The sequence below is a fragment of the Cyclopterus lumpus genome, chromosome 8 (assembly GCF_009769545.1).
Source record: "Cyclopterus lumpus isolate fCycLum1 chromosome 8, fCycLum1.pri, whole genome shotgun sequence".
In the NCBI taxonomy this organism is placed as follows: domain Eukaryota; kingdom Metazoa; phylum Chordata; class Actinopteri; order Perciformes; family Cyclopteridae; genus Cyclopterus; species Cyclopterus lumpus.
In genome coordinates, this window is record NC_046973.1 from 6,132,526 (window position 1) to 6,235,672 (window position 103,147).

Here is a 103,147-nt window from a genome sequence, read left to right on the forward strand (position 1 = left end):
GTAAGCAGTGCATAAAATCACCAACTAAATGACACTTTATGGAATGTAGCGTGTAAGGCAGGGTATGCATGGACACACATGGACATAGATGCACCATTAAAAATGGTGTGGTAATAATGCACTCAGGAGCAGTATTCACAGCAGATGAATCTGATGTTCAAACTGCTGTCTTCTCGCTTGAGCGGCCGCCTCAACAGGAAAAGGGTCACCGTGCCATCAGGGAGCATGTGTTTGGTCATCATCTCTCCACCTGGGTTGAGCCTATCTATAGACGCCTTTGTCTCTATTGAACACAGCCCACAGGAAGGTGATGGCGGGTCACTTTTACAGGGCGCACAAGATTACACGCAAACTTCTATTATTGCAATGTTGCACAGAGCGTCCAGGAGGACTCCAGCATAATGTAGCAGCATTTAAAGTTAAACTGAGAATAACTTGTATAACACACACACGCACACACATACACACACATACACACACACACACACACGCACACACCCATACACGCACACACACACACACACACACACACACACACACACACACACACACACACACACACACACACACACACACAGTCATAGTAACTCGCACGTGCACATGCTATTCATGCTGTGTAGGTATGTGAGGTAGAGGGATGGCAGAGCAGATCATCAGAGAGGACGGCCAACATCACACACCGTGAGTGTATTAGTTTAATTTGTATTAGTGAAAACATTAGCATCAGTTCATTCAATGGTGGATTTGGAGAAGCGTGCGGTCTGTTTTGAGGTGCTTTTGACAATGTGTAGCGATTATTCTGTCCGGCGCTGGTGTGCAACATACGTGACTCAGTCTTTGCTCTGAGTGGTGCACTCAGTTCAAACACACTCTTCACATGCTGATGTTATTGTTGCCAGCTCTCCATGGATCAGTTTCAGTGGCACTTTGCATGCTCATATTTAACTGCCAAACACATTGACGTTGGATAAAAGCAGCTGCACTCAGTTTCACATGTATTTGACCATTCTTTGTAAGGCAGAGATGGGTGATGGAGGCTGGAATACAGGTCCCACTAGTCGCGTTTGATTTGACTGATTTATATGATAATTATCACATAAATGGGACCACTTTGTGATAGAGGGCAAGACCAATGTTATTTACGTATTGTCTAAATGTTCAAAGTGACTTTAAAGATTTCCATTGTGTTGTAGTATTGGTCATTTAAGAGCCCAGTTATCGTCACCTTGTTCTTAGCTGCAGGCTAATCCTTGTTTACTCCATTTTACGAGCATCAGTAGCCAGTCCAGTTATACATGGATGACAATATAGAATGAAGTCTATTCTCTTGTGTTTCTTTCAATTCCTTATGGTGTTAAAATCCAGTTTAAATTCAGTTCACCAAAATCTTTACCATCTGGCCTGAAAAATGTTCTATTACATAATGTTTTTTGTGGGAAGTAGTAAAACAGGAAGTTTTACTTTTAGAGTCCAGCAATAATCTACAACTGGGATTGGTTGCCAAATTCATTAGATGTCGCACCCCAGAGGGTGCTGTTAAGAAACTGCTGACATTTTCAGAACAGGGGTCACTTTGGGTTATTTCAGGTGGAAGACGCTTGCGATTGAGGTGAGAGGACTGTTAATGTTTGTCAAAATGTAAACGTTTCTAATAAAACAATTACTACCATTAAAAAGTATGAAGCGGGAGCTAGAAAGTCTAGCAAAGATTCCCAGTTTTTGATGCATTCACGTTCTCTCAGTTGGTTGTCATATGAAACGAAAATGAGGATGACTTTAGTATTATTGTTTCTGTATTGCTCTCCAAATGTTAGATATGGATTTTAAAAAAGCACTTATATGATATGACGGATGTGTTCGGTTGTTCATTTTAAATGAATTTTAAGATTGCCACCAAAAAATGCATTTCCCCGTTAAAATAACATAGACAACCAATCCGACAGTGAAGATGATCGTCTGGACATCCGGAAGGTCCGATTTATATAAAGATTGATGCCTTTGAACGATGGGAGAAACCGACACCACTTTATTAAGCTGTAGTCCGTCCGTGTGACAAGGTGCAGGCATCCGGCCCAGCTTTGCTGAGTCCAGTACAGTTGTGTTTGACTCCCCGCAAGCTCAATTCATTTGGAGATGATCAGGTTCAACGAGCTGATGCAGCCGCTGTTGAAAGTTGATCAACCGATTGTCACGTCGTTTGTACTTCAGATGCCATGTGGCACAAAGAAATCAAGTCAAGGTCCAGCAAACAGCCGCGATTTGCCATGCGAGCAGATTAATTAAAATTCAGCCCACGTTAGCAAGGAAATACCATTAGTTCTTTCTTGGTGGTAAAGTGGTGTGGAACGCCACACTTCAGTTCCACGACACACACACCGACACACATTTCCTAACCGTGCAGTTCCCTCTTCAGGATTCAGGAGGACCTAAATCTCTTCTTGCCTCTCATTCAATTAAAAAAGTGACGATTTATCAGAAGACCAAGCTTACCTGTCTGGAAGTGGAAAAACAGGCCTTGGCCAAGGTACATGTTGAGTTAGGAATTAGGAACTAATTGTTTTATTTCAAGCCGTGTATATTAACAATCCTTTTCCACAGGGACCAAGAGAGAAAGAAAGTAAATGTTGGGTCTTTTGGACTGATTGTTCAGTTGCTACTTGTCAACGTCTTATTGTCAAAGCCTTATTTTCTCTGAGGTTTTGAGCCTTTATAGTTTTCCTGTTATATTTGCCCAAGTGCATGGAGCGGAGCTTAACTTCTTTCAATATTTGCTACGCTGCTCAGGGGGAGATGTAGATCATAACTCCAGATTTAGCCATCTCGCTAATGCTCTCACTCCTTTCTCTCTTTTTTTCGTCACTCATTCCTTCTCCCTCCTACTTGCCGGCGGTGTAGACCACCGATCTGGGACAGACAGGCCTCCCCTGCGCTCTGTCCTACTTCAGCGTTGTCCTCTCTCTTGTTTCTCCTTGTTTCTTTTCCTCTGTCGTTTACCTACATCCACCTATCTCTTTGTGGGTCGCTTCGTTGTCTTTGCTGTTAATCATTACGCTGCCTGCGACGACTCCATCATACCAGAGTGATGGTTCTGTCTGGTGTTAATAGGCTGTCAGGGTGTTTGGGAGACACAGGTGGCAATTACAGGACATTTATCTCTACCTGGTGTGATGTAGAAAATGAATGCCCGTGTGCCATGAACGTGTCTCCTTTGATATGATTTGCAGAGTGCTCAAACTGCTTTGTTAAATGAGGTCGAAGTCACCCATAGCTCATGGTAATCTGTGAGGGTTTGTATACTTTTACATTTCAATTCCCACTGTGATGTGTTTTGTTTGGATTGTCTTGTGGGTGCTGATCTTTCTATGGATCAAATGATCGCTTCCACTTCTCTGCAAATTAGAGCAAACTATGCAGTATTGGAAGCCAGAATTATGCTTTCATATTATCGCAGATATATTTGTATATGTGCAGATATATATATCTTATCTTATATATATATTGGCAGATGGGCAAATAGCAACGGCAGCACACAAATGTTTTATGCTTTGATTATATTAATTATTAGATGCTATTTGTCAAGATCCATTATGGCATTTGTGTTATGTATTAATATTTTCATTAATAGTTATTATCTACAACATTTTTATTTTATAGTGATGTTTACTGACATATTTACTATTATTGTCATCTTTGATGTTGAAATTGTTGTTGTAATGTAAAATACCTGCTATTCGACTCTGAGTACATGCTAACATACTCATAGTGACAATGCTAGCTGATGCCAAAGTAATTTATAATGTTCATTATCTTAGTTTAGTGAGTTATCATTCTAACCAATGATATGTCACACTAAAAACAAAGTCATAGTTGTGCAGGTATTTAGTCATAAACCAAAGTATGACCTTATGAGAGTGAGTTATTGGAATTCATCCTGGTGGGACGTGAATGTCTCTACCACATTTCATCTGTCTGAAAGTTGTGTGGTTACTTCACACCGAACCACAAATGTCAACCTCATGGAGGAGCGAGAGGAAAAGTCAGGGGATCACCAAAGTCATGCTAACTGAACAAAATGACAATGTCACTTTCTGTTTTAACACTAATATCGTGAGCAGGAAGGAAACAGTAATTCAGTGCTGTGTTGTTATCATGAAGTAGCAAAAAATACATTTTACCCAGAAGTCAACTTCAACACTATTTTGAATGGTAGCCCAATGGTAACTTACTTAAAAATAAGTTGTGGTTATTATGGTGGATGGTGTGTTTTTCAGTGTATTTACTATAAGAACACAGATATCAGAACTCACCTCGAAGTGTTTTAGTAGTGTATCTCTGTAAGTGTGTGTATGTGTCCCTGTGTAGTCCATCCAGGCTTTGGTTCCCAAGGGATACCCCGCCCCCACCCACCCCCCCCTCCCCCCCCCACACATACACCTTACCACACTCTCTCTCTCTATCTTGCTCTCACTGTATCTGTAATGCTATGTTGCTCTCTCTCTCATTTCTTCCTAATAAACAGATCACATCTGTCCCGTTGCAAAGACCCCATTCATGGTAATATGGTAATTAGGAGGAGGAGGAGTCCGGGGGTGTGTGTGTGGGGGGGGGGGGGGGGGGGGGGGGGGCAGACTCCTCCATGCATTATGAACTTACTCTCAGTTTATTAGGGCTAATTGCAGCATTGAGAGGCGGAGAGGGGGGGTCGAGTGGGGGTTTTGAATTCTCCCTACAGTCACCGCTGCATCATCAAAGTGGAATTTCTATATTTAGCAGCAGCAGATGCATGGCAGCAGCGGAGCAGTGCTGGCCCAGGATGATCATCAGAGTGTAGGGTGAGGTGTGATTTGTGTCTCTGTGTGTGTGTGTGTGTGAGTGTGTGTGTGTGTGTGTGTGCATGATTGAAGGCAGCAGCATAAGCATCAGCCCCAGTATCTAATGCTTCATTCAGGTCCTGTGGGAAAGACAGTCGATATGAACTTCTTACCTGGAAGCACATCATTCAGCTTTCAGGTGGTAAATACAACTTGAAAATAAAGGGATTGGCAACTGTGAATATATCCAGTTGACTGTAAAGAGTGAAATTGGATATTGTTTTCATCACTTAAAAAGACAACACGTGATTTTAAGAGTACTAGTTATTGTGTTGCAATAATTAATTAGCTATATAAAGATAAACTTCCATTCAAATTCTGTATGTGACCTCAAGTACTTTTGCTGGAAATCCTTAATTTGTGCGAGCAGCACTGCAATCTGATGTGAGCAGCGTTCCAAGAGTATCCAGTGTTTCATGTCCTTTTATCTGAGAGGGGCTTATTTGATTAAACCAAACAGTGAAATGTGTAAGATCTGTGTACGCTGATTGTGCCATAGATTGAAGTCGAATCATTTTTGGATAGTATGTGATCTCATTTGGAGGTTTCAAATAGATATTCATGAAGATTCTTGCAAATCAAAGCCTCTCTGCTCTGCTTCATACCATTTTATGATGTTTCAGTGAGTAGTTAAAGCTGTGCATATGCTAAAATGAATGTCAAATAGCTTGTCAGTACAGCCCAGGACCTTGTCGAGATTTCTGCTGACGTTGCGTCACTATGTGTGACTTTTGTGTACAATCAAATTGATGCCAGGTTTGCTACTTGTGATTGAGAGGTGTCAAGCAGCACGTCTTTGTTTTCGTCAACCCTGTCGGAAAACAGCTGCAGCTGATGGAAAATACAGTCGCCCTGCTTTTGACTAACGTGATTAGCTTTGACATTACAAAAACAGTTTATTAGTTATTTTCCCCCTCTCTCTCTTTCTCTCTCTGCAACCTTTTTAAATAACAGTATGACATCTCAATTTGTTACCGCAATTGAATTCACCTCCTCCGAGCTACAGCCCTCTGCATCCACATTGCTTTGCAGTCTTTTTCAAACAGTAATGATCTGTCATCAAGATGCAATGCGTTATTTTTGGTTTTCATGCTCATTCTCCCTCATCGCTGGCCTCCTCCTCCAACAATGAACTTGTCATGGACAGAAGCAGTGTGTGTTGGTGTGTGAGCTTGCACCTTATCTGCCTGTTTATGTTTGTCATTTTGCACCAGCAGTAGGCAGCAGTGGGTGTTTTAAAGTTTATGGGAGATGATGAATCGGCGATGTTCGGGCCAGGGAAGGTTTGGGCTTCTTGCTGCATTAATAATGGAAGCACAGCTGGCAGTATTTATAGTAACAGTGGAAGGGGGCCGTGGTGGCGTGAATGGTGGTGATACATGAGATACAGTACATCCTGCCAGTTCGCCTGGGCATCAGACAGTGTGAGTTCCCACACAGCAAGGCAGTGCTGGATGTGACATGCCTGACAGAGAGTGGGAGGTCTGATGGTGACATGTGCACAGAAACACACTCATATACATTCACAGCATGCTCAGACTTACATGCATACGTTTGAAGACAATACAGCATGTGTCATCTTCTGATATCTGAGTTAAGTTTTCATCAGAGGAGAAAAAGAAGAAGCGTGCTTCTTATGAACAGAACATTGTTGAGTTTGATGGTTCGAGCTATAGGAGGAGAATTAGGAGAAGAAGACACAAGCTGGAAATGGAGGGAGGAAAGCATGGAAAGTAACAAGGAAGATATAGGAGACGTTTGATGTGAGGGCATATTGATTGGCCTACATAGCTTAAATTAAAACAGTGAACTTGTGATGGTTTTCCCCCTCTGAGGTTGGAGTTTGTATAGTCTGATTTAATCTGTGGCTGGCAGTCGTTCGGCTCCTTCGGCTTCTTTTGTTTCTTATCTGTCACTTTCAGGGCAGATAACAAGAAACACAGGCGACAGTCACACATCAAAAGTGGCCAAGTCCGCAGTGGATTATTCAAATGAAGGACAAGGAGGTGAACCTGTTTTTTGTCCACGACAGCAGGGATGTGGGGAGATATTATGCATTAGCTCAACTGTGTTTCAGTGAAGATAGCAACATCCCAATTTAAAAATACTAATTAAAGCCCGACACTCAAACGGTATTATATGCAGACTACGACAAATATCAAGCCAATAACATGTGATTGTCGTGTGAATGTTACTTATGAGAGTAGAAATGTCTGCTACGTTGTGCCAAATCTTAATTGATATGTTTCATTGTTAACTCAGTGTTGACGATTAACCGGCATTTGTTTAGTCTATAAAGAAGAATCCCATTCCCATTGCTAGGTACAGAGTGGGAGAAAGAAGCATCTAAGTGATGTGTCTATTTGGGATGGTGTATCTGTCGGAGGAAATAGATTTTCAATTCAAAAGCCTTGGAACGTGAAACCACAGACCCTCCTGGAAGAAGTGCTGATTCAGCTGCTGCTGAACCGCAGGGAGCTAAAAAAAAACTGCCTTTACTCTGTCAAAGAAGGCTTTCTAAAACCATGACAGTTCTGTCCTGCTTATTGGCCCTCTGCTCACTCACTCTACCTCATTTTGTTAGACATGAGTGAGTATGAATCACAGCTCTCATCGTGTCTCCTGGTTAAAGGTGTTTAATACAACCACCATTTTTATTTGTTTTTATCTGCATGCTCATCACAACCCCAATTTTGGTCAACTCCCAGCGGATCAAAACTTCCATCGCTACGCCGATTCTGCCTCTAGAAAGCAAAAAGGGCCGACCTGGAGGTCGCTACACTGTCAGGCTCTCATTTTGGCACCTGCGGCCGTGAAACAGCATCCACCTTTAATATTTCACAGCCCCTCGTATGTTCAGGCCGTCTCCCCTACAGCTACTCCCATTGTGGCTTGTTTATTCATGAGCTCCCCAATGCGCTGCCAATTAATAGTCCCAACTTGGCCCTCAGTGCGGCCCCAGATATCAGCAAGTGGGTCCTGCCGCTCAGCTCTTCAGCCACACAAGAGAGATGAGTCTGTGTTATTTAGGATATTAGCTGCAAGCAGAAAACAAATACAGATTCTGAGCAGTTCCACTGAGATTTAGTGGGGATGACGAATAACGTTGATTAATTAGCAGGCTATTTAAATGGGATCTCGGCTCTCTGGCTCCCCAGCTGATTGACTGTCTTCGTCTCCTCTGCGGAGATTAAAGAGGCTTCAACAAACACTGTGGCCTCTTACATTGCATGCAGAGAAATACTGGTTGTGCTGATACAAGACTGCTTTATTGTAAGGTAGCGCTGAAACAATTAGTAAATTAATCAAGTCGTCAATCGACTGAAAAACGTTTCAATCTTTTTTTTCATTCTCTAGTTTCAGCTTCTCATTTGTGAGGATTTGTTTCCTTTCCGTCTTTCATGTGATAGTTAGTTAATTCTTTTTTGGTCGTGGACAATTGGTCGCACTGAACAAAGGCATTTGAACATGTGACCTTTGGTTTCCTGAAATTAGTATTTTAAACTATTTACAGATATTTCACAGGGAAAGCGATTAATTGATTAATCATGTGTAATGAAGTATGCATTTAACTTCATTTGCATCTGGGAGGAAAATTGATGTTCATGTTTATGCTGAACATGTAGATATTTCTAGATAATGTATAACAATACAACTCGTACTTCCTGTTCAAATAGCAACCTCAGAGACTTTTGTATACATACAGGCCTCTTGCACAAAAATACAACATAATAGTGATTTGAACTGTTGCCTAACTAACCAAGCCTAAACTGTGACTTTAAAGCAAGGGATAAGAAGGGTAAATGCAGTGTAGATAGTCCTTTGGAATCACCAAATATATTTCAGGATTCAGGGACATTTTTATCTCTAACCGTTGAAAACAAATCTAGATCATCCTTTACAGTACATTATACTATTACTGCCAAAGCTTTTGAAAATAAGAGTTGCAGCTTGTTGCTTAGTCAAACAAGGGTTGCTTTGTGTGTGGTTCTGACATTCATCTGCTGTCAAGATTTGACAGCTCCTCGTAAACAAATCGACCTCTGTTTGATCAATAGCTAAGCAAATGAGCTATCCTCTGGAGTAACATTGTTGTAGCATTTGTATGCACATTAATATTGCAGGTGACCTATGCAGTCCACAAAAGGAAGAGAATAAAAGCTTAAAGGCAGCAGAGAATCAACAATATTTATACATTTCTGGTGCTGATTAGAATTCTTTTGTTTTAATTGACCATGTTTCAAGCCAACATGTATTAAACTGAGCTTAATAGTCTGGAAAACATGATGTTGACTGGAAAATACCTTATTAGGCACAGTGTTGTCAGGCAAGGTTTGGCAGCCTTAAGAAACACCATTTTGAACCACAGGGAAATAGGCTACGAGGTCACTCTCACCCCTCAGGAAGAGCTCACACGCTCATTTCTTTCTTGTGTCTTTATGTAGCTTCATACACCCACTCACATCTTCACTATAATTTAATGTTGTCTATATATAGGGAGCCCTCTGGGAATTTGTTTTATTGCTTTCCCCCAACATGTCTCTAAATCCTCTTCCTGTACTACAGCACTGTTTCTTTTTATGCGAAAAAAAAAATCAGAGAAGCAGCATTGGTTAGATGTCTTCGGGCTTATTGTTGGGATAAAAGTTTTTTGATTTTTTGTAAGCATAAATGTGTTGGCGAGTGTTTTGGCCTTCGTTTACGTTACAAATATGGTTTTAAGTCACTTTACAGTCTCAGAGTAGGCTAGGATGTTTGAGCACAAGGGGCCAGATGTTTATAATACACAAGCTTCAGGTCAATGCTTGGTTTATGACCAAATATCTGATAAACTAATGACATTAAGCGTCCGCTGTATTTTGTGGTCCGTGCTAATTAGTCAATATTATCAGGCTAACGTGCTAATCTAAACATTGTCATTGTTAGCATGCAGGCGTTAGCATTTAGCTGGATATGCACAGTCTCACAGAGCTGCTAGCATGGCTATTTGTGCTTCTGTTGGCATGATGAGTGTATGAAGAGGTGGGTGAATATCGGGTGCACAGAAGGGAGTTTCTGGGACAAAATATGTGCTGGTCTTCTTTTCATAGTGGTCCTGGGCCTAATTCTGCAAAACTTCCACTATGAGGACACAAGTGACGCTGTCGTGCACCCCGCCCTTTCCTCTCAAACTCAAACCAGGTTCCTCCACCGGTGCTCACCCTAGTTTAATAGCACAAGGGATGGTTACATCAGAACATGCGTAGAACAAGTGGCTTCATTCTCCTTTGCTTGCGCCCTCCTGGGTCCCTGCAGTTTAGATTTATATTTTCTGTGATGTACAGTGCTGGAGGATGAGAGGGTCAAGATGTACACAGACATTATTAGCTTTTATCTATCTGTATGCACCTCTTCATGGGGAGGTTTTTGTCCATTTGTGCGCATCAGAGGGCCATTTTGTCTGTAGATGTCAAACAAGGAGGAAAGAAAATTGTCCGTTCCAGTTTCGTGGCAGGAAAGTGGGGCGATCTGTTCTTTGGAAGTTTCCCAGTGATATTTCCTGGGGACCAAGACACTGAAAATATCTATCTTTATACACACAATGTCCTACATACTGTGAAAGAAAGGGTGAACCAGAGAGGAAGAGACAGAGTAAGAGATGGAGTGAGAGAGCACATGATGATGTGTTTGGGAGAGAGGGAAGGAGGTTAAATGTTACGATGCTGGTGGGATATCAGTCTTTTGATGGCGTCGCACAGAAAGATGCATGGAAGCTTAGAAGAACCAGGTCAAGACTGGCAAGTTACCCAACAAAGTTACCTCATTTTCCCTCTCACTTCTGTGACATGATAACCTCTCGTGTAGAAGTGGAAATGCTGCCTCATAACCCCGTTTTAATCTCCTCATCATCTTCTGCCACAAATGGCAGGTTCCAGTGCTGTGTGATGGTGTAAATATAACAACATTTGTTTGGATAACATTTACACCTGGCAACTGTGTCTTTAGTTAACAAACAGAGATCAAATCCATCTTTCTCTTGCCAAAACACAGATTTGCCAAACATGTCACTTCTTCCTGTGAGCCTTCCGTCTTTTTAAACAGATGTTAAATGGCTCATCTCGTTCCCCATCCATGAATATCTTAACATTTCCTTTCTGACAAGTGTGTTACAACCCAAGCCACCAGCCACCTGTTTCATTTGTTGATTTGAGTGCATATTAGGTACATTTGTAATCGGAGCTCACAATTAACTACAAACAATTATAATGCAACAATGCATGATAAAAGGGAGAAGAATAGCAGGTCTTTCTTTTTATGTCAGTTTAAATACCAGGATGAATCTGATCGGTGAGCATCAGGTGTCTATAGGGATAAAACAAACAAATCATGAGAACTATGGGAAACATATCAACCATGGGATTTATTACAACAAACAGATCAACAATGAATGACCAAAATGTTGTGTCACATGCTGTAAAAAGCTACCAGTAGGTGATTAAGGTTCAGAATAACTTTACTGTATACACAACAGAGCAGCATTTCTAAAAATGCATAAATAACAGAGCCTGTGGGTGCATAAAACACTGCTGTGCCTTAAATCTGAGACTCAAGTAACAAACACTATTGAAAGCGACACTGCAAATAGAACAGATAAATATAAAAGCTGTCAGATGTTTGCGTGCGTACAAGTGAATTTATAGTAAATGTGCAGGGGTAAAAAAATGTCTCCATGACATATAGTTTAGCATGCATATTGATGAGTGTCCTCATCAAAGGCATAGTTTTTAGGAAATTAGCGTATGAAGCTCTACTGCCATTAGCGGTTTAGCTTATCTTAGCATTAAGACTGGTAACTTGAGAGAACAGCTAGCCTGGTTCTGTCCAAAGTTAATAAAATACATCTATCGGCAGCTCGGTCAAGTCATGGTTTATTTAAAGTGCATTACGACATGAAAGTATTTGATTCATGAATACAAACCTCAATTGCCCTATATAGTCTAGACTGCAAGCGCATCAGATGTCTCCTACAACAGATGCACTCTTTCTTTAATTTATGCAGCTATCTGCACTGGCTCAGCGCAGATAAACTGCAGGTTTACTGTGCAACGCTTTCAGGTTGAAGGTTAACGCTTATTCAAACAGTCAGTCAGTCAGTCCGGCTGTGTGTTTATTTCCCTTAGCTGTTAGCTGTTAGCTTGTATTAGCCCCATTATACAAGCTGCATGCTGGACTACAACGCGCATCTTCTCTGCCGGTAAGATGAGAGCTAGTTAGCTGTTAGCAGCCATTTAGCCTGCGGTGTGTTTGGCTAAATGGCTGCTAACAGCTAACTAGCTCTCATCTTACCGGCAGAGAAGATGCGCGTTGTAGTCAGCATGCGGTTCATACATACATACATACATACATACATACACATACATTCATACATACATACATACATACATACATACATACATACATACATACATACATAACGTTACATACATACATACATACATACAATTTAATATAAATAATATCACTTAACTTGTCATATAACTCGTAAAAACAGATCCTGTAAATCATTTTTTATTTGAAAATCGATTGAGTTATGCCCACCGTTCACAGAGGTTGTTCTTACTTTCCTTGTGGAGTTAACAGGGTTAATAATATAGTTTTAAGTTGCCGAGCTCAGTGAAAGTGTTAATGATATGACCTGAAACTGAAACAGCTCTCCAAGGAGAATGACAGAGAATAAACGAGAGATAAAAATGTATGAAAGCAAGATATGAAGAGTAGGAGATTATTATCACTTGTTGACATTAGGCAATATCTAATCGCTCCATCGCCCTCTTCATCTTCTCTCAGATAGACACACATGAGCTCACACACACAGAGCATTCATTATGTCGGTCTTTTATGTGTGAGTCATGACTTTTCTCTCGGGAACTGATTATTACTTTCTCCCTCATAATTTTCCCTCCATCCTGACCTGTTCCAGCTTAATTGACGATGAATGATTCTCTCAAAAGTTTGGATTCAGCCTTCTTTTTCTCTGCTGCATCCATCAGAATCAGGCAATATCTAGCAAATATCAACCTTGAAAAAAATGTGAATACAATTAAGAATGCTGTCACACCGGCCACTTTCAGAGTGTGTGATCATTGTGTGGTGCAATGAAACGCACCTTTGCCTGCTTTAAAAAGCGTAAAAAACATTTAATTGTATCTTTTAGTGGAGCATTTGAGCAGCCTGTGAGGGGCGATGGGCTGTTTCAGAGTCTTTTCTACAAATTCCACAAAAAACAGGAACTTCTTTACATTTTTTTTTGCATGAAAATGTGGATAAAGGCCAAATCTAAATACAATGAATATCAATATGAGCTCTGGCCTTTTGGCAACTCCAACCAAAAAACGTTTGGAGATGGAAGTCTTTTCCGAGTTGTTCTCCATCAATATTTCTTTTGTTTCCCTTTTTCGTCACAATATCTAACAAAGACATTATTACTCTCTCCTCCATCCATGTGTGTCATCGTCTTTTCACCTGTTCACTTGTGATGTGCTCCTCTCTTCCCTTATTTAATAACCTTAATATTTGCAACCATGCTAGGCTTTATGGATTTCAATGTCAGTCGGTTGGTCGGTCGGTTATTTAGCTGTCCTCCAGTTTGGTACCGACTGAAATATCTCAACAACCTTTGTCCAGACATTCGTGGTCCCAGGAAGACACATCCTACTTTTCCTTCAGCGTCGCCATTGGGTCGAACTTTGGGGTTCAGGGGGAAATATGATATCTATTTAATATGTGTTTTTTTTCGACGATCATATATTTGTTTACGATCAAAGTGCATTAATGGGGATGACGAGGTGATGGATGGACGATTAAAGCAAACACAGGACTTACAATCAGGAGACCGCTGTTTGTGTCAACATTTATTTATTTTAATGTTACTTTAATCATTTAGACATATGTAACTTCAGTTACCTAACAAATGTACTTTTTTTTACAGCCAAACATTAACCATGTGCTTAAAATGGCAAACATAATCACAAACATAAAGAAAATATTTTCCCCTCGAAACGTAATTGAAATTTCAGTAGACTTAATTTTTATGAGACAGGGTTGGTGTTTCCTCTTCCTATCATAAAACCACTCATATGTTTGCCAGTCCTTTCTTTTTCCCTCCTCTTGGTCTCTGTTACTGTTTCCTTTTCTCTAATCACACTCTTACCTGACTGCTTCCCCTTATGTCCTCTTCCCTGCCCTTCTTTTCTAGCTTCCCCTATCTTTGATTGCTCAGCACTATGCAAAAATATGGATTGTTCACTTCCATTTATTATCATATCTGCTCGAGGTACCCCACCCCGGTTGGTGAGCTTTCTGACAAGACTGAACCAACGTTGCTACTTTCTCCCACTCCTCTCCGTCTTTGTCTATTTGCCCTTGTCTCTTTTATTCAGAATTTCCCTCCAATAATTTGGTTTCCAGCCCACTTTTCCTCCCCTGTCGTCTATTCCCTCTTTTTAATTATTCTCACAAGCTTGCTTTTATTTTATCGTTTTTCTTCCATTCCTCCAGCCATCCTCCACATTTTTAGAAACAGCTTTAAATAAGAGTCCTCATTAATCTATGTTTATATTTAAGGAATGCTTTCAAACCTATTCCAAAGCTTTAAAAATGCAATATAGCTGTAGCAACTTTATAACAAGAGCCCACTTCATACTGAGTTATGTACTTCCATGTCAATCAATTTTATACTTGACATTTCTCCACCACATTGATCTTATGGCACTGTAGACATACATATTTCACATGTAAAACACAGGACAAGATCATAAAATAAGATTTATAAACCCAAGGGTGCATGTTTAGTAGTCAGAGTAATATTTAAATTGGCATTTACAGGCTAATGCATCAACAATGATTCATCCTTTGTCCCTGGTTGTCAAGTGTTCTTGTCTATTTTAGTGAGTGATAGTCTGAATGTCTGTTAAACTTCTACAGTTTGTTACACACTCGTCTGCCATCTTTTTCCTCATAACTGCGAACAGAAGATTGCCTGCTAATAGGCTTTCAAAAAGTTAGTATTTGTCACAACTGTACTCAGTGTGTTTTTGTGAGAAGGCGACTGACATATAATCTTCAAACATAAAAAAAATAACTTGTGGCATCACATTCAGGTTCCAAATTGTGTTTTTGTTAGATCGAGTGAAGGATTGTGACAAGAATTTCAGTTTCTGTAAAAACCTTATTTTAGGTATCACCTCCACACGGATATATGATGCTCAACTGGCATCAAATTAATAATACCTGATGGTTGCATTATAGAAAGTTGTAAAAATCTCCCCTGACTGCCATGCTTTTATTTTTCAAGCAGAATAAGATGTGAGACATAAAAGGAACATTGCTGGCCACATGTGGTCCTGTTGTCCCCCCTTTCATTTTTTATTTTCTTGAGGCGCTTCTTCATTTCTTATTCTTCCTTCCTGTTACTTGTCAAACTGGACAGCTGGTAGTTTTATCTCATGAGGAGACACTTTTTTCGCCTTCACAGCTTTGATTCCCCTGTGTCTTTCAGCTCCCTCATCACAATCACACACACAAACTTAATTTACAATTTAAATTAGCCTCATTATTCTGTACTTGATATTCAAGTGAGATAAAAACAAAGCAACTTGACACCGGGTTTTTTTTCCAGATGAATGTTTAGATGAAACATATCAATTGAAATGTATTTTTGTACAATACAATTTGTTTCACAGATCATTAGTTCAATCAGCGTTCAAATGCTTTTATTTATCTAAATCTATCTAAAAAAAAGTACATATTTTCTGTCTTGAATATAGTGAAGTAGAAACGCTTAACTTGGTTACTTTCAGATCAGTTTATTTGGTGATTCTTCACCTCTCTCTGCTGATTGGTCGGTCCTCTTGTTTTTTGACATTCTGCTGTTTGATTCTGTGTGGAGCTGTCCAGAACGTAGTGGTACTGAAAGTCCTGAAAATGCGGGCAGAGCCAACCAGGAGCCACCGGGGACAGATCTGTTATCTCAGCTTGTACTTGAATACGGCGCTGCATCACTGATGCTCTGAAGTGGCTTCTCGGCTCTCTCAGGGGTGATAGCGAGAGCACGAGTGTATAGTTTATCACACGAAGAAGTGTTGTCCATTACAAGTGTCTGTAAGATGTGCAGTGGTGAATAGTTGCTGAGCAGATTTCCATCAATATATTAGTTTACTGAGGTGGATGATGGATTTCTCACACAGCTTTCAATTAACTAAAATAGTCTCAGTAGCTTCAGTGTAACAAGACTTAAATCTGAGACCCTTGTTGATTACAACCGACAATACAAAATACACACCCAGTAATTGCTTCAAATTGTGGACGAACAAGATGAAAAGAAAGACCAGTTGATATCATTATCATGGGGTCTCCCTGCGACAATGACAGAGAAATTCAACATCAACTGTTTGTCTGACGTCTTTTATGCCTACTTTCTCCTTCGAAGGTTTATTTCTCAAGGTTATGATGTGAATAGATGTCTATAATTCTTCTTTACAGTTAGTACACAGTGCTATCGTACTAGTGCAGTAGTGCCCTCTAAAGCAGTACGTTTCACAGCAGTGCTCTCTGTACGAGTATATTCCAATATAGTATAATTTTACCCGCCATGGTGCTATCGCTCACAGTGAAATACTGATATGTTTCAAGCGTCTGAAGGTTCAGTCATCTGCAGGCAAATCTTGAGTGTAACAGTACAGCAGGATGTCTGAATGAGTAGCGAGAGCCTGGAAGCTGGAAATTAACAGCACAAGTGAGTTCATTTATACATGAGGTGTGAATAGTATGTCATCATGCATTGAGGGTTGGAAGGAGTGCATGTTTGTTCCCTCAGAAACCAGAGTGATGTGGGATGGAGGCCTGGATGCAGCCGGGAAAGAAACTTTGTGCAAACTTCTGCTGTAGTTTGTCTTTGTCTCTGTTTTCATCACGTCTTTTCTCTCCTCTCTCCTCCTCATTGCAGTGTCTCTCTGGGAATGATGGTGTTGCCACAAGTGCCGCCCTCTCTGTCGCCATGACGATGCCGTTCAGCCCCCTGTCCAGCGACGAGGAGCAACAAAGGATGCTGGGAAATAATCGACATCTCTATCCAGGGGCAGAGGACGAGGAGGAGGAGGAAGAGGAGGAGGAGGGAATTGAAGAGGATGAACGTGATGAGGACCAGGAGGAGGAGGAGAACGGCGAGCTGGAAGGGGAGGAGGAAGACAATGAGGAGGAGATGGTGGAGGAGGTCAGGCGAGGTGGCCTGTCGCGGGTGGGCAGAGGTGAGGGACACAGGCAGCCAGGTAAACTGTCCGGAAGACCCGCCGGGGACAGACAGATTCGGTCAGGGAACCCGGGACATGCCACAAACCCCTATGCGTCTAATCCCGGACCCACGCACCAACAGCCAGCCAATCACGTACAGCAGCCGCAGCAGCAGCAGCCGAGGAGGCTGAAGGAGCGCAGCACCGGCACGGTGTCATCTGAGGACACCCACATTGCTATGATGGTGTTTCGCATCGGCATCCCAGACATAAAGCAAACGGTCAGTGCTGTCACCGCACACTTCACACACATCACGGCAGCAACTCCGGATAAGTTCACAAACACAGTGGGCCACGTCCCATTAGTTAAACACACCAGTTGTTTATTATCAATTTCAAGAAATTTTACATTTGGGGACATTTTTTAGTACGCTCTTTGAGTAAGATTAGAAGGTTAAACGGCCAAAGCAAACAGAGGGAAACATCTTCTCTACCAAAGTTACACAAGCTGAAACTCACTAACTCACACGTTATGTCTTGTTTGTTGAGTATAAAAACAATAATTTGCTGTTTTACGCGGGGTCATGTACCGGAATGTTTCTTGGCTGCAAGAAGCTATGCTACCTGCTGCCGTAGCTTCATATTTACAATAGCGATATGTGAGTGGTGCCGATCCTCTAATCTAACTCCCTAAATATCTAACTATTCATTTAAAAAAGTGTCTGTTTTAATGCCTCTCAGTTCTCAGAGACATCTGCTTGACATCATTTATGTGACCCTGCAATGGGTATGAGAAATGGAGGAGTGGATGGATTCCTGTGTCTGTGCCCTGGGGCCCATTATCTCATAATCTGACCATGAGTGTCATGACAGTATGTGTGGTCAGTTCAGTCAAATCCTGCAATGGGCAGTGCTCCAGAAACAACACACATCTCCGAGGATTGGGCGTATTACATCGATTGGATTCTCTTTTCTTTTTTTTCTCTCTCTCTCTCTCTCTTGGTCTCACTGCATCACCAGCAGAAAACTGAGGAAAGCGCAAATACTCATCAGCAAAGTGAAATATCTGAGTGAGACTTTCAAGGTGACCCAGCTCCAGAGAGAAAGAGAGGGAGCGACAGAGCCAAAAGACATGCAAGAGCAGTCACAATGAGAACATGCAGGCAATACTTTAAATTTAAAAAAAACACACACCAGAAGACAGAAAGGATTCCGATTCAAAGAGAGGGAAGTTGAAGTGAAGAGAGGAAGCTAAAAGAGGGGGAAGGGGTGCCTCCGGTTTAATGTCGCCAAAGATCTTCTAAATGGTGCGATGAAGCCTGCCGTGAAAAGCCCTTTTCGGTGTGACTGGTTTTAAGAGGGCTGTCCAGAATCACGATAGACTGATCTGCCATCCCTCTCCATTTCTCAGACGCGGTCTAACATCACATCAGTGCAAAAGCTTCCATCGGAAGTGTGTCGTAATCGGCCTCACGGGCTGGAGATGTAGCTGCCTCCATGTACAGAACGCCATTCTCCCACTCTGGACAAATTAGGCATTAGATGCCAGACACTCAACCATTTTTTCCTCCTCTGCGCTTTTCGTTAAAGTGATATCAACTGCACCGATAATTGAATAGTAAAGAAGCAACAAGGAATGCAAGGGGCTAAGATTGCATTCAAGTGTGTGTTTTTGTGCAGAAGAGAAGAAGAAAAAAAACAGACGAAGAGGAAGAGGAGGGAGGAACAGGGATAGAAGAGAGAGTGTGCGTCTTTGCTCAGTGCCAGATTAAAGCTGAACCAGACTGCCTTTGTGCTCGACAAACAGGAGGCCGTTTTTTTTAGACATTAGCCGGTCGTCCTCTTTCTCTTTTCTATGTGTCAGCTTTATCAGCAAGAATGAAACTGCAAATTAAATAAATGCATCTGTGAGTGCCTGTGTGTATGCGTGTCTATATTTTATATTTACCATCCCAGTGCACTATAAATGCTTCGCTCAACGCTTCTTCCTCCCTCTAGCTGCTGTGTGATTTATTATTGATCTGTGCATGGGTGTTTTCAGCAGTGTGTGTGGATACCCAAGTGTGCTTGATTCTGTGTTTTTAAAACCGTCCATAAATAATTCACCTCTCCCTATTTATTCTAACAAATCGGCATCAAAGTTTATATGTGAAAAGATGGATAAATGGGATTGCTTGGGATGAGAATGCTCGCTCAAGCTTGGCGTCAAATACTCAGATATTGCTTGACAGTCACATGAAGACACTGAGAGATAGAATGGGGCGCATACGCATGGGTGTTTGGAAGAGGAGGCAGAAAGAGGCTGAGGAAAATAAAAGCACAAAGACGAGGATAGCGATAAAGGTAAACGGAGGTAGACGCAGATGGAAGCAGATCAAAGTAGATTGATGTAGAAACAAAGTATCTGAGGAAAGGCAGGGGAGAAGAGATACAAGTAGATTGAAAAAGACAGAGTTAGATATAGAGATAGATCCAGGTGGATAAAGTGAAGCAGACAGAAATAAATAAAGGTGGAATGAGTTTGAAGTACATAGAAATTGGAATAGCGAGTATACAGAAATTGTTATGTTGCTGGTTGATATTTACTTTTTAAGATGACTTTAAGCACTATTTTATGTTGATTTCCTGTCTCTTTAGATTAAACCCCCTTAACATTTTTTTATATTCCCTGTTTTACAATAAATGTCTTTTAATCTCTGCTCTGCTCAATATTAATCTAAATTAATTTGAGAAATTATCTTTATTACCCCGAATGTTTTCGCTAACATTCTGACCTGATCTTACACATTGCACCTGTAAAATATACACAAAATAAATGTCAAATTTACATTACAAATGTTCCTCCTGGTCTGTCCCTGCTGTTTAAGTATCACATTGAAGGAAAAGTTCAGTCATTGTTGGAGGATTTTCTCTCATTTGAGTTTTTCAGTGGGAAACACTTTTATGCAAATCATTTTGATATGAATTTTGAAATAATCTTGAATATGCATTTTATTTCAGCTCAATTACAATGCTAAATAAAACATTTCAGAATCATGTTCTTAAGTATACACTTTGTTAATAACAATGTCTTATTTGTTCTTTCTCAAGATTGACAACAACAATCATATTAATTAGACGAGCTCGCAGACGTGGAAGCTTTTACAAAGAAGGGCAATAATGATCACATGATGGTCCACATGCGTGTTGAGTAGCTGCACTCACACTCAGAGATAAACATATATGAAAGCACTTAAACATGACCTTAAAGACTTCCTGCCAAGATGTACATCAGTACATATTTTGTTACTCCCCAAGGTCATGAGCGTTGTAACCCACCATCACTCTGACGTTTTACTGTCTCGCTCACTCACTCTGACCCTGACTCAACCTCTTCAGGTCATTTTTCACTTTACGTCTCTTATTTGCATCATGCACATCCAGAATAAAAACCCTCTGATCTTTTTTTCCCCCACTGGTTCATTTCCTGTCCTCTTCCTCCTCCTCCTCCACCACTCACTGCTGTTGGGTAATATCACGTTACACTCCCAGTACATTAGATTTGTTCTACATGTCAGCTAATCCACCCTCAATAAAATCTAATTGATTGTTAATTGTGTTGTAGTGAGACGAGGGAGTGACTCGAGAACGCAAATGCAAATGTTATGAATTGAGGGGGGAGGATTTTGAGTGACGTAAGTGACTCATGCAGTAATGCAGAGACGACACGTAAACACACACACACTGGTAATTAGGGGTTTATTTATATATTTTCGGGCAGGATATATAGCTCTATGTCAGAGGGTCGTGCATCCCTGAAACGATCCAATTTGATGCAGTTTGATTACAGAGCTCCCATCGCCAATTGACTTGTCACCCACTTGCCAGCCCTTGTAAGGACAACACAAATTTCTCAAAAACAAAGTGTTCTTTTGCACGTAAATAAAATGACCTATTATTGAAATTCAACTATAACTAATAATATTATTGTAACTTTCTTGAAAATACAATATGCAGTAAATTCTTGGTCCGTAAGCTAAATGATTCATTCATGTTATTAGAATGCAACTTGCAGTTTATGTGACAAAAATAATATTGTGACAATAATTTTCAGTTATTGAGTAGACATATTGAGGAGATTGGCTCACTTATCTGCATTAATTTCGTTTTTTGTGTATTGCAGAATATGTTTGGACATGATAAATGCCCTCTGACCTTTGTCAAGAGGTCAGTGTTTGTTACTCTCTCCTGAAACGTTTCCACGGAGCCCTCAGAGGAAACATCCCTCAGTGGGTTTTAAAGGTAAAACCCTCTGAGGGGAGGTTTTACCTCAGTGGGTTTTACCTTTAAAAACCCTCAAATCCATACAAGCCTACAGGAGAGATCTCTCTCAAGGTACTGTCAATCAAGATGGCGGTGCTGGTGACAGAGAGTGCTACAGATCTGATTGTCATATCAGTCTGCTACATTTGTCAGGAGGAGGTTTGGGCTACATGTGGAAAGAATCCGGGGTTTAGTAGTTAGTTTTTCAAGCTAAAATGTAGTTGGATGGATTCTATCGTCTCATGCCGGAGAGAGAAAGCGACAGATCAGGGTTATTATATGTAGAAAGTTATTTTGCACAGTTGATGTCTTTTCCCATTTGATCTGCTTAACGTCATTGAACGTCTGGTTATACCGTCAACTGTGTTGAAGAACACTTATCGTACAACCCCTCAGTGTACCCAGGAGGCACCTTTTGGAGATTTGCAGGTCAAACGATGTCTAGAAATGGAGCTTAATTTGGTCAAATTGTTTTTTAAAGGTCCAGGTGATATAGCTGGTATTTGAACAGTATTTGAATGACTCTATTAATGCAGTGATCTGTTTAGCATTGGAATTTTACCCTTAAACTGTTAATTCACCTGGGTAATGAGTCAATTTCAGCCAGTGCTTAAAAGATGATTTATTGTTAGACTGAACTACCCAAAGGTATGTGAAGTAGTTTTACTGTTAAACTCAGTGATGGAAGGCAGCTAAGTCTCTTCACTAAAATGCTGTGCTAACGTACAATTTAGAGGTACTCGTATTTCCATTTTATGCCACTTTATATTTCTCCAAAAATAATAAGGGAACTTGTACGTTTTAACTCCACAATATTATTTTTTAACATTTACTTTGCAGGTGATGATTTGACTGAATTAGCTGTGTTAGTGGATGTACTCCTCACTGATCCTTCCTCTTCCACTGGTGGCTGCTGAAAAATGAACTGGTCCATTAACTGTGCACTCAGCGACAGTCAGATATGTGTTGATATGATCCTGACACGGCAGGATGTCGAGGCACTTTTGTACGAAGGTTCATTAGATTGTCAAACTTGCATATATGCAGTCAAGTTGCCGTTTGCGTGCCGAGCGCATTAAACAGCATGAAACAAATTATGTTTTCTCCACAGTTTGATTCGTGCAAACTCTGAAATATAAGCAGCAGCCCCTCAGGCAGGAATTGCTCTCACAAACAGTTTGGAAACACACACACACACACACACACACACACACACACACACACACACACACACACACACACACACACACACACACACACACACACACACACAGACAAACATTTATCAGCGCCTGCTTAAGATTTCAAACTCGGTGTCCACCATGCCTCTCAACTGTGAAGTGGTTGTATGTTAATGACATGGTGAGCTCCAAGGTGAACAGAGGGACTGAGATAATAGAAAGGGAAGTATGGGGGGGAGGACAGGAGGGAGTGCAGCATGGGTGAGTGAAAGGGATAGAAAGACAATGGAGAGAGAACATCGCAGAGTGGGGATGACAGAACCGCTTTAGAGAAATGTATTTGCTTTCTTGAACTGCTGGAGGGGGCGTATGGACTGGCTGAGAGCGAGGAAGAGAGTGAGACATGGAGAGGAAGTAGACTTAAATGTTGACATGGCGGACGCGTGTGTGTGTGAGTGTGTATGTGTGTTTAGTGGGGGGTTATTATTTCCCCATAGATCTCATTAAAGGCTTTGAGTCCCCCTGCACTAGGCCTGCAGGAAAAGACCAGAGGTACAGAGATAGAGAGAGCTAGACACACAGAGAGAGAGAGGGGAGCGACTCTTATTTCTGCATCTGCATATAAGTGACAGAGCTGTAGAAAGACGGAGAGAGAGACATAAAGAGAGAGAGAGATAGACAGAGAGAGACAGAGAGAGAGAGAGCGGGAAGGAATAAGAATAAGATAGCGATAGGCAGGGAAGATGAAGAGCAGCATGGACAGAGTGAGTGGGTGTATGTGAGTGGGAAAGTGTGATCACAGCTTCAGGAGACAAGACAGAATTTTGGTCTGCATAAAAATAAAAACCACAAGAGAAACAGAAGGGTTTTAAAGCTGCATTAATTTACAGAAATGAATGCAACAGTTTATACTATAAAAGCTGTAGCATTAGTTGTTGTCTTCCTTTTGTTTAATAGACCCTTTTACAGCTGACGTCAACATAATTCATGCTTGTGTTGGCAACAGAAGAGACATTCAGCCCCAGCCATCCAGATGAGCTAGCTATATAAACAATAAATTAAAACTATTTCCGGTATCAACATTTTTTTTCATTGTTTTGTTGTTTGGTTATTTAATTGTCAGGATCAATATTCCTACAGCAGATTAAAGTTCTACATATTCCGACAGGGAGACAAACAAATTCATGACTTTAAGCTTTTTAAATTTTTTTTTTTAGAAAAGCCTAAAATGTCCCTTTAATTAATTTTGACAACATACTTATCTTTGTTTATTATACGCCAATTGAATATTGTGGAATGTAAACACCTTATCCAGACTTTCTTTGCTTCAGTGTGCAGGCGCATCATCAACTCAACTCAGTAGCAGTTAGACATTAAAACAAAAATGTGATGATGCATGATGTAATGATGATAAACACACTGAAATAAATGGAACGTCTGACTTAATATAAATTGGGTTTTTGCCTGTTTTCCATCGCAAATGATTTGATGGAGAAGATATTCCACATAAAAAGGAAAGGTTAGAAAAACGTGAAAGAAATCGGATAATGTAGGCTAACAATATATTCATATAATACATTAACTAGGATTTTGAATGGAGAACTTTTACTTGTGCCTTTTTGTAATTTTTGCACTAAGAATACAACCATGAAGAAGCTTGAATTTAAAGGAAAAAACATCCTATGTTTGTGCTTATATTTTTTGTCACTGAAACAATATTATCATTGTACAGAAACAAACCATCACCTGGGTATTCAATTAGATTTACTAAACTCTCTGAACAGTAGAGGGCACCACAAACACTCAACTATTGTGCAACATCTGAGGTTTATGACAAGTTGCAATGCTGTCTCTGACTATATAGACTTGATTTTTAATAAATCACAGTTTATACTATTGCATTAACTGTACAAACGTGTTTGGAAAATAGGGTGGAACTGGGAAAACTGTCCAGAACCATGAAGCATTCTGAAGAACCTTCTAGGTATGAATCTACGTTGAGCCCTAATTGGCTGGCCGGTTAGAAGCTGTAGGATCAATCATATTCCTGGAGGTATACAGATCAATATGCAACATGGCTGCCTCAGTACAATTTAAAACTACCTGAAGCTTCTTAAGCCGAAAGCAAAGTCATTACACACATTTAAATCTCAATTATATTTCATGATAATTATCAGTGTTGATGATTGCTCAGGTTGAGTGGAATATTCCTCCAGCACGATAACTGAATCCTTAACCTTCATTCTGTCCTGCTGTGATTGTGATTAATTTGAGATTGTTTGCCTGCATCCTTTGTGTGTACTGTGTGTGCAGTGTGTAGGCCAGTGTGTGCATATTTTGTTGTTGTGAAACATAATCTAATACAAACTGACAGACACTCCTTTTTATCCTCTTCTGCTGTCATAGTCAAAGTCTTAGACATTCCCCTCTCTTTTACTCCACTGTCTTTCACCACACTGTTGTAACACACACACACACACACAAACACACACACACACACACACACACACACACACACACACACACACGCACAAACACACACGCACGTCCATCAAAACTAATGCACAGGCTCACACACAAACACATGCACACCCTTCCAGTACCCCATCTCCTAGGGAACACAGGGATGTCTCTATGGCAACAAGCTGCTTGCTCCACTAATGAACCGGTTGCCTTGGTAACCGTGATGGCTGTGCGAGAATGGAGACACTGAATAAAATAGAGGGAGAAAATGCTATGTTACTCCTCTGCAAAAAAAACTCAATGAAGGGTTACACACACACGCAACCACACACACACACACACACACACACACACACACACACACACACACACACACACACACACACATACACTTCTGTTATGTGTGCGTAATAGATTAAGACAGAGCGAATGTTCTGGGTTAGAAGACGTATTGGCCGGAGAGAAGAGCCCGTGCAGTAATGCAGTAAGAGGCAGGGATCCTTGCAGCTGGCTGTTCTCTGCATCGGCCAATCATCCTGCCGTTGCCTCAAGGTCAGAGAATAACCCGACTCCACTCTGAGCAATGAGAGGAAGAGAGAGGTGGAGAGAGGGAGGGAGGAGAGAGAAAGAGGTGCCAAAAACCTTCTGTCAGCCATCTGCGGAGTGAGTAACGTCCCACTTTGTTGACTGAGCCTCTGAGCTGTTGTGCATTTGGCCATTCACGACCCCGGCGGAGACACTTAAAGCTGCACCAGATTGCCATTCAAATCCTTTCTGCAGACTGTGGACCCTGGGAATCACCAACTTTACTCTGAGGCTGTCTCCCCCTGCCGACTCACAGGGGGAACAGCCCCAGAGTGCAGCAGTCCTAAAGGTTAGAGGCGCAGCATTCACCTCTACAAGGAGTGCAAAGATTAACTTTGGTCACAAAATGATTCATGGGACAGGAAATAAGAAAGACGGTACTGATGCATAAAACAGTCCGTTTTTCTTTTAGTTTAACACCAGTCCCGCAAAAATATTACAGATAATTTCACCCCATAGGTCGTCAGACCCACATGAGGCAGCTAGCAGCCTGAGGTCGTCAGACAGGGCTCAAACTCTTATGTATTTTAGAAATAATTGTGTATTTTCCAGATTTTAGTGTGTTTTCCTTTCCCTTAGTTTCCTTTAAGTTCTGCTTGCTAACACCTCTGCAGGTTGTTTCTATTATGGCCTGGAGTAATAGCTGCATCTTCATCCTCCTTAAGATCAGTTCTTAAAACTCAGTTTCACTGATTTTTTTTAACGTGGCTATTATTTAATAATTGTCGTTGACTTTGCTTTTGCTGTCTTTTCATATAGTTGTGACCTTGTTTTAACTGCTTATGTTGTCAAAGTAAAACCACAACTATTTTTAATATTCTTCATATGGTAAGATGTTTACCATAAATCTACATAATGTGTATTCCTTTAATCATTCCCAGTTAACCAATGCCCTCTGAACTTCAAGCTGAGCTCCTTCTGTCTTTCCTGTAGAAATGTTTGCGGTTCAACCCAGATGCCACAGTGTGGAAGGCCAAGCAGCAGGTACTGTGCTCCCTCACCGAATCTCTGCGGGACGTCCTGAACTATGGTCTGTTCCAGCCCGCCACGGACGGCCATGATGCCATGTTCCTGGAGGAGGAGAGGCTGCTCCGAGAGTACCCGCAGTCCTTTGAGAAAGGGGTGCCATATTTAGAGGTACTATTCCAGTCTTCCTTTAACACTGTTTTAAGATTTCATTACAGAGAGGTGGTGTAGCCTGCATGTCCTCATGTTACTGAGTCTGATAGGATGGCTTGCTCTTTAAAAAGTTTGTTTAGATTATCTTCAACAAGTCTTATATATATGGCAGCATTAATATCAAGTTTGTGCATCGCATGTGACCAAGGTTTACTCTCCAAACTTTCTGTATTTTGAAGGATCCCGGATGACTGAAGTAAAAACAGAGGCACTTTGAGGAAGCTAGACGACATACTGTAAATGTTCCTTGTGTCGTCTAAGCTTATAAAATAAAATAAAACTGGTTTATGAATTAAGTTTCATGCACGCTTCTTAGAGGAATGTCGCAGAACTGTTCAGCTTCCCGGCTCTGTTTAGTGCAACTGCTGCTAATCTCTTATCCAGTCTGTATAGTCACCTTCCTTCATGCTACATTATGACCCCGTGGAGGCTTTAAAGCGCCTTTAAACTGCTGTAAAGCGAGACCATTTCTCTCACAGTTCTTGTCTACAGTGGAGTAGAAGAGGGGGTTTGTATAGCAAACCAGATAAAGCTCCTCTGTACAATAAATCTGCAGACCCCATTTTGTGAATCTGGGCCAAAAAGAGAAAAAGAGAATTAAGGACAAATGCCCTCTGTGTTAGGATTAACTCTCTGTTTCCTTTCCCTTCTCCTCTCTCGGGTTTAGTTTCGATACAAAACCAGGGTGTACAAACAGACCAATCTGGATGAGAAGCAACTGGCCAAACTGCACACTAAGGTATGCAACACATTTGTCCTGAAGTAGGCTCTCTGAAGGGTTTCAACTGCATGTTTAAATCATATAAATGTACTTGCAGAGGCCATTTAAATCAATACAGTATGCATGTCAGTATATTTGTGCATGTGTATCTGTGTACATGTTCCTATATACAATGCTTCAATGTGCTCTACTGCACTGTACCTTGCTTGCACATACATTATTTAAAATACAGAGGAGTTTGCTATAATACAGCAGCACGTTTATCTCCACATGCAGGCTAGCCTGAAGAAATTCATGGATTATATTCAAACCAGCGCTGTGGACAAGATGGTCAAGTTCTTAGACAAAGGTCTCGATCCCAACTACCAGGATGCTGACACCGGCGGTAAGGAGTGCCTCACAGGCCGAGGACTTAATGTCTATCATCTATCCATCCATCTATCCATCCATCCACGATAATTGCAGACTATGATCGTATTGCAGTCATTTGATAGTTAAGATGGCTTAAAACAAGAAGGATGAAATAGGGTTGACGGTAATACTGATTTACCTCGCTGCAGCTCTTTTTATCCATCCATACATACATCTCAACACCCACATATTGCTGGTGGCCAGCAGCTTTGTGACCTGCAGCTCTGCCCCTTTCTCCCCTTTTCTCCCCCTCCGTTTTCTGCCTTCAGCTCTGCAGTATGTTGGTCTCACACTCTGTCAAGGATCTGGGCCAGTGCTGTTTGCAATTTGGTGTCTTTTCTCAGATCCGGTTGGTGCTCAGGGGGCGCAGCAGACGGCTCATTTACAGTCTGGGTGTGCTGCTCTGTGTTGCTCCAGCCGCTGTGGGAGCAAAGTGTCACAACACAAAACACAGCCTGCCATCATGGGTGTGAGACACACTTCCACTTCAGAACACCAGGGGGCAACAGAGAGCCCCGATGAACCCACTCAGGAACAGGCTCTCCTCACGTCACATGGGAAAGACAAGGCATACACACTTTACCCCTGAAAAGGATACTGGAGGTGGTTATTGCTTTGGACATCAGGGTTTGGTTTTTAACCCTGGTTTCTGTGCTTCTGTACTACATTACCATTACGACCAACAAAAATCAGTGTAGTCAAGGGCAGTAAATGAATTGATCATTTAAAATCAATACATTTCGTTATGAATGAAACAACCTTTAATTAAAACAGCTACGGTTTAATGTAAAACTCACTCTGTGTACATGTGTAAAATAGCTGTTCAATCAAAATGTCACAGCTTCAAATGGTTTGCTCTTCTTGTCTGTGAGGCTGTGTCAAGGTGTTCTCACAGTTAATCCATGAACTGTTAGGTCGGAGGCACTAGGCCGGTGCAAAGAGGCAATCCAAAGACTACTGGAGACCCTTTTTTTCTCATTTGACCTGCCTGTTACACTGAAACGTTTCTTCCTGCTTTTCCACCCAGACTCACACTGAGCGCCTTTAATAGGACATCAAATGACTCCACCATATTCAGAGTGGCTCCTGTCAGCAGGCGCTCACTTGGGTCTCTGCCAAGGCAACTGTTTAATGGGCATTCCCTGAGTCGCCCCGACATGGTAACTTCAGAGGAAGTGCAGTCAAAACATTCCCCCAAATTGTTTGTACCTGAGCACCACAGAAGCTGTTTGAGGATAAAAAGCCCTCAGTCGTTTTCCCTCTTTGCCAACAACTCTCTTGTCGCCATGGCAGCCTGTTTTTACTGGGAACACTTTCAATGCTTTTATTCTTTTTCGTGCTATTGAACCTTTTTGCTGAAGTAGGAGTTCAACTTTGTTAAGTGAGGTTACAAGTGTTGTGACACAGCATTGGTTTCATTTTGAAATAATCTTATTGGGTGTCTTTGTTTGCTTTATTTGATGCCAGCATAATTGGCAAAGTGTAGCAAGCATCAGTGGGAAACTGTTTTCACAGGTACATTTGTAGAGAAGATAGTTCAATTCAATTTTTCAATTCAGTTTATTTTGTATAGCCCAATATCACAAATTACAAATTTGCCTCAGAGGGCTTTACAATCTGTACACATACGACATCCCTGTCCCAGGACCTCACATCAGATCAGGAAAAACTCCCCAAAAATAACCTTTGACAGGGAAAAAAGGGAAGAAACCTTCAGGAGAGCAACAGAGGAGGATCCCTCTCCCCGGATGGACAGAAGCAATAGATGTCATGTGTACAGAATGAACAGCATTTACAAAGTTACATAAACACATTACATGAATATGACAATGTATGAATGGAACTCAAATCCATGAAACAGAAGGAGGTAATAGTCTTTTGCATTATATTTTAGCAGATGTGAATTTGAACAATTGCAGGGCACTTTATAGTTGGCTGAATTGTCTCAGGGTGTGTAGTTGTGTGACCTGTAAATCATTTATAGTATGATTTAATTCCTAATTTCCTCCATTATAGGTGATGATGTTTGCATGGAGTGAGTTTTCTTTATACTTTCTGTCAGAACTGTGACTCTCCTAAGCAGCAACTTTTGGGTTGATACTACTTGTTTAAATCCATGCTGTGATTTGGTATCAAAAACGTTTGATATTTGGAGATTTCGGCAAGAATTTCATTTTTCGGTGATGAGCCATACACCGTCTGAATGCCCTGGGTCTCTAGTTTGGGGGTGTTTAAAATGTGTTTTTGTCTAACCTGTAAGGACAAAGCTGCAGGTGTTCAAGAGTATAACCTCTAAAGCAGAAAGAAGAAGAGTTTGAGTGCAAATAGTTGAACTGTATTGTGGACACAGTTTTCCCACTGAGGATTCAAGCGACCTCCTGGGAGCAAACAATCTGGCCAGTGTCGTCCAAATGGTTTGACTTCCAAACCAATCCTTCTGACCATTAAAAACTCCATTTGAATCTTTGTGTGTGTGTGTGTGTGTGTGTGTGTCCGCCAGAGACTGCTCTGTCCTTGGCGGTGCAGTGTGAGCCGGGTGGAGGTGAGGCTATCCGGGTCCTGGTGGAGGGAGGTGCTCACATTGACTTCCGCGCCAAAGATGGACTCACACCCGTACACAAAGCTGTGCGAGGCCACCGCCATACAGCCCTTTTGGTAAACATGCACACGTTGTTGTCCTTTTATGAAAATGGTGTTCACAGGTAATGAGTATTCATTGTCATGCTATAAGACGGCAAGATTAAATTAAATACACCAGCGTATGCACCTGCAAGATGGATACTCATACAGTATTATCTTCATTTGTGTTACTGTACAAGCAAACAAGACATAATAAACAGACCCTCCCACACAGCAATCAACACCCTGCCACACACAAAATGCACATGAACAAAAAACTCTATTATTCTATTCAACCAAAGAGAAAAAAAGGACATTAAAATTCAGATTGTCTGGTTTAAAGGTGTGTAGCACATTTGCATTTTAGGAATTTGTCCAGAACTTTAGCTCCCATATCACCAAGAAGACAGGCACCTGTAGAGGGAAAACTCATTCAGAGGGAGATAATTCTATGTGTTATATTGCCAGTCCATGTTTTCCTCAAAGGAAAGAAACAGCTGCTAAATGGCATAAAGATTTACTGCAAACTCTGATTTAATACTTAATGCTGTCTAGCCTGAGGTGTTGCATGACCCTTCTGAACCCCCCCGGCTATGTGTTCCCTTTTCTGATTTAATATTTCATGAATATTCTTGAGCTTGAAGTTGGAAACCACCGTAAGATATGTTTCCATGATTTTTTATATTGTGAGCTCATAAAAGTCATCATTATTGTATTGCATTGTAATGATTGCATACTTTGTTATTCTCCATAGTGTTCTCATTGCTGCCAGCTTTCCTGAATACAGGGAGCACATGAGGTTCACCTCCTCTGCTGTCTTGCTGCAGGTCCTGCTGTCTCTTGGTGCGTCTCCGGACTATAAGGACCGGCGAGGGCTGACGCCGCTCTACCACACTGTGCTGACAGGGGGCGACACCTCCTGCTGCGAAACACTGCTTTACCACCACGCCAAACTAGGCATCAGGGACGAGAACGGCTGGGACGAGACACATCAGGTACGTGTGCATTATTTGGCATCTTTATAAAGGGGTTTTCTGAGAGTATTTATTAATCAGGTTTAATTTAGTTTTCTTGCTCCGCGTCCAGTTATTTCTACACTAAATCAACAGCAAAACTTTTGTGAGAGGCAAAACCTTTCAATCTAATGCAGTCAGTGGCCTAATTTGTGTCTATTTGGGGGGTGCGGTTTGAAAGCACCAAACAAAGAGTGCCTTGGGGTGTTTGGGTTTTCAGTTTCCGTTGTTTGCATTGCACAAGTGTGCATGGACGCTATTTGTAATGCACCCGTGTACTCTGTGTTCCAGTGTCTGTGTATGTACAGCCTCTGTGTCTACGTCAAAAGCCATTCATGCCATGAAACACTACACCTCTCTTCATTTATCTCGGACCCCTTTCACCCTTCATCCCACCCGCCTTGCTTCTGTGGCCTCATATCCCAGCTGTGAAGTGGACAGGACAAATCAAGGTATCGACCTCTTCCTCTCAGCACTTCATCAGCATCTGTCTCCTCAGCTCTCCTTTCCGCTCGTGGCCTCCATCTTATTCTGTCTCTGCGTGTGTGTTGAGTGGGCTTTGACTCATACGCGTAGCATTGATATTGATAGTTTTCTTTGGATTGGTTCCAAATATAAGCCTTTTTGAGTTTAGCTTTTTTTGTTTCATTTGGATAAACTGTATATGTAACACTGAAGCAAGCCCAGTGATATTGCACTTTGAGGTTTCCCTATGAAAGAAAATAATCAATGAGATGTTTTCTTAATGAATTATTTTCTTATATGGTGTTCATTGTCAAACTTGTGTTGTACCTTACCACAGGATAAACGGGTGAAACCTTTAAAAGAAGTAGTCCAGCAGTGAGTTAACTGCCAAATAATACAACATTAAACAGAAGCAGTCTTGCTATGACCACCTGTAGTTTAGTATGTGTTCCCCACATATTGATTTACATCCATTACATCCAGTTATTGACTTAATATAAATAATAAGTTCAAAGTGTCCCGATGTGTGATTGCAATGGATAGCTCAGCCACTCTGATAGGAGTAAGTAATGTGGCCACGGCATAAATGATACATGAACATAAATAATAAAACTAAACTAAATAATCATAACAATTATACAGTTTTGATTTCCACTGTTAGACGTTGCTTTGTGTGTGTCCATTTAATCATTGGATCTCACTTTTGTTCTCACTCTGTTTTCTCGCCCTCTGAGTTTGGAGGTGGTGTTAATTAAATGTGGTGGCTTAATAACTGTCACCTTGTTCCTCTCTCTTTGTCGCTGTCTGTTCTTCATCCTCGTTTGCTTCTCCGTCTCTTTGTTCTCTTTATAAAAAAAAACACATAAATCCTCTTTTTTTGACTCTTTGGTAATTTTTAATGTTTACCTCCTGAACAAACTATTTGTATTTTCCACATGTGCCTCCCCCTTCTCTTTCCATCACTCCTCCACAGGCCTGTCAGCATGGTAACTCGCAGCATTTGGAGCACCTCCTCTTCTATGGGGCAGATTCTTCCTCCCAGAATGCCTCTGGAAACACTGCCTTGCACATCTGTGCTTTGTACAACAAGGTAGACCTTTCATGCATGCAGATCAAATGTCAGCGACTATAGAGTTGGGAATATGGAACACCTTAAATCTTTAAACGTGCAGTGAAATAAAGTGAAAGCCACATGCATTCTCTTTATCTTTGTTATGATGCATCTTTTTAGGTGCGGCATCCCTGATAACATCCTTATTCTAATCAAAATAAGTATCTTCTCAGCAAAAAAGATGAAATCAGAGACAATGTATATAGATATTAAAACAACTTGTGCAGTATAAGCCAAGTCTTTATTTCAATTCATCAAGACTTCCTGTTCTTCCTGTGGATGCATGACAGAATTTTTTTTTCTTCAGGAATTTAGGGTAACAAAAGGTCACTAATTGAAATACAAAAGCTCAATTTGGGGTAGTTTAAGTATTAATTTAACCTGAATCTGTAGAGGTTCATTTTACTTGATTGAGTGTGAATTCTATTGTTTACATATCAACAAATGTGTAACATTATAGCACAAGAAAACGCCTATAATGTAAAAAGAAGGCCACACTACTTAAAGCCTGTGAACACATTACATGCATTTCTACATCAAGCTGTAATTATACAATTTACATTTAGATTTTTGCACACTAATCAGTGCTGTTTGTTGCAGGAAAGCTGTTCACGAATTCTGCTCTATCGGGGAGCAAATAAAGACACAAAGAACAACAATGGGCAGACCCCCTTTCAGGTAACGCTGAGTGCCTGGCTGGGTAATTACGCATGTTGGGTGGTTGTATGGTTTAGTGTCTTATTAAGTTAACCTAGCAGAAAGTGCCAGGGCCTAATTTCCCTTTAAACCATTATTGTGCTGTGATGCACACAGGGGTCCCAGGTGGCAGGATTGTGTGTGACCCCTTAATCTAAATATATTAACTCTGTCAGGGCAGAAAAAGCCAGCTGAGGCAATCTGTTGTGTTGTGTGTGTATTTGTGTGTGTGAGAGAGAGAGAGAGAGAACAAGAGGAGACAACAGGGAGTAAGCGTTGGAATTTGCCGGATTGTGTGCTGACCTGTGTATGTTTGTAAAGCAAAAAGGTCAAAAGTATTTGTGCAATGGTGGAAAGAACACAGAAATATGGTCTCACACAAGAGTACTTATATGTGGTTGCTGGATTATCATTTTGCAAGAAAAAAGCCAATCCATGTCCCATGTAAATATGATTTTAAACATGCCATCAAGGCCATCAATCTGGTTTTCATCTCTTGTTCATTTGCCCTTAAAGGTGATAAGTTTACAGCATGTTATTAAAAGCACCCATATAAATGCCTACTGTAATTACAAGAGAACTAGCAAACAGTTTGTTCCACCATTACATGTTCAGTTGCCATGTGACTTGTATCCAAAAACAGATGTGTGTTTTTATCAGGTGGCTGTTATGTCCGGCCATTTTGAGCTGGGAGAAATTATCAAAAACCACCGGGATACAGATGTGGGTAAGTAACGGAGGCCTGGATATGTGTAGTGTCCTGTAATGTTAGACATTTTGTTAATCTAAAATGATGAAATGGATCTTCAAGACCGGAATTAGGGTTTGAATCAACAAGTTAACATCGAGCATTAAATTATAAAGAAAAATACATTACAAAGCGGAGGAAAAAAAGAAAGTAGGAAAAAAAGAGAACAAAGTGAAGCTAAAAAATAATCTGGAAATAATGTTCACCTCACTCTTTCCTGTCTCCACTCATATTCCAGTTCCCTTTGTGGAGTCTCCAAAGTACGCCCCCCAGAGGCGGGAGAGCACCCGGACCTTGACAATACCCCACCCGCATCCTTTCCTCCGGGCCAACAGTGACAGCAGCATGAACTTGCCAGAATGGATGGCAGTGCCCAACGCCCCAGGGACCAACATTGTCTCTGTGCAGGTGTGTGTGTGTGTGTGTGTGTGTGTTCCATGTGTAAATTTCAAGTATGCTGGAGCCTTTGACCTCTAAAAATAATTTGGAGTTACTCCCGAATGAATACCGTTACACATTACTGATTGTGTTTTTATTACAAAAATAATGTTATGAATATTAACTCTCAAGTACAAACTGCTCCTGTGTTTGATTGACTTCGGAAGTCTTATAAAAAGGTACTGCATGTATTGCATTACACCATTTGAAGGGACATCATACAAGGTAATGGATGGCTTTTATCAACATCTAGTGGTGAACAAGACTCATTGCAGCAACTTACAGCCTGCTTTATTGCATAAGCTATCCGAGTACATATATTTTAGTTATGGCCAATGTAGCAGATAAGTGAGTAATTGCCCATAAACATACGCTATAAAACTACATAATTTATAAGGTATTTTATTACATTGCATACATTTTATTATATCTATCATTTTGTGATTGTTGATCTTATTGTATGTACACATTATGAGCTCTTGAAAGCAGTCAGCAGCATTAGTAGAGTTTGTATAGATACTCGTAGATATGGAAGTCAGAAAAAAACTTTAAGTTGTCAGAGTGATAGAAAAGAAGAGACTGTAGTTATTAGAAAAATAGAAAATACACTGAAGTTAGTATAAGTAGTCATCAAGTGTAATGTATTTAAATTATACGTAAACTTGAAATACAAAACATGATCAATATCCACAAATCTGCTCCATCACAAATAGCGTCTATCACAACTTAAGAGATATGTAACTTGTACAATTGTGCGATATATTTTGTGATAGAATATCATACAGCATGCAGCTGCAATCAATTGGTTAAAAGTCATACTGTTAACAACTTTAATGAAAGATGTTTTCTCTCTCTGTGGGTCCCTCTCAGGGCTACAAGCACACAGGAACCCTGCGGAGCTCCAGCAGTCCCAGAGGAGCGAGGACGCGTTCTCCATCCCGAGGAAGGATCGGAGACAAGGAGGACCGGAGCAGGCAGAGTCGGAGACAGGGGTAAGTGACAAAAGATGACTATCGTAGGTTCATCTCGGCTAATCGAAGTGATAGTACATCATTTTGTAGTGGTGTTGTATGAAGTACTTCATTTATTTTAATTTATTTTATTTTAAAAGGACAATGTACAGTATAAAACATTTCACCATTTGAATACAGCATACCAGATGACAACTTTAAGCTAATTGGCATCTGCAGTCTCTTGGCACATATTCATAGTCAGTGTATTAGCTACAGCACTGAAGCAAAGCAATGCACCCCTTTGGACAGCAGCAAAACACCTAAAAGAATCAATACCAGTTAAGTTTTTTGTTATATGTACAATTTACACCACTTACACTTTTTGAGAGGGAAGTGTTGTTTTAAAAGACTCCTTTGACAAAAACATTTCTCATCTTGCACAGCAGTGTACAAACATGACATTGCTCCGGCCTGCTTCTCCAAACTGGGGTTTGCTGACCCCCCATTCACTGATTATGGAAAAGTACCTCATACAACCCCACTTCAAACCCCCCTTCAAAGTACTTTTGCGACTTTCCACTGGATTTCTGCAGGTCCCAAAAGAGCCCTTAAAGTTTTAGTCTAAAATATGGTTTCTTCTTTGGTTTTGAAATGTTTTGTTTGTTGCGCAATCAATCATCTTCCAGTGGTAAATGGTTTTGTAACAAAAGTCTCAGGCTGACTTATACAAAGTGTTTATTATATTATTACTTCTGTTCAGGGGAATAAGTGTGAGTGTGAGTGTATAAAGTTCATAAATAAAAAACATTAAAATGTGACCTGACTGTTCAGGCACATTTTGGGTGACTGGCTAAAATCCTACAAGTTCCATTCTGAAGTAGCTATTTACCTTTCTCATAACAAAAGAAGAAGTATATATTGCATTCAGTAATTTAGTCATATACCTAGAGAGCTTTGAGTTTTAAACTTCAGTCTCAAATCCTCCACCGCACCTCCTGCCTCCCACCCCCTCAGTCCTGCTCCTGCCAGCACAGCTGGACCGACTGCAGGTCAGCGGAGGCGCCTCTACAGCGCTGTCCCAGGACGAGTCTTTGTAGCCACTCGATCACACTCTGCCCAGGGAGAGCGCGAAATCAGCTTCAGTAAGGGAGACAGGGTCAAAGGTCAGTATGTGCATTTTCATGTCATGAGACACTATGTGTGTGTGTGTGTGTGTGTGTGCTGTAAAATAATACTGCATTGTATCTTCCATGTGAGTCCAAAGTGATTTCGTAGTTGTTTACACCTGGTAGGCTACTCATCTCCACATGAATCAGACAGTGTAGACATCCACACACTTGTAAAAGTTAATTGAATGCACATTCAGAAACATGCAAAGCAACATCACAGGCACTTTTGAAAAGCTTATCATGTAACAAAAGGTTTCATGTGAAGAATCCCTCTATAGTTACGGCTTTGGCGTGGCTCCATATCGGTCCTTATAAAGTAAGAACTGCTGACTGCACGTGGTTAACAATTTCAGAGTTGAGATTTAATTAGCTAACGTAGCTAACGTATTTTTTGACACAATGTAGGATGCAGCTTTCATTTAGTAATCCACTGACCACAACACCATAGCAACACCATACTGTACTATCATCCAAAACAAACACATCCCAGTTGTATGATTTGGTTTATTAAGGTATGCCTAATGTATTACCTAATGCCTATTTATACAGCTAGCAGACACTGGGATGCCATTTGAGCATCCCATTGAGGTTTTATTTATACCTGACTAATATAAGTCCAATATTCAGTCACCTTTTAACTCTGGTTCAGCTTTTCTGCATTTTAAGTTATATGGGGGACGGTTGATGACAATTCAACCATCAAGTTCATAAAGCCACAACCTGCCATTTTACAGTTTACACTTGGTTTACGTCATTAAGCTAAGCTAACCGGCGGCTGGCTATGACTTTATATTTAAGATACAGATATGACTCCCAGCAACAAATCAAAAACACATATTTCACAAAATGTCAAACTAAAAATACAAAAAATATAACTTGTATAAATGTTACTGACAGGTATGCTTGTTTAGGAGATACATCACTCTCAGAGACAGACCCCAGGTTACATCCAGGTGTCTTCAGATGAGTTTGTAAAATGGCCATGTCCTAACATGAGTGTAAGGTCTCTATATATGTTTGTATTCAATGTCTGCAGGTATGAATATGTGTGTGTTTGTGAGTGAGTCTAAGGTGTCGTCAGGTATGTATGTCTTGGTGAGTATGTAGGCGTTTTGCATGTCTGTGTGTGTCTACATTTTATTTATTTAGTGTCTGTAATATGTTGTTGTCTTTTTGCGTCGGTTAATTTTTCCTGTTGTTTGTGTTGGTGCATGTTGTGTTGCTCTTTCCTGATTTGCTGCTCTTTCCTGACCCCCCTCTAGTGTTGAGTGTTGGCGAGGGCGGGTACTGGGAGGGAACAGTCAGGGGTCGCACAGGTTGGTTCCCCTCTGACTGTGTGGAGGAAGTGATGCTTCGAAGCCAAGACAACCGATCAGGTGATCAGCAGCAGTCACACACACATGCACACACACACACACACACACACACACACACACACACACACACACACACACACACACACACATACACATACACACACACACACGGCAGGCTGATCCTGAAAAACACCCAGCAGCACTTAAAAAGGAAGATATCGTTTCATATCTACCCTCCTATGAATCTTTTCAACTAATTTCGTCTCTCACAAAAAGCCTGATGATGCATTAAGATGCTAGTTTTAGTAATATGGGACAATGTTGAGGATAATAAGTTACTATGTTATTGTTTTTTAAGCCCTTAATTGGTTAATATCATTTTCTTAACACTTTCTATGACGTCCGTGTCTATAATGCATTATAATCTACTTATAGCACTGTATAATTATAGTTAAAAGCTCTCATAAATATTCAGAATGATGTACAGAACAATAATCACAATACATTATAATGCAATTTATAATGACTTATAAGGCCAAGTATAACTTCACTATACCAGTGATTATAAGATAAAATTAAGCATTAAAATGTATTACTATGATAATTAAAATATTCTGTGATCCATCCACAAAATTCAGTGAGTGACCAGAAATTATGAATTGTTATGATACTTGACCATATAAGTCGTTATAAAATGCTTTATAATGTGTTATGACTATTGTTATCCAACAATATTAATATATATGAGCACTTTATAGCAGATTATAACGTTATAAGTACGGTTCTAATGCATTATAGACATGGGCGTCATATAAAGTGTGACCACATATTATTATAGTGATAGTATACGGTAATTAAACAGTACCTGCTGTATAATAAACTTGGCAAATAGATTAAATGTAACTGCAACCATGCTGATGTCCCTGTGATTTTGTGTCTCAGAGAGCCGTGGAGAACGAGCCAAAAGGCTGTTCCGCCATTACACTGTGGGGTCCTATGACAGCTTTGACGCTCCCAGGTAAGAGTTACTGTACTTTGCCACTTGTCAACACTGATGTACATCAAACTGGAGCCAGTTTTATGAAAAGCAAATAGCCACCTGCACATATTTTCTAAGCAGCAGGGGAAAAAACTGGATACGGTGCTCTGCTTCAGCTCACAGGGTTAAGGGTACAGTAGGGTTCATTTAGGGTAAGGTCACTCCAGAACTTCACCTGCCAGAGGGCTATTTGAGCTGAACACAAGGGCACTTTGGGCCACTTGGGCTGACAAAAGAGGCATTTGGATGCTTCAGTGCCCGTTTGATGTGACATTAGGACCAGAATGAAGCATGAAAGTATCCCATTATGACACAGACACGTCCTGGTTAAATGAAGGTCAAGGGAAGGGCAGCTTGACATTCAGATTATTGCTCTACTGCGGCAAAAAGGAGCTTACTGCCGAGCTAAAGAGTATGGTGTAACTTGTCCATCTGCCCAGCGGGTACTGCAAGTCAAGCAGACAACCTTTTTCATCCTGACCCTGCTTCTCCAACGTTTAGACTCACAGCACGTGTCGGGAGGGGATTTGTTCGTACAGCAACATACTGTATACATCTACTCAGATCGGGTGATTCATGGAGAGATTCATGTGTTCCAGTGGTGCTTTGATTTGTGTGATGTGATGTGTTGCGAGTGATTCATGCGGTAGGATGACGATGTGCGAGGGTTCACTGCCTCAGGTCGAGAAGCTGATGCGCGTGCTTTCATACAGCAGTCATCCTCAAGGAGGCACATGTTTACCAGCTGGTTTTGACAAGCAGGTCTTTGTCACATCAGGATTTTAGAGTGAGTTTTTTCCTTTGTGTGTCGGTCTGTTGGCTCTGAGGTGCAACGCTGCATTGTGGGGCTGCACTTTTAAGGTGGGCTGAACTTGTCAGTGACGGTGCACTCGGAATCAAACCATTCTGATGACTCAGATCTGTTGACACATGAGGGAACAACTCTCCTGTATTGACTCTGAATGTGACTTCTCCTCATTTACTCAGCCTAATATAATTCCCTTTAATGCCTTGCATCTGCATCATGGCGAGCACGGCATCGCTTTGAGGCAAACTCATTTCAGTGTCCGTGACTTGGACCGAGCAATGAGAGAATTATTTACATAGAAATAAAGCCATTATCCATTGCATGTATTATTTACATGAAATCACGCCTTTCCCTGTCGTTTTCCGTTCTCTTGCTCATCATCATTCTTTATCATTCCTCAAATTTCTCTTTCAAGCCTGCTTCTTTTTCTTTTCATGTGTTTCCTTTCTCTTTATCTCCATCTGTAACTGTGTTTCTCTCTTGCACATGCACACAGTGTCATTTATTATTAACGTGCTTTTCATCAACAGTGACATTTAATGTAAGCAAAGCACTCAGCCATGCAAACTCACGCACATATATTTTACACGCCTGCTACACACGCACCATGGATAATTAAAACCGTGTACTGCAGCAAGACTATTTGTTTATTTCTGACTCAGAACCGCCCTCACATAAGCCTACTTACACAGGCTTTATCACTACATGTAATATCTCACCTTTAATTCCTCCAGATTTGGCCGCATATCTCAACCATCTCTGCATCCCTCCTGTGCGTTTTATTCATCACTGTATTGCTAACCCCCCTGTACCTTTTTTAATTTTCTTTCTATCACCCTTTCTCCCCTGTGGTGTCTCCATCTGGAGGTCAAACAGTCTCTAAAGGGAGAACAGGGCTGGAGAGAGGGATGAAGGAAGAAGGGCATTCTGTGTTTACAAATGGGTGAAAAGAGACATATGCATTGTTTTTGTGCAAGCAACAGGGGGCCAAAGCAGGTGTGAAGGATGTCCTCTGCATGTTTGAACTTTTTTCATATGATGCTAATCTTTTTTTAAATTAGGAATTATAAAGTCAGTATATTTAACACAACTATTGGATGGATTTCCGTTGCCAAATATTGTACTGACATCCCAGATGATGAATCCTTCATGTAATGATATCAAGTAAAGAAAATTACATAGTTTTGCTTTAACGCCTGAATCTGGTACAATGAAATAGTTTTGAAATGGATATGATCTGACTGGCTCCATTTTTTAGATAAGCCCATATTGGTCCCTCTCTAATAAACAAAGTCATCTTATCTGCCAACTCTCTGATCCTTGCCTTCGTATTGGCAGCTGGATAACAGGACAAGCTGTGACATAACGGAAGGCATGATGACCAAAAACCCTGCAGTCCGAGAGATGCACGGCCGTACCTCGATAATGCAGCGTGACAATTAAATTAATAAGAACACAAGGAGGGATATGATGACTTAAGAGCAACACTGCTGTTCTCAATAAAATAGATGAAAGCTATGAACTGATCTCATCAGATCTCTGTGTCATTGCCGCAGCTCAGATGCACTGATTAAACTACACAATCTGTACATGCTGCTGCTTCACCTCCCAGGCCAAATGAGACCATTTTTGGGCCAACATTGGGTCAAATAAGGACAAGCGAGCACTCAGAGTTTGGAGAAGGGATGCAGAACTTGTCTAGCGAGACACATGCATTGCTTTTTGCTTGTGCATATAGGCAACATAAAGTCTTATTTGATTTTTCACATTTCTCTAACATGTAGGACTTCACTTTATCTGACTCTATGTAACAAGAGATAGACAACAGCATTAAAGAGTGTGTGTTCAGGTTCGACCATTGTGTGAAAGAGATGCACACACAGTACAGGACGCATTAGGCAGACATGCAGATACACATAATCACACAATAATGTGGACCTTCTGTCAACGCTTGTTTGCGCTCCTGCTCCCTCCCCCTTTTCTCTCTCCCTCCCTCTCTCTCTTTCCCCCTCTCTCTCTCTTCCTCTTTCCTTCATGCCCTCTCTTTATCTCTCTCTCATCACACATGCGTGCACAAACAAACACACACACACACACACACACACACACACACACACACACACACACTGTACACAGAATCACAGCGGTATAGCCTGACATGCAGGGAGAAAAACCAAAAGGCAGCGATGTGAGGAGAGAGGGGACAAGAGCCGTGATCATCCTCGAATGCAGGAGGGAGGCAAGAGAGAGAGTCATAGAGAGGAAAGGACGGAGGGAGGGAGGGCAAGTCGACGGAGGACAGCTTCGACATACATGGAAGGAGGCTCTGACTAAGAGATGATGTGAGTGGCGATTTGAGAGAATCTGTTCTCTCTCTCTCTCTCTCTCTCTCTCTCTCTCTTTCTCTCTCTCGCTCTCTCCTTCTCCTTCTCCTCCTGCTCTTCCTCCTTCCGCCACTCACCCGCCAGCTGTTTCTCTGTCCTCTCTCCTCTTCCTGTCTGCGTCGATGTGTCTCCTCCTCCCCCTCGTTGCCTTGCTCTACCCTCTCATTCATGCTTTGTTTACAGCAAATGTGAGGATGTATGAGTGTGTTCATATGTGTCATGTGTTTGCATGTTAGAGCTTGGAGAGAAAGCAAAAAAAAAAACAGGGTGAGGTTAGTTAAGTGTGATTTGTAATAATACTTACAGCACTAATTTGACTTGTCTTGTCACATGACGATGATGATACCCGTTCAATCATTTCAACTTCATATCATTTCATTTGAGCTAGGACTGTACGTAGCAGAGACGTAGCTCAGTCACATCCATTTTTATGAATGGGACATTATGACGATGATCGATGGGCAGAGTGAATACTACATTTAAACCATACAGTAGGAAGTGCAGGAGTGATGAGAATGGATGAAGGGGAAGAAGAGGATGGAGAAAAAGACGAGAGAAAAGTGTTGGTGGTTGTTTATGAGTTGAACGTATCAATGCATGCATATTTGGACTGTATGTGTGTGTTTGTGCATGAATCCCATGCGAACAAACCCTATCACCTCTCACTCTGTCTCTCTCCCTAATTTAGGGAGAGAGAGTTATTCCCCCTCCCGCTCCCCTTGCTCCTCTTCTCTCTCTCTCTCTTCTCTCTCTCTCTCTCTCTCTCTCTCTGTCTCTCTGTCTCTCTGTCTCTCTCTCTCTCTCTCTCTCTCTCTCTCTGTCGCAGTCACAATGAACCATCTCCATCTCTCCCTCTCCCTTTCCTCCCTTCTCTCTCTGTCTTAAGTATGAAGGGGTTGGGAGAGCTCGGCCCTCTCCCTTTCCCTTCTTCCATCTCTCTCTCCTCCTCTTCCTCTCCTCCTTCTCTCTCGCGGCTCGCGCTTGCTGCTGTCTCGCTGGAAGACGAGAAGGAGAAGGAGCAGGAGAAGGAGGAGGAGGAGAGGGAGGGGAGGAAATGGCGATGGGGGCATGCGGCGAGGAGGATCTCTCCCTCTCCCTCTCCCTCTCTTCTTCTTGGCCGTCGCTCGGCCCTGTGAATAGGAGCATCTGGTTCATTTACAGGTACCTGCCATGGCTTTTTATACCCCTACCCTCCACTTCCTCCCTCCCTCCCTCCCGCTCTCTCTCCCTCCAGGGATGCATGCATGTGGAGGAAGGCAGTGCAGGATCTATAAGATAGATTGGCAGATGTTGCTACAGACGGATGTGTTTGATTTAGTGTGTCTCAATGTGAATGTGAGTGTGTGTGTGATGTATGTGTGTGAAGACGGACAAGAGCTGCTGCTGCACAGCCCGGTGTATGAGCAGTGCAGCCGTTCTGTGTTTCGCTGTACGAACATCTGTGTGTGTGTGTGTGTGTGTGTGTGTTTGTGTGTGTGTCGTTTTTTCTTTCTCTCTGCTTTGAATCGTTCCCTAAACAAACGTCCTCTAGCAATGCTGCACCGACACAAGTGACACTGCTTTTACTGATGTGCAGACTGATTGTGTGTTTGTGTGCATGCCTCATGTTTGTGTGTGTGTTTGCTGTTGTCCATCAAAAACATAAAGCTCTTGCAGGGACATCTCTCTGCTTCTGTTGACCGGTTGATTACATGTGTTCCATGTATGCGTATTGTGTGGCGTGTATGTTAACCAGTATGTATGTTTATGTGAGACGGAGAGAGAGAGAGACAGAGAGAGAGAGAGAGAGAGAGGGAGAGAGAGAGAGGACAAATTGGAAACAGTGAGGGAGTTTTAACGATGCAGCATGCATGACAAGTTCCAGCTTCTTTCTCACACCTCTATGGAAGCCTGCGTGGCCAAACCTGTTTAATATCTCAGCTTTTAAATATGCAGTATGAGACTCACTGTACGCTGTGCTGGATTGTCCAGCTCAGTCACTTGTATCTCAGACACTGATGACAATATTGGGAGGCTATTACTCGGGCAGCAACACTGAGCGGCACTGTCACTGTGTCCCAGTTCAGTAGCTGGATCCTCGGAAGGATGCAGTCCACAAAGGTAGGAATAAGGGGCTGAACCTGCTCTTCTCTCTAAATAAGTGAGGCATATAGCGTCAGAAAGAGGAAAACTAATGGTGTGTTTAGTTGTCAACATGTAAAGATAAGTTTCAAAGTTTGTCACTTGGAAATTTCTCTCAAATACCCAACAAGTTTAATGATACCCAAAGTTGCATTACAAGTTACCGAGCAAATAAGTTGGGTTTTAAAACCCTGTGTTTACAACATGGCCGGGACATGGGGGCTTCTAAGGATGCACTGGCCGTGAGCAAATGTAGGCTGTATTTCTTAGCTGCACGTTGAGGAGCATTCACTCCAGAAATGATTCAGACTTCAGAGGATCCAGTCACTTGCGGTACAGCTAATGTCACTTAAAGTTGATGACATCCTTGAAGACGGCAACGCTAGAGTAAAGTTGGTTGAACGGGATTTGAGGGATTATTGCTATGTATGCAACCCTGAGGACACACAGACACACACAGATACCGTGAGTGAATATAGCAGAAGCAGTGCAACAAAAACGACAGATATGATCTGACACATCTTCCAATGACTAGTATTTCATTTTATAAAAAGGCACTTGCAGTTGCCAGATTTATATGTTCACATCGCAAATGACTCGGCTTTGCGAGTGTCACTTTGTTCCCACTGATTTTTGACCGTGCAACAGAGTCTGAGTGCATCTTTGCAGTGGTCCAGTTTTCACGAGGCATAATCTGCGTTGTGTGCTGCTTTTGGTGTCCCCTCTCATAGTGATTTGTCATTCTGATGAGTTCATATTACTGGTTACCATGCAGGCACTTAGCCTTATGAGGCACTGTTTGTTTGAAATAAAGAAAATCAAGAACGAGAGTTATCATCGGCTGCAGTGACGGGGTGTAATAGTTCTTTGAGTGTTGTCCTTGAAGCATTTAATGATGCTGTCCCTCAAATAAACTTCATATTGTAGTAGTAATCCATGATGTTTACTGAGATTAAGCACACATATGATCTTTTGTTGATGGTAAAGTTTCCTGAACCAATATGTTTGTTGTCTACACGCATGCTGGATTTCAATGGAGCGACTTGTTGCCTGCAGAGACATCTACACGGGGATGGGACGTTTCCATTTATTTGTATCTATTTTCCAATAGTAATGCACTTCTATGAATGTGTTTACATGTACAGCATGTGCTCATGTATTCACTCGGTCCCTCGGAGCGTTTGAGGTCTGGGCAACAGAGATGGACAGAGGAGAACAAGAATAACAAAGAGACAGAGCCTTGGCAGAGACAGAGAGGCTGTCACGGCCTGTGGAGAGAATCACACACTCAATAGACTGAATAAAAAAGATCGAGAGAGGAAAATGTGATTAGAAAAAGATGAGTAGAAGTTTGAAGAACAAGGGAGGGAAGCCAGTGTAAAGAGAGGTATGGAGTGGGCGGGGCCATTAGGATGGAAAAATGCCAGTGATGAGAGAAAGAAAGAGGGATGAACAGATGGAGTGGGCTGGGACTATTTTGGTGCACGATGGAATCACAAGCATGTAGTTACAGTATGTCACAGCTGACACGGTATATATACCCCTCTGACTCACTGACTGACTGAATGGCTGTTTGGAGGGCCTTGGCATTCATAAGTAACAAGAGTCCATTAGCGGTCAGCCCTGAGAGGCGGAGTGCTAGAAACTAAAGTGCCCGAGAGTTCATTATGTGTGTCTCGTCTCACCTCTCCTGCTAGAAAGATTATTATGTAACACCGTTTCATACTATTGGAAGCTTTAATTGGTTACTACACACAAAGTAACGCGTTAAAATGGTGTCATTCAATCTGGTCTGCCTTACCTGTCTTGTATGTTGCATACAGTGGTGTAAGAAGTACCTAGATCCACTATTTATGTTAAAATACTAATACAATGATGTTAAACATTTTTAAAAAAAAAATCCAACTTAAGCGAGACACATTATCAGCTAATTGTAATTAAAGTATCAAAAGTAAAAGCAGACCGACATAATGTTATATATTGCATTGAGAAATTATTATTACTAAAGCATTAAAGCATAAGTACCATTTCAAAGTTGTATCTGGTTGAGGTGGAGCTAGTTTTAACTACTTTTTATACAGTTAGGGCCACAAGATAAATCATAAGGGTTGTGAAATGTGGTGGGAAAGAAGAACAAATTCTGCTACACAAATCTGCATTTGATTTTTTTCTAAATTTTTTTAAATAGTTTGATACGTTTTTCTATTGGGCACCTAAATCATCTGAGCTGTTTATAGGGGAAACGTCTCTGCCAAGAGCCAGTAGATATCTGAAAAGTGTCTCAACTAGACACATCTTTTTTTAGGGGCCCAAAAGTCAAAGTGTTAAGAACAACAGTTTTAATCTTCACAATGCATTGTATTTTGTAAATTTTTTTCTTCATTGTTTTAATGTAAAATCTTGATCAGAAAAGTAACGTCCATCTATAGTTGTTGGATAAATGTTGTTAAAGCGATGTAAGAAGTAAAACATTAATTCACTTCATATATTTGGTTATATTCAACCACTGGTTGCATATTTCCCATCTGTTTGTGCTACGAGAGGGAACAGAAAGTACACTGCAGGCTCCACCTGTGAGCATGCAACCCCTCCTCTCTGCTGTCAGTGACGACTCGCGCTCCATCACAAGTTTATCTGCATCCAGATTGAGCTGTTGCTGAGGCAACGAGCAGCGGCATCATACTGTATACAGCGTCTCTTCTTCTCTGAGGTTCAGGTGGAAACCAGCTCTGGCCTCGCTGTCAGAAACATAAAGCAAAGAGAAACTTAACAAAACAACTGCACTGTGGGGGAGGTGGCAGACATTTGAAGTTAGTGTTGGTTGGAGTTGGACTGGCAGTATTTTTATATTGAAGCTACACTATTTTGAAAGTCAATATTCTGTGAGACAGCAACGGCACAGATACATCGAGAAAATACAATTTAAATTACAGTAATATAATTTAAAAAGGTATACCAAAATACCCCATTAAAGTAAATATCAGTTCTACAGTAAAATGTTTCATAAAACCAACCGCATCATTTTCATTAGAGCTGTTTGGGTGTTTTTTTTATTGACAAATATCACACTTTTTTGTGTAAATAATACATTGTGTAAAAATAATAGAAAGAACAAGGAGGAGGAATATAATAAAACTAGAATGTATATTACTAAGTATACAAATGTAAATACATAAGTAAATTCCCACAGATCCCAGTTTTAATCTGATAAACAGACAACTGAAAGCTTTCTGCGTGGTACTGGTGATGATGTCATCAGAAGGGGACGCAGGAAGTGAGGAGCAGGCAGTGGTGGAGAGGAGTGGTGTAGCTGGGGAAGGGAACAGTAACACCAGCAAGATACTTTTTGTGATTTATGGATTTTAAAACTTTACTTTCTACCCGTCATTTCCATTGATTTAAGGCAGAAAGTGAATGCAGACATGCAAGGAGCACATGTCCATGTTTCTGTCTTTAATTTCTGTCTTGTGTTCTCTCTCTCTCTCTCTCTCTCTCTCTCTCTGCTAGTGACTATATAATTAAGGAGAAGTCAGTGCTTCTGCAGAAAAAAGACAGCGAGGGTTTCGGCTTTGTGTTGAGAGGGGCCAAAGGTGAGAAATGTGAAATATTCACAAACATCCTGCCTTTTAAGCACAGATTTAGGTATGGTGCTTCAAATCATACATTATCACATGCATAATACATTCTCATATTTTCACTGTGTCTCCAGCTCAGACTCCTATCGAGGAGTTCACCCCGACCCCAGCCTTCCCCGCCCTGCAGTACCTGGAGTCAGTGGACGAGGGAGGCGTCGCCTGGAGAGCCGGTCTCAGGATGGGGGATTTCCTGATAGAGGTGATTTACCACTGAACGATTGGTTGGAAAAGAAGGCACTGACAGATTCTTTAGAGTTCTCTGAACCGATACAGAACTAGAAAACAATGATGTGCAGTCCTCTAAATGGGGGATATAGGATAGGAAATGTGTAATCTTCACCTACACCTTATCCCAATACCTCACTTTCCCCCAAAGTTCATTAAAATCTGTTAATAGGTTAACTTATACCAGCCTGTAAAAACTACATAAATATATATTTCTGTTATATGACGGAATAATATATTAATATAGTTTTACAGACAAATTAAATTGAAGGAAAATGTTACTGATGAAAGATGAAATTAAACTCTGTCTCTGTGTCTTTCCCAGGTCAATGGTCAGAATGTGGTGAAGGTGGGTCACCGACAGGTCGTCAACATGATCCGACAAGGTGGCAACAGCCTCATGGTCAAGGTTGTCATGGTAACCCGCAACCCCGACATGGAGGAGGGTTCGAGGAAGAAAAGTAAGAGTCTATCTCCTGCCCCCTAGGGTGCTACTGTAGGCAAATGCTGGTTGTACTTGACCCTTGTTCTTGAACAGCTTGACTCTCTCTGTCTCTACCCTCCAGTCCCCCAGCAGAGTAAAAGACTGAGCACCCCGGCTATCGCACTAAGATCTAAATCCATGACTTCTGAACTGGAGGAGATGGGTAAGAAATCAGCATGGATAAACTTTTGGGGGTGAAAAGACAAGAATTACAAAATGAAGAGACAGACAGGGAGATGTAGACAAATACAGAAAGTGCCTTAATGCTGAAGATACTGGCAGGAATAGATTGAGGTGATGAGGGATGATGGAAACAGTGTGAAACCAGAGTGTTGGGAGTTGCTATAGATGCTGAAAGTGTGAAGGGGAGTTGAACGAGGTCTAAATTTAGACAGCTAAAAAGTAGAGGAGATAGTTACTCAGCGAAAGGAGAGGGAAAGAAAGAAGAAGATTGGCTTCCGCTGGGGATGACGGTCTCAATGCATTTCACTGTTCTTTCAGAGGTTCCACACTATCACTTCCAGCACCCCCACTACAGGTAACCCCACCCAGAAACAGTGTCCGCTATCCACCCTGTGATCCCGCTCTTACTGCCCGCATCTCTTACCTCTTATCCCCCTGCACCCGCCCACCCCACCCCCACCCCCCACTGCTCCCTGGCCCGCCCTCAGCTTTAACCCCAGCGCCCACAGAGCAGTCTACCAGCCCCTCTGCTCGACACACACACACACACACACATACACACACACACACACACACACACACACACACGCACACACACACGCACACGCACATTCACACACTCAGCAAGTATTTGTTGCCACGGTAACACTGCAGAGGAATGGGCATCACCTGAGGAGAGTTTTCCGGGTGCCACAAACATCGCTGCTAAGTGTCTGGTTGTCATGTGTTTGTGAGCAAGTTGCAAAATATGTCCTTGATATCTTTTGTTGAGAATATCTGCGCCCGGGATCAAAATGATTAAGATGAGTAATTATTGAGATAAAAGCAACTTTGTTCCAGGTCTGTTTCTATGGTTACACACTATGTGTAGCTATGCCATCTCTATTTGAGGCAAAATAGTGGGAGGAGAGTGCATGGTGAGGGTCAACACCCCCATTTACGGATTCGAACGTTGGCCAGTGTTTTATAGGGTGCTGCAGGAATTAGTCCTTCACGCCTGGAAATGAATCAGCATTTTTTCACTTCCGGTCCGTCGTCTCAAAGTCAATTCGTCTTTCTCAAAGGGTGTTTGGTTATAAGCCTGAAACAAGGTTCGTAGTTTAAACAAGCTTCAGATATTTTAACGTTTTCATATAAAATACGTCAAATACTCGAAAATGTTGAGCTTTTACGTGTCTTAGAAAAGGCATTTGCTAACTCAAGGATAAATGAGACTACTAAACGTCATCATATCCTTACAGCTTTGTTGCGACTGTAGTATTGTTCTTTAATAGCCTAGCGTTAGCTTTTATATCTGCCGATTGCATTCATGCAATTCAAAATCATTCAAATTTGTGAAGATTATCTTTTCTAAAAGTATTATAACCTTATTTTTTTTGTTGTGAGATGCTATCTTTCTGGGTTGGCGTACAAAAATAAATCATCCCTGCAGATGATGTGTTCGGATTATATTTTCGAAATGTTTCTGGTGCCGTCGCTGTTGCTGGTTCTGAGCAATTGATTATGAATGAAGGCTGATGACATCTGGAGCTACTGGAGAGGAGGGGAATCTGCAGGGCTTTGTCAGCTGGTCTCAGCTCGGGTTTCACTACTTTCTCTTACAAACAAGGAATTAAACTCGCCCAGACAGATAAACAACAGCAACTACCACGAGTCCTACCCTGCTGCTGCTGTTAGTCAGGATCTGACTCAAAAGTATCCAGAGTGAAGGAATCAGCCCTTTGCTTTATTCCTCCCCCATCTCCTCTCCTCACTCGCCTCCTCTCTGTGGTGTATACCTCACTGTCGGTTTCCTGAACCCCTAACTCACCTCCCCCCCACCATTAGTGCTCCCTCTATACACTTATCTCACCACTACTGGTATACAGTACCAGAGCTCAGGCGGACATTAGGTTATTGACTTTAGGTTTGAGGTATATCATGAACAGTGTCACCATTACATCGTTTGTCCACCAGATAGCATTTAGTTGATTGAGATGTCCCACTTAGTGTGCATCTTGGTCACAATTAGAAAATAAATCTTAATCAATATGGTCTGATTATATAATGTGTTTTAGTTTAAAGAAAATGACTGTGGGCTGATGTAAAATGAGATTCTTTAAATCCCAAATATTGATATCCGTATTGACCATTACAAATCTCAATATCAGTTTAATGAGTCAGTTTGACTCAATATGAAGTGCATTTATCGATTAATATCCCGAGTTCCTTGAGATGTGTGTGTTTTTAAAAAAAATCACACACCTTATAATAACTTAGATTCTCTTTGCTTTTGCATCCTTGTGGATCAAGGTGAAGGGAGCAAAGTGTGTGATGAAGCCATGTTAGCCCGACCATATGCTCATTCTAATTCATCAGAATTAATTTAGCTGTGACGCCTATTTAACTATTTCACCTCTGTGATTGGTGCAGTGTCCCGGTTCACCTAAAAGTCATGCTGCAAGATAACAAGGACATTAACATGGAAACAATCGCGCAGTGAACTCGAGTCCACAAATTGTCGTTCTCCAGACAATAAGTTCACGCAAGTGCTATTTAAATGTGTTTGGAAACGTTTTGACAAAACTATGGCTTCATTTAAAAGAATTAAAAAAATGTTTGCAGTGCAGTTGTAAATAAAAGATGAAATAAAGACAAGTTCAGAAGTATTTCATGTATTTCATGCTTGATTTAACAATCGGACAAAACATTTAATTTAAACTACACATGATGATAACAGCTCGAGTATAAGTATTTCAGATAACCCTGCTGCTATGAAGGCCACACACAAAGGCTCACTCACACCAGTGAATGCAAACACTAAAGGGTCACCTTTAATTCTTCCTCTCAACTCCCCTGTAGACTTGTTCCTTGACTGTTCACTGTTTAACCACTGACTGTCTTTTTCTTGTCTCCTTTGTCTGCGCTTCACCGCCGGCTGCATCCTAACTGTTTAACAGTGGAGAGAGGTGGGAGTCAGCTTCAGACTAATGCCATATGTGTGTGTGTGTGTGTGTGTGTGTGTGTGTGTGTGTGTGTGTGTTAGAGAGAGTAACAGCAAGGAGCATACTGTATGTGAGTGTGCAGCATATTCACTGTAACATAATTGTGCATCAGCTGTCATAAAGTGTGGGGGGTGGATGTACGTTCTTGTACGTCGAAGATGGAAATGCCTGGCGAGGTGACTCAGTTTGTCAGGCTCCGGGGATATAATATAGTATTCACTGTAACAACGCTATCGCACTTTCACTCCTGCCAAAACTTAAGTCTCCTTTTGTCCTCTTTCCAGCTGCTACCCCTTGGAAAAAAAAATCAGGTATGCTCTGGTACACCCTCGCTTGAGGCATTGTATTTATGTCTCATCCAAAATGACTTGGCACTCAAACCACTTATTGGGCTTATTCTGAGTTTCTTGTCTTTAAGAATTCGAAATCCTCACAAGTTACAGGAGAAGAAGAGGACTGTCCTATCAGATGGCATTGAGTAAGGGAGCTCATGTTTTCTTAGTCTCTTTCTCTCTTTCTTATCCATGTTCATCAAGTGTGTCACTGTCCATTTATTTTGTTTCATTGCCGTATGTCCCTTTCTCCCCCCCACCCCCCCCCCCCCCCCCCCCCCCCCCCCCCCCCCTGGTCTTTTCTACTCTCAGATAAACTGGATTGAAATTCTTGCAGCAGCTCAGCAGACCATCAGCAACCAATGAGGCGCCAGGGACACGGGGGCAGGGGGCCAAAAGAGACAGAGGACGAAGTTTCTATGGCAATGAGGTGTGTATCATGAGACGTATTACATATATTGTTATATGTGTCCTGAGATATGTGTTATTTGACTTGTCCCACATACCACAGTCAAAAAGGTAAAAGAAGTTAAAAGATCCCAATTTACTGAGACCCCATAGATTTGCCTATACATACGTATTATCACCTGGCCAGTTATGAACAACACGTGAACCAACGTTAGGGTCAACACAGAGTCCTTTTTTTTACATTTCTGTGTCGTACAAAGAAATGTTTAATATGCTAATGTTGGCAGCAATAAATTATGTTTCATTAAAAGTCATAAAATGTTGCAAAGTGAACAACTACTGTACCAGTAGTTAAAATAAATATGCATGTTGGCAAACAAGAAACGTTTTCTATATTCTTGACTCCTTTAAAGCCTGCATTAAAAGGACATTAAAGGACTACTTCACCCCATATGACCATTTGTCAACATTAATTAACAAGAAAAAATTTTGATGAATTGAATAATTAATGGAAAATACATTCCATGAATACAAACATTTGTTTCCTAACACTCACATAACTCGTGCAGTATAGTCCATGTCTCATCATTTGCTCACTACTTCCCAAACACGTGCTAAAACCCCGACTATTTAAACATTCACATTGCAACAGGCCGCGCGCTACTCATCCATGTGAGTACCGTTTAAGGGTTTTAATTTGTACGGTTTTAGCCACAGCTTTAGATAAATGAGTCTGGCTTATACTGCATGAGTTTTTGTGCCAGAGTTTTCAAACAGATGTTTTTATATAGTTTTGCGGCCGCATTTACATGAATTCATCAAAGGTTCTCTTATTTTTTGTATTCTTTGTTCACTGTGGAGTTATTGATTTATGATCACTTTGGGGTATTCCCTGAAATGTTTTAAGTTAATTTTAAATTAACAATAAACCAATTGTGTAAAGGGTCTCTCTCATGGTGCCAAAACCTCTGAGAATTTACACCAAACTCAGCAGCCTACGTCACTTTCGTTATTACTTTTATCCAGCCCCCGCGTGTACTGAACGATTGAGTCTCACGGCACTCCTCCACTTTCTTTCACATACTCCTCTTTGGCCTTTCAGACAAACTACGGGGATCAGTCCTGGATGGGGATGATGTCGTCAGGGTTGGGCCTCGGCTATGACCGTGGCAGTACGCCTCAGGTCATGGCCCACAGCACGGTATGCGGCGGCAGAAATCCCATCGGTGAGGGCCGTCTGTTTTTCTGTCTGCCCCTCCTTTTGCCCATCTGTCTGTCCTCCGTACCAGTTTGAGGTCCACAGTGTTCTGACCTTCTGTCTGTGGCCAACAATGTTTTTGTCTCTACCAAGACATGTGCACACTTTGTATCTGTAGCTGATCGTATGTTTTACAACACCCTGTTTAACTGTACTATACTGTATAGTCAGATAAATATGTGTGTTTGTCTTATACTCACCCTACTACTATCTGGTATAGTCCAGTAATGGCACTAATCTCTGTTTTATTCTGGTTTGTTGCTCACTTTAAAGCTTTGCTAACTCTCTGAAACAGTAATGTGCTCTCTGATAACCCACAAAACCAATGCTGTGTGATGCTGCCCAGTTGCTACTTGTTGTGAATACAATACATAGCACTAACTGACTTACCTTCTAACAGACAGGAATTGAGGACAGACTCGCTGGCAGGTAGACAGGGCAGTCAGATTTAGACAGACACTCTCATAAATTACCTCAGATTTCACTTTTCTGGCTCCATTTCCACTCTACTCTTCTTCGCCCCAAAGATCTTTCCCCTTTTCTTCTTCATCAGCCTCTCTGCCCCTCACTCATACACACCATCTGTGAGACCTGTAATCCATTTTCCATCCTAATTGTTTTTTTCCCTAAATGCTGTACTGCAGGGGCGCCTGACGAGGAGAGGCAGTTCCTGAATCCTCCAGCCGTGAGTTTGCTCGCAGTCTGTCGGTGCTGGCCCAGACGAAAGATCCCTCCCCTCCCACCACAGCTCCACCAGAGCTCCATTCTCCTCTGCTCCGCCACTAGGTTGAGAGCAAAGTCTTCCCAGCAGTCTGTCTCCGTGTCCCAGTCCACATCCACGTCTGCCCACTACAGCCCTACTCTCAGTCAGCGCATTTCACCCATGGGGGCCGGGAAGGACAGCTGGTTCTAGCACTGGCCCCAGTGGTGGAGGCGGTGACCACACAACCTCGTATGCACACGCAGTTGGCCACACGGCTCAAAGCAGGACGGCTTCGCGGAAGGTGGCCTATTCTGGCGAGCCTGTTGGAGCTGGCACAGGAGCTGGTGGAGGGGCCAAGACAGCAGGTCTAGGAGAGGAGCTACACCACCGCTATCCCCCCATCCAGCATTGCCACTGTAATGCGCAGCACAAAACAACAACTACCCAGATCCAACCCCAGCGTACAGACCGCAGTGCGGCTGGGGCTGGAGCAGGCGGTCCCAAGGAGGCACCCGGAGAGGTAAGGGACCCTTGATGAAACATCCAAGGTAGAGGACCTACGCCTGAGCCAGGGTACCCTGGGGGGCCAAAGGCTCAGTGATAAAAGTCTCCATCACCATCCCCACCATTATTGTCAAGGCCCCTTCAAACCAGCAGCAGTGACGCAGCAGCCAGGGCAGCAGTGTGGAGGCCGACCCTCCTGCATCAGGAGAGACTGATGAAGCCAAAAACACCACATGCCCTCCTCCCTCCAATCCTGCTAACACAGCCCCCTTCCCCTCCTTCCATCCCAGCACCGCCACCTCCATCCTTGCCTTCTATGCGTGCCCCAGGATAATCTGGACTTCACCAGCCAGTTTGGGGGCTGCCATTGTTGGTGCAGCTCGCCGAGACCGGGAGCGGTTGCATGAAGCCCGCAGAAAGAGCGCCTCCTTGTTCATGTCTGCTGAGGAGGATGTGAGTATTGGGAGTGATGGAATAACAAGGACACAAGTGTCACAGCAACAGCTTAGCACACAGGAAGGTTCATCAACACGGCTGCGCCCGTCCAAGTCTATTGACGAAGGCATGTTCTCTGGGGACAATTTTATCCATCACACCCGCAGTATGCCTCCTGCCTTTGGCCTTCCTGAGTACTCCTCAGCTGCCCTGGACTATCAGCCTAAGTCTGTGCCTACTGACTTGTACACATCAGCAGGCAGGCAGGCAGCGCCCTCCAGTACAACCACCTTCATTCACCCTCTAACAGGAAAGGCCCTTGACCCCACATCGCCACTAGGCCTCGCCCTGGCTGCTAGAGAGCGTGCTCTTAGGGATGACAGCAGGTTAAGGAGGGGGGCAGATCACCACTTCACCCGCCAGATGTCGAGTGTGGTGTTTCCTTCATCTACCGTCACCTCTCCGCCAGTGTCGTCCACTGCCCAGTCCTCCAGCTCCTCTTACCTGGTGACCTCGTCTTCTCTGGCTGGTACCACAGCCACTGCTGGCCGCCCACCCTCACCCAGAATCCTGAGAGGAGTTGGGAGTGTGTGGAGTGAGGAAGGCAGTGGAGGAGAGAGGGAGCGTGAAGGAGGAGGGGCTCGTGAAGGGCTTAGAGTTCGCTTCTCGGAGGACAAAACGGTCCACACGCACCACTACCAGCCTCAGCCGTATCAACCAACCTACAAGGAGAGGGAGCGGGAGAGGTCGAGGGAGCGGGAGAGGTCGAGGGAGAGGGAGAGGGAGCTGTCGAGAGAAAGAGAGAGGGACAAAGAGAGAGAGGGTTACATGAGGCGGGCAGAGCAAGCTGCTGCCAATGCGGCAGCTGATAGCTCTGCTCAGCAGGGGTCCCACCCTCAGCAGCCTGGGAGACCCGCTTTTCTCAGGATGGAAAGCCAAGCTGATGCCTATATCTTGTCCCTCACCCCTCCCTCACCTCCACCTACCAGTACTCAGCAGACAGCGAACACTACTGGGAGCACTGGTCTGATGGTCCTTCCTCCCCCTGCCCCCTCAATTGATGCGGACGATGAGTTTGTCTTCGCAGACCCTCTCCCACCTCCATTACAGTTTGCCAACAGCTTCGACAGGGGAATTGGGGGATTATCAGGGTACTCACAACACGGGATGCGACCAAACAGCCTGTCCCGCCAACAGCAGGTCCCAGCCCCTCCACCTCCTCCCCCTCCACCACCACCCCCTCCGCCCCCCATAAAAGAACCATTTATAAGTGGGTTCCCTGCTCATACACCCCTGCCTTCTCCTCAGGCCGGAGACTCCACTGCCTCTAGCCTCACATCGTACGACAGTGAGGTGGCTAACCTGACTCAGTCCGCTCCCTCCCCCTCCCAAACGTCGCCCAACCCCCCGCCCCCTCACTCGCCCTCTACCCTGCAGCCCACCTCGATGACGGGTCCTCCGCCACTCCCGTCAGTCTCACCACCACCTCCTCCTGGATCCTATCACAGACCCTTCTCCATGTCCCATCCCCACCACCTTTACAACAGCTCTCATACTCCTGGGCGCTCTTCCCCGACGCCTCCCCCCCACACAGTCACACCTCCCCATGGCTACCGTGGTCCCCCAGCACCTTCCCCCACTGCTGCCACCGCTGCTCAACTTAGGGGCACTTTCTCACATGCCACGACCTCCAGCTGTGCCACTACAACCGCTGCTGCTACCACCACAACAAGCACCTCCACTCAGCTCTACCATGAGCGCACACACACCACACATACAACATCCTCCACCACTATCACGGGCGGTCGCAGGACAGGGGAGTACCACCGTCCTCACCCTGCTACCAAGAAAGGAGAGTCCCAGGAAACTGTTGTGGACTCTGGAATTGAAGAGCTGGACAGCCGTAGCAGCAGTGACCACCACCTGGACAGCATCCTGGCCGGCGTCCGGGAAAACAGGCTAGACCGTGGGGAGAGAGGACGGATTGGAGGAGGAGGTGGTGGGACAGGGGAATCGGAAAGGGGAGCAGATTTTATGGAGTCTTACATGAGCTACCTGGACGGACAAACTTTTGAGATGCAGAATGCCACAGCAGCAGCCTCCACCTACCCAAAGTCGAACAGGTTCAGAGAGGGAGGCCGCACCAGTGATCTACACAGACAGACCAGCACTGCTCCTGCATCCTTTCACTCCCACAGGCGAAGGGAAGAGCAGGAAGAGGACGAGGAGGGAGCGGATGAAAGCAGCCGTGATGGGTACGGGATGAGGGACATGCAGAATTTGGGACGTCCCATTTCACCATACTTTGATCGCCCTCGTACTCCTGAGATGAAGCCTCTCTGGGGCGAGGGGCAGATGTCGGGTGACCAGTCCGCTGCACTTTTAGAGGGAAAAAAGATTTACCCTCCTGCATCCAGTATGAAGCCCAACATCATAAATGAGCTGAGCAGTAAACTGCAGCAAAGAACCAAGGAGAGCTGGAGCAGCCAGAGACCATTGGGCAGACACAGGTAGACACAAGTAAAAACTGTTGAATGCATCACAGCATTAACTGCATTTGTTGTTGTTGTTGTTGATGATGATGCACAGCATTGTCACTCTGTTCACGTCTCACGTGTATCAATGTTTCCTCCCACAGTTGACGTTCAAGCCTTCTGTGATAAACTGTATTGTCTGTTTATGTCCTGTCTGTGTTGTGTCTATACTGTGTAAACTCTCCTCTCCTTTTATTTCTCTGGCTTTTTCCATGTGTTTCTATCAGAAGCAGAAACAGGTAATAAAGCGACTTCCACACTCTTTTTTCTGTCAGGAAGAACATAAAACTGTTATACCTGCTTAAATGTACAGCATGTTGTGAGACAGTAAGGAAGGAGAGAAAAGCTTGTTTAACTTTAAACATTTATAATGCTAACTGATTTTACAAAATCAAGATGTTGACATTAGGAAATATTTTTTAGCCAGTGGTTCTAAAGAATGACCAACATTTCTTCATCTTATCGTCTGTTTTCTATCGTGCTTTTCTCTTGTAACAATTTCTCTCTCTCTCCATTCACAGATTTTCAGAAGACTCAGCCTCAGCTCTGAGCCCCCCCTCAGCTCGATCCCAGTCACCATCTCCGATTTCATTATCGCAGCCATCATTGTCCCCATCCCCCACCCCTGCCTCCCAGTACCCCAACTGGGGAAGATCCCCATCTCCTCAACCTCAAGCCATCTCTCAGCCTCCACGTTCACATTCCCCGATTTCCCCAACATCTTACTCCCCTTACCCCACTTCCCCAAAACACAGACCTGTCTACCGAACCAAAGCCCTAGAGTTCCAGTTCATCCCCAGTCGCGAGACCCGCAAAGCAGAATCACACTTCCAGCGAAGGAGAGCACCCAGCCCTCTCATCTCCCCGGCAGAGAGGCCCAAGCCGGGTCCACCACGGCCATCATCCCTTCCGCTCCTCCCCACCACACCTCTTTACAGCGCAATGTACGACCTCCGAGGTTCCATCACGCCGCCATCACCTGGGAACCCTCTTGGGGATCCTTACTTCTCTCCTTCTCCTCCCTTGTTTGCCCCCTCTGGTGCCCCACCTCCTCCGAACTCCGCCTTAGTTGTCTCTCGATCCCTCTCTCCAACTCACTTCCTGTCCGGGACCTCCTCTCCGCCCCTGCACCCTCTCCCTCCACCTACATGCCTGAGTTACCCCCACTTACCGCCACCTTCCCCGACAAAGCCTTTTGCATCCAAGCCGCTGCCCTACTGGACCAAGTATGACGTTGCAGACTGGCTAGGATACCTGAACCTGGGGGAGCACAGAGAGCATTTCCTGGACAACGAGATTGACGGCACCCATCTACCCTCCCTAACCAAGGACGACTATCTGGATCTGGGTGTGACGCGTGTCGGCCACCGAATGAACATAGAACGAGCCCTGAGGACCATAATGGACAGGTACGGCTGCAATTCTCCATCCTCATTGACCACCTTAATTATTTGGAATTAGTTTCTCTCACACCCTTTTATGACATACTATACTATGACATGTTTAGGACCTTTATATGGGTAACTTTCTTATTCTATTACTTTTTTATGGCAAAAAAGAATTTAATGGCATACAGCACTGACTTTTTTATGGAATTTGTATGCCTTTTTATGATATTTTTATGGCATCTATGCTTTGATTTTTTGAATTACATTTTTGAATGACATATTATTGTTATGGGACACAACATAAACCAGTCCCATCTTTCCCAAGTCTCAAACAGCCACAGAGACGAATAACTAACGATGATGGTCATACTCATAGAGTGAGCCAATCATAACCTGAAGAAATAAAAGAAACCACAATACAAGTTTACTCAGATTATGTACTCATACTCATGTGATACTCTCGTAATGAAACAACCAATTCTCTCCTTTTAAAAAAACAGCATATGTCACACAGTCACACAGGAAAACAACACACTACTGTGCTGCAGAACCACAAACACCGAACATAACGTGTGTCCTACGTCGGTTCTTCTGTCCTCAGGCTGTCCAGTAGCCCATTTCCCATTTTGGTTCTCTCACCTCGGGATGGACAGACTGAGAGGAGAAGGGATGACGGCAGCCGGAGCTGAGGTTGCAAACGCAGAGGCAGAAAGAGAGAGAGCGAGAGAGAGCGAGAGAGAGAAAGAATGAGGGGTTGGAGTCAATGAGGGAGGAAGACACAACTGCTGCTATTCATAGTGGATTCACACAACAAATGGGGGATGGGGGGGGCTAATACACACAACTACATTCCCCACATGCATGCACCATCAAACCGATCAACAAACAAGGAACACAAACACACTTTCATCTAACATGCGTATGCAATGTGGCTGCAGTGGATACTACGAGTGGAGACCAGGGATGAAATCGAAGTAAAGAGAAGAAGGTAAAGGTGTCATTCATCATGCAGCCCATCTTGTCGAATAGTCCTCTCACCCATCAGTCGGCTGGTTAAATCTGTTTAGGTTTGAGGGTCGGAACCCAACCGACAATATTTCAATTGCATCAATGACAACAGCTCCTTCCCGTGTGAGTGGATGTTAGTTTTAAAAACATGTCTGAATATCACTGCGGATTAATCAAGGGTGAATGTTGGTGAATGTCTGCAGGCTTTTTTGTTGTTGTTCTGTCTGATGGTGAACGTGGGACGACGCAAGGCAGTACATCGTGACAGCTTCCACATCTGTTATTAGAGGTGATGAGGGCGCAGACGGATGACCGGCTGTGTGTTCAGCTTCGGTTGGCTACCTCACCACTGGTAGGGCTCTGTCCTCACTGCAGGTCCTGTGATCAGGACCTTTTGTGTTTCTCTATAGCTCTATATCATCTTAAGTCTTATAATGATATATATATATATATGTATATATATATATATATATGTGTGTATATATATATATATATATATATATATATATATATATGTGTATATATATATATATATATACACAGACTGGTCACTGTATCACAAATTTGTAGCAAAAATAAGTGCCCAGACCAACAGATCATATATTTAAAAAAAAGAAAAGAATCACACACACAGGCTCCTGAGTTACTACTATACATGCCTGCATGCATACACCAATATGTAGACACACACACACACACACTGACACACACACACACACACACACACACACCACACACACACACACACTTGCAAGTGATTGTGTTAAGAGTTTATGGGACACGTATATAGATACACTATATGTTTTGGATCCAAGATATACTTATACAAAAGGAGACAGACTGTGCTTTCAACTGTTCGACGGCATACGTGACAATGTGAGGAGAAATGCCCCCCTGAGGATTTAAATCTACGGAGAAACACTTCCTCAGCGTCGAGCCAACTGTTGTACAACCATTCAGACCTTCCGGTCCGAGGGAGACTGGAAAGGAGAGGGGAGGGGAAGAGGAAAAACTGCCATTTTCTTGCTCTTTCCCACCCAATCCCCCCTGCTCCTTACAGGAGTGGCCCCTCCCTCTCTCGCTCTCGACACAATCCAGGAGGGAACAAGCAGCCACCCGGCCGAGGGGATGTGACTGAAATGCTTATATCAAGTTTTAATACTATGATTGTTCTTACAATTTTTAAACTTTCAATGGGAAAACTGGAATACTAATATTGATATGAAGAGATTTATTGTTACTATTTATCATGACTATCATCGTCCTTACTGTTATTATAGCTTCAGAATTCCTGCTTTCTGCCTTTGGTTACTGGTGTGTTGCTCTGGTGCAGTCAGTGTGTTTTCTGACTGTGGGATGAAGATAACTGTGCTGGCTACATATAAATATATATATATGTGTATATATAGGTATTTTTGAACTGAAAGTGGCATATTATTTTGTGCACAGTCCCCTTGACACTGCCTCTATGTGACAAGAAGCATTGCAACTTAATATGGAGCACATTTCAGAAACACTCTCCTTTCCGTTTTGCTTTTGTCAGACTGTGAAGCGATAAATCAAAATGACATGTTGGCATTTATAGCCTCAAAATATGATTTCCTCACTCTTTTAAAAAAAAAGTTATTTGTCACTTAATAACACGCAGAGACTGAAAGTGTCGCAGCTGTTACTCTGGGGAGGCCCACGGGTCACGTTAAGTGAAAAATAATGTATTCATTAATGTCAGCGGGACTTTAAATGGATTTCTGTCTTCTGGAGAAGCGCCACGCCCCCTTTTTGGTTGATCACACCCACAGACATCATTCCTTCTCCATCACGTCTCCATGTGCCATCAGCTTCCACTGCACATTCACATCCCATTACACACTCAGTCCTGCTACTCTCACTGTTGCTGAGATCAAACATAAGGGCTCTCTCATGACCTCTCTACCTTGAACAACACTTCACCTCTCAAACGTGCGTCCACTTCATATTTCATATTTCATGTGCACATACACACACACACACAGGCATGTGAATGAGCAAGGAGGGGGGGGGGGGGGGGGGGGGGGGGGGGGGGCAGATAGATTTTCTCTACACAAACTGCTTTGTGCCGATGGTCAAAGAGAAATATTTAAATGCAAAAACGACCTAGCAATAAGGACGATGAAAACAATGGTCATCTAATTATGGTTTAAGATGTAAAAAGAAGAAGAAAAAAATGTCTCAAAAGTTCTAAAGAATCTCTGTCTTCCAAATAATGTTTAACATGAAAAAGGTACAATGCATTTATTTAACTGTTCTGCTTTCTGTACAGTTTGACCCGTTCTCGCTGCGTCTTGGCCTGATTTAGAGGTCCAGTCTGTTTCCAGCTCATCATTTTCATCTCCTTGTTTGTACGAAGTTGTTTATTACCACGTATTATGCAACGGCCCTATTTCCATTAGCAACTGCGGCGTTTCACATTTCCCTTTAAAGGTGTTTGAAGTAATTCTCAGCCACAGGGCATGTTTCTGAAAGGGCGAACCGGCAGAATGCGGCTTCCGGTCCAAACGGCCACATTCTGCTCGTTTCTCTCAGGTCTCTAAAACGTTTGCTAATGTAAATAAGGCAAAGTAATAACTTACGGTAATCGTTTCTTTGCATTTAGAAGTTATTATGGAGATTATGGAGATGGAGATGCTCATTGTTGCTGTCAGGAGAAAAAGATCTGAGGGAATCGGTCACACTCTCCAGAAAGCATTTATTTTCCTTTAAGAGATCTTTTAAAAAATGAGAATATGAACTGAGAAAAAAATTAAGAGACCACTTTAAAATGAGCAGTTTCTCTGGTTTATATTATTTATTGGTATGTGTTTGAGCAAACTAAAATGTTGTGTTTTATTCTATAAACTACTTACAACATTTATCCCAAAGCATTTATTTGCAGAAAATGACAACTGGTCAAAATAACAAAAATGATGCAGTGATTTAAGATCTCAAATAATGCAAAGAAAACAAGTTCATATTTATTTTTAAACAACACAACACTAATGTTTTAACTTCGGAAGAGTTCAGAAATCAATATTTGGTGGAATAACGATTTTGAATCACAGCTTTCATGCGTCTTGGCGTGCTCCACTTTGCTGTTGAGGGACTCGGCTTTGTTTGATGGCTTGTGGCCACCCGTCTTCCTCTTGACCACATTCCAGATGTTTTCAATAGATTCTGGAGATGGGGCTGGCCATGACAGGGTCCTGATCTGGTGGTCCTTCAGCTACACCGTCACCGTGTGGCACGGAGCATTGCCCTGCTGGAACAAACCACTCCTCAGAGTTGGGGAACATTGTCAGAGCAGAAGGAGGCACGTTGTCTTCCAGGACCACTTTTTACTTGGCTCGATTCGTGCGTCCTTCAAAAAGACACATCTGCTTTGCTCCGGCCTCGCTGAAGCACCCCCAGATCATCACCGATCCTCCACCAAATGTCACAGGTGGCTTGTAGGCCTCTGCAGGTCTCCGTCTCAGCATCAGACGACCGGGTGTTGGGCCAAGCTGAGCACTGGACTCATCAGAGAAGACTGACCGTACTGCTGTCCTCTGCAGTCCAATCCTTATGGTCTTCTGCAAACCTCGGCCTGGCTCTTCTACCGCCCTCGCCGTGCACTTCACCCCAGCTGACGTTTTTGCCATTCTTTCTGGAGGTCATTTGATGGAGCGACATTGTGAGTTGGCGGTCTGGAGCCCTCGTGTCTGCTGCTGGACTTTGTTCTTATGAACCGCCGTCTTTGACCTTTTAAGAGAAGCAACCCGACGCTCACTGAATCTCTACCAGTAAAACCACAATTAAACCCTTCCTTTCCTCACCCAACTTTTTAACTCTTTCGGCATGGTCAATAGGGACTTTCAATTACTTTTGAGGCACTGTTGCTGCCATCCAGCTGGTCCTATTGCAAGAGGATAGTGATGACCACAGCACAGGTTTTTAATCTTTTCTTCATTAAAGAGCTGGTTCAGCTGATCACCTCATTAAGAATCAGGAGCGCCTGTATTGGAATTCAACCGACACAGGAATGAAATGGCTGCCATACACGTAGAGATGCTGATTTAAGAACAATTTGGAGTGGTCTCTTCATTTGTTTTCCAGAGCATATACATATGTCATATAGACATATGAATTTCAAATGTTTTAAGAGATAATACATTGTTAGAAATATAATAAAGATACGGAAACAAAGTTCTAATTTTGGTTCTTGTGACTTCTTGAATGAAACGTGTTTATTTTCTTTTGTAATCTAAATCTACTCACATTTGTCAACAGCCCCGTAAATAGTTCTCAGGTTGTGAATTTGGGGATAATAGTTTTGAATAATAGAGTATATAAAGAATGTTTCTGTGCAAACAGGAATTTTTTTTCAGATCAGACAGCCACATTTACAATAGATCAAAAGGAGCCAAACTATAGAAACTGGCACTTGATAAAACGTTATAGAAGCGTCTAAATAAAATGTGAGTGATTTTCATCATGCACACCTCAAAGTTGGATAGCTTACTGCAGTGATCTTTACTCAGTTTATTGTCAGATAAATACAGATTAACTTCCATGTTCCTGAGTTTAGTCAGCGCCATTTTTTTTTTTGTTGATCCGACAAGAAATAAAAGAGTTGCGAACAGATAAAACAGTACATTGGATCCACCAAGTACTGTTCCCCATTACAAGTTAGTGTTAGGACTTTCCAGGCTTAGACCAAGATTATCTCGTAACTGTACACAAAATAAATGCTCCATGTTAAAACTCACCATGTTGCGGTTCTTTACAAGTTTATACTTTTAAAATGGCATTTACTTTCATGCCATCACCACTCCATTTCTACTAAATAATGAAAGTTTAAGTCAGTCCCCACTCACAATATATTAAGTGCATCAATACTGGACAGTATTTGTAGAAAAGTAAAGAATCAAATGCAATAGACAGTTTTGTTTAATCAATCAGAGCAAATACAGGATATTAGGCTTTGAAAAGAAGTTCACATTAGATGGTTATAAGGCTGATGGCTTCTGCAGGAAAAATAGCATCTGAAACAGCAAGGAAAAGAAGTCAGAACATCCATAATCCTACAAGGTTTTTAAAAAAAAAAGTGTTTTGCAATGATCTCTTCAGAGTCTGCCTTGTCAAGGGCAGATCTGCACTTTTATCACCACTGATTTTCTGAGCCCAGTGCTATACATCACAAGAGATCCGCATTCTCTCACACACATCTATTAAAAAGGCCAAGAAGCATGTGCAAACCTGATTTAAGTCCAGTGTGTAAAGAATTTCACTTCCTGAAATGCCTGAAGAACAAAAAAGCAACATTAGTGTGTTGTCATAATTGTCACTTTTGACCATCTTTGGTTTAGTTTCTCCTCAGAAACTTTGGCTTGTCAGGGCCAAAGATGCACGTTCTCTTCAAACGGACTCAGAGCCCAGTGCACGTCATCAGGGGAGAGGGACAGCTAAACCCACACTACAGTTTGAGTTTAAAACAGGAATTAATGTAAATCACTGGGTTGCAGTAGCTGATATGTACAATTACATTCTAGGTTAACAATATTCTTCTGAACATCTTATTAATGCATCTACACCATAAATAAAACCCTGAACAAGAGCTCCTTAAGTCTGTTCTGAGTGTTACTCATTAAGTTGCATGTCCTCAACAGATGTACTAAACTTCAGACAGGAGGACCAAGTAGTGTAACTTGTTGCCCTCTAGTGCTCACAGTTCGTAACTACAACGCTGTCCATCTAAACTAATTTAGAAAAAGGGGTAACCAAAAGAGTACACGTACATAATACAAACCCCTTTGGACCCAGTGAGTGGCACCACTTGTTGAAAGAGACCTGAAAAGGACAAACGCACGTGTTACTTCATATTTGTATCACTATGACCTTTGGCCAACATTCATTCATCTCCTCAGAAACGTTGGCTTGTCAGGGCCAAAGATGCACGTTCTCCTCAAATAGACTCAGAGCCCAGTGCGTGTCATCAGGGGAGAGGACTGCTAAACCCGCATCACGTTTAATATTAACGGCATTATGTATCGTATGCAAGTCACATTTAACACGTATAGAGCTGCCATTATGATGCGATGACCGACTAGCTGTCGATCATGTGCTAGTTAGCTACCGCGTTAGCTACATGTTAGTTTAGGCGCCCACGTGGCGATGGGCCCACCGGGTTTACGCTACGTCTGCCTGGCTAATTCGGCGATAATATACCGGAGCAACCGGCTGCAACAGTCGACAAAACGGACACTATTTACCTATATCAGTTTTAAGCTGCCATGTTTTAGCACCAGCCAACACGTGACATAAGTGGCTCATGTGCTTCAGGTCGGAGCCACGTGTCATCGTGTAAAATGAAACATACACCCACCAAAGCCGGAATTTTTAAATTTAATTTAATTAACCACTCTGACATAATGTCCCCTGTCTGGGCTACTGCCAGCATATCGTGTTAGTTAACGCTAATAAAACCAAATAAAAGTATAACGTAACAGCTAAGAGCTAAGCTATAAGGTTAAAACAGTATGCAGTAGTGAATGTTGACCTTATCCGTCTAACGTTAGTTGTAGACCTGCAATACTAATCTACTATATGCGATGATTTAACAAACTAAACCATATATCAGTAAAACTCTTAATATCTTCTTACCAGCAGCACCTGAGGTGCTTCAGTCGACGATCACAAAGAAATGACTGAAGGGTCGTCCGCTTCTTCGGTCTTTAAAGTTGGCCGTTAGCCGGCAGCTCTAAAGAACATTACCGCCGCCTAGTGGACCGGAGTGGACCGTCGGAAAAAATGACCAACAAACAAGTCTCAAATAAATGATCGGATTAGCACGTTATACAACTTTTCTCTCTCTGTATTACACTGTAACCGTAATGCAAGTATTGCTTTCTAGCAGCATAATCATTTCAGTACAAGTAGCCAGTCTCTGAGTCACTGTGACCACTAGAAGGTACACACACTCATCATACTGGTTAACATGAAAGATTAAGTACTAATGAACGGGTTAATGACAAATTAATGTAGCTAATATTTTTAAACCACGCTTAACTCTACTATCTAGTGGCCCTAGCACGCAACTACAGATGTTTATCAAAATAAAGTTGCAGTTATTCATTCTGACCAGGGGCCGATTTCTCATACGTGGTTCAACTAAGTCGATCAAATGTCCTATTAGCTATCTTAATTTAACCCGATGATTGAAATCAGGCTATCCCGGTTTCTCAAAGGCTGATCCTCTCTCAAACCATCTCGTTAATTCGAACCAGACGTCAGGGCCTTATTTCTCGTACCTGGCTAACATAGTTAGCGGGATAATTTTCCGGATGAGATTACACAAGTCAGGTCTTTCGATTCCACAGTTCGGCAAAATCACCATAGCAACACTTCCAAAAAATTTAACCTGCTCCAGCGCAGGCTCATTCAATCTAGCTAGCTGGCCACTCCCGCGGAAGAAAATGGCAGCTCCCTTCCTCAGAGATCCCATTTATTAAGGAGTGATATTAGTTAGATTAGCGTTTTATATCACGTCCTGATGACTTCCTATACGAGCGCTATCGATTCTGCCCACAAGAAATCATTTATTTACAGACCTTCTCGAGCCGTACATTGAACACCACACACCGCAGCCGGTCTCACAGACTGTATGCAGAGCCTTGTGGTACATTGTTGTACAGTGTGGTACATTGTTGTACAGTGTGGTACATTGTGGTACATTGTTACCTTCGCAAAATACTTTTGCGGAGGTTATGTTTTGATCGCTGTGTATTTATTTGTAAATATGTCTGTTTGTTATTCGCATAACTCAAAAAGTATTAAACCGAATCGCATGAAATTTGGTGGGATGATTGGCTGTTATCCGGGGACCATTTGATTAGATTTTGGGAGCGATCGGGTCAAAGGTCAAGATCAAGGTCATGAAAAGGTCAAAATCGTATTTTTATCATAACGCGGTAAATTTTTATCCAATTGGCATGCAACTAATGCCAAAATGTTCAGAATTCAATGCCCGATCTTGTGATGTACGACATGATACAATGAAGTCATAACCCTTCTTAGCGGTTGAGGGTCGAAGGTCAGGGGGGGTCACGACCTTGCAAAATGTGCGGGGTTTGTCATAACACAGTCAATTCTTATCCGATTTGCATGAAAACAGCACCAACATGTTCACTGTTCTGTTCCCCACCCTCTCATGCAACATACAAAGGTCAAAATCATAAATCAAGGCTGATGTTCATACATAATTCTTTTGTGATGTTTACCACAATATCTGGTATCAAGTTACATCAATTTACTGTTCCCCACACTCTCATGCCAAGTACCAAAAAGTGGCTGCAGCGAAGGTATGCGCTCTACCGAGTGCCCGTTCTAGTTGTATAGTGTGGTACATTGTGGTACATTATTGTACAGTGTGGTACATTGTTGTACAGTGTTATACAGTGTGGTCCATTGTTGTACTGTGTCAGCGATGCAGAACATTGGGAAAGCCGCTGTATGCCGTGCTGTTCGTAAAGTTTATTTAGCGCTTAAGAGACTTATGGATGTGTTCATTACGTTCCCTGGCCATGTCCGAGTAAATGCAATAAAAGTTATATACGGTCATCTCCACATACATGTATATACACATATATATGATCTACTTGTTGAGTTGAGATAGTTCTTGTAGATCTCATTAGGTGATGCATCCCATTAAGCCGACTGCCAGCAGACACATTTAAAGAAATATAATCGGAATGATTGGAATGATGAGAACACTTATGCTGCGTTCACACCAAACAAGAGTAGACCCCAAGCAAAAGTCAATGCACAGACGCGAATTGTTGCAAATGACGCAAATTTTCGCCGGGGGGCGGCGCGAATAATGTGAATCTGACACGTTGCAAAGTTTATGGTTGAAGATTCTCAACGCTCCGCCCGCCTAGCCGCTGCTGCTCTAGTAGCGCTGGAAGCGGAAGGTATCGAGACGTATTCGGTAAAAAGTCAACGAGCTGTGTGAGCCTACGGATGATGTTATGAACCCAAACACGAGGCGTTAGATGTTCCGACGTTTGTGGGATATCAAACGCCCTCGTGTTTGGGTTCATAACATTAATATCATATATATATATATATTTATACATAACATCACCCGTAGGCTCACACAGCTTTCACCGACTACGTCTAGATAAGTTGGATGAAAATGTGCTTTATTCGCATCCATTCGTGCATTGACTTTGCATGGAATCTACTCGCAAACGCTTTGGTGTGAACGCATAAGTATGTGGAGATGACCGTATATAACTTTTATTGCATTTACTCGGACATGGCCAGGGAACGTAATGACCACATCCATAAAGTCTCTTAAGCGCTAAATAAACTTTACGAACACCACGGCATACAGAGGCTTTCCCGATGTTCTGCATCGCCGACACTGTACAACAATGTAACAACAATGTACCACAATGTACAACAATGTACCACAATGTACCACACTGTACCACACTGTACAACAATGTACAACAATGTACCACAATGTACCACACTGTACCACAATGTACAACAATGTACCACACTGTACCACACTGTACAACAATGTACAAACAATGTACCACACTGTACCACACTGTACCACACTGTACCACAATGTACAACAATGTACCACACTGTACCACACTGTACAACAATGTACAACAATGTACCACAATGTACCACACTGTACCACAATGTACAACAATGTACCACACTGTACCACACTGTACAACAATGTACAACAAATGTACCACAATGTACCACACTGTACAACAATGTACAACAATGTACCACAATGTACCACACTGTACAACAATGTACAAACAATGTACAAGAATGTACCACACTGTACAACAATGTACAACAATGTACCACAATGTACCACACAAATATTTGAAATGAGATTTGTGAAAATTAGTTTCAAAGAGAGCAGTTAATGTGGTAGAACTTTACTGAGCACAATACCAAGGGCCACAGCATTGAGTTGTACAGATTTGACTCATTGGTTCAAAGGCTCATTTTGAATGTCAAAACATAGAAGCAATACATTTTAAACACAACTGCACATGGTTGCCTGGTTTCATTCATATGTTCAGATTTACACTTATGTCACATCAACGTAAACAAGGGAAGCGCACATTGTTCAAAACATTTGTAAACAACACTATTTTTAAGTGTACTTTTGCACTTAGTATGATATGAATAATGATTTTGGTGTAAGAGCATCAAAGTACTTTTGTACTAAAACAACCTTTTCTTCAGCAACATTTAAGGATTAATTCACATCAATACATTTAATCAAAGTAAACATGTGTGTACTTCAGTAAAACATCTAAAGCCGTTACACTGTACATGCTGAATCTATACTGTTTAAACATTTCCTAACATCAACTTTATTCCCCTTGTTGCCTGTTATGACTATTATCATTTTATCACAGGATCTGCAGTGTTGTCATGATAGTCCTCCTTCCAGATGTGATTATAGGATGACTGTTTCATAGAGCAGGTTGTCGCGGGGCGTAAACAGTTGCAGAGTTATTTACAACGGCAAGTTCTGACAAGGCAAAGTTTGACAAGTTCAGCTTAGCATGAAGCAAGAGAGAGCACATGTGAGTGTGAACAACCCTTCTTCAGGGGTCTCTGACTTCAAAGAAGCTCTGCCACACACACACGCACACACACACACACACACACACACACACACACACACACACACCGGATGTGTCCTCCAGCTGCGGAGGCGGGCTTACTGAACTATCCCAAAGGGAGTGTCGAGGGGAGGAAGAGGGGGTATAGAGACAAGCACATGGACAGAGTTTTCCTTATCTGGTCATGAATCGTGCTTCTTTGTAAAATTGAAATACACAGTTAATAGCCCAGTTGACACATGCACACAAACGCACACACTCATACTTTAGCTGTTGACTCAGCTTTTGTGACTCACCTAGACACACACACACACACACACACACACACACACACACACCACACACACACAACACACACACACACCCACACCCACACACACACACACACACACACACACACACACATACACACACACACAACACACACACTAGCCTGCCTCAATAAGACTCCTCTGACGGAGGTGAAGCAAGTGAATGAAAGAGAAAAACAGAGACGATCTTCAACAATCTGGAGTGTAAAGAACAAGAGTTTCCTGCAGCTGTTTTGTAGAGAGAGGATAAGAGAGAGAGAGAGAGAAAGAGAGAGAGGGAGGGAGGGAGGGAGAGGGAGAGGGAGAGGGAGGGGGGTGTGAGGGAGGAAAAGGAGAGAAGAAGAAAAAAAAGCAGCCAACTCATCTGTCACAAACAGTGGGCCAAAGAAAAGGGAAGAGCAAGAGCAGCACTGTCCAGAACGAGTGGAAAATCAAAGTGGGAGAAGACGAGGAGAAGCGTAAAGAAGAAAAGACGCAGAGAGAGAAGGAGCCTCAGAGTCTGCACAAAGGTTGAACTGGAAAAAAGTTTGAAGCTGCCCAACAAAAGAAGAAAAGGGGGTTTGAAGCCGAGAGGGCCCCAACATTCACAGAGGTAAGCGACTGTTATCCTCCCGTGGCTGTAGCTGCATTTCAGAGAGATCTAAAGGAGGCACTGAGCTCCTATTTCTGCTCTGTGTTCATTTCTTACTATATATTTCCTCTATGCAATGTGTGTGTGTGTGTGTGTGTGTGGTGGGTTATGTGTGACAGATGAAACAGGGACAGGGGGAGGAGTGAGTGTGGGTGCCAGACTGGGTGCAGGATACAGGGGTGAAAGAGTTGGTTGGTTGGAAACTCCAGATGGGATCTTACAACGCAAACGACCTTCAGTGTCAGCCCGTTGTTACACAGATTTAACATGAAAAGTTAGAGTTTTAGACACTGGGAGGACTGGGACTATTGGAAACTGGGGCAACACATTTCCCGTCTGACCTGCCAAGAGATTATAAAAGGTCTGGAGGACCCATGGTGGAATTAGATCTGTGCTGGTAAGTATTATAGTAAACTCTGTGTAGACCTTATAGGACAGGGAGGTTTACGCAGATGAGCCAATCGGAAGTTCCAGTCTTAAATTTGTTTCATTTATACATTTCAGACTTATGTTATTGAGGATAGAGGGGCTCATCCCAGCCTTTCAGAGGATGTTTAAATTGATTATGAAGTTTATTAAATCCTCATATTTAAAAAGGCCTCCGGTGTTAACAAATTCATTTCAGTATATGAAGTTGCAGAGCACGCTTTCTCTTTTACAGAGACAGATCCTGATGTTTATAAAAGGGTATGTAATCATATTTGAGAGGCATGCCAATAGATCATAGTTGTAAGGGAATTGTAAGTGAATTGCTTAGAGGATAAATATACAGTTGGGGATTAAATTCCCACAGGCACTTTGGCTCGTGTCATGAGATTGGAGACATAGTAAAACCAGCAGGAATGCACCAAATGATTTGATATTAGGGAAGAGACCGCAGAGCTCCCCACCCCCACTTTCCTCTGGAAACTAAGACACAGTACCCCGAGGACAGCAAGGCAGCCGGGGGACAGGAAGTCCAGGTCAAGGGTTAAAAGGGAGGCGATCCGTTATTTTCCTGACCTCCTGCAGAACACAGGGTTGTGTAATCTACGAGACCTCAGCGGCAGAGGAACACGACAGTAAGCTGAGGAAGATCCAGGCGGGGAGAGGCCCGGCATTATGCTCCCACTGGAGCATGTGATGCCCCGTGAACAGCAGGATGTGGAGAGAAATCATTGAATCTAATTGTGAGCCATGGAGAGAGATGGCTGCAGGGAGGAAAAAACAGGCAAGACACGAAGGCTGTTTTCTGGGTGGAGTTCAGCTCCGGGTGCATCGAGCGTTTGAAACACCAGAAGGCAAAACTGCTGTGTGCTTAAATATTTAACTGGAAAAGCACCTTGTGGAACCAGACGAGCTTTAAAGTCATTCAAAGATCTCAAGTACTTCACGTAGATCATTTAATTTGGAGTCAGACATAACTTTTTACTTATTTACTTTCTAAATGAGTGGGAATGATAGGATGTGATGAACCTTTACCCCCGATTTATTTTAGGATGGCTCATGTTTAATAGGCTGGATTGCTGGGAGAATATACTCAATGCTCACTGATGCCTCAGTTTACTCTACACATCCCCCTCCAGCAGCCGCTACAGCTCTTTAATGGGCCTAGAGAGCCTCCATTAAAGGGCCGGTCATTTATCTGAAGGGATATCAAATAAATGAGACCCTCAAAAAGACATAATGCACATTAAAACAGGGATTCACAACCAGTGGTACTTGTACCCCAGGAGGCAGTTGTACCCCGTAAATGCAATTCATTTTTCATTAAAAATCAAATGACTACTATAAAAACAATTCCTATCAATGCAATTGATGATATTTGTTGGTTAAGAGAATGTGGTTTCCAAATGGATTAGTGTTCTCCCATATGGGCTTATGACTGAATTATGAAACTGTAAAAAAAATGTAAGTGGGGACATAATCATGTGAGAATACAGTCTTTAATAATAAGAGCCACATACTTTACATTCACTGGGAAACTTCTGGTGAACCGAGATTGCTCATATTATAATATGTTTTACATACATATCATGGTTGTAAACAACATTTCATAGTTGATTCAAATCCCCAAAGGCTGATAACAATCAGTGTGCAGATGAAAAAGAAGAGCGATGCCTACTCTGAACTAATCACATACTCTCTACTCTCTTTAGAGAACGGGATGTCGACACTGACTTCAGACAGCAGCGTTGGAGATGCCAGCAGTCGCAGCTTCTGGATGGTAAGAATGTGTGTGTTTTGAAATAAGAAGAAAGAAAGGAATGTACACTTTTATTGATCATTCCTCTCTGCATTGACCCCTCCTTAGTTATTAAGGAGCAGGGTTCAGTGTCTTGCTCAAGGACACTTCGACATGCAACTATGGGGAGAGTGGGGGATCGAGCCGGGGACCTTGTGGTTGCGGGACGACCGTGGCTCGCCATGAGCTACAGCTCCATCTTTGTCTCTGTGTCTTTCGGGGGCAAAGAAAAAGACGGATCCGAGGAGGCTTCCCTCCTGGTCCCTTAAGTCTTGGTGACCTTCCTTTTCAAAGCAGACGGAACAGTTTAGTCGTTCGGGGCTTCGTATCGGTGGGAACAAAGCTGTGCTTGGATTTTAAAAAGGTGACCAGTTACACTCTGATTGAAGTGCTCGGGTTAACTGTGTTCCGAGGAGAATTCGCTCATTAGGTATTTTGACTTTCTGTGTTGGCTCCACAAAGTAGTCCGTAAAGCACCGGGCTCGTTTCTCTGGGGATCCAGGACTCGTTTTTTCCATTTTCACCGCTCTCGGTGACATCATTGTGCTGCCTGGTGTGTTTATCTGCTCCACGAGGAAAAGGGCGCAGCTCCTATGTAGACATCTTTTCCCTTTCGTTTCTGATATTACATTAATTTGTCCAAAGTTACACTTACAATGACTTCCTGAAGTCTAATGAGTTTAAGGTGTGCTGGTAGGTGCACAGAGCCAGCTGTTCCAGCTGTTTCTAGTCTTATAACCGCCAGCAGCTTCACATTCACGGCACAGACATGAGAGTATAGTGTTGATCTTCTCATCTAACTCTCGCAGGAAAGCAAATTAGCATATTTCCCAAACTGTCAAACTAGTCCTTTAAAAGTCTCAATCATGTTGCTTAAAATTGCCAGAACTCCCAGAACGTGAAACCAGAACCAAGTTCAGACCCCGGGTGCAGAATCTCATTGACAGGATATTGTTCATAAAAGATGTGTTGCTTTCATTCACAGTTCTCACTTCAAAAACAATGAAGAAAAAGAATGACATTAATTAGTTTCAAAGAAACGAGTGACGCCTGAACTCTATCACACTGGACCATTTCATTGAGAATTGTTCACATGATAACATGTGAGGAATTACACTCACAGTGAACTTGTTTATACTTTTATTTGAGCATAATCTTGAGAAATATCTCACTCTTTGTGCAAATTGCTTACGATTTCTTCACTCAAATTCAGCACCAGAAATACACATCAAACTCTTGTACCTTTCTCTATATGAACCGCTTCGCACTCTGTTTACGAGACACAGCCCGGCTTTGCCTCCATGTTTTTAAAGCTGTAAACACTTCCAGCATTCAAAGTGGCCGACTATCTAATTTGCGCGTGCTACCGCTTTAAAACCGTCTTTGTCTCCCGTCGGCCTCGATGTGCTGCCCCTCTTTCATCTCTTCCCTCCTGTAATTTTGGCAGCCGCCTGTTGTGTCGGATGCGCTTGCAGGCCGGTTCTCGTACCGCGTCGTCCTGCAGACGCGCTCGAGGGCTGTCTGTCATGACACTGCAGACATAAGCTCTGTTGTTTTCACCACCACTTTCAGATATGTTTGCGATCGTCGTGCATTCTGTACAAGTGTACTATGCTAATAGATGCCTGCAGCTGTGATATCACTCCTGTCCTCTTCACTCATTAAGATGATGCATCTCTCTTCACACATCCCTTTGCTGTTTTCAAGTCAAATGAAATCTGCAACAGACTGTACATGTTTGACTGGACTGATTAGCCTTGTTATTCTTTTATGACAAAAATGTATATCTGAATACAGAAGCTGGTATGAATATAGTTCACTTCTACTCTTCTACTTCCACTAATATTACTGCTAAGCCAACGACTGCAACTGCAACTTGTACTACTTCTGTAGGCCTACTATGAATAACTACTGCTAGTACTGCGACTATTAGCATCTCTGTAACTGCTAACATTACTTCTGCTCGTGGTCCTATATGGTCTTGATATGATTGGTTATAGACATGAAATGTGATTTTCTTCAATCCAGTCCTGAGGCCATTTTCTCAGATACTGCGTTTTATTGCTCTAGTAGCGGATTTGCATCGGCCTCCGAGATTGGCCATCTGGGTCTCTGCAGCGTTACCGTTGGCCTCAAACTGGATTCCTCAGCTGTTTCTATTTAATTTTCAGACGAGTGAGGAGAGTCAGTGCGAACCACAATGGGCAGAAAGAAAGAAAGAAAGAGAGAGAGAGAGAGAGACAGCGGGGCACTAATGAGAAGAACTCTGATTGATTCTCATTAAGGCAAAAGGAAACTAGTGTTTCCTTCAAATCATTAAGTCTCCAAGTCTTTGAAGGCTGTTAGTATGAAAATTAATCACCTTTACAGTTGTTGAGGCATGTTTTAACACATTCTGACAACCAGGTGACTGTTGAATCTAAAATATTAAAGCAAAAGTATATCCCTGAAAGTGTGAAAGGACAGAAGAATTGTTTATACATATCACATGCACAAAACACAAATAGCTCAATTAAAAAATGTAATTTTAAATTTAACTAAGAAATAAGAACACTCTTTATATTCTACTGGAGTGTTTTTAGTATATACTATATATATGTATGCAGACAGTTTTAAGACAGAAATACACCCGACAAGTGAAAATGATCAGCTGTGAGAAACGCGCACTCACTTTTATCTCCGTCATACTTATACATGTTCTTTTTATGGTATTTGCAATAAGGGCATTGCCTCAGATGATTTGACACAACATGACAGCATATATGGTGTCGAGAAACCTTCAAGCAGCTGTCTCAAAGTGTCAGTGAAGAACAGATATAGGCCGACAGAAAGGGAGAAAGAGAGGAGTGAGTGCTGAGAAGGAGCTCACGGCAGCTGCCAGGAAAATTGCAGAGAGATTTCCAAATACCACATCTACAAACAACACATTTGCTCCAGATATGTTATTACACTCGGGGCCTCGCATCCACTGCCCTCTTGTCTTCCCTCTCCGTCTGTCTTTTTATGGCAAGGCCTCGTCCACGTGTCCGCTGACCACACCCTGCGCGGCTGCCGCCATTAGATGTTACCAGGGGAAACCTAATGCCAGTAAAGTGCCACTTGTTGCACGTGGAGCTTGGCCTCAGGCGGCTGCAGCTCTGTCACAGCTGTGAAAGGAGATGCGCACGCAAGCTGGTTCTTGTTATGAGCGCGTGATACGGACCAATATACGGACTGTTCAATGTCAAACTGGTGTAACTAATTACATTAATAATGTCTGCATACCATTTAGCTCTGCCGGTTCAAAGATTTTTGCACGCTGGTTAACTGGCACGGTGACTGGGAGACCTAAATGGAACCGAGCAATGATTAAAGGGATTAGATGTTTCAGGAAATACTCTGATTCACTTTCTTGCTGAGAGTCAGATGAGAAGCTCAATATCATTCTCACGTCTGAATAGTAAATACGTAGCTGGATCCAGCCGCCTGTCAGCAGAGTGGTGTCAAGCTTCCCATTTAAGTCTTGGCAAGAGTGTAAAAGTGCTTCTTCCTAAAGTGTTAAACCATTCCTTTGAATGTTATCAATCACATAAGCACAGCAGCACTTTATTTATTTGACAGGTGCTACATAAATAAAGTTTAATTACTGGAGGGCGCAGTAGTGCTGCTTTTAGCTATTAGTGAAAATAATATAATATATATATAATAATAATAGCCACCCAGGTTGTAATGCTTGGAGCAGTAGTGGCAGTTGTAGATGTAGTAGTAGGCTAGTATATGTAGTACTAGTTTTAATATATTGATAATAATCTCCTTAATAGAAGTAACAGCAGTAATGGTATAAGTATTGTCACTTTAAGCACCAGTAGAAGTAATAGTGGTAGTAAAAGTTGTACACTACTTTGTCTAAATCTGTTTATTATCATGCTGTTGCCACTCTGCCAGGATTAAAATGTAAGCAGATGAACATTTTTAACCTGGCATTCAAGCGGTGAAGCCAAAAAGAAAATAAACTGAAAGGTTGCGTCGTGAATACCCGGAAAAATATCATCTCCACTGATTATGTTATCGGGTTTTAATATCAGAGATTAAAACACTTTGTCCATTAACCCTCTTGTTTATTTTGTGTGAACGGTAGATCTCCCTCTCTCTTTGTGTCCTGGCAGCCTGGGAACTACCATCCCACTGTGAAGCGAACAGAAGACGCCTTCCAGGCCTGCAATGACATCGTGGCGTGTTTCCAAGAGAGAGCTCGTGTGGAGAGGCAGTACGCCCAGCAGCTCAGTGAGTGGAGCAACAAGTGGAAGCCAGTCGTGGACTCCAGTAAGTACTGCTGGTTTATTCGACAGCATTTTACTACGACGACTGTCTCCTTTTTTTTGTGATAAGAGATGGTTGATATTCAAGTTAAAATGTTGTGCTTCATCTAAATAGTCGCCGGTTAGTAGAATTATTTCTGAAGCACAAAGAACATTTCACATTTCAACATTTGAGTTTCTTTGCTCTCTTGCCTCAGGTCCGCTGTACGGCTCAATCCTGAAGGCGTGGCAGTGTTTTCTGTCCACGGCGGACCGGCTGGCCTCCTTGCACGCCTCCATCTGTCGCTCCCTGGTGGCAGAGGATGGAGACCGGGTCAGGACCTGGCAGAAGGACACCTTCCACAAGAAGTTGTTCGGAGGCTTCAAGGAGTCCCAGGACATTGAGACGGGCTTCACACGTGCTCAGAAGCCGTGGGCCAAACGACTTAAAAAGGTCTGCAGGTTTTCGGATTCAAAAGCCAGTTTTGGTGTTCAACTGATGATTTAAAGCTCGAGTCTGAGACTGATATAAAATAGAGGAAGCTGGGCTACACATCTTCTTTAAAGATGCAAAGGGCCTGATGAACCCACATAGAACCTAAGTCCAACGGTCTTGGACAACACACTGTAAATCACTTGTCCCGTGACGTCTTAGAGAAACAGTTGTTTTCATGGTTCCCCCCTTCCCTAGGTTAGCATTATGTAATTTAAACAGAAGTAATTCAATTTAATTTCAATTCAATTCAATTCAATTAAGCACTGTTAAAATCAAAGAAAACTATTTAATGGATAATTTGAATGTGAATTACATTAATGTGTGTGCAAAGTTGCAGCAGCAAAACCTAAGAATACTTAAATCCCCTGAAAGCTTGGGTTTAAATCCTTTTTTCTTAAGCATTAAATATTCAATACTAAATACAATGAAATAAAATCTGTAGTTACACATTCTGTGCTTTTCTGTGATTTGAGAGCAGCTCAAATAACATCCATTCAATGCAGAATTACACATTTTCATCAACGATGTACACAAACTTTGAGGGAATCAATACTTCGCAAAATGCGATTTCACAAATGGATACTCATTAAGTAAAAGGCCTCAATTCAAGGTTCATTTTTGGACCACCGGGACCTAATGCACCACAATGTTCTTCTAGGAATGAGCACGGCTTTCAAAGCCAGGCGCATCTTAATTTTCTAAATGATCCTCGCACGTTGCGGACACACACATTTCCTCTGTGAACAACTTGACCTCATCCATTGACAACGGTAGATTATGCGTTACGTTGTGGTTCCTCCACAGCTGGATAAAGTCAGGAGAGCGTACCACAAAGTGAGCCGCAAGGAGCAGGCGGCCCGGGAGCGAGACGTATACGCTGAGGGAAACCCGGACGTCGCCATCGACAAACAGAAGAAGATCCAAGAGGAGAGAGAACTGGCTCAACAGGAGGCCGAGAAGGTGAGCGACATGTTTCCTCTCGTCCTGGTTCTCATTGAGATTTGATGATTTTTGACTGCGTCTGTCGATCCGTCTCCTTCTGTTCCAGATCAATTGACAGTTAGTGATTACAAGCACTCTGCGGAGTCTTTGACCCCTAGTGGTTCTATCAAGCAGTGTATTCGTGAGGTGTTGCGTCTCGTGCACACACACACACACACAAGCTCGTGACGATGCAGCACACGCAGTCTGTTTGAGGTTTTCAACCCAAACGACAGCAAAACAATTTTTTGCAGTGAGTCACTGGTCCATCAAAATAAAATAAGAACAAGAAAAACGTCCACCATTCAACGTATCCGTGGTTTGTAGAAATGTACAATACTAACACTTTTTCCTGGTGACTGGGCTCGCTCACAGATCGACAGTCGTTGGCGCTGAGAAACCTTGAAATTTCGCGCCAAAAAAAGGCGTGAAAGAACAAAAATTGTTTTGTTCAAGAAATTTTTTCTGATTTAGTTGTCAATTTAGTTTTAGTTTACCCTTTGTCTAGGGAATTAGAGTTAGGATAGGGTCGGGTAACCTACACCTTTGTGTGACTGTCTATGAATGTAAAGCCAGTGACACCCCTGAGAAGTGTGTGAAAGCGTGTCCTAAATGTTCAGGTTCGTGGCCGCTATGAAAAAGTCCTGGAGGAGGTGAACCGCTACGCTCCACGCTACATGGAAGAGATGGAGTCCATTTTTGACCAATCGCAGGACGAGGAGCGAAAGAGGATCGTCTTCCTCAAACAGGCCTTTTTCTCCATCCACAAGCACCTGGACATTACCAACAATGAGAGGTGGACAACTATGTTTTGTGTGTGTGCTGGTTGTCAGGTGGCTGTTAGTTGCTGTCTCTGCGGACTAGACAAAGATAAATGTGTGGAAACAGGTGTGTCTTTAGAGATAAGTATGTAACGATCAATAATTTGACTTAATTTAGCTCTAATCAAAAGCTGTTGGGCAACAAATGGCACAACTCAGTGACTCACTTCTAATCTATTAAAGGAAATAATAGCAATGAAAGCATTTTAATTACTTTATAAAAACCTGCAGGGCCCACAGGGGGGATATAGGGTAGATGATAGAAATGCTATACTCTATTAATTTTTGGGTAACACTTTAATTAAAATGCACTGGATGACAGTGCAAGTAGATGATGTGTCAATTAGAGATTTTAAATTAACTTTAGTTACTGTATAAGCATCAGAGGAACATCAGCAGGTTAAATTCAAACGAATACCACCACGTCATCCATAAAGTATTCATCCTCCTGTATTCCTGTAGGTTATGATTATGCAATGCTCAGTTTACGATGCATTGTAAAGCCTTATAAGAAATAATTCAGGTAAAGCGTCACACTATTTATTTCTAAGGCCGATTAGCTAATATTTCAATCCAGAAAAACAACAACATGAAAAGAAAACATTTAAACTGACCATTTGTTAAACTGTTTTGCAGCTTTGGCTCTTTTTGGCTCAGTTAAACCTGTGTTTCACCAGTCAACATTAATAATCTCTCAGTAGGCTTTTAGGGAAGTGTGGCCATTATTATTTAAACTAAATTAAGCTAATGATGCATGTTTATTCTGAATTTATTATAACAAAATTACTAAAAACTGCATGTAAAAAATCTCTTAAAATGTAAGATGAAGTGTGTGTTGAGGCATAAGAGCGTAAATAAAAGTAATTCAAGTGTAAGCGTTGAAAGCATTGTAAATATTAGTTTCAAGTTTAAGCTATGTGGGCAGTTGTTTGTTTGCAAATGCTAGAAGAACTGTAGCTGAGAAGAGCTGAAAAAAGATGAAAAGCAGCTGAAAGATGTCGAAGCAATAAAAACAGTTGAAATGGCATTTAAAGTAAAAGCAATTTAATTTCCATTTAAAGAGTACAATTTCAGCAGCAGAGATAGTGGAAGTGTTTGCACAGTAAATAATTCAAATGTCAAATGCTATTTCAGGAGTGATAGCTGTATATATATATATATTATTTACTCTCTACCCCTCCTTTAGTGTGAGGGCCGAGTACAATGAGCTCCACAACACATTGATGGCCATCGATGAGCATGAGGACCTTCGCTGGTGGAAAAATACCAATGGGCCCGGCATGCCCACCGACTGGCCTCACTTCCAGGTATTTCAGTTTTTACCTCTCCATTCAATTTTATTACTAAAATGGTTCGTTGTGAAGTTCACTTGTTAATATTCAGTTTTTTGGTCTAAAGTTAAGTGTTGAGTGATCATTTTTTAAGGAATGGATGCCCGAAAAGAAAACAAAAAAAGGGAAGAAAGAAGTCGAAAAGAAAGGAACAATAGAGAGGAGGTGAGTATTTATGATTTATTTAACGAAAATGTTCTATAAAAGTTTGAGTTTTTACAATATTCTGATGCTGTGGAGCGGATCAGACATCTCTTCTTTGTGTCTCTCTGTGCCTTTCTCTTCTTGCAGTGTGATTATTGGAGGAGTGAGAGTGAGAGCTATGTATGATTATGTCGGCATGGAGACAGATGAGCTGTCATTTAAAGCAGGTAAACAAACACGCACCTTCAGAACTGCACTCTTTAACACTTGTAATGGACAAATTAATGGACATTGTCGAGGAGTTGATCTGCAGAAAATTTGATAATCCAATATTTTGTCATTAGTCATTTAATTAAGTATTAAGTGTATTTTTTTAAAATATATATATATATATATATATAAATATATATATATATATATATGTATATATATATATATAATTGTATTTGTTTCTATGATGGTATTTTGAATTTCTTTGGGTTTGGACAAGCAATCTGAAGACGTCAGCTTTAGCACTGGAAAACTGAAACAATTAATCGATTTATCAATAAAAAAAAGTTGTTAGTTACAATCCTATTTTTTGTTTGTTTTTTTGTCTCCCTTCAGCTGAGGAGTTTTTGAAGATAGAGGACGAGGACGATCAGGGCTGGTGTCGGGGGATGAAGGACGACGGGTGTGAGGGGCTTTACCCCGCCAACTACGTGGAGGTGGTGTAGTTCAGGCGTCTAGACCACATGCTGAGTTTCACTGTGGAAACCACAACCTGGTTTAACGTCTAAACGTCAGAAACATAAAGTCAATGCTGGAAAGAGAAACACCAAGTAGCTGTTAGCCAAATAGCTGGTCTGTGATGAGAGTATGATCACACTTAAAGATGATATTTTAGCATACAGAGATGTTTAAAAAACTATCCAGGTTGTGTAATCTCTTGAAGGATTTTGAGAAATGTTTTAATATATACAGTATGCATAGATCACTTGTACTAAAGCCATATAATAAGCAATGCTTTAATATAAAATAAAGTGCTCTTAAGGTATATATGTAGTTATTTGGTGCTGACATTGCTTTACTGGACTGCTATTGTCCTGGATCTATTTTTATTTCTTCACAACCTCAACACATTGCTATTAAAATGCTCACAAAGCCTCTCAACATATGAAGAAAGTAACTCGAATACTGTGATTCTAATTAACCTAAAAGCCCACGTGGAGTTAGCTCGGTAGAAGAAGATAACCACAAGGCCTGTATTTCTCTTCGGTACAGGAACGGTTTGACATTTTTAGGAATATGGTTTGCTCAAATAAAAAACACAATGAGATGGGAAGATTTATTTTATTGTCCTCTCTGTGTGTGTCAGGTGTAGGGGGGAACACACATTCCAGAAACTATATCATGTTTACATAAAGTGGCAATAATCAATATATCGGCAACTTGTATTATGACACTTGTGTGAAACGTTTGACATGTGACGAGCCCGTAGAACAATATCCCCCAGCTATGCAGTTCGCTCTACGGATAAGAGGCCAAAAGATAACTGCAGTGTCAAGCCTTACTCGTCATTATTAAATTACTTGCGTAGTGTAAAGCACGAGAAAGTCCGTAAGGTTTTTAGACCGTTTTTTGTTTCCTCTGAGAAACAATGTTGACTTATTCCACCTTAGTTTTGTAAGGTTATTTTCTAAATACATTTTTTTTTCCAAAGCACAATCTTTTCCTAACGCTAACCAAGTAGTTTTGTTGCATGAAAACTAAGTAAACCTAAGTTTGATATTTGTAAAAGAGCCTGTATGCATGTGATGAGCGTATATTGACACGCTGTCCCCGACACATACAACGCTTCAGGTAGAGCGTCACAGTTTAAAGCGGAGTTGGGAGTGAGAATGTGCTGTTCTTGGATATCTCTGCTCATTGTTTTGGATTTCTGGCCCGCCACCTTTGTGGTTGAGCCTCACTGCTCTTATCAGTGTTGTGTTCAGCCCCAGCAGGCAGCTGTTCTCGACAGCTCTGCATACTTTGGGATGGATAAGGCTCAGAAAGAAGAGTGGGGTTGCACCATTACTTGCAGAGTGGGTGGTTCAATCCCACACTGAATCTCAAAATTGCTACTGATAGTCAGACCACATGCCTTGCATGGCATCTCCACCACCATCAAGTTGTGTGAATGAGAGGCACACTTTAAAGCATTTTGCCCATTACAGTAGAAAGGTGCGATATAAGTGCAGTCCATTTATCTTTTTTGTGTCAGGCGAAGAGTTTCGAACGTCTTATGGTCAAAATCATTTTCATTTTAGGATCATCTAAGCATTGAGAGGTCTATTCATGAACCATACATAAAGCTATTTCTGCACAGAAGGTGTAGAAATATTGCTCTTCTTCATCACCATCTCAGTTTGACACCAAACATTCATATTTCGTAGCATGTCAGACTGTTCCATTAAAATAAGTATTGAGGAAGAAATAGTTTTCCTATCTGTATTCATCTGTTGATATTGTGGTATGTGTGTATTATCATGGAGGGCATCTTTACCAAAGTAAGGACGCTGCTGGGGTTGTGTTCCCCTTCGTCCTTCGCCTTCTTCAGTACCTGTGTATGTTCCGTGTGTCTTGTAAAAGCTATGCATTTGCAATTGTCTTTTGGAAATAAAATTTTAAACTTTCAACAAACAAAGCCAGTATAATTAAATTTAGCAGGGAAATAATGATGTGTGTGTGTGTGTGGGGGGGGGGGGGGGGGGGGGGGGGGGGGGGGGGGGGGGGGGGGGGGGGGGGGGGGGGGGGGGGGGGGGGGGGGGGAAACATTGTTTCTCAGAGGAAACAGATTGCTGTAGTATATGTGGTGTTGTTTAGTGAATCACTATGCAATCATCCTCTGGTGTCCTGAAGTCCGGCCTGCGGGTGCTATTACAAGTCCAGAGCTGACAGCTGTCCACACACACAACACACACACAAACGCACACACACACACACACACACACACACACACACACACACAACACACACACACACACAAACACACACACACACACACACACACTTTTAAGCCTTCGTGCCTGTGTCAAGAGAACTGTGTCCAGGTCAAACGCTTCTCTTTATCTTGATGATGCACCACAGAGTCAGATGCAGGCTGACATCAACACATGGCCATCAGCCAAGCAAATGCACACACACACACACACACACAAACAACACACACACACACCACACACACACACCCTCAGAGTATTGCAGACAAGCAGACAGGAAGATGTCTTTTTCCACAGGATTAATGGAATTAATGATGTCAACCTGGAAGGAATTTCCTCACCTGATGATGGATTTCTTGCTTGGAGCAGATGTAGATTGATCTTTTTTTTTTCTCTGACACCCTTCTCTCTGCTGTCTGTAACATTTCAGTGCTCAAAAGATGGAGAATACAAAGTATAGTGACATCAATGCTTTAATCTACGTGTATGGTGGGGATTCAGAGATGTTTACGGGAAAGCTCTGTAAAGCCAAAAGGAGCTGCATTTTGAGGTGATCATTCTTTGTTAATGAGAAACCACTTTCACATTGTCACATTTTCGTTTTCATTTGTCATTGTTTATTGTAGAAAAAAATATCAATTAAAAAAATCCAATATCATTATAAATGATCATTACAACTTTATAGCCTCTTAAAAAGAACAGACATGGTGTTCTTCATTGATCTCAGTTAGACACGGCGAGGAAAGAACAGGCGGCTTCGCCCAAAACAATTCATCAAAAAGAAGTTCACCAATGACTAAACCCCTCATGACACCTAAAAATACACTTTAGCGAGAGAAGTGGCACAAAGGCCACAGGCAGTGGTAGACTGGCAAGTGGGAAAAAGTCACTTTGTCATCCTTTGTCTTGTTTGCCACAAGACGAGGAGTTCATTTATGGGCAATGACAAAACAAGTCCATGACCTGAGAGCTGTTTTCCGCAGCGCACTGTTCTGCCAGCTCTGGTACGGAGTAGATTGTATTTTGTGTTGGCTTTGGTCCACCGACCCTTAAAGATACAGGTTATTATCTGTAAACACACTGCCAATCCGGAGTAGTCATCTTCAGAGAGAATTCATTTGCTGGTGGGAGTTGAGCCTTTTCGTGATGAAACTGACCCCTCGTTCATGCTTCGACTTAATGTGAAAATGATGTAAACAACACACGATGATAAAGTGTGTGAAAGTTCGGAGCTCTCTCTAGACATAACACAGAGGGTTGTAATTGGTGCAGAAATGGGATCTGCATCCAGGGCTCAATGTCCTTTTGTGTACCATTAGAGAAAAGGAGTATGTCGCTTCTATGCTTCAGTCGTTTCACAAGAAAACGAAGAAAGGATGAAAGCACTGGAGAGAAGGAGACTTTCAACAATGTCCTCAAGTGTCCAACTGCCTTTACATCCATTTTGGACTTTTCCTCTTTATATACTTTTCAGAGTAAATTGGTCGCATCTCACCAATCTCTGAACTCTGCTCATTTACATTCATTAGCTCGAGCTCATTTATACTGTAGGTGCAATGTAAACACCACCATTAACAGACGCTGGTTTATTAGAGCAATAATGAGTGGAAACGGCTCATTTGCATGCTAATAGCCTCATGATATTCAATTTGATGCCACCGAGGCTTTCAAATACCAACTGCTCAACAGTTTTTAGCTATTGCTCTCAGTGAGTCAACATGTGGACACACCACTGTCACCCCTTAAACCTGGCCTTAGTTAGTCTACTTAAGACTTCCTCATTGCTAATGAACACACACAAAATCACTGTTTATGATCTGTACGCAAATGCAATGGTCACCACATCCGAGTACAGAAGACAAGGAGCTTGATGTTATCCTATTGTCCAGCAGAGGGAGCTAAAATATCAACAGCGGATCCCTCATCAGGCCTGTCTTGAGGAGAAAAATGCACGCTGGGGTGGCAGCATAATGGAAAATGTCTTTATTCCCTCATCTCTCATACGGTGACAGGCAGAACTTTAGGTTGCCATGGAGAGCTGCTTTGAAAACGGGGCCATAATTAACAGAGCCACAGGACTCAGGGTTCAATGACACATTACATTTCAGGAAGTTAATGAGGAAATCACAAAGCTCCTCGAAGGCAAACGACTCTGTGTGTGCATAATGTGTACATATGACAAATGTTTGAGTCACATTATGGGGTGAATATTACTGTACACCGCTGCAATGACGTTTCTGCAGGGCTAATGACAGCTTGTGGTCTGTCCTGTGCAGTCAAGGACTGGATGTGTGTGTCTGTGTTTTTGAGACTGGATGTGTGTAGAGAATGTGTGTGCGTGTGTGTATTGGTTGTGTGACTGTGTTGAGGGAATGACTAACCTCTTTGTCAGGGAGACACAAAACATATGACCATTTTCTCAGTTGTCACACACATACTGTATACTCTCCAGCTCCTTGCTCCAGATGCACTTTGGCATATCTCTCTCTCTCTCTCTGTCTCTCTCTTGCTCTCCCCCTCCTCAAATCTTTCTCTCAGTCTTTCCCTTTGCTCTCCTTAAGCTTCAGCTGCCCTTGGAGGCTTTGGTCGCAGCTCAGGGCCAACAGTGGGCCTGCTCGGGGGTTACAGAGTTGCTAAGCACACATGAAAAGTCACCCGACCACCTGTAGCCTGCCAAGAGAACTTAAGCACAAACCAAACAGTCTCACACGATTGATCTCAAGGATGTCTGTAAATACCAATCTCTTGTTTAAATAAACAATAAGCCCCCCCCCCCCCCCCCCCTGGAAATGGAGAGGCAAGACGCGGTTAGAATGCCAAAGGTGCAAGGAGTCACACGCGAAGAGCAGTGTTCAGTGAGGAAGCAGACTTTAGGCCAGAGGGACAGCCCTCATGCCCAGCCTGCAGGACAGACTCACTCTGCAGCAGGCAACAGGGTCAACCAAAGAGAGAGGCAAGAATGCCTCTTGGCCTCTGAATATAGGCCTTTAATTAAGCATGCGTCTCATTTTTTATCTGGCCAAATCTGAAAATGGTTATTCTCTCGCATTTCAATTAGCCTAATTAAATAGAGGGCAGCGGGCTACTCAGAAGAATGGCGAGCGCAACGCCACAGTGTGCATTTGCAGGTGTGTGTGTGTGTGCGCGCGCGTGTGTGTGTGTGTGTGTGTGTGTGAGTGAGAGAGAGGAGAGACTCTCGAAGGGGTTCAGCTGGAACACTGCATCAGCAGTCAGAGAATGAGAAATTAACCATTTGCTTTCTCCTCTCCACAGCCTGAAGCATATGCACAATCTGGTCAGCGTACTGGCTGCCCGAGAAGAGCAGCATCACCAAGCGTCACCATCAATATCATCAATCATTCATATCACTGGTTCGGTGGTCTGAGTTCAGTTATTCGGTTATACTACTGACCAAAGGTTATCTTTAAGGTTATGCTTATCTAGAGACAGTTGTGTCATCAGTTCATGTTTTCATTTTTTATTGTACGGATGTGAAGGAGATGCTGGCAGTGAAAGAGTTAAGCGCAAGTTCATCATCGGTTGACAGTGAGAGCCAGATGGTCATGGAGAGCACTTACAGTGAGATGGGCCTACACAGCTCCCCCTGCTGGAACCCACACACACACACACGCATGCGCGCGCGCACACACACACACACATACACACACACAGACGCACATCTCTGGCAGATAACGGCGGCTGTGATTCCCAGGTTATTTACCCATCTATCTCCCCTCCCTCCCTCAACTCGTTCCCCCTTCTCTCACTTCCTCGCTCCTCCTCTTTCCATTTCCCTCGGTCTCAGTCTGATGGCCAGAGTTAATTGGCTGCTGTCTAATTGCTGCTCATTAGCCTGAGTAACCAAACATGTGAGACGTGGCAAACACAACCTTCCTCCGGCTCTCGCTCTGTGCTGTGTTTTGTTTTTGTAATTCCTCGTCATCCCCCCAACCCCTCCTGTGGCACTACATGCCTTTGTTTGTCGCTTAATCTTTCCTTTTGTCGCTTCACTCACCCTGAACTGGAAAACATTTGAAAGACAGAGGTGAATATGTTCAATGCCAAACCCAATAAACACATCATCTTCCCATTATACGATGGCGTGGTACAAACAAGCATCTTTGAAACTCAACAGACATTCCCTTTTCATGTTGCACCCATGTCGTACCTACACACACGGGACCCAGGACATGGATTTTTTTTTTTACACACAGCTTATGAATCCTCATAATGTACAAACACTCACCCACATGTGGAGACACACATCTGAAAGGCCAGCCTCCTCACCCACACCCGTTGGCATTTGGCATGTTCTCTATATTTGGGTAGTGCCCCTCCCATAAGCCAAGCCTCCTCAGCTCCCCTCCCTATTTAATGTTAGAAAAACCTCAGAGGTTTAATTCCTATCTCCAGGCAAAGTGCTTTGCTGGCATAGCAGCCAAATCCATACACAAGGAGTGCATCAAGCTTTAAAGTGGACATCTCAACAGCGGAGCAGTTTAGTCAGAGTGACGTGAAATATAAACCATAGTGTGTTACCGTAGGAGAAGATACAAAAGAACCAGAATTGTCTCTGGCTGCTGCTTTCCTCGGGGAAAGTGGAGGACTGTGGTTAAAAACACTGGAAACGGGGAGGAGAATTACACAACATTTGTAAATGTACTCACACACACACACACACTCGCAAACTTTGTGATATGCCAAGAAAATTATTTACTACTCAGGAGCAGGCCCTACATGATTAGATTAGTCTCCTGGCTCTGTGGCTCCTGTAGCGCCAAGAGACAGGATGTGATGGGACTAACGTTAGAGATGCAGCGCGAAGAAAGGATTGAACAGTAAATATTAAGTAAAAAAAGAAAGAAAGACAGAAAAAAGTCTACGTCTAGAAATATCACCCGGATCAGCTTCACCAACCCCCACCAGACTAGTGAAGTCAGACCCCTCGCTCCCACCATACAGCCCCCAAATATTCACAACTGAGACCAAAGTATATATTGTCCAGTAAGAGAATCAGAGACATTTAGGGATCTCGCGAGAGGTCGCCTATACAGACACAGTTAGTGACAAGCTGGTTATTGACGGCTTAGTAGGGGAAAAATCCCTGTGGGCTCATTGCTTGGAGCGACAGCTTTCATATCAGGCAAGTATTCCATTGATATCATACAAAATGATTTAACGCTGGAATAAATGCAACGAATACGGGTAGGCCTACCACGTGCAAAAGAATAGTCAAATTGTAGAAATTCTTAAAATTACAGCATAAAAGGTAAAGAGAGTTTTTATTCAAGATTTTCAGCTCCCTTCAGAAGCTCCTTGAGGCCATTCCAACAGTTTTAGGGCGTTCAGTGCTGCCTCACCAACTGTTCTTCTTGGATGCACAATTCAACAATGCATAGCCTCTCTCTTTCGCCATCACACAAAAACACCCGGTGCTCAGAAATCCTGTTGTAAAAATCGCTGGACAACTGATTTTGACATTTCTCAGAAATAGCACACTGCCTCAGACCGCGGCGTGCACCCTTCACCTCAGAAGTAGCAGATTGTGTAAGACTCCTCTTAAAGCCTCAGCCACTGTGTCCTGCCACGAGGGTTCACCAGATACATTTGAGGTTCCTGACCTTAGCACATACTGCATAAGGGCCTGTCCAAACAGCCTGCGGCTAAGGGCAAGGAGGCTGGAAAACCCCCCAAAGAGCCTGTGCAAGAGGCTGGACTGACCTCGCTGAGTCGGCTGGAGGGGATTTCTGCAGATGCTCTGACTGTGCTGGCTGGTGATGTTGAATTGAGGGGAACACTTCTGAGTCACTGAAAGTATCCCATGAAAACCAGAATCAAAGACATAAAGAACAAAATAATTAATTAGGTAAACAGGAGCAAATTGAATACTCTGATGAGAAAATAAAGTGGGTGATAGCAGTGGCTGATGGGTGAGGGTGAGTCACAACAAAGACAATAAAGAGAAAAAGAAGAATGAGAGACAGCTAGGGAAAGAGAGAGAAAAAAGAGAGAGAGAGAGAGAGAGGTGGGTGCTTGGTCCTATGAAAGAGTTGTCATGGTAACAAGTGATCATGATGAGGTTGAGAATGACTTTTGGAAAGAAAGTGCAAATACATACAGAAGAAAAATAATGTCATCAGACAGGAAATGCCAATACAGGACAGTGTTACGCCAGAGTTGGTCACGTGTGATTGAAACTAATGTTTGCATATTTTGTTAGTTTTTTGCTTAATTTTTAGGGATGTAAAACCCTTTTTTTTAAATATCTACCTCCGACTCCTCATGCCTGCCGGCTTGGGCCACTTGGCATCACACAATCGCATGAGATGCATTAACTTGGATGCCATATACAAAATTACACAATGCCTAAAAAAATTCTACGCCAACACTATTCCTTAGACACGACGTGTAAATAATGAATGAATGAATACAATTAACAAGATTTATATGTTCATGTCCGATGCGCCACAGACTCTTTGGACCTTTGGACCTGTATACCTGTTGATCCCTTGTTAAGGAAAACCCCACAAGGCAACAACCCAAACACAGCAAGGTAAGCTACCTGGCCACTTCTTTTTTACGGCCTTTATCATCCTTCCTTTGTGTTTATTGCCCTGTTGTTATCATAACCGATAGAAAGTACGGCCGGAGTTGCGAAAGTAGAATTGTGTTGTAGTAAATTGTTGCTTGCCCTCAACTCTTTGTTGGACAACACCCTCTGCTATTGTTTTGCCGCAGGACTTTGTTTGGCAGAATTCTATGTTCTGTTTTGTTGGTGCTGGTGAGAAAGTAAAACCTAGTGAGCTATGGGCAACTTTGAACGTCCGTCCCCTTTGGCAAGACAAGGCAGAGCCGACAGACAGAGACACTGCTCTTTAAGTGATGTCTGTGTCGGTCTCCTATGTCTTTCCTTCCCAAGAGGTGCAACTTTCCTCTTCTCGTGGTGAGAGAGCAAGCTGCGCTCCAAACCTTTTCTTTGTACTTTATGACATACTGGAGCTGCCGTTGCATGCAGTATATGCAAACAATTGGGACATACTACTTCGTCATAACATCGTGCCTTGAACTGACATCTGTCATTGTGGCTTCTGTCAATGAGCCGGCAGTAGGATGTCATCAGGCTGTCGTCTGTCTGTGTCTGTCTCTCGGCGACTCGGACAATGTGTCGTATCTTCCTCTAGAAAGCCAGAAAAAAAGCATGCTGGCATTCATACTGCAAAACCAGTTGCATTAGGACATCATTGTATTGTTTGGCATGCTGCATTTAACGTACTATGCATTGGGACACACTGACTCTTTTTCTGGCAGACTAAATAGTATTGTCACATCGGCACACACCCGTAGTCTTGAGTTTGGAAACATGGATGAATTATCGACGAATCCTACAGACGGCTTTGTGTGTTCTGCCATCTAGTTGCGCCGCTATTGATGCGGTGGCCAGTCCTCCCAGTGAGCTCCTATACCCTGCTGTCTGCTAATTATATTACCTTGGGATTTTCAGTCTCTGTGCTCATTTCAAACAACACATACGATGTATGCGAATAGTGGTTTGAGCAAACCTGGATTTAGGTAGTTAGCTTTAAGTCTCTACCTTTGTTATCAATGGTGTATGGTTCACCCTACTTATGTTGCAAAAGAAAATCAGAAAACCATGTCCTTTAAGATGACAACAGGTGTCAGCTCGGGCCGCCGAGGATGTTTACCTCCACAGAAAACTCCTAGTGCAACTAAACTAAAGACAAACATTGTCATTGAGGATTATACGTCTCGTAAAATTGGGCAACCGACCTGAGACGTGTCACAAGCGGAGACCAGTGGAATAAAAGCCTGACCAGAGCATCTTTTTTAAGGTGAGCCACCATGAACTTAGCCTGCAAGGCAGTGAATCATCAGGCAACGTTGTTTCTCAACCTGCCATGTTTCCCATTCCCTCAATTCTGTTTAGTTTGTGACAAATTGTGATTTGAGCAATGCAATGTATCAGGAGAATAGAATAATGGAGACGTGTAGCAAACTAAACTCCCCCCAAAAATATAATTACATTTTACCTGTCTTGAATATTCATGCTTTCTATTAACACAGACTTTTCTTCATTCTTTAGTGTCGGAAGCCTCTGAAGCCGTCAGTAAACATTAAGGAAGCATTAAGTCAACACCTTGTTGTTCATGTGACCCTCACCTTGCAGGTGGCCTCTCCAATGGAGAAATCCACCTTATCAGGCTTCAAATAATGCGGTTAGATGCCATTGGCCCGACCAACCTGCGTCCTGTGAAGAGCTATGGCCAAGGTTCAGGTGTGTGTGACGCTTTGACACGAGTTGCGACTGTTATCCTGAAGAGTTAGCGCAGCGGCCCTGAAGAGTATTTCTTCATTGAAAGAAGAGCAACAGCACTGAAGGCTTTTTTCTCGGCGGACAAGATGTTTTTGCTCTTACCCCGACAATGACAGATGATTCATCCAATGACCTGCCAAGCACTCTTTAAAAGTGCCTTCTTTTTTCCAAACACTTTCCGATATTGGCTCGTCAGATGGTTCTGTGTTGCAAACCATCTGGTGCATCAAGGAATATGGCACCGCAGGGTTTCACAAGTCTTGTGGACCACAGTTAGCCCTCCAAGAAACATGGTCCGTCCTCTGTGTTTTGGTATAATGTGTCTATTTATCTGGAGGAGGAAGATCAGGAAACGAGAGGCCCGATAACAGCAAGGCCTTCCCCTCCCACGAACAACATTTCTAGGGACAAAGTGGAAAATGAAACTCGGGAAAATATGTTGCGATGTGGTCAATGTAGAAGAGAACAATGGCCTCCTTTACCTCTATCTCTTTTTTATGTTTGGCCACTCTTAGTGCTCTTAATGTTTTTCATCAGAACACATCATTAACATTTGGACTAATTTTGCCTTGTCAAAATACCACCGTGGTCTTAGTCACTCTTAATCTCTCTCTGTGGGCTCTTCTCCCCTCCGGTATCTCTCGGTCTACTTTCTTTAATATGTCCGTGCACGTGGGATGTTTAGATGCATATAGCCGCTGAAAGAGCTTTATAGTATCCACGTGTGAAAGCAAGAGCCTTAGTGTGTTTTGTGTGCACATGCCAGAGTGGATAATGTGCAACATGTATAAGAGATATTGTCATGAGAGCGCTTGTTTTAGAAGGATCAAGCTCTCTGGCCTCAGATAGCTTTTTAGTTCTCTCAATCCCATTTGTTCAACTTTCTCCTCTCTGTTCTCGTCTCCTCTCCTCGGTCTGTATCCTGATTCCCTCGCTATGCGTCCCTGTCCTCTTCTGTTATGTGTCTCAGCCTCTCTCTGTGCTCCGCTGTGACAGATAACAGAGGTCACTGTTTACTCTCATTTATCAGTCAATCATCTCCAGCTGCAGGGTTCCAAGCGCAGATATTCTCCTCAATTTCTCCTCAATTTTTCCTCAATCCTTCTTTTACTATCGCTGTTACCAGAACGATGACGAAGACGATGACAAATAGATATGTTGTGTTAATTCAATACACTACGTAGGATGTTTTTTTTCTTCTTCTTCTTCCGTTTGTTATGATTTCTGCCATTTCTCTGGCAAATGTGTGAGGTCTGACAAGATAAAATATTTTTTTGTCAGTGTGAAAAGTTATTAGCAACGCGTCTGGGAATAGACTATTATGTGGCAGCATAATAAAATGGGTAAGGGAATCTCCAGATATTATTTTGTCCATTCGGTGAACTGAAGGAGTGACACGATTCAGTGTGATAAAATCTTTGATTTAGATAACTAAATGCTCAGCAGCGACATTGCTCTTGAATGCTCTCTTAATGTAGCCAATTTTTTTATGAGGATAAGCGGTTTTTTATAAATCTTTTCCTTGATCTTTGCTCTCGATTATCATCATAAAAAGCACAAGATCACATTTGGATTCACTTAAGCTAAGGTAACTCAGTACCCCTCCACTCTAATTTGCAAATATAATTCCCATAATTAGCATTTTTATGAATAAATAACATTGCATTTAGAATATATTTGGTGCCAAATGCATGTAGATTTTCGACACCAGAGTTTGGGAAAAGGACCTGGATGTTCTCTGTGCTGTGTGGCCCATTAGGCCTTGTTTGGGCATAGTCTGTGAGAATGATTAATTCATCGCTGTGCTGTCTTTAAATATGAAGGTGCCTCGACAACAGAACTCACAGTAAAAGGACTTCCTTTTTGACAAAGAATTATGACTTCACTTGTTTAACCAAACAACCACAATGTTTTACTTGACTTAACAAATGTACTTATTTGAACCCAAACCACAATCCTAACCAAGTAGTTGTTGTTGCCTGAACCTAAGCAAGTTGATTAATGTGAGCACAGATGTTTACTTTGAAAATACAGTGTATGCATGTAATGAGCAAAAACACATCCAGAACTGACACCAGAGGGATACCTGGAGCGTCAACGTTTGAGGCTTAGGCTGTCACTGACAATATGTGGATGTGTCTGACAGTAACATTTTGTTGGAACGATTTGAAGAGATTTTTGTTTCTGGATGTGATTTGATACATGATTGTACATCTGGATATCAAAACCTTAATTTCTGGTGCATTCTACCACTCCTCAGTTATAATTTAAATAGAGTTTTCTTCATTCTATTGAGCGACTCCCCTCTGGGAATAAGTCAAGGACCCCAAAGGCCGACCTGAGGAACACCACTTTAAAAGCAACCACTTTAATACAATGTCTAAACCTATTCAACATTGCATGGTCCTCATTATCTTGCCAGTGATGGTACTATAAAACCCAGAACCATCTTTATGTGGCCCCTATGTATACCTCAGCTGCTCTTTTCTTTGAGGTTTCAAAGGTGTGCACACACACACACACACACACACACACACACACACACTTTCAAATAGGCTAAAAGCGGTGTCCTTTTTTGGCTCAGAGCCAAACACTGGCGCTCAATTCCCTCTCTGCTCTCCACCGCCTGACATCCAAGCAACACCTTCGCCTCACACTCCCCCATCCCCACCTCCTCTCATCCCAGGGATGCTTCCATAAAAAGGAGTAACATTTTATCCCCCCGCCCCAAATCCACCCACCCACCACCACCTCTCCAGTGGCATCTCCAGGAGTATTATTATCTAATCACAGCTCAAATACCAAACAAGATCCTGGGCCCTTCTTACCCACCCACCCATGTGCCCTCCAGGCTGAGAGTGGCCATTACCCACCACACCATTCCCGGACCCCCCCCCCCCCCCCCCCCTCCCAGGTTATCACAAACACACACGCGCACACACCCGCACGCACACACACACAAACACACACACACACACGCACACACACCTAAACACACACACGCACACACCACCTCTCTCTCTCTGGCTTTCTCTCAACACGCCCCACATACATCAGTATGTCTTTAGCACTGGTCGGGCTGTACAGGCAGCGCGAGGAGAGACAGAGTATTAGTATTCAGAGCACAGGGAGGGGAAAAAAGGAAAAGGGAGCGAACGAGCAGCCGAGTGAGAGGGAGGGGAGAGTGAAATAGAGAGGAGGAAAAAAACACAAGGAGTTGGGGGGAGGGATGGGGGGAAATATGTGAGAAGAACACAGGAAACGGGAAGGAAGAAACATCATATTGTTCATTTCTCTGTCTGCCATCCCGTTTGCGGGGCTTATTGCTCGGTGCTCGAGAGAGAGAGAGAGAGAGAGAGAGAGAGAGAGAGAGAGAGAGAGAGAGAGAGAGAGAGAGAGAGAGAGAGAGAGAGAGAGAGAGAGACAGAGAGAGAGAGAGAGGAGGGGGTGGAAAGAGGGCGGAATGCCCCTTTACAAGCGTCGCATCTGACTAAAACAGCGGAGAGGCTTGTAAATCGTACATTGGGCAGAGAGAGAGAGAGAGACAGTGGTTTCTGCAACACCAAGGTAGGACGATATTCATTTTGTTACCAGTGTAACCAGCATGCATTCGGGTGTGTGATATATACGATGTGTGCGTTCTTCGCATCATACCTCTTTGATCCAGCATCCCGCACTGGGCTCTAGTCTGAATATGCCCTAAATCTAGCAGCATGTGTCTGTTTGCCATAAATACTTAATGTATATTATTTGTGCATCACCCAAGCTCTTCCATATTGCATTCTGCCATTGGTGGGTATGTTTCGAGCATATAGGGATGCATGTTGTGCAGGCAGTCATAGGCTCGCTAGCCTAAACAAAATATAACAGTTTCAATGGCAGTTATCCTCACAGATGATGATGATGGTGATTTAACTTTTTTTCCTCACGCAAACGTTATTAGATATAAGATGAACAGACACGAACACGCAGAAAACACACAGGAAGACAGGTTGACGTGCGTAAGACGTGCGTAATTCCCCCTCCACCCCACCCACAGCCCCCCCCCCCCCCCCCCCCCCCCCCCCCCCATCAAAGGCACAGTTGCTCACACCACAGAAGATTATATTTATGCTAATGGTCAAAAAACCCAACCACTGAGAGACACTCTGACTCACCGACTCTGACATAGCGGGAAGGTGAAAAATGAAGTGTGTGTGTGTGTGTGTGTATGATTACACTCCCTGTCTGTAAATAGGTCCCTCTCTGCAGCTCCACTGGCTGTGCAAGAGACAGGAAGAGCAGCACCAATATCCCAGGGTTCCTGGCTGTCCACTTACTCTCTATTTCCTGCCCCATGCTATATACTTCTCAGATAGACACTTGCAGCTCCAACAGGCCCAGAGTGGCAGTAAGGTGTGAGCCGGAACAGCAACCTTTGATAAGTGTGAATATGGGATGGAAATAGGCAGAGATAGGACTGAATGTGAACAGTTGTTTGTCTGCATGTTTGTAAAGATACATGGTATATAGCAGATATTAAGGCTCTCTCCTACCTCATGTTACTCATTTGCTGAAAGGGTGTCCAGGAGCTATCATAGGAACAACCTCAAAGCTGAGGCTCGGCAAAGCTATTCCCACTAGTCAATAAACATTAATATATCCATGCTCAATCTTGGCCTTATACGGCGCCGTCTCGGCCCCGGTGAAACACAGTAGTGCTCCACGGGAGTAACCGAGAGATGAGTTGTAGTAGCCCTATCTGTTTACCCCTGTGCATCAATCTGTCACAGCCGAGTGAGCAGAGAGGAGCGATGATAGCATTGTCTCAGGCAGACATTGCTGTGGCCTCGAAAGGAAGTGATGCGATACAGAACGGAGGATATGCCAGCGTTGGTGGAGAGAGGTTGTGACCTCTATGAATCAGGGATAGTTCTGACGAATCGCGGATGATCTAAGGGTACATGAAAACATTGATTTGAGATAGTACACAACATGATATGGCCCAGCAGGGTACAGCAGAGCAGACAGCATCAAAGTCTAAAACAGAGAGGTGCGGGTCACATCGCCAAGTCGCCCGTCTGTAGACTATAATGGACTGGAAATGACACCATGCAAAAAATTGCCGTAAAAGTGCAGACATGGGATGTGTGAAGTTCGCTTTTAACACTTAAGCAAATTACATTGAAACAAAGAAATAACAAAACAATAACAAAAGCATTCAGGGCAAGGAAGAGAGTTTCAATAAAAGATGACTTCCAGGTAAAAACAAAAGAAAGAGCGTGGCAGCAGATAGGACGACTTGAAAGCAGGTTCAATGAGATCCGACTGAATCATCCCATTAGGTATAACCAATGGATTAGTCTCTTTTGTCTTCAGAAGCATTATGTTCTCATACAAAAAAGGGTCTCGCGGTTCTCAGTTAAATTTGGCAAATATGAAGGGGTTCAGTTTCTCCCAATTAAAATAGTTAGACATTTTTACCACAAACAATAATTCCTATAGAGAAGGTGAGACTGAAAGAGACTTTTATTAAGTGAATAAAGATAGGATCTTAAACCTGCCTGATTGTTAGGTTTCACTGATAATACTAATAATATTAATCCAGTTTTCGCTGAACTGGAAAAGCTTAATTTGTAGCAGATTCATATTTAACGCATTCTATTCAATATAAATAGACACATGATGATACGGGGTTGCAATAGATCACAGGTTTGTGGTAAGCATCTGAAAGTCGTCTGCTTCATATTCAGCAGACAGCGGCATTTCAAATGCCTTATCACTGTAATTCCCAAACCCAGCTGAGGTGTGTGATTCATCCCTCAGAGACGGATCGCACATACAGATTTCAGATTCCAGTCGCACTCTCTAACATGATCCTTGTTACTGAAAAACCGGGTCTCTGTTTTTTTAAAAATCAAATTCACATTCGCCCCGCTCGAGGATTATTTTTGTTGTAGTTTGCAGCTGTTTTTGGTGGAATCGTCTGAGCAAGGGGGAGAATTATTGGAATCCTTGTTTCAGGAGTGCAGAGCCACAAAATAAGAAAATATAACCCCCCAACCCAAAGCAAGAGAGCATTCGATATATGATTAATATTTATGGTGTATGCCCCAGCGATAGGAAATAGGAATACTGTGTTGACTTGTTTTATTCCTCACATTTGTGATGTGCTTCTTCAAACAAATTGGTATTGCGGTTGTTGCAAGTCTGTCCTTCCAGTACAAATACATGTATGATCCCTTCAACGGGGGACACAAATATAAACGCCTCATCTGCTTTACACCTAGATTGAGGATGTAATGGACTCAGCCATTAAAAATGAGATATTTAAATGTTGCTCTTATTCTCAAGGGCCAGCCAGGGGCTGAGTGTCTTACTCAAGAACACCTGTGTAGGGTTGATCTCGCAGCCTCTGGTATACCCTTGAATCTGGGTTTATATCCATTGACGCTGACTGGGTGTTTGGTCCCTCATTCCCCTCCAGATCTTACTCGTGATCTAATTGGCTGGCTTATCCCTTGATCGGGCACCGACGTCCCCCTAGTTCTCTTCTTCTCTCAGTTATGTGATGGACAATGTCTCAGTATACTGATTCTCCTTTCTCTGTCGTGTGATTAGACCGTGACCTTGTTCGCCGTCCTGTCTCCTCCGCCCAATCGGACAGTGACCTTACTGGTCGACTGGTCTGTGTTGTGGTGTATTTCTTCCCTGAAATTATTGATCCCGGGCAGAAAGGCAGTCAATGGAGCGTCTGTGGGAGGTTTCGTGTTGCTCTGTACAGTAGGAATGTGCGTTTCTGGGCATGGCGCGATCCGAAGTGGAATGATTGGTCACCATGTTTCTGAAGGCATATTTATCTGGGAATAACCAGCCTCTGTATATATTTAGCTTGTTGTAAATAGCAATCCCCAAATCCTTGATTACCATTGTTGCTGTGTCACTCCTCGCCGCCAGCTTCCTATGTTTCTTTTTCTGCCCTTCTCTGCTCCTGTTTTTTTTCCTCCCTCTTTATCTGTCTCGCCTCCAATTTAATGTCAGCATCTCTTCTATCCCTCTCTCTCCGCCTCCCTCTTCTCTGTCTTGCTACACAATCGTCCTCTCTGTCCGTCTGCCTGCTACATTTCTTCCTCGCCCCTCCCTCCCTCCTGATGCTCTCACTGGCATTTGAGGCGGCCCGTTTTGTGCCAGACAGCCATTCCTCAGATTGAGATATCCTGGGTTTTAAAGTCACTCAGACAGATTTACTATCTTAATGGGAGAGAGTGGATGGGGGGCGAGAGGAGGGCTGGTTTAGGATGTAATGTCTGCACAGCATTTTGATTTGCTAATTTCTGATTCATTTCTGCAATAGGCGGTGCTGAGACGGACAGATAAATGGACTGCACTATGTGAGTTTCTTTTAGACTGACAGACTATCCTAATGTTTCAAAGGAGACAGTGACAGAGGCCAAGAGAGAAAAAGTGTGTCCCTGAGGACAGAGAGAAAACTATAACGGGAGTGGAAGCATTTTTTGTTTCGGAACTTGTTCAGAGTGAAATGTGTCTTTGCCTAATGCTGTGATTGATTGATGGGTGGGAGACGGCTGGACACATGAGAAGCGCTTTGCTAGGGAGGTGCCACTCAACGCATAAAGACTGACGCTGATGTTTCACAGAACAACATACATCAAATGAACAATAGTCCTTACACTGTCCGACGAGGCACATTGCTTGAGAAATAGGTCCACTGCTTCACAAGGACAAAACAGCTCGGTGGAAAAGTGAGCTGACCTCTCATCATCAACATCATTTTGAGAGTGATTTATTTTCCAACCGCACCGCAACTTGATATGTACAGACACAAACACAACATTTTTTTTTGCAACAGATCTGTACTATTAGACACATCTTTGCATACATTCTCCCCAGTCTGATTCCCTGGAGGCTCACAGACTGTGAGAAGTTGGAGTTTGGGCATTGACCTGCTTTTATTTAAACAGAATGAGTTCAGAAATAAAGACAGAATGCTGAAGAAGTCTAGTTTCTCGTGGATGAAAGGACAAGGAGCACACACTTAAGGCAATACATCTGATTATACCTCCATCTCGTGTTTTAGGAGAGTTCTGCAAACTGTGGTGTGGTTTTGCAGTTCATTGGTCTCCATCTTGTTGTTTCTGATCACCTTATTGGCTGATTGATTCTAATTGTGTTTCAGGGGACATTGGACAGCTTCAAAAGAAACTGCACAAAGCCGACAGTGGGTTCAAATCTGATGCTGGTGTGTTGGAGAGACCACGGAAACTGACTCCGGTTGGAACTGGATGACTAAGAGCTCATCTTTATTCCCTATTTGATGTTAAGGAAGAGAAAGGCTCTTGTCTGCAGGCTCCCGTTTCTGGTCTCGGAAACATTAGGGAAATAACAAGCTATGTATGCACTGCAAGCATAATTCCACATTCCTCAGCCACATCAATTTGCAAAGACAATTTTACATGTAGAGTGTCTCCGCTTGCAAATTCAACATGGCCCAGAACCTCAAGAGTCAAATTCAATAAAGGTAAAACACACAAAACACGGCTTTATGACATTCTCAAAGGCGAAAGCAGGAGTTTTCTAAAACTAATAAAACTAAAATAATCCCACTCAATCATCACTTTGATCTTCAGATACCGTGTCTGTGACAGTATTTTTTCATTTTTCTCTGTTTTTGGTCATTGACCTCAATAAAAATGCAGAGACAAGGTGCTATATTTGCGTGTTTAAAAAAAATTAATCTGTGTAAACTACAAAAATGTCACACAGATTAAAAAAATAAAACATGCAAATATAGGAAGGCAGAATGGCCTTTTTATTACATTTAATACAATGGATGTATACAGGCAATATGTTGAATAAATACATATAAAAACATACCTTGAAAAACAAAAGAGAAACCAGTGCTCAGTCTCTCTCACTCTTACAGTGTTCGTAGTTCTTTCCCATATTTGTGTTTTAGACACTCTACACAAGACGGCACATAATTACATAAATTACTCTGTAATTACAGTAAAGAGTGTTTTGCTTTGAAATAC

At 42.5% G+C, this 103,147-nt stretch overlaps 2 protein-coding genes, 1 long non-coding RNA gene and 3 other non-coding genes across 7 annotated transcripts; 2 read left to right on the plus strand and 4 right to left on the minus strand.

The window, feature by feature from the left end:
- The first annotated feature begins 16,905 nt into the window (after nucleotides 1–16,905).
- On the plus strand, nucleotides 16,906–61,336 carry shank1 (SH3 and multiple ankyrin repeat domains 1). Its single transcript, XM_034539345.1, is given in 40 exon segments — nucleotides 16,906–17,418; nucleotides 26,602–26,805; nucleotides 27,515–27,586; nucleotides 27,845–27,953; nucleotides 30,480–30,634; nucleotides 31,426–31,593; nucleotides 33,050–33,166; nucleotides 33,788–33,865; nucleotides 34,544–34,610; nucleotides 34,870–35,039; nucleotides 35,940–36,061; nucleotides 37,037–37,185; nucleotides 38,454–38,567; nucleotides 39,450–39,525; nucleotides 48,367–48,449; nucleotides 48,569–48,693; nucleotides 49,045–49,180; nucleotides 49,286–49,366; nucleotides 49,574–49,582; nucleotides 52,655–52,681; nucleotides 52,789–52,848; nucleotides 53,015–53,025; nucleotides 53,027–53,059; nucleotides 53,061–53,132; nucleotides 54,213–54,279; nucleotides 54,282–54,329; nucleotides 55,007–55,051; nucleotides 55,054–55,125; nucleotides 55,128–55,154; nucleotides 55,157–55,222; nucleotides 55,225–55,265; nucleotides 55,268–55,441; nucleotides 55,443–55,508; nucleotides 55,511–55,568; nucleotides 55,571–55,833; nucleotides 55,835–55,900; nucleotides 55,902–55,931; nucleotides 55,933–58,521; nucleotides 59,061–59,953; nucleotides 60,534–61,336. Coding segments are annotated over 40 exon segments (7,344 nt in total). The 3' UTR covers nucleotides 60,622–61,336.
- A 4,527-nt stretch (nucleotides 61,337–65,863) lies between these two features.
- Nucleotides 65,864–67,678, minus strand: LOC117735702. Its single transcript, XR_004609909.1, has 4 exons — nucleotides 67,595–67,678; nucleotides 66,730–66,781; nucleotides 66,191–66,234; nucleotides 65,864–65,976 (listed from the first exon to the last, which is right to left on the minus strand). It is a non-coding gene; the product is annotated as an uncharacterized LOC117735702 (long non-coding RNA).
- Nucleotides 66,051–66,140, minus strand: LOC117735739. The gene has a single exon (XR_004609932.1). It is a non-coding gene; the product is annotated as a small nucleolar RNA SNORD88 (small nucleolar RNA).
- Nucleotides 66,301–66,391, minus strand: LOC117735736. Its single transcript, XR_004609930.1, has one exon. It is a non-coding gene; the product is annotated as a small nucleolar RNA SNORD88 (small nucleolar RNA).
- Nucleotides 66,848–66,938, minus strand: LOC117735735. Its single transcript, XR_004609929.1, has one exon. It is a non-coding gene; the product is annotated as a small nucleolar RNA SNORD88 (small nucleolar RNA).
- Nucleotides 67,679–72,260: 4,582 nt separating the features above from the next.
- Nucleotides 72,261–85,478, plus strand: si:ch211-51c14.1 (protein kinase C and casein kinase substrate in neurons protein 2). 2 transcript variants are annotated; one of them, XM_034540538.1, is made up of 10 exons: nucleotides 72,261–72,507; nucleotides 74,685–74,752; nucleotides 78,916–79,072; nucleotides 79,266–79,501; nucleotides 80,348–80,503; nucleotides 81,145–81,320; nucleotides 82,532–82,652; nucleotides 82,771–82,841; nucleotides 82,968–83,047; nucleotides 83,427–83,542. In XM_034540538.1, the coding sequence occupies exons 2-10, from the start codon at nucleotides 74,693–74,695 to the stop codon at nucleotides 83,534–83,536; spliced, it is 1,167 nt and encodes a 388-aa protein (XP_034396429.1). In that variant the 5' UTR covers nucleotides 72,261–72,507; nucleotides 74,685–74,692; the 3' UTR covers nucleotides 83,537–83,542. The 2 variants fall into 2 exon arrangements, with proteins under 2 accessions (XP_034396429.1, XP_034396430.1); XM_034540539.1 differs by lacking the exon at nucleotides 72,261–72,507 and adding an exon at nucleotides 72,754–72,943 and having other exon boundaries at nucleotides 83,427–85,478.
- The last annotated feature ends 17,669 nt before the right edge of the window (nucleotides 85,479–103,147 follow it).

What these genes read in the sequence shown, in the direction of transcription:
- si:ch211-51c14.1 (XM_034540538.1), top strand. Translation starts at nt 74,693, where the DNA reads ATGTCGACACTGACTTCAGACAGCAGCGTTGGAGATGCCAGCAGTCGC. An exon ending in GCAGTCGCAGCTTCTGGATG is followed by an intron (nt 74,753 to 78,915) that starts GTAAGAATGTGT and finishes GTGTCCTGGCAG; the next exon opens with CCTGGGAACTACCATCCCAC. An exon ending in TGAGCTGTCATTTAAAGCAG is followed by an intron (nt 83,048 to 83,426) that starts GTAAACAAACAC and finishes GTCTCCCTTCAG; the next exon opens with CTGAGGAGTTTTTGAAGATA.